General features: G+C 38.9%; 1 long non-coding RNA gene across 1 annotated transcript; it reads right to left on the bottom strand.

Moving 5' to 3' along the window:
* Positions 1-51,323: 51,323 nt before the first annotated feature.
* On the bottom strand, positions 51,324-127,472 carry LOC133048911 (uncharacterized). The gene is made up of 3 exons (XR_009691145.1): positions 127,327-127,472; positions 72,106-72,188; positions 51,324-51,508 (listed from the first exon to the last, which is right to left on the bottom strand). It is a non-coding gene; the product is annotated as an uncharacterized LOC133048911 (long non-coding RNA).
* Positions 127,473-144,179: the final 16,707 nt, after the last annotated feature.

The following is a 144,179-nucleotide window of genomic DNA, read 5'->3' as shown; positions in this document are numbered from 1 at the left end:
CAGCATCGTTCTCATTCCTGCTAGTCTGAGTTTTAAATAATTTTAATAAGCGAACTCTTTTCCAAGTCTCCAAGGCCTATTTTATTGTTAGAGAAACACAACACAATGGCCTGCCGAAGGTCTTGGAACAGAGCTAATCACCCCAGAAGAGCTGAGCAAGGAAATGGCTCGAATTCCAACTCTTCTGCCACTCGTGGATTATGACATCATCCAAGTTAATTGATCGCATTCCTCTCTACCTTTCCATTTGGGACCATGCATTGTTCAGAATTTTTTGTTGTTGTTGTTGTTGTTGTTAATCCAAAACAAAAAGTACTCACCCTCTGGAGTGGTGCCCTGGCGTGTGAGATCACGTTATTGATGGATAACTGCTGTCAACTACTGGAGAGGGACCACAAGCTGCCAGCTGTTGCCTGGCAACGGCCTCAGAGTGGGCAGACGAGACCATGAGAAGGTCCAAAAACCAAAGAGGATTTCAACACTTGGAGAATAATAAATGAGTGGTTCCTTAACAAACAAAAATATGGAAAGAAAGAATGCATGAAGGCCCAAATGGGAAGCAATGAACTCGGAATGAACAGGCTTAAGTATATAAACTCACCATAGTCCTCTTTGGTCAAGAGAGGAAAGGTGGACCTTGCAGTCACTCTCTCCTGCCTCCTTGGCTGCCTAGCTACCTGCTTTTGTCCTCCTTCCCTCTCTGCCCCTCTCTTCCTGCTACCTTCACTTCCTTCCCTTATTCAGCAAAAGTCAGCGCCCTTCAAACAGAACCAAAAGAGGACTGGAAAAATACAATGAATACAAAGACAGTTCCTTCAGAGGAGCTTGTGATCTAGTGGGAGAAACCAATAACTAAACAGTGATAATTAAATCTAAAAAGTGCTCAGTGAACCTAAGTGCCCAGGAGCCCAAGGGGGCAAGTGCATTGCTCTCCTTAGGGAAGCGTTCTCACTAACAGTGGTTCTCAACCAGTGGACATTTGATGGTATCTGGAGACATGTATGGCAAAACGACAAGACAGCAGAGAGAATTCAAATGATGATATAGGTCTGACAACTGTGAAAAAAAGGGAGAGGGAAGGAAGGATGATTGAACAGAATGAGCCTCGGACGTAAGGCAGCTCTGGAAAAGTTGTGGTCAGGCTGGTGAGGAGCCCCTGTGCACACCCTGCTCCTCTGAGTCCTGAATCAGGCGGGAACGGCCCTTCTCTAGTCTCCCACTATGGCCATCCACAGAGGTGTCACAGCAAAAGCTGTCAGCTGACAATGCTCTCAAGAGCTTCCTTTTAGAAGGGACTCAATGGTACACCACGAACAGACTATGACTGTATTGTTAAGCAGAGTTTATTAAAGGTCTCCATTTTCTTTCCGAATAGCTAAGTTGCACATCCGCACGGAATGAGGAGAATGTACAATTGAAATTTTTCTTCCCAAAGCCTTTCTGTTCATAAAGCAACTGACCTGACTTTTGTTACGTGAGTCCGTACAACACTGGAAGAGAGACTTGTCCTCCTGTGTCACAAATTAAGTGAAGAAAAGTTGTGATTATGTGCCACTGCACCTCGGTCGTGTCTGACTCTGTGACTATGGACTGTAGCCCGCCAGGCTCCTCCTCTGTCCATGGGATCCTCCAGACAGGAATACTGGAGTGGGTTGCCATGCCCTCCTCCAATATGCCAATATGTGCCACTATGAGACCACAGTTTCTGCCCCTGGAATGTCAGTTAATAAGAAGGATCAGAACACACACACACACCGATTTTCTGTAATGATTACCTATTATCTCCACAGCATATTGGCTGTAGGTTGCTAAAGCCACCTTGCTCTGTATAGCCCATCACCAAGGGAGCAGCTTCAACCCCAGGGTCCTAGTCTTTCAGATGACTAAAGAATCCACTCTTGGCAAATAATGAAAAGCCATACCGGAAATGCTTAATATTCTGTGTCATTTTATTTGGAAGAATACAATGGGACAGTGAAACTCCTAGACTACTTTCAGTCTCTCTTGGTATCTTGATTTTGGCAGGTCTAAAACAACGTCACCCGGGGAGCCACCTGACGTCTGCGCTTGCCCCTTAAAGGAAAACATGGTTCTCACGTTGTGTTGTTGATTGCACTTAAGCCTGCTGGGTTCCTCAGAAAATGATATGACCATACTCCAAACAGAAACCTCGGCCCCTGCCACCAGTCAGAACATGCTGTCCCTGTGGTTAATGCAAACTGTACTCAGTCACAAAGAAGACCCCTATTGTTGGCAGCTGGTGTTTGGACTCGTTGACTGTTGGACCATAAGAATCCACACCAGTGTTGTGGGTTTAAGAATAAGATATGGAATGTGACACAGTCCTGGGTGGAACTTCATAAATCCCAACTGTCAAGAGTAACTCTGATAAAATAGAAGGGAGAAAGTAAAAGAAAGAAAGAGGGAGATCCTGTGTTTATGTGTGCTGGATTGCTTACTTCTCATCCTCTTTGTGATGTTTTGAGGAAAGTAACTAGCATTAAAGCTCACAGTGAGAGTCTCTAGTTTACACTCGGCTTCAGGAAATTGGAAAAGAACAGAATGCAGTTCTGCCAGCAAGCTCAGCTCCTGGCACTTATGAAATCCTATCACATGAATTCATGAAATTCCCAAAGGGAAGTGACCCCATATCAGGTGCTCTCCTTTGGGGCACATCACACGCAGGGTAGTTTGTAGGAAAAATCCTAAGTCCCCAGCTCTCATGTATCAGAAATAGCTAGGGAGCTGAGGAAGTGGGAGCTTCTTATAGTATTATTTTTCCAGAGGACTCAGCATATTTATTTTATCTGGAAATGATTTCCGGGAAAGAAAAGCTACTGCACTCTGCCTTGTCAATGTCAGAAGACTTATCATACACAAACACTCAATAATGACTTTAAAAAGTGATTATGAGTGGTGCATTGCTTGATGCAGCACACGCTACAGTAATAATCCAAATTGCCTGTGACTTATGAGTATATTTGGCAACAACCACTAGTTCCCACTGTAGTGTGAAATTAACACCACAGACTGTAGCTGTGGCATTTATTGAGCACAAGGGAGCTGATTATAGCCTCATAAATTCAAAGGCAACCTCTGCTATTACTTAATTAGAATCAGTATCTGTGCATAAATTACAGTAGCAATAACTAGTACTGTTAGAGTTAAAGATTTGTCAGCTTCCTTATTATACAACAACCCCCTATTTTTCCACATAAACCTATAATTTAGGGAGGTTGTAAGTTGTCTGTAAAAATGGTTCAGAGGGGAAAATTGGCACAGAGTATCCTGGAGGCCACTAGTGTTTTGTTTCTAAGTAAATTTTTAAAATATTAATCTTGTGCTATTGCTTTTTTTAAAGACTAAAATACTATATCTCTAATCCATCCCTAGTAATAAATTATCTTGGCTACACATGCATGTTTTAATAGTACAAAACTTTATTTTAAAGCTAGTGTTGCCTTGGCACTTTTCCTTCTAGGATGCTTTGTATTTTCTTAAGTATTATAAATCAAACTTTATACACACACTCCTAGTGAACTTTAGATTATTACCCTCCAAATCTATTTTTATTCTTCGCTAATGTGTATAATACTTTTACATAGTTGTAATCAATATGCACATTTTCTTTTGGATCCAGCTTTTAAATTTTGGACTTAATGCTTTTTTTATATGCACATGAGCCCCAACAATCCAGTCCATGTATGGCTCAATATTCTATCAGTTAATCTAGAACATGCTATAAAGATAAAATCAGAGTTGCATAATATCTTTGCATCATGCAAATATGTGTTCCAGCTTAAAAGGTAATTTTTAGCTATAGGAGAGCCAGTTGTGAGTCATCCGGAAAACAGTTGATCAAGAATATGCTACGGGTCCACGAAATAATATGAAACCATTAGTTTTTTGGCCCTATACTATATTTTTAAATATCACTGGGCTAAATTAACAATTTTTCAACTGGGTGTTTTTTCACTCTGTACACGCTACCTGTTTCATTTACAAAGTTAGAGGCGCATCATTTAGAAAATGAGAAACTGCATATAGAGAGGCAGGATAGGTTTCTTTCTGCTTTAATTATAGTTAATAACCTTTTTTTATCTTCCAGGTGTGTATGATCAAGCTTTTAGTAGTACAATATTTTTAATTTTTTAAACATTATTTTACTTATTTACTTGGCTGTGTTGGGTCTTAGTCATGGCACACAGGATCTTCCTTGCATCGTGTGGAATCTTTACTTGTGGCGCATGGACTCTCTAGTTGTGATTCTAGGGCTTCAGTACTTGTGGCACATAGGCTTAGTTGCTCTGCAGCATGTGGGATCTTAGTCCCCCGAGCAGGGATCAAACCCACACCCCCTGCATTGCAGAGGAGATTCTTAATCACTGGAGTACCAGGGAAGTCCCGGTACAATAGTTCTTAAAATCACACTTTGAAACTGTCTTTGTATAAATGCATCAGGCAGATAATTTGAAATATAGAATATACTATTGCTAATAATGGGCTTCCCCAGTGACTCATTGGTAAAGAATCTGCCTACAACACAGGAGATGAAGGAAACAAAGGTTCAATCCCTGGGTTGGGAAGATCCCTTGGAGGAGGGCATAGCAACCCACTTCAGCATTCTTGCCTGGAGAATCTCATGGACAGAGGAGCCTGGCAGGCTGCAGTCCACAGGGTCACGAAGAGTCAGACATGACTTAGCCACTGAACATGCTTTGCTAATGTTAAATTATTATCATTGTTGTTATTGTTATTTTTCTTTCCCAGAAATGCTTTTCCAGCTACATTTCCCTGGTGATTGTTGGGGTGTGGGTGTCCTAGTGTTAGCAAGATAAAGTAAACAAATGCTTTTTTATCCATACCAAGAAATAATCATTATTTATTCTGGGCAAGTGAAAAGGTAAACAGTTGTTTTCAAGCGTGCACTTGACTGTTCCCAAGGACTCATTATATAAAACTTTAAAACTTCAGGGGAAGATTTTAGCAAACTGATTCAACTATCGTATAGCCTGGCGGCTCAGTGGTTCAGCTGATTCAACTATTAATATCACAATTCACTTGCTTTGCTGTATAGGGTATCTATCTGACCCCAAAACTTAAAACCAGGCTGACCCACCCACACACCGTACAGATGATGGCCAACAAGAATAGGTTTCTGGACATTGTATCACTATATATTGATGACTGGGCTCATGAATTTGGCTGCTTAAGTGACAGAATTAGGTTGGCTCTGTTTAATCCCATCCAATACTTATAAACTGTTATGATGATGAGTGGGGAAAAATATTGCTGGATGATGGCAGCTATAATAAGTGTGTGGGTATGGAAATGCAGAGAAATTACTGCAGACAAGCTCAATTTATCCAGAGAGAAGGCAGAATATGGAATTCTGCCTGCCTGGAATAATTTCTGGGCTTCTGATATGACCTTCCTAGCTAAAAAAGAAGACAAAGGGCATTCTTATTTTATATTTTATGCTAGAAGTCATCACTTAAAGCATTGAAGGTCGATATAATTGCAAACAATGCTAAGGGGGGTCTATTTTAAGAAATTTAGACCACCTTAGTTTTGGAAGAAAAGTTAGAAGAAGATTAAATTTAATCCAACTCAATCCAAGTCAATAAGATATTTACAAGTATCTCATTTATGGTAGTTTTTACCCATGGCATTTCCTTTTTTTTACCTCTGCCTTTCTCCAGTAGTGAAGGACAGGGAAGCCTAGAGTGCTGCAGTTCGTGGGGTCCCAGAGAGTTGGACACCACTTGGCAACTGAACAACTCCTTCAATCTGCTGGGATATAAGTGTGAATGCAAATGGCTGAAGCCTGAGGAAGATCAGGTAACTGAAGATAATGGAAGGTGGGAATAGAGAGGGGAGTTTGATAAAGAAGTTGGGGAGAAAAGAAAGTGAGAGTGGGAAAAAATTCGTCCCATAGTAAGACTTTGGAGAAAGACTGGGAAAGGAGACATTCTCTAAGACGATATATTGTGTGATGTGCTTTATAACCTCGAGGGACTACCAGGAAAGATTTGCCTCCCATAAAGGCTAATTTTGAGTTAGATTAATGCTTCTATTGGGTATATCAGCAAGCTAAGATGGACCATGAGGGTTGCCTACAGGTTTATATCTTAGAAAAATGAGCTTGCGATCCTATGCCTTGTGCATGTTTTAGCAGGAAGACAATAAAAAACAATAGAAGGGTGCTCAATCATGGAGGAAAGAGTCAAATAATGCATTTCTGGGTAAGGTTTAAAGACTTAGCAAATTAAAAAATCTAGGATGTCTAGTTAGATTTGAGTTTCAGATACACAACAAATAATTTTTAGCATAAATATATCCCAAGTATTGCATGGGACATACTTATACTAAAATTGGTTGTTTATCTGAAATTCAGATTTAACTGGACACCCTAGATTTCTATTTGCTAAATCTGGTGATCCTAACACAGGGTAGAGTCAAACAAAGATAGGCAAGAGGGGTGTCAAATGGGCAATATCTATTCCATTTCTGAAATCAGAACATAATTCTGGTAGTGTTACTGGTTCTCGCTCTGCTTTGAAGAAATTAGATTTTTTTTTAGTAAGGAATATGAATGCTACTAAGTACTAGATGTCTGGTAAGAAGGATAGCATGTTAATATGACATGATGAAGGCCCAAATGCATACAATTTAGAATTCATAAACCTCTATTTCTTCCAAAGCTGATTCAATATAGTTTATCACCAAAAGCCACAAAGCCCCAAATGACTTTCTAATTTATATAAAGTAGAAATTCTATAATGTGCTTTTTGAATTTGCCTAAGTATACATCTGCATTTGTTGAATTTCCAGATCCACAATATACTAAGAGAGCTGGTTGTCACATCACCCTTCACGTGCTATACTGAGAATATTTTATTTTTCTTAATTTTTAATAAAGTCAATTACAGAATAAAGTCAAATAAATATTGCTGCAGAAAACAGGGAAGTATATTTAGCATGTCTTCTAATGTACATGGAATAATCCTAACCAACCACAGCCATAAATATCCCTCTGTGTGTGTGTGTGTGTGTGTGTGTGTGTGTGCACGTGCGCACGCACGCACATGCGCGCGCACTCAGTCACTTCAGTCATGTCCGACTCTTTGCAACCCCATGGACCATAGCTCACCAGGCTCCTCTGGCCATGAGATTTTCCAGGCAAGAATACTGGAGTGGGTTGTCATTTCCTTTTCCAACAAATATCCCTGTTGGCACCTTATTACCAAAGATGTGACATACAGGAAATAACTATTAAAAGATACTGCCTTTCCTCCCCTGGTTCAAGAATCACACTGAATTCATATTCATCAAAAAGCCACGAAGTACACCAGGCTATATTACAGGGATGTGTCTTCTGGGTGAGAACACTGTTTCTAGAAGCACTTGATCCACAAATATTCTGCACATCTAAAACTTATTTTCAACTCCTACTGACACTAATATTTTAAATAGATGATATGTTACATAAATTAGGAATTATAGCTTTTTCCTCTTAATAAGGAAATACCATCCAAACATTCTGTTGCCAGAGATGGCAGGTCAATTTTTACTGTCAAAGGACCTTTTACTATACTCATCTCCCTTTGCTTTCAAAGGTCCTATGAATATCAGTCTGACAGTGAATCACTGTTACATATACACTTCCTGCAAGAATAACGATGATGGTGATTAGTAATATGAGAACGAAGGTGATGTTGATGATATCATAGCAGACATTTACTCTTTTGGCTTACTCAAGCATTCCTTCGCACCATTCTTTTGTAGTTATATCTCCTTTTCCTTTAGGAATTGCTGTCTCCTTATCCAAATGGTTTTGGTGAAAATGTCAATTACATAGCACAACACACTCATTCATTCATGCATATACATATATATCTCAGAGATGGTTTCAGAACGGTCAAGTGATTCAAGTCAGACCAACCTGAGTTTTAGGAATTTATGCTTTGGGGACGTTGCCTTCAAAGACACTGTAAGATACTTCATAGACACTGAATGAAAAAGATGTCTTCTCTTTCCTCAGGAGTTACTGAACTGAAATTATGAAGACCTAAAGTTATCTCTGGTCATGTCCCTGTTCCCATTTAATAACTCATTTACAGTAGGGGTCATAAAGCCAATGGCTATCAGGGAAGCAGAGGTAACACTCTCAAACTTCCTGGAGCCTCTAAGGCCAGTTCTTTACTTCTACATCCCATTTTAGCTCCATGACACATGACCCAAAAAATTCCATTTTTTTCTTAAGCTAATTTAAGGATTAAATAAAATAGCTACCATTTATCAAGAACTATTTTAATGCCCTAAACCATATATTGATATGAAATATATATGTAGAGTTGGAACTTTCATGCATATGAAAACTCTAGGTGACAAGTGGAAGAACCCTGTTGTAATCTTTATTCGCAAAATACATAATATACTGGATACAAATAATTTAAAGGATAATTTTTTTCCTCCTACTGTCTATTCAAAATGTACTCATGAAAGGAGACTACCTCTTTGTAGACTGTTTCAGCAGATTCTCAAGGAAGATCCTAATTGGCTAGACTTGAGTCATATTCCTATATTAGCACCCCCACTGTAGCCAAGTACTCTGGTCCTCTGTGTCATGAGAGCATTCCTATTCCCAAACCATGTAGAATAAAAATAGGAAAGGTGGTTCCCTAAAGAGATGCTGCACAGACTAAGAAAATAAGCAGATCATAATAATAGCATCATTTCATTTATTCCTCTTTCTCATTCCTAGGAAGTAATATCTACCTTTATTTTGCAGATGAAAATATACCCTTATAAAAGTCAGTCATTTGTTCAAGTAACTTGGTTAGTAAAGATAAGTTGGCTTTCAAACCCAGGTCTATCTCATTCCACCTCTCTCTTCTACCATGATGCTATCTGGGAGGATAACGGCAGGAGGTTCTGGGCTTCACTGCTACCTGATTGCCTTTGGTGGCAGCAGCAGAGAAGTTGGCACATGGCTGCGTGGGGTTACGGAGTGAACGTTTGGGAAGAAACTGCTCATCGGATTTGGAACCAACCAGTTCCTGTCCAGAAAAACGACGAGGTGGTTATAAGAAGAAAAAGAGTTTCAAGTAGTGCTTAATGGAGACAGCAGGATCCAAGGACCCTGCTCCATGGATGGGGGACAGAGGAAAAGGAAGACTAAGTCATCAGACAGTCAAATACCAAATCAGTCAGGAGAACGGTTGAAGCAAAAGGATTTGGATGAATCCAGGCAGCCCTGGGGAAGGTAACTCAGGAGGCGTTACAAGCACAGTACTTCCTAGGATGATCCTAAAAAATTATTTCCTTTATTTTGGTTCCTAAAGAAGCTCCAAACATTCAATTCCTTCCAGAGTCAAGAGTTATCATCCAGGAATGTTTTGTTGTTTTTTTTTTCCCTACAACATTTAATCAGGGGTGAGCCCAGGATCCACAAGTTAAAGTGTTAGCCTCTTTGTTGCTGGATGAATGAGAAGAACTTGTGAGGGCAGTCTGGCTGCCAGAGCAAAGGAAGAGTAGGCGGAAGATGTGTGCAGAGGCTGGTTACCAATTAGTAGAGTAGCATTCTCAAATTTTAACAACCAATATGACTATTGTGGGTGTTCACATGCTGACTAGAAGCTCTGACTTCTCTCCTTTCCACATGAGAGTCAGAAGCCAGCAGCTCCTTTTCACTATAGCCCCCTACATCCTGCCACCAAGCCTCTTGGAAGTCCAATCCATTCCAGGTACACCAGAAAATAAGAGGCAGAAATCCAGACACACAACTGTTCAAATGTGGCCAAAGCAGGTTCTGAACATTTTATAGACATGAAGGCATTTCTCTGATGTTTGTTCTCATTAATCTTGCCTCCTTCTCTTTTGTTTAGGGTCTCTATCTGTCTCCCTATTTCACTAGGGGCTGAATTTGAACAAAAGGCTCACACCAGATGCTCATGCATATTTCTGCATGTGTACTTGAAAGGGAACCCTTTGAAAGGAAGTAGTCTCTACTAGGCCAAGCTGTGGGACAAGAAAATGCAGCCTGATAGATCGGAATGAAGGACAGAGGGACAGACAGGCACAGGAAAAAGAGGCGGAGAGTTGGGAGGGAGTTGGAATGTCAGTTATGCCTGTTAGGCACAAACGCAACAGGTCAGGACCAAATAAACTAGAAAAACCAAAAGTAAATGACACATGGGAAATACACAGGAGACAGAATCCAAGATGCAGTGTCTAGAAACCATATTTCTAGGTCCTCAGTGGAAGCACAGCGGTATAGATATTGCACCAGAGTCAAGACATTTCATGAACTGAGCAGCAGACAAGCTGGTATATCAGCCCTCAAGGCATTTAAATTCTTTATGTGTATACAGGTCTCCCCCAGAGAAAGACAGGTGAAGTTGAACTGGATTAGACTGGATTGGATTGGATTGGACTGGACTGGATTGAAGTGAATTGACCTCCAGTGGCTGAAGAGATAGGCAGTTCTCAATAACTACAACCAGAGAGTCAGAGAAGAAAAATCACATAACTTTCCACAGTCTGAGAACAGGTTGGAAGGAGAAAAAGAAAACATTTGATTTCTTAATCACAATTTTTGGCCCCAAGCATCTTGTGTTTAATGTCTGAAAAGACTATCTGGTCTGCCAACTTTCTGTTTTGCACGACTGCCCAAATGGGTTACAGCTGTTCAGTTTAAAAGTTCCTGATTCTAAACCAACTACTTATCTTGTTCTTATGATCTGAATGCCATATGAACCTTTATGTTCTTTTTTGGAGGAATTTCACATCTTACCTTTCAGAAATCAATTCTTCATTAAGCCAGAGTTTCACATGTCCCTAAATTCAGTCAATTACTAAAGGGATAAGCCATCATAGAATCCTTTGAGGCTTTCACTTCTAGTGCCTGTAGACACGTTCTCCCTAGGATCTCAGAGTATGTCTACACAAGTACCATCCAACAATATGTCCAGGAATAAGTTGAGGTTCACCAGAAACATAGTAAAAAAGACTTTTATGGTTGAGTAAAGGTTCCTTTTTGCATTTCTTCTTTTATTTTTTCTTCCTTCTTTGTCCCTATACACAGAAACCTTCTGTGATTTCCTTATAATAAGTCTTAAGAACCTGAGATGACTATATATTGACTATCTACCATATACACAATGTTTGAACTCAGTTGGACATGAGACATGAAGTTTTATGGGTCACATACAACCAAATATAGGCAGAAAGAAAGGAAGACTAGAGCTGGGACTTTATATAAGTTCAATTCCAGGGCTAGGGACTGAAGGATTTGTATAGGGTTATCTGTATAGGGGTTATCTTCAATGGAATGTAGGAAGAATTCTACTCTAGAAGTTATTTCTTTCTGGTTTTTCTTTGGTTTGTTTTCTAGTTTGTTTTTCTTAACTTTTTATTTTGTATTGGAGTACAGTTGGTCAACAATGCTGTGCCAATTTCAGAAGTACAACAAAACGATTCAGTTATACATATACAGGTTTCCTTGGTGGCTCAGATGGTAAAGAATTTGCCTGCAATGCATGAGATGCAGGTTTGATCCCTGGATCAGGAAGATCCCCTGGAGAAGGGAATGGCAACCCACTCTAGTATTCTTGCCAGGAGAATTCCCTGGAGACAGGAGCCTGAGGGGCTATAGTCCATGGAGTCACAAAGACTCAGACACGACTCAGTGACTTATACTTTCACTTTCATTCTTTTTCAAATTCTTTTCCTAATTAGGCTGTTACAGAATATTGAGCAGAGTCTTGTTCCATACAGTAAGTCCTTGTTGGTTATCCATTTCACACTGTTGTTCTTGAACAAACGATACAACCAGAGAGTTTTTAAGAAGCCTTTGTTTAAATCTCAGGACCCAGATGGCTTTTTATAGTCTAGGCTAGACTAGACTAGTCTAGAAAGTCATCTAGAAAGTTCTTCAGACTGGAAGTCTGTGTGAGTCTAAGTTGGATGAGCCCTTGCGTTTTATTTATTTTAAACTTTTTATTTTGTATGGGAGTATAGCTGATTAACAATGTGATAGTTTCGAGTGGACAGCAAAGGGACTAAGCCGTACTGGAAATTATTTTAATGGCCATCAGTCCATTCCAGAAGCCTGGTGGACCAATAAAATAAAAAAGACACAGAAGTTCATATACATGGAAAAGCCAGTACCAGCAGAACCAATTGGGTAGCGTCATCATCCAGTTGTACATATGGATTCAGCATTCTAGACACGTTTTTGAAAACCAGAGCAAGCAAGGAAGGCCAGTTGCCCTTACAGTCACTCTTTTGGATTCAGAGGAGGGTTCTAAATAGAATTAGCAACAGAAACTGAAAGAGAAGACCATTGAGAGGGAGAAGGCTGGAGCAAAGTCTGAGTGTTAATTCAGATGCCTAATCTAAAGAACAAATAAATAAACAGGATTAGCACACCAAAATTTGTCCTGGATATGGTTTTTAGGAAAAGACACTGGATACTAGCAACATTCAGATCCCATCCGAGAAGGGTCAAGGCTATTTACAATTAGGATCAAGATAGGAATTGGCCCTTCCAGTTTTAGGAATTAGGGCCCCAACGCTAAGTAACTAGAGAAGTCAGAGGTAGTAAAACGAGGCAAGGGCTGCCACATGGCTCATTCCAAATACCATGATGTAGATCAGCATCAGACAAGAAACAGTTCAGTGTTAAGGAAGCAGTGAACAGTGGAATTTAATACTGTGTGTCTTTTAAAATTGTAATTCTCAATATTTAATGCACACAAGAATCATCCTAGAATCTTGTTAAACTGCAGATTCTGACTCAGTAAGTCTGGTGAAAGACTTGAGGCTCTCAATTTCTAAGAAGTTCCCAGGGGATAACTTTGCTGCTGGTCCACAGAAGACAGTGACTAGGAAGCATCCGATTGTACATATGGATTCAGCATTCTAGACACGTTTTTGAAAAACAGAGTAAGCAAGGAAGGCCAATCGCCCTTACAGTCACTCTTTTGGATTCAGAGGAGGGTTCTAAATAGAATTAGAAGTCTAGAATTAGTCTAGAGCAATGGTTCTCAACTTTGGCTGCATATTAGCTTTCAACAGTGCTGGTGCCTGGGTCTCATTCCCAGACACTGACTTAATTGGTCTGGGTTGGGTTGTGTTTTCTGATACTCTCAAAGCTCTCCCAGGTAGTTCCACTTGGGAATTCACTGAGGGTCATTTCAGTTGGTTTGCCAATGGATTTCAGGACAATGTTTTTATTTAAAAAAAAAATTTAATCTCACCAATAAATTCTCTATTGATAGCTTTGGGAGTTTTAAGTGTTCAGAGTTCTAGGCATTCTGGGTATTTTTTCAATCATAACGCATTTCTGGATAATAAATTTTGTTTAATTTTTTGTTTTGTAATTTGATTTGGAAGTGATAACACTGTGTAATTCAGAGATACTTTTGTTTCATTTGTCTTTAACTTTTTTTTAAACTTACTGTAAAAAGAACCTTTTAAAATATTTCCTTAGAGTAATAGGCAAATTGGAAATTTATATGTTCCCTTTTTAAAAAAAAAAAAAAAAAGCATTTCTTGTCTTCAGCAGTCTTCCCACAGCTTTTTTCTATTGTATTCATTTTCTTGAGTTGCTTGGATTGCGCCCTAATGATGTGTTTGTTCTCTCATTATCCTTACAGACTCGAGCCAACTCCAATAGCACATTCTTAGGAAGTTGATGCCTTTGTTTAATTCCACACATTTCTTCTCTTAGAGAGAAAAGGCAAATGAGGACAGTTATCAGTTACAAGATGTGTGGAACACATAGATAATCTAGCACTCTGTTGGGAAGATCATTTGTGTGAAGATGATCCAGTAACTTTTCACTTACATCATCTGTTCTCTCAAATCTTGCTCCTTCCCAGCCTCCCTGCCTTCTCCACTCCCATTCAGCCCTCCCTTCTATCATCCCAGAACAGAAGGCTTACATAAACTAAAAGGTTGGCTTATGAGGCATTTGATTCTCTATTAAGCTGATTTTTTTTTTTCTTATTTACTGCTATTCTGTAGCATTTCAGAAACTACTTCATTCTAGGCACAGTGCCTACAATTGGGGTTGGCTGCCACCAAAGGAATCTTGGTTTTACCCTTTGCATACGAACAGCTTGGTTTTCCTAAGCAGAGATGAATTCAATATAAGTACTTTTCTTTACAAGATTGTTTAAAAATAAATATTTAATACAAAGACATAATGCTGTTTTTCAGAGGATCTTACAGCAAAGAGTTTCAGACTACAGATATTCCTGAATATTTATTGGAAGGACTGATGCTGAAGCTGAAACTCCAATACTTTGGCCACGTGATATGAAGAAATGACTCATCTGAAAAGACCCTGATGCTGGGAAAGATTGAAGGCGGGAGGAGAAGGGGATGGGTGGTTGGAAGACATCACCAACAGAAGATGAGGTGGTTGAAAGACATCACCGACTCAATGGATGTGAGTTTGAGTAAACTCTGGGAATTGGTGATGGACAGGAAGGCCTGGCGTGCTGCAGTCCGTGGGGTCACAAAGAGTTGGACATGACTGAGCGACTGAACTGAACTGAACTATAGCAATGATTTTCAGATTACAGATCATTACTCATTAGTGGGTTGTAAAATAAATTTGGTGGTTCTTGACCAGCACTGTATTTAGTGTTTAGTGTTTAGTATTAGTAGACAAGAAAAATAAAAGACAGAAGAGAAAATATCAGGGAATATCTCATATTGTAAGGGTGGGTATAATTTTTGACAGAACTATCATTTCAGTTATATAGATGTAAATTGTATTTTCCTGTGAGTTTTACTGTAAGTTGTATTTAAAAGGAATAAAAGCCACTGTCCCCAAAACAATCATCTGTCAGTCTACCTTTACTCAAAATCTTCCAAAACTATTACAAGGCAATGGTAAATTTACTATGATTGCAAGATCTTAAGATAAGATATAAGCCTGCTGTTTTGGGACAGAAAGGTGATAGGCGTGTGTGTGTGTGTGTGTGTGTGTGTGTGTGTGTGTGTGTGTGTAGGTAAACCCTTAGTGATTATATCTATAAAAGTAAAAACAAAAATAAAAAATACACTGAACTTTTTCTCATTCTGGAAATGAGCAATACTTATTCATGGTAATGTGAATTTTTTAAAAAATGGTTCTATCCATTTCATTAAAAGATTAATTTTCAATACACTTCCACATTTTATAATTAACACATTTTAAAATCTGTGATATACGTATAGTGTTTTGAGTTAACTGGCTGCTTCTAATGATTATAATGATAAATCAATAAAAATAAATTTAACCTTTAGAGCCTTGAGTTGCAGGAAATACATTGCTATTTCAATTTCCTTTCATATATATTTTTACATAGAATTAATCAATAAAGACAGTCAAAGACTTTGCAGCGAGGGAATTTCCTGGTGGTTCAGTGGTTATGACTCTGTACTCTCACTGCCAAGGGTACTGGTTTGATCCCCAGTCAGGAAACTAAGATCCTGCATGTTGAGCAGAGTGGCCAAAAAAAAAATAATAATAATAATAACAATGATATTATTTTAAAAAAAGGATGTTAAGCCTAAATATATATAACATTAGGATAAAATTCAGAGGGGGAAATGTAATGAAAATATACTACTAAAGATAGCTTGCTCATGTGTTTTTAAATAGATGATAATAGGTACAAATTCATATTATATTTAGATTCCATTGGATAAATTTTTAAAGTGTTGTAATAGTTTCATTTTACATGTGATACTTGTACTTTTTGCAGTTATTTAATCTTTTGACAGGTTACTCTCAATTTCTGAGATGGTCTGCTTTCTGTCTACACATTGTGTATCTCTAAATAAACTTGCTCTCTTGACAAATAAAACTGCATACTTAAAATATAAAAAGAGGTATTTATCAAAAATAAGTTTTCAGATCTTTTTAGAAGTTTCACAAACAGAAATTTAACATCGCTGATCTAGCCCTCTCACTGTCTATCATTGTCAGAAATCTGCAGTCATTCCAATATAAAAATATTTATTTCTTTCACAAAATCCTTTTAGGAATATTCTATGCTATAATTTTCTTAAGAGTAAAGTACATGCTGGATACAGTCACTCACCACCTAGACTAATCTTAGTTGGCGTGCTAAAGCTGGTTGGAGTAGTTAGTAACTAGCAACATTGACCAGAATAAACAACACAAAATGAACTTTATGACTTCATAATTCAGGATACATTTAATAGATGGAGATGATTAACTTTATGGAACATTTGATATTATAATATTTTAATCAATTCTTGATAACTAGGCAGTCTCTTTGGGGAAGTATATGCACCTTCAACCAGTAAATGAAATGAAAAGTATTTCAAAAAAGTTGAAAGTTGAAATTTGTTTCACCATTCAAGATCTTGAACAGAACACATATTGTCTTCTCTCAGATATCCCTTAAAATAATGGCAGAGATACATAAAGATATTTTTCCTAATAACAAAGGAAATAGATGTGGGGCGACACTAAAGGATGAGAGTTTTTAAAACCTTGTGTAGAAACAAAAACCAGTGGAAACAAATAGAGGAAGTTATACTTTCAGCGGGAACTTCAGCCGAAGAGGGGGTCAGGCAAAAATCCCAAAGAGGCCATGGATTCAAAAGTGAAAAAGTGCAGCAAAAGGGGAGATTATATTGAAAATCTATGCAATGAACTGCTACCCTGTTATTTTTCTCCAGGTAGAGCTAAATAAAATGATATTTCTTCAAGAAAGTGCTGGGATGGAAAAAACTTGCCTCTACTTTTACGTTCTTCTGGCTGGTCTAAGAATTAAATTGACAAGACCCAAATTAACAGGAGAAAATAAAAATTAATTTTGTATGTATGCAAACCCTACATACACAAGAGGCTCAGAGAGTCCATACACATAAGAGGCTTACAATCAGAAAGGTAAAATTATGTCTCTGTGCCATCCTGAGCTAAGGAATGGAGTAGGGGCCTGAGGCTTCCAAGGACAGGATGATAAAAAGAGCAGATGTTTGGTAATTAGAAACTTACCTTGCCATATAGATGGGACCACTCAGATTAAAATTTCCCTCTAGTAATAACTCTTTCTGGGAAAAATTTCCAACTTAAATTCTTCTAGATAGTTAAGGGAGGGGCAGTAGTTTCTCTTAACCCCACAGGGTCTCCATTGCTTTTTGCTCGAAATAATTCACATGCCAAAGTGACACATCTTAAAGACTCTTCTGAACCCCTACAAAAAAATTAACTTTTTCTAGTTTTTATTTTTGTGTTCTTGTGATTTCAGAACTCTCTCTTTTCATTGGAATCAAATCTTCTGATAGTTTACCTTAGTTTAACTTTAGTTAGTTTATTTACATTTCATGTTACAGGCTTTCTATGAATACTTGATGATTCTTGATTATCTGTTCTCAGTCAAGAATAGGTGAGATTTTGCTGAGCAAAGGAAATCAACAAAACAAAAAAAAAGCCTATCAAACGGGGGTAAAAATACTTGCAAATGATACAACCAACAAGGGGTTAAAATCCAACGTATGCAAACAGCTCACACAATACAATATCAAAAGAAACAACCCAATCAAAAAATAGGCAGAAGACTTGAATAGACATTTTCCCAAACAGGAAATGTAGACGCCCAACAGTCACATGAAAAGCCGTTCAACAGTACTAATCATTAGGGAAATGCACATCAAATCAACAATGAGATATCACCTCTAATCTGTCAGAATCAGTTCAGTTTAGTTGCTCAGTGGTGTCCGACTCTTTGCAACCCCATGAATCGCAGCACACCAGACCTCCCTGTCCATCACCAACTCCCAGAGTTTACTCAAACCTATGTCCATCGAGTTGGTGATGCCATCCAGCCGTCTCATCCTCTGTCGTCCCCTTCTCCTCCTGCCCCCAATCCCTCCCAGCATCAGGGTTTTTTCCAATGAGTCAACTCTTCCCATGAGGTGGCCAAAGTATTGTAGTTTCAGCTTCAGCATCAGCCCTTCCAATGAACACCCAGGACTGATCTCCTTGCAGTCCAAGGGACTCTCAAGAGTCTTCTCCAACACCACAGTTCAAAAGCATCAATTTTTCGGCGCTCAGCTTTCTTTATAGTCCAACTTTCACATCCATACATGACCACTGGAAAAATCATAGCCCTGACCAGATGGACCTTTGTTGGCAAAGTAATGTCTCTGCTTTTTAATATGCTATCTAGGTTGGTCATCACTTTCCTTCCAAGGAGTAAGTGTCTTTTAATTTCATGGCTGCAATCACCATCTGCAGTGATTTCAGAGCCCCCAAAAATAGTCTGACATTGTTTCCACTGTTTCCCCATCTATTTCCCAAGAAGTGATGGGACCAGATGCCATGATCTTAGTTTTTTGAATGTTGACCGTTAAGCCAACTTTTTCACTCTCCCCTTTCACTTTCATCAAGAGGCTTTCTAGCTCACCTTCACTTTCTGCCATAAGGGTGGTGTCATCTGCATATCTGAGGTTATTGAGATTTCTCCCGGCAATCTTGACTCCAGCTTGTGCTTCCTCCAGCCCAGGGTTTCTCATGATGTACTCTGCATATAAGTTAAATAAGCAAGATGACAATATACAGCCTTGATGTACTCCTTTTCCTATTTGGAACCAGTCGTTGTTCCATGTCCAGTTCTAACTGTTGCTTCCTGACCTGCATACAGGTTTCTCAAGAGGCAGGTCAGGTGGTCTGGTATTCCCATCTCTCAGAATTTTCCAGAGTTTATTGTAATCCACACAGTTGAATGCTTTGGCATAGTCAATAAAGCAGAAATAGATGTTTTTCTGGAACTCTCTTGCTTTTTCGATGATCCAGTGGATGTTGGCAATTTGATCTCTGGTTCCTCTGCCTTTTCTAAAATCAGCTTGAACGTCTGGAAGTTCACATTTCACATATTGCTGAAGCCTGGCTTGGAGCATTTTGAGCATTACTTTACTAGTGTGTGAGATGAGTGCAATTGTGCAGTAGTTTGAGCATTCTTTGGGATTGCCTTTCTTAGGGATTGGAATGAAAACTGACCTTTTCCAGTCCTGGAAACCATTTTGCCTTTTTGCATTTCTTTTCCATGGGGATGGTCTTGATCCCTGTCTCCTGTACAATGTCACAAACCTCCGTCCATAGTTCATCAGGCTCTCTGTCTATCAGGTCTAGTCCCTTAAATCTATTTCTCACTTCCACTGTATAGTCATAAGGGATTTGATTTAGGTCATACCTGAATGCTCTAGTGGTTTTCCCTACTTTCTTCAGTTTAAGTCTGAATTTGGCAATAAGGAGTTCATGATCTGAGCCACAGTAGCTCCCGGTCTTGTTTTTGCTGACTGTGTAGAGCTTCTCCATCTTTGGCTGCAAAGAATATAATCAATCTGATTTCGGTGTTGACCATCTGGTGATGTCCATGTGTAGAGTCTTCTTTTGTGTTGTTGGAAGAGTGTGTTTGCTATGACCAGTGCGTTCTCTTGGCAAAACTCTATTAGCCTTTGCCCTGCTTCATTCCGTACTCCAAGGCTAAATTTGCCTGTTACTCCAGGTGTTTCTTGACTTCCTACTTTTGCATTCCAGCCCCCTATAATGAAAAGGACATCTGTTTTGGGTTTTAGTTCTAAAACGTCTTGTAGGTCTTCATAGAACTGTGCAACTTCAGCTTCTTCAGCGTTACGGGTTGGGGCATAGGCTTGGATTACCGTGATATTGAATGGTTTGCCTTGGAAACAGAGATCATTCTGTCGTTTTTGAGATTGCATCCAAGTACTGCATTTCGGACTCTTTTATTGACTGTGATGGCTACTCCATTTCTTCTAAGGGATTCCTGCCCACAGTAGTAGATATAATGGTCATCTGAGTTAAATTCACCCATTCCAGCCCATTTTAGTTCGCTGATTCCTAGAATGTCGACATTCACTCTTGCCATCTCCTGTTTGACCACTTCCAATTTGCCTTGATTCATGGACCTAACATTGCAGGTTCCTATGCAATACTGCTCTTTACAGCATCGGACCTTGCTTCTATCACCAGTAATATCCACAACTGGGTATTGTTTTTGCTTTTGCTCCATCCCTTCATTCTTTCTGGAGTTATTTCTCCATCTGTCAGAATAGCTATCATCAAAAAGAACACAAATAAGAAACAGGAATCCCTGTATACTGTTGGTTCAGTTCAGTTCAGTTCAGTTCAGTCGCTCAGTTGAGTCCAACTCTTTGAGACCCCATGGACCGCAACATGCCAGGTCTCCCTGTCCATCACCAGCTCCCAGAGTTTACCCAAACTCATGTCCATTGAGTCGGTGATGTCCTCCAACCATCTCATCCTCTGCCGTACCCTTTTCCTCCTGCCCTCAATCTTTCCCAGCATCAGGGTCTTTTCAAATGAGTCAGTTCTTTGCATCAGGTGGCCAAAGTATGGGAGTTTCAGCCTTAACATCAGTCCTTCCGATGAACACTCAGGACTGATCTCCTTTAGGATGGACTGGTTGGATCTCCTTGCAGTCCAAGGGACTCTCAAGAGTTCTTCTCCAACACCACAGTTCAAAAGCATCAATTCTTCAGTGCTCAGCTTTCTTTATAGTCTTGGTGCAGCCATTATGGAAAACAGTATGGAAGTTTCTCAAAAAATTAGAAACAGAGCTTCCTTAGTGGTCCAGTGGTTAGGAGTCCACATCGCAAAGCAGGGGCACAGGTTCAGTCCCTGGTCTGGGTAGATCCACATGCCACGGAGCAGTTGGGCCCATGTACCACAACTCCTGAAGCCTGCGTTCCTACAGCCCCTGCTCCACAACAAGAGAAGCCATCATAGTGATGCTGGCACACCACAACAAAGAGTAGCCCCCGCTCACCACAACTAGAGAAAGCCCACATACTGCAATGAAGACCCATCACAGCCAAAACATTAAAAAATAAAATAAAATAAAAATAAAGATAGAACTGCCACATGACCAGCAATTCCACTCCTGGGTACATAGCTGAAAAAACCAAAAACACTAATTCAGAAAGAAACACGCACCTCAATATTCAGAGCAGCATTATTTACAACTGCTGAGATATGGAAACAGTCTAAGGGTCCATCAACAGATGAATGGATAAAATAAAATGCAGTGTAGAGATACACACACACAATAGAATACTACTCAGCCTTAAGAGGAAAAAAAGAAAGAAATTCTGCCATTGCCAATGACCTGGATAGACTTGAAGGGTATTATGCTTAGTGAAATAAGACAGTGGAAGACAAATACTGTAAAATATCACTTCTATGTATAATCTAAATAATACCACAAAGTAGTGAATATAACAGAAAAGCAGCAGACTCACAGAAACAGATAACAAACTAGTGTTTACCAATGGGGAAGGGAGAATTTTGGAGTAATGAGTTAAGAGGTACAAACTATTATGTATAAAACAAGCTACAAGGACATATTCTTCAATACAGACAATACAGCCAATACTTTATAATAACTATAAATGGAATATAATCTTTTAAAAACTATGAATCCCTACACTGTACACATGTACCATATATTATACATCAGCTATAGCTCAATTAAAAAATAATCAAAATACCATTCAGGAAAATCTAAAAAACAAACAAGAAAAATAGGTGATAGAAAGGCTGAGCAGAAGCTGTTTGTATGTGAGTGGGGTTTGCCAATTAGAAGGTTTTGCTTTAGGTTGAACAAATAAGGAACCAGGTTTTATATCACCCCACTGTGATGTTTCAAAAGATCAAGGATAAACCAAAGACCCTAAAAGCTTTCAGGTTATGTACCAGAAAATAGAATAGCGGAACCAGGTTTTCATCAATTACTGAATGCTAGAAAACTAAGCAGTGTTGTCAAATTTCAGAGTAAGGAGGACTTTGCTCTGGGATTTTAATAGCCATGTTTGAATAAAAATTGAGCAAACTTCCAAAAATACAGGACAAAGAGATGAAGAAACAGAAAAATATTGTTGCTCATTCACTAAGTCGTGTCCCACTCTTTGCGACCCCATGAACTGCAGCACGCCAGGCTTCCCTGTCCTTCACTATGTCCTTCACTAAACCCCAAGAACAGCATGAAAAGAAAAATATAAGAGTAAAGAAAGATGAAAGTGAAGATTTATTTGGGAGGCCTGATATCGATCTGATTTAAAATTTAGGAAGACAGAATAGAGAAAACAGAAGGGAAAATTTCAGAAAAACAGAAGTAAATTTTCTGGACCTAAAGAAGAACATGGATATTTATATGAATAGGTCCCTTGAGTGTGCAACTGAATGAATGGATATGGCTCTACAGACACCCCACTGTGATATTTCAAAAGATCAAGGATAAACCAAAGACCCTAAAAGCTTTCAGGTTATATACCAGAAAATAGAATAGTGGAACAAGTTTTTCATCAATTACTGAATGCTAGAAAACTAAGCAGTGTTGTCAAAACTATGAGAAGACTATCTTCAGCCAAACTATCAATCCTGTGTGAAGGCAGAATAAAGATATTGAGAGAAATGGAAGATTCAGAATGCTTGTCTCCCGGTATAATTTCTAGGAAGTCATTTGAAGATAGACTTGTGATATTGTGATTTAAAGCAGTACACACTTGGCCTCCTTCCCTATTCCAGGCACAGAGCTCCTAAAAACCTTCCTAAGTGATGAAAACAAAAAGGTGTCTTGTTATGAGAATGGACTGATTTTGGGAAACCACTTTAGGATGGGGGCTGGTAGCCAGGAAATCTAACCTTGTAGAGGGTTGGAACTTTCAGTTTGAGCAAACTTGGGGAGATGGTGAAAGACAGGGAAGCCTGGCATGCTGCAGTCCATGGGGTCGTAAAGAGTCAGACACAACTAAGCAACTGAACAACACTTTCAGTCCCACCTCCACCTCCAAAATCTGGGAAGAAAAGAGGAGCTGGGAAGTTGAACCAGTTGTAAAGGCCAGTGATGTAATCAATCATACCCATGAAACGAAGTCTCTGTAAAAACCAAAAGGTTGTTGGGAATATCTGAATTACACAGTGTGGTTAAAAGCTTGGAATAACTTGATAATATAAGATAATTGGTGGCTTATTTTTTTAAAAGAGAGAAAGAAAAAAATCCAATCTAACTTCTGACAGGATTTATTTCTTTGGTATGATTCATGGAGGAAAAAATGTAATCTGGGCACACTATTTGACTCCGCACAGAAAATGTTTACATAATCATAATATGATATTGTTGCACAACTTTCTAAATTTACTACAAATCATTGATTGTTTCATATTGAAGTTGATGAATTTTATGGCATGTAAATTAAACCACAATAGAGCTATTAAAAATTAGAACAAAAAACCACAGCTTATTTTCTAACCTTAGCACAGACTTTTTATTTATAAAATTAATTATGACAATGAGATTAAGAGACTTAAAATGCAGATTGCTGTACCATACTTTGGTAGCACTATAATAGCAAGTATACTTAGAAACTTTTAAATTAAAAATGTAAAAGCCTTGTTAAAAAAAATACAGTATTGATTTTCATCTTTTAGAGTCAATAAGGGTAAATCAAGGGAGAAGATATAAAATGTAAATATTCTTAGTATTGACAATATTAAAAGAAAGATTATATTGGCTTGGCCAAAAAGTTTGAGTTTTTCTGTGAGGTGTTACAGAAACACCTAAATGAACTTTGTGGCCAACCCAATAGCTGATAAAGACTAAGAGGTAAAAAGAGGATGATGATCGTGGAGGGAGGACTAAGTGACCTTATCTTAGAAATTTGGGAACCAAGAGACACTGTCTATAAACTGAGAGCCTTCCCTCAGATTTTTGCCATTGTCCTCAGCTACTGAATTCCCAAAGAAATTGAGTATCAAGTCTCACTCTCTGCAGGTCTGTAACTAAGAGAGAAGCAATATGAAAAGGAGTACCACCTCCAAGGCACCAAAAGGTGGAAAATAAAAGCAACTGAAAGTGCCAATGAGATATTTTCCAAGAAAGGAAAAGATAGAAGAAAGATTTCACATTTGTGTTGCTAAAGTGCTTTTTGCTAAGTGTTGAGGGTTGGGGGAGAGGTTGTCTGTGATTTATGAAATAAGAAATAGCTTTAAAAATCCTATTTGAAGATTCACTGAGGGGTTACGAGAGTAGGAGTGACATAGAGGATGTCAGTAGTGATACAAGATAGCTAAATTCTCATGATTCATGACAGGAACTCAATAGGCAATGTCTAGTTTTGATATATCAAGAAACTGTATCATAAGCACATAATTTTAGACATATGGAGTAACCACCAGAAGTAAAAATTGCAGAACTTTCTTACTGTGTCCCCAGTGCCTAGAACAGCAACTGACTGATTGTATATGCTCAATAAATATAGGCTGAAAGAATGAATTTGTTGAATACTGTGCAGGAATGTGAGGGGAGCTGAGGGAATTTGACATTGCTTTTTACAGTCATTATAAACCTGCAAAGGTTCTGTCTGCTGTTCCCCTCTTTCCTTACAAACAGAATCCAAATTTCTACTCCACAGGGAATTTGACCATCTCTAAAGTGAAGTCACTCAGTCGTGTCCAACTCTGTGCCACCCTGTGGACTTGTAGCCTACGAGGCTCCTCCATCCATGGGATTTTCCAGGCAAGAATACTGGAGTGGGTTGCCATTTCCTTCTCCAGGGGATCTTCCTGACCCAGGGATTGAACCCAGGTCTCCTGCATTGTAGGTAAACGCTTTATCGTCTGAGCCACCAGGGAAGTCTGTAACCAAGATGGTTGACCATCTCTAACCAAGGAGTAAATCCTAGTTAACTCTAATGAGTCATGGTAATCCTATGATTTCTAGCCAGTGACTGGGTTAAAGGATGTCTTATGGTCCAGTTCTGTCCATTGAGATGTGAAAGGAGATTCTTGGAAGATTGCCTTCCTCTTCTTTCTCTCGAAACTCACTTGTTGGAATTTCATGCTTGGACTGAGACAACCACCAAGAAACTAGACTGAGGAAAAAACTAACATGCACAGAATGTAGCACATGGAAAGAACCTGAAACTTTCTTGACATCGTTGAGCTCTCAGTTAAACAACCCTATCTCCACAGGTCTTGTACATGAGATAAATTTTCCTTTTTGTTCCAACTTATTGAGTTAAGGGCTACTGTTATTTGTTCTTGGAGAAAAACAACAGATAAAGGTCCTTGTGTATTTGAGGATATAAATAAACATTTGCTTGTGTTAATATGTTTATGAAAACTAAAAATAAAATAAAGCTGTACATAATTTCATCCTATTACAATAGAGGAGTATTTCTAAAATCTGTGTTTAAATAGTTGTGTCCTCTAAATTTTGGTGGTCAGGTTTCAAGCCCCAGTTATTCTCTCCTTTATTTTCACTTTGATTCTTGTCTCCAAGATAAGTTTTACACAAGTTCTTGCCCTCAAGTCTGATAATCTCAGAAATTTCACCACAATAAACTCTAGTTGAAAGGGGTACCTATTACTGGAAACAAAAAAGGAAAATAGAGAATATTAGCTACATCTGCCTCTTTAGTTTCCTTATCACAATATTTGTTCTTTCACAAAGTGTGAGACAAAGTCAACAGCTGAGAGGAAATGAACGAAAATGAGTGCCAGATATGAAGAGAAAGAAGCCATAAAACAGTCATCTCAAAGATTAAAAGAAAGAAATTACAGATGTAAAAGAATTCTGAATGTGATATTTTCAGAATTTCAGTTAAAGCCCAAGAGCTGACAGGTTGTATGAAGATCTACAAAAATATAGCAAAATGGCCTAGTAATCATCACATTCTATACCCTATAGAGAAGGAAATAGCAACCCACTCCAGTATTCTTGATGGGATAATCCCATAGACAGAGGAGCCTGGTGGGCCACAGTCCATGGGGTCGCTAAGAGTCAGAAACGACTAAGTATACACGCACTAGAACACACAGAGGAAGATTGCTTGAAAGGGAGTTTTGAGGAAAGACAGAGTTTTGAATGATAATTTTACTGCCTTCCCCATAGACTGTAGAAGGTTGGTAGGGCTCCAAGGGAGCCTTTAGAGGGAGTCTCAAGGAAAAAAAAATGTAGAGCAACAGACACTTGATCCCTGCTTTCACCTGATCATAATAAGAGAACAAGAAAAGAGCCCAGATCAAAGTGTTGACCCAGCAGACCTAGGATGTGTACTGTTTATTGTAGGATACCATTAGTCACTGTAGAGGGGAGTCAGATATGAATATTCTTATAGCATCTTTGTCCAAGGAATTTTTTGCCTTTAAGGTTGAAGGAACTCCAAATTTAAAAGGCTGTTGGTGCATATTTTGTCATGGTATTGGTGGAGCTGGGTGGGGTACAGAAACTGAAGTGGTGGGTCATAATAGTTTGATAATGCTAATAAAGCAAAAATTCCCTCTGCTGTGGGTGGAGGTCACTAAAAACTCTATTAGGGAGTCCCTAAAGACACCACATGGAGAAGGAAATGGCAACCCACTCCAGTGTTCTTGCCTGGAGAATCCCAGGGATGGGGTTGCACAGAGTCAGACACAACTGAAGTGACTTAGCAGCAGCAAAGACAGCACAAGAGCCAGCATTTGAATACCTGAACTGACAGGGGTGAATTGACAGACAAGAGAGAATTTTCATTAGCCTTAGCTAAATGAAAAGGTCTTTCTCCATTTTTACTCATCCTTTTCTGATCTTGATCCTCCAGGATCCAACAGAGAAACATAACAAGGGGGTGGGGTTAAAGAAGTGGAAGAGCAAGGTGAAGAAACACTGAAAATATAGACTATGCTCTACTGCTCCACTGAAAATCTTCAAACCATGGGTCAACCCAGAGCTGGGGAATGGGAGAAACTTTTAACTGAATGATAAGCCCAAGGTGTAATTGAGACTGGACTATACTTTTTTTCTTGATCTGAGAATGTGATTTATTTAAGGCTGAAAGTGGTCAGAAAGCATGAAATATGCTTGAGAGGCCATTAGTGGGTGAGGAAGAGAACTCCTACTTATGGATTAGAAAGCAGTGACTGGAGAAAAGGAAATAGCTTTCCTGCTTTGTCCTTATGGAGAAGAGCCCATTTGTTAAGTTTGCCAGATTAGAAAAAAGCACTGTAACAGGATTGTTAGGCAGTATTTATTTTGGATTTCTTATTATAAATAGGAAAAGGAGTCCATCAAGGCTGTATATTGTCACCCTGCTTATTTAACTTATATGCAGAGCACATCATGAGAAACACTGGGCTGGATGAAGCACAAGCTGGAGTCAAGATTGACGGGAGAAATATCAATCACCTCAGATACGCAGATGACACCACCCTTATGGCAGAAAGTGAAGAAGAACTAAAAAGCCTCTTGATGAAAGTGAAAGAGGTGAGTGAAAAAGTTGGCTTACAGCTCAACATTCAGGAAACTAAGATCATGGTATCTGGTCCCATCACTTTGTGGCAAATAAATGGGGAAACAGTGGAAACAGTGGCTGACTTTATTTTTGGGGGCTGCAGCCATGAAATTAAAAGATGCTTACTCCTTTGAAGGAATGCTATGACTAACCTAGACAGCATATTAAAAAGCAGAAAAATTACTTTGCCAACAAAGGTCCATCTAGCCAAGGCTATGGTTTTTCCAGTGGTCATGTATGGATGTGAGAATTGGACTATAAAGCAAGCTGAGTGCCGAAGAATTGATGCTTTTCAACTGTGGTGTTGGAGAAGACTCTTTAGAGTCCCTTGGACTGCAAGGAGATCCAACCAGTCCATCCTAAAGGAGATCAGTCCTGGGTGTTCATTGGAAGAACTGATGTTGAAGCTGAAACTCCAATACTTTGTCTACCTGATGTGAAGAGCTAACTCATTTGAAAAGACCCTGATGCTGGGAAAGATTGAAGGCAGGAGGACAAGGGGATGACAGAGGAATAGATGGCTAGATGGCATCACTGACTCAACAGACATGAGTTTGGGTAAACTCCAGGAGTTGGTGATGGATAGGGAGGCCTGGCTTGCTGCAGCCCATGGGGTTGCAAAGAGTTGGACACAACTGAGCGACTGAACTAAACTGAACTGATTATAGACTTCAAGTGAAGCCAGTCAGCTACATTGTGATAGTTCCCCCCCATATTCTGCTCCTCCAGAACAGGAACAGAAGAAGTGAATGATTTGATTTGACCAATTTTATAATTTTGCTGTACAAATACTTGAAAAGGGAGTGAGAAGTGAACTATTGCTCTTTTCAAGGAAGCAACTACAATGATGGATTATGAATGGAATCCAAGTTGAGTGAGGAGGAAAACAGAGACAGCAGAGGAATGAAGAGTGTAAAGGGTGTAGTTTTATGGTGCAAAAACTCACTGAGGCCAGAACTGGTATAGTTAAGAAGCTACAGGAAGCAACCAGAAGAATAAACTGCAATGGTTCAAGAGTGATTTATTACTTGAAACAGAAATTTCAGAGGTTATACAACTTCTGATGAGGGCAAGGTTTCAGGTAAGACTGACTGGGTGAAAATTTTGTGAGAGATGAGGTAGTTAAGTAACTGAGCAGGTTAAAAATATCTTGTGGACTGGTTAGAACTAGTTTGAGTTAGTTTAAATGAGTTGGACTAATGTTTTTTTCAGTTTAAACCAGTTTGATTCATGCTGAACTAATAAATCTTTCCGTTTCTAATTTTATACCTCAATGATTTCATCCACCATGAACTACATGTGAACTGGTTCTACCTAATTTAAAATTATTTATATTGGTGCACCTGTTAGGGAAAGCAGTATGGAGGTTCCTCAAAAAACTAAAAATAGAGTTGCCAAATGATCAACAATCCCACTTTCTGGGTGTATATCAAGAGAAAACTATAATTTTAAAAAATACATGCATCCACCATATGTTGCAGCACTGTTTTATAACAGCTAAGACATGGAAACAACCTGAATGTCCATCAATAGATGAATGGATAAAGATGTGGTACATATATATAGTAGAACATTACTCAGCCATAAAAAGAATGAAATAATGCTATTTTCAGCAACATGGATGGACCTAGAGATTATAATGCTAAGTAAAGTAAGTCAGAGAAAGACAAATACTGTATGAATCTGCTTTTATATGGAGTCTAAAATACAACACAAATGAACATATCTACTAAACAAAACTGATTCACAGACTAGAAAACAGACTTATGGTTGCCAAGTGGGAAGGGTACCCGGGAGGGGCAGATTGGGAATATGAGATCAACAGATGCAAACTATTATATAGAGAATGGATAAACAACAGAGTCCTACTGTATAGCACAGGGAACAATATTCAATATCCTGTGATAAACCATAATGAAAAGAATATACATGTATAACAGAATCACTTTGATCAATAGCAGAAATGAACACATTGAAAATAAATAATACTTCAACAAAAGAAATAAAAGAATCATACACCATGAAAAGACAAAATAAAATAATTTACATTAAATTATACAGTATTATTTTTTACTTTGATTAGTGGCTTAGAAGTTTAATTTTGATTTATAGTGACATATTTACATTGACTTCATATAGAAAATCCATACTAAAGTTGAGGAATATTCCCACTAGAGATTCCTTCTGAACAGAATACTAAGTTTTATTAAGTGGATGAACAAGGATGGTAAAAATTATAGGAATCCATAAGACTTTCTTCTCTTGCAAAATATAAAAATCATCCTGTGGTTTGAATTTACCTCAGCAAATTTTGGTCATTCTTCTGAGTAGGAGAAAAGTAAAGAGATTTCCTGCTTCACCCTTATGGAAGAAAGTCTGTTCATTAAGCTTGTCATACTTGGTGAAAGAATTGTACCAGGAGTGCCAGAGAGTAACCATTTTGGGTTTCTAGTCATGGATTTCAAATGAAGCCCTAGTCAGCCACGTAATACTCTGCTCCTCCTACTCAGACTATATCTTATAAACCTAACATCCTATTTCTGAGTATTAATTTTGTCCACATAATGCTACTGTTTCTCAGCCATTGCCTATAAATTTGTGCCTACCTTCACATAGACAAGAAATGTTCTCCTTACAACTAGATGCACTTATTAGTAAACAGACTGAAGCAATGTCTACCAATAAAACCATATCTCTACCAACACTCTGAGAACCACTGACCACGTCAGTGTTTGCTGTTGTTATTCAGTCACTCAGTCACGTCTGACTCTTTGAGACCTGCCATGAACCATAGCACACCAGGCTTCCCTGCCGTTCGCCACCTCCTGAAGCTAGCTCAAACTCATGTTCATTGAGTTGTTGATGCCATCCAGCCATTTCATCCTCTGTCATCCCCTTCCCCTCCTGCCTTTGATCTTTCCCAGCATCAGGGTCTTTTCCAATGAGTCAGTTATTCGCATCAGGTGGCCAAATATTGGAGCTTCAGCTTCAGCATCAGTCCTTCCAATGAATTTTCAGGACTGGTTTCCTTTAGGATTGACTGGTTTGATATCCTTGAAAGTTCAAAGGACTCTCAAAAGTCTTCTCCAACACCACAGTTTAAATGTATCAGTTCTTTGGCACTCAGCCTTCTTTAGAATGTGAAAAAGACCAAAAGGGATATAGTTGGAGTCCTCCTTTTCCCCGTTTCAGGAGAGGTGGGCCACAGCTCTCTGACCCTATTTTGATTTGTTCTTCATATCCATTCAAACATGAATACTATGTTTGGAGATCCATCACTCCTCTCTGAGAGTTATAATCAAATGGCATTAAAAACATCCTCTGCTTTATTTTACCATATCCATGAATATAGGCTATCTAACAATCAAATTATAAAGACCAAAAATGAATTGGAAAATACACCAATTTGTCTGACTCTTTGAGACCCTATGGATTGTAGCCCACCAGGCTCCTCTATCCATGGGATTTCCCAGCCAAGAATACTGGAATGGGTTGCCATTTCCTCCTTCAGGGGATCTTCTCAACCCAAGGGTCAAACCTGTAGCTCTTGTGGTTCCTGCATTGGCAGGCAAATTCTTTACCACTGAGTCACCCGGGAAGATTGTTTAAAGATACTTTATATCTAGATGTTTCATTAATCATATGATTGACATTATTACATAAACCAATATTTTTTTAAAGTATAGTTTTAGGATCCTACATCTGAATCTTTTAGGATTATACTCAAAGCACTGAGTCCAGGATAAAATTACCACCCAAGTGACTTAGACTGAAGTGGGAGTGAGGAGCTGGGAATCCACAGTTTAAAGAAATTCCTCAGGGAGTCTTTATATACAGGATAGTTTGAGAGCTAACTTTCATACGAAAATCAGATCCAGGACTTGGAACTCAGGTGTCTGTTTCCCAAATTGAGGCAGGGCTTCCCTAGTGGCTCAGTAGGTAAAGAATCAGTCTGCAATGAGAGAGACCTGGGTTCGATCCCTGGATTGGGAAGATCCTCTGGAGGAGGGCATGGCAACCCATTCCAATATTCTTGCCTGGAGAATTCCCCATGGACAGAGGAGCCTGGTGGGCTATCCATGGGGTCTCAAAACAGTCAGACATGACTGAGTAACTAATGAGCAAGCAAGCAATGTCCCATCTCAGCAGAAGTAGACAAAGAGGTTGTCACCCCGTTCTCTAAAAAATTTGAGGAAGTTTGAAAGAAAACGGGACATTGAAACCGAGTCCCCCTAAAACTGAGTTCCTCTGCTGAGTTTATGATTAACATCTCTATTCAAAATGATTATTTCCCTTCTTGTCCAACACCTGTTCTCCTCAAGATTGAGGGGTATCAAAGAAAAGGAGGCACTGAAACTGAGCAGGACCCTCTGGGGCTCCTAGGCACAAAAGCCTTTCTGTGTCCCCCATTTCTTGATTATAGGAAATAGGCTGCCTTCATGACCTCTGCTGAGTTCCAGGGGCAGGTTCAAACAGTTGCTGACTAGGGAAGGGAGAGGATGCAGAAAGAAGTGAGGGGATGCAGAAACAAGGAAGGAACAATCCAAAAACAATAAATAGTGCAGCCCTGGGGCAGAGTCCCAGGCCCCCTCAAGGGAAACTCATAACAATATCTTTGCGCTATTCACAGGTACTGAAATCCCCCCAGGTGGGAGAAGTTAACTGTATGCTGCCCACAAGCATGTAGACCCCAGACTGACCGGAACCAGGAGCTTGATGATGCTGACTCCCACTTACCTCACCACCAACCAGATAGATGAATGTCCACAAGTTGATCACAGACTCTTTGAACCATTACTAAAAACTCCTCATTACCCCTTCCAGGTCGGTACACACAGTTCTGAGGACATTAGCCTGCTGTGGCCCTCTGCCTGGCAAAGCAATAAAGCTATTATTTTCTATTTCACCAAAAAAAAAAAAAAAAAATCAAGATAAATTATCTTAATTCCCATAAACAAGGAAAACCAGGTATTTAAGTTACAGGATTAAAAAAATATATGTATTTTAAAATGCATTCTGATTTTCCATTTCCCTAGGCAAACTTTGGCTCTTAATAAAAAGAACAAATTTATTTCAGAGAGATGAACAGTTGTATTATAAGTTAGAATTCAAGTATATTTAAGTACAAGTAAATTCAAGGACATTAATTTCCTATGGATACTTTTGCTCAAATGATCCTCTGTCCCCTGTCTCCTCACCATCCCTATGACAGTGCCTTCCTTTCTTCTTCTCATCCTAGGATGAGAAGTCATGAGTATTTCAGCTTTTTTTCAAGTTTTGGCTTTTACTAGCACTTATCTTCCTGTCCAAGGTCACTCACCTCATTTTTAATTTGCACAAACCTATTGTACTTGCATAGATTAGAATTTTGCTGGCTCCTTGAAATCTACTTTCTGTACTTATTAAGTGTTTTTGTCTTTCAAGACTTTTTAGGCTCATTTATTCTCCCTCTGAGCCTGAGCAAAGTGGATAAACTTCTGAAAGAGCATTTGTAGTTACTTTAGAGATTTTAAAGTTTGGTTCCCTGTGCTTTATAAAGAGGAGCTACTTAGCTTTTCAATCTTTTTAGTTAGACAGTTGCTACAAGAAGAGATGGCTGAGTAATTAACTTTAGAAATTGGCTTATCAGAAAATGAAAAGATTCAATAGCTACCTATATCATCTTAAAAAACTCATTTCCCCCCAACAATCTGTGTGTGTATGTGAGCACATGCACACGTGTTTGTAAAGAGAAAGGAGAGATAGAGATGTCAGGGAGAGAAAGAGTATCTACTTTATGTGAAGCACCATGATGACTGCTGTGGGATACACAATAAGAATTAAAAATAATCTGTACCTTCAGAGGCGTTTCCAGTGTAACAATGGAGGTAGATATGTCCACAGACACTAAGAGGAATCTGGGGAAAGGGGCTTGAGATGAACTGCTGACTGTAGGTTTCCATGCACAGGCGCTGATTTCAAATTCCAGCTCGGCTCTTTCGTGACCGTGGGGAAACAGTTAACACCTGCTGAGCCTCAGATTGTATGTCTCTAGGGGTTAGCAGCACCTAGCCCTGGGGTGGCTATAAGAGTAGAGATAAAGTAGGTAATGTGCCCCGTGCATGGTAGATGATTAATCAGTTCAGTTCAGTTCAGTCGCTCAGTCGTGTCTGACTCTTTGCAACCCCATGAATCGCAGCACGCCAGGCCTCCCTGTCCAGCACCAACTCCTGGAGTTTACCCAAACTCATGCCCATCGAGTTGGTGATGCCATCCAGCCATCTCATCCTCTGTCGTCCCCTTCTCCTCCTGCCCTCAATCCCTCCAAGCATCAGGGTCTTTTCCAATGAGTCAACTCTTCGCATGAGGTGGCCAAAGTATTGGAGTTTCAGCTTCAGCATCAGTCCTTCCAATGAACACCCAGGACTGATCTCCTTCAGGATGGACTGGTTGGATCTCCCTGCAGTCCAAGGGACTCTCAAGAGTCTTCTCCAACACCACAGTTCAAAAGCATCAATTTTTCGGCACTCAGCTTTCTTGACAGTCCAACTCTCACATCCATACATGACCACTGGAAAAACCATAGCCTTGACTAGATGGACCTTTGTTGGCAAAGTAATGTCTCTGCTTTTTAATATGCTATCTATGTTGGTCATCACTTTCCTTCCAAGGAGTAAGCGTCTTTTAATTTCATGGCTGCAGTCACCATCCGCAGTGATTTTGGAGCCCAAAAACATAAAGTCTGACACTGTTTCCACTGTCTCCCCCTCTATTTCCCATGAGGTGATGGGACCAGATGCCATGATCTTAGTTTTCTGAATGTTAAGTTTTAATAAATAGGAGTTATTATTAGGGAAATAGCTAGCAGCTGCATGTTTGCAAACTGAACACTTTGCAACTGTACCTAGAATGCAAAATGGACACTCTGTGCAGCCAGAGGCAAACTTAGTTTTATTTCAAGAAATTGGTTCCAAATAAAAACGTAGTTTTTAGGACAGGAGTCAATTTTCAATGCTGTTTAAGTGGTGTGGGCTACGTCAGAAACTTTGAGGTCAGCAAGGCATATGCAAATAAGGAGTCAGATAAAACCCTTATAGTTTAAAATCAGCTGATCTACTCTGATAAGAGGAAACTCAAGGATAATCTTCTTTGTGCAGAAAAAGTTTTGTCCTTTGGATACTTCATCCATACTCAGAAAACACTGCATCTTATTTAAAAAGTAGATCTATATGTGCTGCTGTAAATGAAGGCCCACGACATACAGACGCGTCTGCTAACTACAAATTGGTACTTGTCATCTACCTCTACAGGCCTCTGATGTGAAGAGCTGACTCATTTGAAAAGATCCCGATGTTGGAAAAGATTGAAGGCAGAAGTGGATGACAGAGGACGAGATGGTTGGATGGCAACACCGACTCAATGGACAAGGGTTTGGGTAAACTCCAGGAGTTGGTGATGGACAGGGAGGCCTGGTGTGCTGCGGTTCATGGGGTCACAAAGAGTTGGGCATGACTGAGCAACTGAACTGAACTGATCTACCTCTACAAAGACTGAATCATGAACTGCTGCAGTTGCTGACCTTCAGCACCCCTGAAAGGAGTTCAGGGTCGAGGTCAGGAATAAGGCACACTGTGTTCTGGCGAAAACGAGCAGAACAGGTCTTCAGATAGATATTTTTAGAAGATTTTATGAGCCCAATTCTTGCGTCTCCTTGTATCTAGAAAAGCACTAAAATCCTTCATAGTGACATCTGCTCCTCATGACTAGTAGTAACCTTCTGAAAAAAGTGTATGTTTGTATGATTTAACTCCCTTTTATCAAAATCACATATATGTTAACCTTCCCCCTCTTTGGAGCAGTTTCTTAGAGCTATCTGAAATGCTGTCTCCCAGGCTATGGTCCTCGTTTTGCCAAATGAAACTTAACTTACATTTTTCAGTTGACATGAGAAAAATTATAGTGAACACCTGAAGTGTGTATAAATCCATTCCCTCAGTTTCTGGTAATGTTTTGTCTAGAGACCATCTCTCCCCTTTGTCAATCAAGGTATCCCAGCCAAGAGGAAGGCTTGTGACTCAAGCTAAGCAATCTGACATTTCCCTAGGAGTCTGAATCTCAACAGAGCTGATTCATACTTAAAACAGGGGTTCCTGCTACCACAGTGCACAGAATGACTCTAATTCCTGTCCTTTCCAAATATCTTTACCTAGCTCTTCAACATTTTATTCAATTTTCCTTAAGGAAGAAATATGCTTTAGAACATCAGTGGGCATTCTTTGTGTCCCCCACTTTCAGATATCATATCTTGAATTTTTTTTCCAACAACCTGCTTTTGCTTTTAAGTTAGCAAGAGTAGACTTCTTTACTTTCAAACAAGAACCCTAAAGTACAGTGATAACGTAATAAACATTGCATTTGTTTTTATATGTATATTTTAAACTCATTTACTCTATCAATTTTTGTACTAATTTTTTCTTATAATGTTTATTATTTTTTATAAGTAAATAGCACTAACAAATTAAAAAGAAATTTAGGTAACCAGGTGAATTCTCTGCAAACAAACTTCACTTGAATCCTCCCTACAAGCTAGGAGCAATTTTTACTAGGAGTCTGGACAGCAGCATTAAAAACAAATCGTGACAAGTACCATCCCAGAGGGAAGTCAGGAGAGGTACTGAAAGCAGAGAAAGGGCTGCAAGGGGGAGGTTCAAGGCTACTAGCTGCCCACATTTTGTTATTATTGATACAGTAAAGCCAATAGATCAGGAGACAACTACCATAGGAAAGATGAATGGCATGCTCCTAGATCCGAAGAAGAGAGGGTACGCCCCATCATGCGGGACACAGAAGGAAGACAGAAGGAAGTTGCTCAGGAAACAAAGGGGCAAAGGAAAACTATGATTTGCATTTGACAGGTAACCTATGGGTGAATTGTTTACTCTGTAGGAACTGGCCAACCCTGGGAGGGGCAGTCCCTCCAAGGTCAGGAGGGATGTCAAAGCATCTAAATTCAGAAAGTATAAGATATGATTAATACACCTCACCTTCTAGATATGACTCTTGAACTCCTACTCCTTCCACAATCCATGGAAGATCAAAACTTTGTCTGGAAGTTCTACAAATTTTCAAGAAAGCTAGCATTTCATTCTCAGAGGATTCCTGATCTCTGGGGTTCTGCATTTTTGCATTTATTTCTGTTTTATACCATAGAATCTCCAAGTATGATGCAGTTCTCTCTACAGTTACCCGGACAAGGGGATGGAGCAGTGAATCAAATTGAAAAAACTATGTGTCAAGAGGCATTAGCTATATGTTCAGTTCAGTTCAGTTCAATCACTCAGTCATGTCCGACTCTTTGCAATCTCATGGGCCGCAACACGCCAGGCCTCCCTGTCCATCATCAACGCCCAGAGTGTACCGAAACTCATGTCCATTGAGTCGGTGATGCCATCGAACCATCTATTCCTCTGTCATCCCCTTCTCCTCCTGCCTTCAATCTTTCCCAGCATTAGGGTCTTTTCAAATGAGTCACCTCTTGGCATCAGGTAGCCAAAGTATTGGAGTTTCAGCTTCAACATCAGTCCTTCCAATGAACACTCAGGATTGATCTCCTTTAGGATGGATTGGTTGGATCTCCTTGCAGTCCAAAGAACTCTCAAGAGTCTTCTCCAACACAATAGTTCAAAAGCATCAATTCTTCGGTGTTCAGCTTGCTTTATAGTCCAACTCTCACATCCATACATGACCACGGGAAAAACCATAGCCTTGACTAGACGGACCTTTGTTGGCAAAGTAACGTCTCTCTTTTTTGATATGCTTTCTAGTTTGGTCATAACTTTCTTTCCAAGGAATAAGCGTCTTTTAATTTCATGGCTATAATCACGATCTGCAGTGATTTCAGAGCCCCAAAAAATAAAGTCAGCCACTGTTTCCACTGTTTCCCCATCTATTTCCCATGAAGTGATGGGACCAGATGCCATGATCTTAGTTTTCTGAATGTTAAGCTTTAAGCCAACTTTTTCACTCTCCTCTTTCACTTTCATCAAGAGGCTCATTAGTTCTTCACTTTCTGCCATAAGGGTGGTATCAGTTGCATATCTGAGGTTACTGGTATTTCTCCCAGCAATCTTGATTCCAGCTTGTGCTTCATCCAGCCCAGCGTTTCTCATGATGTACTCTGCATATAAGTTAAATAAGCACAGTGACAATATATATCCTTGTACTCCTTTCCCAATTTGGAACCAGTCTGTTGTTCCATGTCCAGTTCTAACTCATGCTTCCTGACCTGCATACAGCTTTCTCAAGAGGCAGGTCAGGTGATCTGGTATTCCCATCTCTTTAAGAATTTTCCACAGTTTATTGTGATCCACACAGTCAAAGGTTTTGGCATAGTCAATAAAGCAGAAATAGATGTTTTTCTGGAACTCTCTTGCTTTTTTGATGAACTGGTGGATGTTGGCAATTTGATTTCTTGTTCCTCTGTCTTTTCTAAAACCAGCATGAACATCTGGGAGTTCACGGTTCACATATTACTGAAGCCTGGCTTGGAGAATTTTGAGCATTTCCTTGCTAGCATGTGAGATGAGTGCAATTGTACAGTAGTTTGAACATTCTTTGGCATTTCCTTTCTTTGGGATTGGAATGAAAACTGACCTTTTCCAGTCCTGTGGCCACTGCTGAGTTTTCTAAATCTGCTGGTGTATTGAGTGCAGCACTTTCACAGCATCATCTTTTAGGATTTGAAATAGCTTAACTAGAATTCCATCACCTCCACTACCTTTGTTTGTAATGATGCTTTCTAAGGCCCACTTGACTTCACATTCCAGGATGTCTGGCTCTAGGGAAGTGATCACACCATCGTGATTATCTGGTGGTCGTGAAGATCTTTTTTGTACAGTTCTTCTGTGTATTCTTGCCACCTCTTCTTATCTGCTGCTTCTGTTAGGTTCATACCATTTCTGTCCTTTATTGAGCCCATTTTTGCATGAAATGTTCCCTTGGTATCTCTGATTTTCCTGAAGCGATCTCTAGTCTTTCCCATTCTTATTTTCCTCCATTTCTTTGCACTGATCACTGAGGAAGGCTTTCTTATCTCTCCTTGCTCTTTTTTGGAAATCTGCATTGGGAATGGGAATATCTTTCCTTTTCTCCTTTGTTTTCACTTCTCTTCTTTTCACAGCTATTTGTAAGGCCTCCTCAGACAGTCATTTTGCTTTTGTGCATTTCTTTTTCTTGGGGATGGTCTTGCTCTCTGTCTCCTGTACAATGTCAGGAACCTCCGCCCATATTTCATCAGGCACTCTGTCTATCAGATCTAGTCCCGTAAACCTATTTCTCACTTCCACTGTATAACCATAAGGGATTTGATTTAGGTCATACCTGAATGATCTAGTGGTTTTTCCCCACTTTCTTCAATTTAAGTCTGATCAGATTGGCTAGTTTTCTGTGATCGTGGTTTCAGTCTGTCTGTGCTATGATGCCCTCTGTCAGCGCCTACTGTCTTACTGGGGTTTCTCTTACCTTGGATGTGGGGTATCTCTTCAAGGCCTGTCCAGCAAAGGGAAGCTATATGTTGGGAAATTTAAAGATAAATAGGAGATGATTTAAAGAGCAAAATGTCCGGAAGAGACAAATACAAAAACAGGCATAAGACAATGCCTTGTATATTTTTGAGATTAATCCTTTGTCTGTTTCTTCATTTGCTATTATTTTCTCCCAATCTGAGGGCTGTCTTTTCACCTCACTTATAGTTTCCTTTGTAGTGCAAAAGCTTTTAAGTTTCATTAGGTCCCATTTGTTTCCAGAAAAATAAATGACCCAATCAAAAAATGGGCCAAAGAACTAAACAGACATTTCTCCAAAGAAGACATACAGATGGCTAACAAACACATGAAAAGATGCTCAACATCACTCATTATTAGAGAAATGCAAATCAAAACCACAATGAGGTACCATTACACGCCAGCCAGGATGGCTGCTATCCAAAAGTCTACAAGCAATAAATGCTGGAGAGGGTGTGGAGAAAAGGGAACCCTCTTACACTGTTGGTGGGAATGCAAACTAGTACAGCCGCTATGGAAAACAGTGTGGAGATTTCTTAAAAAACTGGAAATAGAACTGCCATATGACCCAGCAATCCCACTTCTGGGCATACACACCAAGGAAACCAGATCTGAAAGAGACACGTGCACCCCAATGTTCATCGCAGCACTGTTTATAATAGCCAGGACATGGAAGCAACCTAGATGCCCATCAGCAGATGAATGGATAAGGAAGCTGTGGTACATATACACCATGGAATATTACTCAGCCACTAAAAAGACTTCATTTGAACCAGTCCTAATGAGATGGATGAAGCTGGAGCCCATTATACAGAGTGAAGTAAGCCAGAAAGATAAAGAACATTACAGCATACTAACACATATATATGGAATTTAGAAAGATGGTAATGATAACCCTATATGCAAAACAGAAAAAGAGACACAGAAATACAGAACAGACTTTTGAACTTTGTGGGAGAATGTGAGGGTGGGATATTTCAAAATAAAAGCATGTATACTATCTATGGTGAAACAGATCACCAGCCCAGGTGGGATGCATGAGACAAGTGCTCCGGCCTGGTACACTGGGAAGACCCAGAGGAATCGGGTGGAGAGGGAGGTGGGAGGGGGGATCGGGATTGGGAATACATGTAAATCCATGGCTGATTCATATCAATGTATGACAAAACCCACTGGAAAAAGAAAAATAATAATAATAATAAATTAAAAAAAAAAAAAAAGACAATGCCTTATTGGAGAACTATAAAAAGTTAAGAGTGATTTGCACACATCAGCCCAAGTCTATCCCAATTATTTGGGGCTTAGGAAGAATACAACTGAAGGCCCATGTAACATATGTCTAAATATTTAAAAGGGATACACCAAACTAACAGACTGCTAAATAGAACATGTTCTACTCTTCTGCGACAAACAGAACTTCAAAAAACCTGAAAGGCCAGGTCTGAATTTGGAATTCTCAGAGTCTGAGAACATGGCAGGGCAGGGAAAGATGGCCCATGGCTCCCAGCCTGTGGCTTTTGGCATTCTTCCCTCCTATCCTTGGCTTCTTTCTCCGGGGAGAAAGTTTGGAAAGAAGCCAAGGATAGGCGGGAAGAATGTGTATAAACTCCAGCCACAGCCTCCACAGTGTCCTCGGTCACTACTTAGTCTAGAGTGTACCCACCAGGGGTGCCATTCTTGTCTTTAGGAGCAAAGACTGAAACAACAGATTTACCCAGGCTCTGAAAGTTGGGTCAAAGCCATTCACACGGGAATCCCAAGGTCCCAGATGACAGAGTCTGGTTCACAGGGGGTGCCTCTTTGGGTAGGCCCACCCGACTGGCTCCAGGGACTCTTCGGCCTATGGAAAGGATGAGGCACAGCATACATGATTTATGTGAGACCTTCTGAGGCTTAGTCTCTTTCTTGCCTGGGTCAAATGCAGAATTGTTTATCAGCCTTTGTCATCACCTTTTCCTCAAGGTGAATTATCTAAAAATGCAGCATTATAACTTCAGATGTACTGATTTGGGTCAAGAGTGGGATAAGTTCACTAGATTTTTCAGTCTCCACCTGATGAATTTTTGATGAAATGTTATTTCTAGACTTGTGAAGCATTACAATCCTATTTTCCAATGGCTATATAGGCTAATAGGCTAACAAGCTAACATCAGAGAAAAGAAAATAGAAAGAAATTCTTTTTGGCTGAAATTCCCAATTTTGAGTCTAAAGTATAATAGGACCATCTTCAAAGACAAAGGACTATGTGTTCCAAGCAATTGTTTCAACCAGACATTTTCTTATCACTGGCTGTTTTCATTTACTACCACCTGCAGGCCAGGCTTGTCCTAGATCAGCCTGCCCCAGGGTCACGGGGATGACATAACGCAGCTCAGGATGAGTCAAAACCAGGTGACTCTTCACTATAGCTTCTGCTTTCTCACCTAGCTTGCCTTCACCTCAATTTCTGATTTTGCTTGGCTTTCTGCTTATTTTTTTCAATCTTTTTGCTTCTTACTCAGTGCCTATAGGTCTTCCAGTTGCTAATCAACCCCACCAACTTCTGACCACTTGCCGTGTTTTGTTCTCAGGTACTTATGTCCTCCTGACTTCTGTTGACCCTGAACCCTGAGATATTGCTGTCTTGATCCTGAAGGTTTGTGTGGTTTGTGATGATCTAAAACAGTATCATCATCCAAACAGTTCCCTGACCTATAGCCACCCTGACATTGACTAGTAGAGTGGAAGCAAAGACAGTTCATGTCTTGAAATAAAACCCTCAGTCTTAATTTTCCTATATCATAGTAGCAGAGATGAGAGGATTTTCTCTCTCACATATATGGCTGCTGCTTTTCCAATAAAATTTCCCCCCACTCAGTTCTAAGAAATCTATCTCAAATCCATAATACTGTGGACATAAATGTTACACAAGACTGTTCATCTCCAAATCATGACCCTGGCTGTATTAAATGCCTTTGACTATGACACTATACTTTCAACTATTTCCACTTTGGACTCAGCAGAACCTCTGGTATATTGACCCCTATATGCTAAGCAATCCTTCAGCCTGTTTAATTTCTTCACTTCCTTCCTTATCCAGTTTATATGCCATAATCATTCATTTAAAAATTATTCTTGTTCATACTGAACAGAAAGGCCATTATCCAAAAGTCTATAAATAATAAATGCTGGAGTGGGTGTGGAGAAGAGAGAACCTTCCTACACTGCTGGTAGGAATGCAAATTGGTATAGCCACTATAGAGAACAGTATGGAGGTTCCTTAAAAAAACTAAAAGCAGAGCTACCATAAGATCCAGTGATTCCACTCCAGGGCATTTATCCAGAGAACAGTCGAATTCAAAAAGAGCATGCATTCCAATGTTCATTGTTCCACTGTTTACAACAGCCAAGACATGGAAGCAACTTAGACATCCATCAACAGATGAAGGAACAAGGAGATATGGTATACATATACAATGGAATATTACTCAGCCATAGTGAAGAATGAAATAAGGTCATTTATAGCAACACAGATGGACCTTGAGATTACCGTACAAAATGAAGTAAACCTCACAGAAAAAGGTGAATATCATATGACATCATTTATATGTGGAATCTAAAAAAAAGTACAAATGAACTTACAAAACAGAAACAGTTTCACAGATATAGAAAGCAAACTTATGGTTACCAAAAGGGAAGAGAATAGGAGGGATAAATTAGGAACTTGGCATTAACATAATACTGCATATAAAATAAACAACAAGGACCCATTACAATACACAGGGAACTATAGCTAATATCTTACAATAACCGAAGTGGAAAAGAATGTGAAAGAACATAATTGAATTACTTGACTGTAACCTGAAACACTTTAAATCAAATATATTCCAATAAAAATTATTTTTAAAAAACACATTGATACCCTGAACTCCTTTATCTTTGTATTTTGTCACTTTTAACTTGGAATTAACCCTGCTGTTGGGTTTCCTCTCTGGTAACACTTAGGCATTTATTAATTTCTGGAGAGAAACCCAACAGGGCAGACTGTCACCACTATAAATCCATAATCACTAACTTCAAGTGAGCCCTCAACACTGCCCATCAATCCTACCAATTTCTCTAAGCTAACTGGCCCTCTCACTTCTACATCTTCCTCAAAACTGTGATGATGCCTGATAGCTTCCCACTCCTGACTATGGCCAACCACCTCTCTTCCTTCCATCACAGAGAAAACTGAAGCTAACATAAAAATTTCCCTCAGTTTTCAGTTACCAATTCCACAAATCCACCTGTTGTTCTTAAGATAATGGCCAATACATGGACATGTCCTGCTCTCATCCAACAACCCCACAACCTTTAGGCTTCAGCCACACTTGCCTTCAAAACTTCCTCTAACATCAGGTATGAGACTTCCCTGGAAGAGGAACCATTCAAGTTATTGAATAAATTAATTTCCAAGCCCACTAGATAATACTTTAAGGGGAAGGGCTAGAAATGCTATATTTAACAAGAGCCTCAGGTCATTCTTACCACCAGGAAAGAAGGGTAAAAACATACCATGATCTCTCCTTCCACAAGACTTTTCAGAGGCTGTTTATTCTCCTTGGAAATCTTTTCCTTTGTCTTCCTTCCCTACATACCAAATTACTCTCACTCATCTCCCAACTTTCTACTTGAGCATGATGTCAGCAGGAAAGCCCTTCTTCACAATCTCACTCTACCACCACTAAGTTCAGAAAGTGCCCTTTGTCCCATGCCCTCATCGGACCATATTCCTTCTCTTCAAGACACTCATCCCAAGTTTAACATCATGCACTTACGTGATTATTCAGTGATTGTCACTCTCTCCACCAGATTTTGCCGTTAAGTGCTACATCTGCTGTTATGCATCGTTTCCACAATGTCTAGGCAGTAACCTAGTTTACATAACAATTCATCAATAATAATTAATACCTGAATGAGTGAATGAATGTGGAATGAATGAATTGGCTCTCAAAATTGACAGAGATGTTGGACATTAAATTATAACCTTGACAGAATTATTTAGCCTCTACCTGGATATTTTTAGTGCTGGGCAATCTGTTACACCGTTGGACAGTGTTAGAAAATTTATTTTTCTATTAAATTCAAACCTGCTCCCTTGTATCTTCTCATGAATGCTTACAGTTCAGCCTTGTTGGAAATGGAATCAGCCTGCTTCCTCTAAATGATATTCCCTTCTAATGTTTGAATATTTTAAGCGTGTGTCCCCTATGTCTTTTCTTCTCCAATGTGAATAAACACATTTGCTTGATTTGAGATAGTTCTCAGACTTAACTACGCCCTCCTCAGATGAGCACACTCTAATGAACACAGAAACAGACAGAAACAATAGAGCCATGAAACTCTCACGTCTTCAGCATAGTAGCTTTAAATCATTACTTTGAGAAGATGAGGCTGTTTTCTTCCTTCTACCAGTTACCGTTTAAATTGCAAAGTCATTGAACCACCAAGCAGCAATATCTCCAAGAAGGATTGTACCTACAAGGCGATGAATCCACAGGGCACATGGGATTTATTACAAGTGCTTTTATTGGAGCAATTTGTTGACAAATGCCCAAGAAGGAGTATAGAGTGATCAGTAATAATAAAACCTTCTGGAGGTCATTTCCCCAAATGCTGTCTGGGAGAGAAACTGAGCCAGATTCCTTAACCAAAGATAGGTTTTCTGTACCTTTCCACTGGCAGTTTTTATATGTCATCTCCGGAGAAATTTCAGATGTTTCAGATCTAAGCCTGTATCAAAGCTGTGATTCATAAAAGTAGCAAAGGGGTTCTATTTATCTCTATTTGCTAATCCTAGCCAGCAGCTGAAAAGAATTGGAGTTTAAATCCTATTACTCTCTCATAGCCCCCACTCCCCAGGCCACAGTGTCAAATTGATAAAATTACTTCTGGAATGAGTGAGGAGGCTGTCATATTGACCCACTGTTTCCAGTGCTCAGGAAACGGAGACAGGTCTTCCAGATTAAGAAAATTACCTGTCCTTCTAATAGCTGTAAGTCTTTCCAAGGGTCACTTTGACAGGATGCCCCAAAAACCTGAGGCAGAAGGACCATGACATTGCTTCACTTTGGATCTAGGAGGTCGAGCCCCACTTAAGACAGCATTAAGAACTACTTAACAGTGTGTTTTAAGACAGCAATGCCACTAACTTGTAGTGAAATGTGGCAGTGAATGGCAGCCTGCAAGCTGGGCGTAATCAAATTGCTCTCAGGATCAGTACAATGCAGGACAATACTGACCCAGTATCTTTAAACTGACAAAATTAGGGTCAGAGCTGAGGCACTGGGATAAAAGGAATAAATATAGAAATAAAAGGAAAGGATTTATCATAAAAGGAATAAAAGGAAGGGATTTATAATAAAAATTGACAAAAATTGGCATTGGAAATACTTTATCTATCTATCCAAATCTATTTTGCTTTCATTTAGAAAATTGTTAACATTTACATAATTAAGAAGTCAAAACTAAATAAAAATTATTTTCAAAAGGATACTACTTTTATCACATTTCTATCCCTGTATGCCTACCCACCTCCCATAATCATTGTCATTTCTTTCTGGCTTATATTTCTTTTGCAATCTCTTATCAAAAAATTATGTATATGTATATATAATTCATATTATATTTCACTTATCAATATGTCCCAGAAATCACTCTTTACCACTTCATTATATTCCACAACTGCAAAACTGCATAGTTACAGCGCTATGTGACTGTGTCATAGTTTATTCAATTAGTCTCTTAAGAATGAACATTTATGTTGTTTCCAATATTGGGTTTAAATGAATAATGCCACAGTGGTGAATCTCCTGCATGTGTTTTCATTTTTGTTTTTCATATTTATAGAGTGTATCTTCTGGGTAAAATTCCAGTAGGGAGGTGCTTTGTAAAAAGGCAAACGCATGAGAAGTCGTGTTAGGTGTTGCCAAATTTTTCTCCACTTTGCACTCAAGAGAGGAAATAGTTTTAGTTGGCAGAGTGTGGGGAGCAGGCAGGACGTTTCTAATATCCCTACAAACCTCTTTGTCCTGTCCAGGATTGCTCTGTGATTAAGTCTCTATTGTCAAGAATGTTTTCCCCTAAATTTCCTGTTTTATATTAGGAAGCCACTGATAAGTGGACCGGGAAAAAATGGTGACCCCACTGCTGTTCTACACTCCCAGGACTCCTCTCGCCGACTGCAGCCTCCTCTCAGGCAGAGCCAGTACAGAGGTGAGGAAAAGCCCCTTAGAGCCACCACCATCATCAACACTGCACTAGGCTCCCCTGCTTGTGCGCCAAGCTCCAACCTGCCTCAGCTTCTCAAGGACTTGCCTTTTTCCAGTTCCCTCTTTTATGTTTCATAACATCGACTTCTGTCCCACGACTGTGCCCACTCCTTCTCCACCAGCTGTTTCCTATCCACATACCAACATTACCTGCAGACCAATGTTGCACAACACCTCCATCTTCAAAAAGGAAAATAAACACTCCAGGGCACCATACTTGTCTCCAGTTACTACTTATTTTTTGCTCCCTGCTTAGCCCAACTTTTCAGAAGTGTTGTCTCCACTCCCTCATCCCCTGTGCCCTAGCTCAACCCACAGCAGAATGGATTTCTCCTCCAATAGGAAGCTCCATCTTCTTTTTTACAAACTGACCAGCTTTGTGGTTTCTGTGGATGTTTTTCTCTCATCTCCATTATCCTATCCTTTAATGATTTTCAACACTGCTGAGTCCCCTCATTCATGAACTGTTCTTCTTTGGGAGCTTCTAACAGCATAATGTCTTTATGCCCTCTTCCCTCTTTGACTGCTTTTGACAGTTTTCCATATGGGATCTGTTTTTATGATGGACAAACAGACAAGTCCTTAAAGTTCAGAACGCAAGCATTTTTGTCTCTCTTCTCTCTAGTGATCTCATCTATTCTTGTGGCCTTTCCTCATGATACCCACATTTATTTTTCTCCAGTCCAGTGCTCCTCTGAGAGCTTTAGACTCACGTCTTACTGATGACTTGACAGCTCCACTTCTTTCTTCAGCAGCATTCCAATACAGAATGTCCAAAATGGAACTCCTGCTTCTCATCCCTAAACCTATGTCCCCAACACTAGGGGGCATCCTTAATTTGGCCATTGGCTAAAACTGTCATATGAAATTCATTAGCAAATTCCGATTGCTCTACCGTAGACTGTTTCCACTGTCAGTTGCATCTTCCCACTTCCTCTGCTGCCACTGGGGCCATCTGCCATGGTCTCTTGCCTGAACTACTGCAACTTGCTACTGCCCGATCCACTCTCCTTCACTGCTACCCCTCAATCCAAGCTCCACCAAACAGAGTGATGTTAAATGTGTTAGGTCAAGTGACTGTACATTATCTTGCCATTACTATAAAAAAGTCTTCAGTAGCTTTTAGTTGAACTTAGAATAAGCAATATAGGCATAGTACATCATGAGAAACGCTGGGCTGGATGAAGCACAAGCTGGAATCAAGATTGCCGGGAGAAATATCAGTAACCTCAGATATGCAGATGACACCACTCTTATGACAGAAAGTGAAGAAGAACTAAACAGCCTCTTGATGAAAGTGAAAGAGGAGAGTGAAAAAGTTGGCTTAAAGCTCAACATTCAGAAAACTAAGATCATGGCATCTGATCCCATCACTTCATGGCAAATAGATGGGGAAACAGTAGAAACAGTGAGAGACTTTATTTTTAGGGGCTCCAAAATCACTGCGGATGGTGATTGCAGCCATGAAATTAAAAGACGCTTACTCCTTGGAAGGAAAGTGATGACCAACCTATATAGCATATCAAAAAGTAGAGACATTATTTTGTCAACAAAGGCCTGTCTAGTCAAGGCTATGGTTTTTCCAGTGGTCATGTATGGATGTGAGAGTTGGACTGTAAAGAAAGCTGAGCACCGAAGAATTGCTGCTTTTGAACTGTGGTGTTGGAGAAGACTCTTGAGAGTCCCTTGGACTGCAAGGAGATCCAACCAGTCCATCCTAAAGGAGATGAGTCTTGGGTGTTCATAGGAAGGACTGATGTTGAAGCTGAAACTCCAATACTTTGGGCCACCTGATGCGAAGAGCTGACTCATTGGAAAAGACCCTGATGCTGGGAAAGATTGAAGGCAGGAGGAGAGGGGGACGATAGAGGATGAGATGATTGGATGGCATCACTGACTCAATGGACATGAGTTTGGGTAAACTCCGGGAGTTGGTGATGGACAGGGAGACCTGGCGTGCTGCGGTCCATGGGGTTGCAAAGAGTCGGACATGACTGAGCAACTGAACTGAACTGAAGAATAAGCAATCTCAAATAAAGTCTTTGTATGTCTGGCCTTTGAAATTTTCTCCAATGGTCATCTAATCTTACCACTACCAGCTACACCGATTTTCTTTTTGTTACTCAGGTGCACTTACGTTCCTCTCTTTCACGCTACGTAGTTTCTTTTTCTCCTTCAAGATTCAGCATAACAGTGGGGGAGGGACTAATTGAGAGAGTAGCATTGAAACATACACATTACATATGTAAATTAGATAGCCAGTGGGGATTTGCCATACGACACAGGGAGCTCAAATCTGGTGCTCTGTGACAACCTGGAGGGGTGGGATGAGGTGGGAGGTGACAGGGAGGTTCAAACGGGAGGAGACCTATGTCTGTCTATAGCTAATTCATGTTGATGTAGAGTAGAAGCCAACACAATACTGTAAGGCAACTACACTCCAATTAAAAAATATAATAATAAAAAAAAGATTCAGCATAAATATTACTTTTAAAAGAAAGGCTTCCTTATAAAGGACATAGGTCCTGCCTTGTCCTTCTCTCACTTTCATATTTGTTTCCATCACAGTACCTATTGCTATCTGCTGAGACTTTTTAGCCATCTGCCTTCACTCTAGGAATATCATCTGATCTCCAGGTATCTACAGCACCTACCAACTGCCCAATAAATGGTAGGTATTCAAGAATGCTTTTTGAACAAATGAATTAATTAATGGATGAATGCCCTACAAGAGCAGGGACCATTTCTGCCACATCCACATCAGTGTCCTCATTGCCTAGCACAAGAGAGAAACTCAATAAATATGTGTTGACTTGATTATTTAACCCCTATGTTATAACCAAGGAAACTGAGGTTTAGAGAGTTTAAGCAGCCTCCCCTTAATCACACAGGGGCTAAAGAGACAAATTCAGGACTTAAATGTCTGACAACACAATCCTTGAAATACTGGCGCTGGAAGGGACTTTGGAGATTATCTTGTCTAACAGCTTGATTTTACAAATGAAGAAAATGAAGCTCAGGATGGTGAAATGACACATCCCACTCATTTGTTCTGACCTGTATTATAGGGCCAGTTCTATAATTAGCTAGGTTGGTAAGCTTACTCAAATTACCTCTGTCCTTCATTTTACTTATCTGTAAAAGGAGCTGGGACGTCTTGGTGGCATTATTTAATAATTCCTTCCAGCTCAGAAATCTGACTCTTCCTTTCTAAGTTTGCTCGTGACTCCTTCCCTCATATTTTGGGATTAGAGAGAAAACTAAATTGCATTTTACATGGTTTCTTCTATACTTCAATAAAACCACTAGAAGAAAAAAAAGTGAGGAAGAATAGTAGTTTCTCAAGTTTTATGTACTTTAGAAAGAGTAAGAGTGCCACTGCAGAAGCCCCCTAAAGGGGAGATAAAAGTTATATCTCCAGCAGCTAGCCATAGTTGAAAAAAATATGTCTATAATAGTCATTTAGGAGAAATATCATTATCAATCCCTGTAATGAGGCGATAAATTGAAAAAGAAAGGGGTAAAATAATGTTCATGGCAATGTAACTAAATATAAAATTCCTTGGTGTGTTTACAAGAAAATGAATAACCCCACATTTCTGTGGGTTTCACTTCAACTGCTGGTGAAAAGTGACTGATATTGCAAGAAGACAAGCCATTTTTATTTACACTCAAAATGTCAAATCCCATTTGCACTCAAAATGCCATCACCTTGCATAACTCTTTCAATTTAACCTGCACACAAAGCAAAAGCTAAAAGCAGAATATGAAGAGACCTGGTATATAAATCCACTCTCTTTTCTCTGCACCCTTAATGAAACACCCTGATTTCCTGCAACCATCCAAGATGGAAGTGTTTTGAATTCTAAAATAGCTTAGCACCAAATGTGTCATAATTATCTAAAACTATATTTAGAATGATGAAGTTTGCCATGAAATCTAAAATATGCTTCAAATGTCAGTCTTATTTTTAATTAATATGTCAATCCACCTTTGTAATAATCAAGTTTTACAGTCTCCCAGTGCTGAATTACTTGGATGCTGTGTGTGTGTGTGTGTGTGTGTGTGTGTTTAATCTCACAATTATGATAATGTAGTTCTCCTATAGATCCTTCCTTCTCCTACAGATTGTCAAAGGAAATCTGATTTCATCCCAGTAGTATATTTTGTCTATAAAACCAAACGGTATGAAACGAAAGTCTTGTCATACTGGTCACAAGTTAACAAAATCATTTTAACACCATCACATTTACCATCCTTATGATCTGAAATTTGTTGTCAGAGGGCAATATGGTACAGTGCTTCACTCCACCTGCTTCTTTTATTTAAATTCCAGGGTAATAGAAATGGGAGCCCCATTTTTAAAGAAGTATACACTTTAAAGTATATAAGTGTATATAAGTATATATAAAGTTTTAAAACACTGCCAAATAAAAAAATGCTTCACTCATTTCATATTCCTTTTTAGGTATCTTCCATGTTTCTGCTGAATTTTTAATATTTGATAGAAAAGATGTTATTCACATGGAACCCCAAATTATAACAAGACTGTTACCTTCTCAAATTGCCGAGTATGAATAGAAAGTATATCTTTTGATACTGCCTTTCTGACCTTCACAGACTCATTTGATGAGAAAGAGAGACGATAATTTGCTGGAAGCTCCACACACATTATGTGTGAACTGAACTGGTGTCTTGAGACTTTTCTGCCATTGCAAATAGCAACATATCAGTTGTAGACTAGGTAAGGTTGCCAAGATAAACAAGAAAAGTGCAAAATTTAGAGTGTTTAGAAACATTTTTAAGCAACTTGACATAGTAATTTTTTTCACTTATAAAAACTTAGGTAAGTACTTTTGTTTATTTTAGTTTACTATTATTAGCAATTTGCTTTTACTGAAACCTTAAAAAGGTATTCCTCAATCATTTGGAAATTCAAAATGTGATACTTCCCCAGTGGTAATTTGAAAACCACTGTCATAGACAAATGTCCGAGTTCACTTGTTATAAAGAACCATGTCAGTAGAAATAGAGATAATAAACAAAACCCCAAAGCCTTTAGTGTGTGTTGAAGCCATTGGTATATGTTGCTAGGTCAGTGATACTCACTTGGTTCTTGCTCAACTGACCTGAAATAAAACAGGTGAACTTTGGACTCGGGTCTCCTGCAGCATCATGGTGTTGCCGAGAACAGGAACTTCAAGCGATCATTTGGTTAACTGTTCTCAAGATTATAAGGCTGAAAGGCTTCGCTCTATTCTCAGGTCACAATGTAGACTTTAGATCTCTTCTTTGATGTGGCTGAGTATCTGCTCACCCTTTATTATCCTTAAGAAGACAAAAATACAATCAATATTAGAAGACTCTAGTATGCTTTTAAATCCTTTTTAAATTAGCAAACACCTGTTGGGGTGATTGCTAATAAATTTATCAGTCAATATCCAATGCACACCTCATATGTGCTAGATAAGACGCTAGGTGCAAACACCTTGCTCTCCTGTTATTTTAGGGAAATGATGCTGTGAAATTTATAGAAGATGGGATCTGACCTTTAAAGGATTGGAAAAGACTTATTCAGAGGACATGTTCTTTAGCTGGAACCTGAGGATGACTAGGAAAGCAGTGAAGAGTGACAGGGAGAGTTGTCCAGGCAGAAGAAAACTAGGTTAATTCTTGCTTCCAAGAAGCCTATTTTATTCTGCGTGTGTTCCCTTCTTAATGAAAAACACTAGCCTCACATAATTACACAATTGAACAACCTTGAACAACACAGGTTTGAACTACATGGGTCCACTTATACATGGATTTTTTTCAATAGTAAATACTATCGTAATACATGATCTAAAGTTGGTTGAATCCACAGGGAGCGCTGACTAGAAGTTAAATGTGGATTTTTGACTGCGTGGAGGTTGGACGCCCCTAACTCCATGTTGTTCAAGGATCAATTTTAGTGATTTTAATACCTAAAATCTTGCTCTTAGCTTCTACATATCCCCTGAACTCTTTTTTTTTTAAATTTCTCCCATCAACATCCATCCAGTTCTAAAATTTTATTTAAAGCAATGCTATACCAGCAGGCATGAGCAAGACTTAGGTATTTCTTTAATCTATACAACTTCCAAAACCTATGCTTTCACAAACTCTCTTTGATCCAGCTTTCAGTCGCTGCTTCTCAAATCCCTGCCACCAATAAGATTCTTAATGTGCAATGAACTTCAGCTTGACAGTTCCCATATCTCATGCTCTTGCTCCATTTGGCCTGGGTGGGATCATTTCTAGATGCAGAGGTGGACCATATGACCCAGGCTAGGCCAGCTAAACAATGCACTTTGCTGATACATTGTGACAGGCTTATGAGAGCCAACAAAAATGATGAACATTTCCAATATAGTAGAAAAAAGAATGAGAGATGGAGAGAAACAATTTTTGATTATGTTGTTTCAATCTCCTATACAGAGTTTCTTTTTTCTCAAAATATATTTGACATATAACATTGTAAAACTCTAAGATATATAACATGTTGATTCAATACATTCATATATTGTAGTATGATTGCCATTGTAGTGATAATTACCACCTCCACCACATCCCATAATTATTGCTTTTCAGTGGTTGGAATAATTATGATCTAGTGTCTTGGAAAGTTTGATGATTATAATATAATATTGTGGTCTATATTTACTATACTGCACATTAGATCTCTAGGGCCTATTTACTGCTAGCTACAATTTATACCCTTAAACAATATCTCTCCTATCCCTCCTCCCGTCCCCTGGTAACCACCATCTTACTCTGTTTTTACAAGTTTGGCTTTTTTAGATTCCACATATAATTGATATTATACAGTGTTTGTCACCCTGTCTGACCTCTCACTTAGCCTAACGTCCTCCAGGTAAGGTCCATCCATGTTGCAAACGGCAGGATGTCCATGCAGACATTCTTGCAGCCAAATGTATTCCTGGAATTATTCACTAGAGATAATGATCTCATCCTTTTTCTTTTTTTTTTCTTAGTGTGTTTTCGGCTTGGGTTTTCTTTCATTTGCAAATGTGAGTCCTAACTTTCACGTATCTATAATCCATGTCACTCTTTCAATTTGTGTATTAGCAGCAGGTGTGTAGAAAGCAGTGACCAAAGTCCTGAAGGATCCAACAGTAGACAAGCTTATCACATTTCAGGAAGAGTTAGGTGTCAATTCACTCCAGCCAAATGCCACTAGGTACACATCCGTGGATGAACAAATTGAGGATTTACTAGCAAAGAAGAGTACCTACCGTAAGGAAATATGGGTATCTTAATAAGAGAGGATTAGAAAGGATTTATAGTATTTTGAGGCTGGAACTAAGGAAGTAGGAGCTTTCTGGATTGAGGGCTGTCTGAAAGAGGCAACAATTTTACGACAGGCTATCTCAATAAATTGTATCTATAAGAAAGGCAGTCTAAAGTGAAATGAAGCTGGTAAAGAAGGGCGGTCCTTCATATTAGCCAAGAAAGATGATGTTTGATACTCTGTGGATCGCACAGTGATTTTATTTATTGAAAAAAATTATGAAGTGGGCTCGAGTTTTCTCATTTTTCCAAGAGTGCTCCTGCCTGACGCTTCCATTCTGTGAAATTGTTTATGTCCAACTGGAGAACAGCTCATCTAGCTATGAGCATCAGGCCAGCTTCTAACACTGAGGACTGCCTGTGAGCATCAGACTGGTTCCCGGATGTTCCTCTCTTTCTTGGAAGATAAGAGATGCAGAGGCACAGTGTAGGGGGTCTATACCCCTTTTAGTTTGACCTTGGCACTTCTGTTCCCAGCAGCCACTGCCTGAACCAGCAGAATAGGAAGCTGTCCACCTCATTTTGTTTGGAGAGGGCTAAGAATGCTTTGGTATAACACCTTACTTTTTTGTAGCTGAATAATGACAGAATTCCCATTAACAAGGATTAAACTTTCTCACTTCTTAAGGAAAGAAATGTCATAAAATCCAAATTCCTCCAGTAAAGGAAACACATTATTTAACTCTGACCTCTCCCAATAAAGAACTGGTGACATACAAGCCAGGGAGTATTTTAATGATGACTCCAAAAGGAACTATGAAGGAATCTCATTCCTTGACTTGGCATAGCATTCATAGAGGAATCCTAAGTTCTTCTTCCCCACAGAGGGAGGTGACCTCACACTCTTTGAGGATTCCCTGTTCTTCTCCCCCAACTATCACACAAGAGATCACCAGGAAGTAAAAGAGAGAAAGGCTAATTTGAGACCCAGCTATCTAGGAACCATGAGGTTGAGCCCTCACCTTAAGGAAATAGGGGTCCATGCTTTGTTACATGCATTGCAGAGCTGGCAAGAAATGCAACAGGTCTGCCAAACCCAGAATCTTTCTCCCACAAAGTTTCAGTTCAGTTCAGGTCAGTCGCTCAGTCGTGTCTGACTCTTTGCGACCCCATGAATCGCAGCACGCCAGGCCTCCCTATCCATCACCAACTCCCGGAGTCTACTCAAACTCATGTCCATCGAGTCAGTGATGCCATCCAGCCATGTCATCGTCCTTGTAATACTCCTGTGTCTATTACAAACATATCTCTTTAACTTCTACTTGGTCTTTTGACTTCTTTCCTTCCTACTATTGAACACATCATCACGTCATAGTAATTTCCCTTCTGAATGGTCCTTTGCCCTCAATAATGACCTCAGGCCAGAACACACGGGAAGGTATTGGAATAATTTGATTTCTCCCAGAAGGTTCTATCCCTCTCCTGCCACCTCTGATTTTCCTTCTGCTCCTGAAATAGTTGTCAACTCATCTTAGCCATATTTCTTCCTATTTACCCTATGAAGAAAAGACTGAGGTTGGAAGACACAAGTGTGATTTATTTTATTTTGTTGCCAGAAAGATCCATTTATACTGTATGACCCATTTCATCCTCTTTAATCTTTCTTTCTAATCCATCTCCTCCAACTGGAATATTCATTCAATAACAAACATCTATTGCTAGGCATTCAGTGAAGGAGACTGATATCAGATAGTTTGTTGGTAAATAAAGGAAAGAGAAAAGCATCCGTGAGCCCTGGACATAACAGGTGATGGGTAGGAGGTTTTCATGAAGGTAGACGAGGGGCAAAGAAAGGAGAATATCGCCTTTCATTACTTTCACAATCATGTCTTTGGGGATGCTCAGTTGCAGCACTTCCAGTTGTGTAACTGTGACCCCATGAATGCAAAACTTTAAGGGAACAGGCTTAACTCATGATCCTTAGGATATGAAGACTCTGGCTCCAGCCACTGCCCAAGTGACCTGGGGGATTTCAACCTTCTCATTTGAGAACACAGGACGGTAAATGTGCTACTGTGGAAATCAAAACTAAACACCAAAAAATGTAGCTTTGAAACAGTGTGGTCCAAGAAATTGCTGAGGTTTGGACTGAGATATATTTGTTGTAGGATAAGAATAGGTATGTTAATCTCATGCAATTTTATCCTTTTGGTTTTTCTGGTTTTGAAATGATCTTATTTTCAATAACCTTAATAAAATTTGAGTTTGAGAGAAGCATAAAAAAATCCATATTTCATCCCAGGTCAATGTTCTGCTCTGTCTATTTTAATTTTTAAGGCAATGTGAAAATACAGATTCAAAAAATAAAACAAAGAATGTCTTTGCTAATCGTGAAAACTGATGTGCAGTGGGGTATGCATTTTGAAGCACATGAGCTTCCAATACAAATGAGATTTTTGTGGCTTGCCCCCAGGTGGTAAAAAGGTCACTGTAAGAAACTGCTTTAGTAGTTACCAAAATCATGATACATTTAGAAAGAAACAATAAAACTTGTATATTACAAACTTTTGGGGACTCAATTCATAGGTGATCATATGTGTGCTTTTTTTCAGTTTTTTATATCCTTTATTTTTACAAAAAATTATAGCAGTGTGGGTATCTGAGAGGCAGAAACCACAGAGAACTACAGTAAGTAATACCCAGCCATGTAAATCAGTTTCAATCTGCCTTTTGCATATATCTGCCACATTTTACTCTGCCCGTGTTTCTGCTATTCATCTACTGTTGGAGAAACCTCCCACTGGTATCGTACATAATGTCCACAGGTATTATAAATATCCTTTCATTTTTCTCCACTGAGGGATAAAGCACGGGGTCAATTCAAAGTCAATCTTAAATTTTTAAGGCAGGCAAGTATATCATTTGCATACAGATCGGCAAGCTGTCCTTTACTTAGGGAAAGATTTACAGACACTTTAAAATCAGGCCTAATCTATAAAACAAACAAGCACAAAGCTAAAACTAAGCCGAGAGAAAGAAACAGAGAGAGAAAGAAGACAAATCAAATTTTAATAGCTTTAAAATGTTTGTCACGGAAGAAAACTCTCTCTGTGAATTGCTTTTGGTTAAGATTCCAAAACCCCAAGTGTGAACGAAATTGGGGACGGTGATCCAGGAGTGCTCAGAAGTGACTCTGAGGTGTTTGGCATCATTTAATTGTCATTTAAGTTACCACCATAAAATGTAGTTTACAGGCATGGATAGGTTTGGAGGTTTTGTTGTTATTATTTAAATAAAATATTTTCAACTATCTTTGGCTTAATCATTGCACACTTGCAGCTTGCTTTGGTCAAACAACTTATCCGCACATATCATCCTCTGAAAGTCATTCATCTTCCTCTGCCCATCCTGAGGAAAAGCTGTGTTATCCCAGGAGAAGCTAACACAGATGACCAAAACACTGACACGTGTCCTGCTCCAGTCATGGGGATCAGTCACGGGGATCAATCACTCTCTGAGAACCCTTAAGAGGGCGGCCTGCTTGGCCAGAAATCAGAATGAAAGAGCAGGGGAGAAAGAGCTACAAAGACAAGCCACACTTGGTCTAAGTGAGTGAGTGGCTGAGTGAACACACAAGTTTCTGTGCTACCAGACCCCGGAGACACCAGACTTGGCTGTTACTCTGCCCAGACTTTCTCCATCTGCATCCTCACCGTCATCTACCACACAGCCATGCGGAGGTTGAGACTTTCACCCTTCTCAGGACATTGCATGGCCTCTCACCCTAGTTCTGAGTTAAACCCATTTTGCAGAATCGGCTTTTCAAACTTTCTGAGGCATTAGCCTACAGGGTAAACTCCTGGAAGCAAATTGTTAGTCTTTCAACAACCATCAAAAAACACTAAAAATAAAAAGTTGTCATTATTAAGGTAATTTTAGAAAATACACAATTATTACAATCACCAAAAAAACTCCCACAACTACAAAATTACCAAAAAGTTACTCAAAAGAAAAAATAAAGGAAAAGAGCCCTGACAGTTTGGTTTCATAGGGTAAAGGAGTCTTCCTGACACACTCCAAACATTATCCGGGCCATTGTTTCCTAAGTGCGCTCTGGAAGCACTATTTTCCTTGAGCTGCTAATAGGTGTTTCACACACATACACAAGCACAAAGTTGGAAGCTCTAGGGGAAAGAGTCGGAATTTCTCTGAGGTGTCAGTGTGTTTATGTGAAATTCGGGTCTCAGAATACGAGCAGTCTATACATCATTTTCCATAACTGTTTGTCCACAGTAATCTCTTCTGAGGCATGTCCCTAGGTTTAAAAACCCTTTTCTTTTTGGTGATATCAATCATGAGATAATTAGATACAAATACATTTTCAAGATCACTCCTTTAATCTTTCAAGACACTTCCTTGAACACCATGCCACATGCCCTTCCATCCCTACCTCTCGTCCATCCTTCTCCTAGTCCCACTCACATCCTTTGAGCTGTTTCTCTCTGGCTTTAAGACTTCACTCAGGCATGCTTTCTTCAATAAGTTGCATAGCTTCCACTGGATATTAGTTTCATAGGCTACTGTAATAAATGACCAACAACTGGGTGGCTTCTAACAACAGAAACTTATTCTCGCGCAGGTCTAGAGATCAGAAGTGTGAAATCCAGGTGTTGGGAGAACCACACTCCCTCTGAAGGCACTAGAGGGAAGTTCAGCCTTGCCTCTGCCAGCTTCTGGTGGCTGTAAACATTCCTTAGCTTTTGACAACAAAACCTGAATTTCCACCTCCATTTTCACATGGTCTTCTCTTCTATGTCTTTATCTTCTCCTTCTCTTATCTCTTATAGAGACACTGCTTTGGATTTAAGACCCTAGTCTCAAATGATCTCATCTGGAGATCCTTAATTACATCTGCAAAAACCCTTTTTCCAAATAAGGTCACATTCACAGCTTCTGGGTGAACATATTTTTGGGAGAACCACCAGTTAACCTACTACACACCACCAGGCTGAGCTTTCACCGCCTGCCCCCAGCACTTCCCCAGGACCTTTGACAAGTCTTCATCACAGCACTCACCCTGCTGTGTTATAATGACCGTGCCCCACCTCTCATCACATCGCACCATCCCTGTGAGGTCCTGAGAGAAGCACCACTCCTTGATTTGTCTTTGAATTTCCATCACCAAGTGGATAATGCTGTTTCTGTAAAAATCTGAAGGAACAAATGAACTACCCTTCTTGCTGCTGCTATATACCCTACTTCCTTTCCCTACATGGTCTTTATATGATTATTCAAAGATCTCAGAATCACAGTTCTCCTCCCATGGAATCCACTTTATTCCTTTTGGGACATTTATAGAGGTTCCAAAACTGTCCAGAGCACAGCTTTTGAGACTCTCTGATGCAATTCAAACTTCTCAGTGTAACTTATAAGGGTCTTCCCTTTCTTGTATCTGCAGCCCCATTTCTCCAGCCCCATATCTCCTCCTTCCAGAACATGCTTCAGCCACACACACTATGCTCCCTTTCTCCTCCAGGCCTCTGAACGTGCTGTGAACTCTTTCAGTGCCCTCATCTGCTGCCTCCTGTCTGCTCCTGCCCCCCTCTCCTGTCTACACTACTGGGGTGTCACCTGGCTTATTCATCTTTTGAGTATCAACCTAGATGTTACCCTCCCCTACAAAGCGTTCCCTGAATCACCCAAGTCAGAAGTAAATGCTCTTCTTGATGCTCTTAAAACTCTTACATGTGATTCTTCAACACCATATTGCAGTTGTCTGCTTGCTTACCTGTTTCTTCCATTAGATTAGGAAGAACCTGAGAGGACTGCTCTGTCTTGGTACACAGAAGGCCTTCAACACAGACTTGAGGAATGAAGTAAGGAAGGGCCTTCCAGAACTAGCCAAGTGCCTGCTAGAACAGGGATCCACCCAGTCCTCCTCAATCTCCTCCTCCTCCCTGTAGGTCTGTGCTCACGTGTGGGGTGACAGATCTGGGCTAGTGAACTCCCCAGCAGCACCCAGAAGAATGCACCCTCTCATCTGCTTCTATATACTTCCAGCCATGGGGAAAGAGGATCTATTTTCTGATGTTGATGCTTGCTGCATTTTAATGAAAATAAAAATACCATTTCCTTTTCTCACATTAATGCTGAGAGACCGCTCTTGTATAAGCAGTCACCAAACTTCCTTTCCTTTTTTTTTTCTTTGCCTCCTATACCTCGTTTAGATTCTACGGCTTATTGCATCAGAATAAATCATCAGGGCCTGCCCAAATTTAAGCAGTTGATAACTTTCCTAGTTTTTCCTGTTGGCTGGGTAGACTTTTGGCAGAGGTGCTCTCATACAGAAGAGGCTGCTTGGGACTTCCCTGGTGGTCCAGTGGCTAAGACTCCATGCTCCCAATGCAAGGGGCCAGGGTTCAACCCCTGGTCGGGGAACTGGATCCACATACCACAACTAAGAGGTTGCATGCCACAACATGGGACCCCATGTGCCACAACTAAGACCCAGTGCAGCCAAATAAGTAAATAAATACAATATTCAAAAAAGAGAAGAAGAGGCTGCTTCAAGATGGGTTCTAAATACCCCCCGGACTGTCATTATGCCATCTAAATGGGGTTCCTTCATTTGTATATTGAGCAAAAAATGTATAGAATGAAAGAATGAATGAAGTCTTTCAAAACTGAGTGACCTCTGTTTATTTGACCCTCCAGTAATTAGCAATCTGGCCTGGGCCCTGTTCTGGAAGAGGTAGAATGAGAGATATCTATTAATCTTTCTTCATGATCCATCTCTTTTAAGACGTAAAACTTAAACACCCTCTACTTTGATTATACGAAGACTATGCAGTATCTGTAGTTAGAATCCTTTTGTTTCATAATCAGATACATTTTTCATTCTCTAGGCCATAAGTTAAACTATCATAGATTTAAAAAAAATAAATGATGTGTTTATTTCCGTGTTAGAAAAAGCGACTTTTTGTTACAGCAGTCTTAGAATCACAGAAAAATTGAGAAGAGGTACAGAGACTACCTAATCGTACCCTATGTATACCTATGCCCCCACACAGACATAGCTTTCCATATTAACAACATCCCCCACCAGAGAGATAAAAGTGATTAATCTATACCATAATCAAAGTTATTTGAAGTCCATAGTTTACATTAGGGTTCACACTTGTAGGCTGTACATTCTATCAATATGTCTAGACAAATGTGTAATAATATATATCCATTATTATAGTATAATAGGAAGTGGTTTCACTGCCCTAAAAATTCTCTGTGCTCCTCCTATTCACCTACCCCTCCTAACACTTCTGCCTACCCTTTGGCAACCACTGATCTTTTTTTACTGTCTTCACAGTCCCTTAACATTTTTTTTATTTTTAATTGGGAGATAATTGCTTTACAATGCTGTGCTGGTTTCTGCCATGCAACAACATGAATCAGCCAGAAGTAAACATATATTGCCTCCCTCTTGAGCCTGCTCCCCCAACCCACAGTTCTGCCTTTCCTAGAATGTCATACAGTTGAAATCATACAGTATGTAGACTTTTCAGCTTAGCTTCTTTCATTTGGTAATACACATTTAAATTTCCTCCATGTTTTCATGGCTTTATAGTTCATTTCTTCTTAATGCTGAATAGTAGTCCATTGTCTGATTTTCTTAGAATTACAGAAAAACTGAGAAGAGGTACAGAGACTACCTATATGCATCCTATGTATACCTATGTCCCCACACAGACATAGCTTTCCATATTATCAACGTCTCCTACCTGAGGAGTAAAACTGACTAATCTATACCATTTATTTACCCATTCAGCTACTGAAGGACATCTTGGTTGTTTCCAAGTTTCAGCAGTTATGAATAAAACTGTTATAGACAGCTGCATGCATGTTTTTGCATGGACATGTTTTCAACTCTTTTGGGTAAGTAACAAGAAGCACGATTGCTGGATCATATGGTAAGAGTATGTTTAGGTTTTTTTAGAATCTAACCAACTGCTTTCCAAAATGTTGGTACCATTTTGCATTCCCACCAGCAATGAATGAGAGGTCCTGTTGCTGCTCATCCTCACCAGCATTTGGTGCTGTCAATGCTCCATATTTTAACTGCTCTAAGAGGTACGCAGTAGTATCTCATTGTTGTTTCAATTTGCATTTTCCTAATGACATATGATGCTATCACAAATTTTTAAAGGAAGATAAGAGTCTTCCGTCCTTCCTACTTGAAAACTTCAGAAGGAAGGTTACCTCTTCAGCTCTCAGCAGCTTGCTCTAAGGATAAATAAAGGAAACCAGTGATAATGTGAGTTTTAGATATGTTTTTTCAGGTTCATATCTTGATTGATAATTTCCCCAAGAGCAAAATATCCTTCGACAAATGTAATAAAGATTTTTTTCAGTTGATTCTTTCACATTAATAGAAAATTTTTATTTTAAAATATAAACTTGAAACAGAAATGTTACAATATGAGAGAGAATGTCTACAAAACGAGGGAATTGCCCTCTTTACTGATGTCTCTGGATAGCTGCCCAGACAGTAAACATTCCATGGGGCCAGAGCTTCAAATCAATTTATAGTCCTGGTGGTCTGGATGGCACAATAGATTTCCTACCTGCTCCTTGATCTGTGAAAGCCAGCTGATTTTAATTTAAAACCAGACTCTACTGAAAATCTTTCTAATAGACTAACTGCTGTGATCCCAAGTGAAATGATTTAGAAATTGTAAATAAAATGTTTTGTGAAGGACTGTGATAATTAAACATCTAATGAAAATGTGATACGACTTACTGTTTTCTGTAGTTTGTCGAAGAAGGATGTGTTTATCTAGGCTTTTGGGTGAATAGTACTTTGGGAACTCTTTTAATTTTGGAGAACTGTATTGAGCACTACTGAAACCTATAATTGTGATAAATATAATAGAAGACTGCATCGGCAAAGATGTGATTTCAAGCCTTTAACATTCAGTAAAATTAGGACAGGCAAGTTTAGATCACTTAATTTTACCTTATATTCTTCATGGAATTCTTACCTATTAGCCACTTTTAATGTGGGACTTGCTTTCTACTAAGACACGTAGTCCAATTCTTCTAGTAGGATTTCTTCTGGGTGAAGATATGATCAATTCAGTTGGGTATTACCAGATATCCCTAGTCTTGTCTGGGGTTTCCCTGGTGGCTCAGTAGCAAAGAATCTACCTGTAATGCAGGAGACCTGGGTTCAATCCCTGGTTCAGGACGATCCCCTGGAGAAGGAAATGGCAACCCACTGCAGTATTCTTGCCTGGAGAATTCCAAGAACAGAGGAGTCTGGCGGGCTATAGTCCATGCAGTCACAAAGAGTCAGACATGACTGAGTGACTTACACTTTCACTTCACTTTCACTAGTCTTGTCCCAGGGCCAGTAATGTCAATTTTCATGCTATTAGAGAATATTCCTATGAACACACAAAAGAAATGCAACAACGGAGAGGTGACCTCACTAGCCAGGGTTCTTTAAAATAAAATGCTGGATATTTTCACAGGCTAGATAAACATTTTTATTCTTATCAGGAACTTACTGACTAAAGAGAAACAGACTAAAAAAGAGATAATCCACAATATTGACCATATTATTCTGAACAGAGGGAGAAAAGAATTTCGGCTTCTGTCATGGGTAAAGTAAGAGTAGTCTTTTTCCAGATAGAATGCCGACCTCTCCAGTTTTTCTCCTGGGGTCTGACAATCTCTAACTCAAAGAAGAAAGTCATTAAGAAACCCTGGTTCACCAGGAATCAGATCAAAATCAGTTTCACTTTACTCCCACTATTCTCTGGACACATAGCCACTGAAGATAAAAAGTTCACCATATTTTGACTGTGCTTAAAGAATTTCAGGCTCATGGATTTTACCATTCATTCTCTCTAGAACTGGCAGGAAACAACAGTAATACGGTTGTCAAATAAATAACACACAAGTTATCTGCAACAAGTTTTAATACATCTCTTATTGCTAGGCTATATGGATACAGCCATAGTAAAGATATCAGAATTTTGCTCTATAATCCATAATCAAGGTATTCTATATGTCAAGCACTTAAAGTTGCTACAAATATAGACATTTTTCCTGCTCTCAATAAGTTGACAGACCAGTGAGGAATAGAAATAAACAAATAAATAATTACAGAATATGACAAATTCTATACATGCCCAGAGGGAAAAAAGGTTAATTCTTCCATCCTAAAGAAGACATTCATTGTTATTGGTGGTTGGGAAGATCCCCTGGAGAAGGGAAAGGCTACCCACTCCAGTATTCTGGCCTGGAGAATTCCATGGACTGTATAGTCCATGGGGTCTCAAAGAGTCGGACATGACTGAGTGACTTTCATTTCAGTCGCCAAGTCATGTCCAACTCTTTGTAACCACATGGACTGTAGCTGCCAGACTCCTCTGTCCATGGGATTTCTCAGGTAAGAATACTGGAGTGGGTTGCCATTTCCTTCTCCAAGGGATCTTCCTGACCCAGGGATCAAACCTGTGTCTTCTGTTTGACTGGCAGTTTCTTCATCACTGAACCCTGGGAAGCCTGGAAGACATTCACCACCAGGCTAAAACTCTCCAAAGTACACATATCCAGAACAATAATGACACTTGGACCCTTGCTTTTCAGTGTATGGTGCCCAGGCCAGCAGCACTGGTATCACCTAGGAGCCTGAAGCCCCTCTTCTTGACTCAGTCTGCATTTTAACACAATACCCAGTAGTATGCTCATTAATTTTCAGAAGTACTCATCTAAAACAGAGCTTCCCAAACTTTAGTTTCAATATCACCTGCAAGGCTTGTTCAAACAGACTGCCCCATGTTCTGATTCATAAGTCTGAGTAGACTCTAGAATTTGCATGCCTAACAAATTCCTAGGTGATGTTGTTGCTGGTTTGGGAACCATTTTGAGGATCACAGGTGTTAGGAACCTGAGTCCAGAAGGCATCTTCATACTTACTTTTTTCTCTGGACTCAGGTTCCTACACCTGTGATTCTCAAAATGTTCAGACTCAGAAACATCTCATTGAGATAATTAGGAAAGAGCCCAATATGTTGCACATTTAGGGGAAAATGTGCACACCAGTGGATGAAACTTCCATCCTGTGTCCCCAGCCTAGATAAGAGATGTGCATTCCACATATTTCCAGTCTCCAGAACAGAGTGGTGGTTGAGAATGCTAAGCTTTCTTTTTTCATGAGGTGAGTACAGAAGATCCTGTTCCTTGACAGACTCTCCATCCTTGATTATGCCACTGGTTGGAAAAGTAGCCACAAAGTCTTCTGGAATGGGCCACATACTCCAGTCCATCTTGCCAGAAAAGCCAGGCAATGAGAAGACATTGAGCACTTTGCCAGCAATTAGTGAAATAACCTAGATTTCCTATGTGGATATCGCTTCCTGTGAGTATACATCTACCATACGCCAGCGAGAGTATGCTAGGAGTTAATCATGAAAAATCATCTCAAATGCCTAATAGTCAAACCATATTGGTCCCTATTCACAGAGTTATTCAGAGTAAACAAATTGCTAATGACTAGATTCCACTACTTAGAGTGGCCCCTCAAAAGTTCTAGAAACTTAAAATCTCTCATAGATGTTCAATTTAGCTTGAATTTTTCAGGTCAACCACATTGTCTATGAAGATTACAGTGGTCCATATACAGAGAGGGGGGCTAAGGGGGCTTTTCCCACACCATCCGTAGATTAAGGCCATGCCTTTTCAAGGTAAAGCACCCTATGTTAATTTCTGTTTCACTAAAAATTTCATTAAAGTGTACAAGTTATGAATCCTTGACTATGCCATTACTTCATGGATGTTTCTTCACTGTTCCTACTTATCTTGATGCTTTTTCTCCATTTCCACTGCCTTTTCTAGTTCACACAATCCCCGAGAAGTAAAAAGCTAGATTGGAAGGCTTCTGCCTGACATTCCAGACAATAATAATTGTTGATTATTATTTAACAATTTCAACCAGTTGTGTATAATGTAATATGATTTATGGGATGTTAAAAGTGATGGTTCTTAAACACAAATTCACCTCAGCAGTTTAAAAATACCTGAAAGTAAGAAAAAGAAAATAATATTCACAATCATGTGAAGCAAATTCCTTATCTGAAATACTGTATGTATTTCCATATACCCTGAAGATGGAGTCCCTCTTCCTTATTTTGTTGAAATTCAAACATGTTTTTTTTTTCTTTCTCAAAATATTCCAGATTTGTCCGTTACAGTGCTAAGCTTCTAAAAGCCTAAATAAAGGAATGAAGGAGCTATGAACACTGCTAATACTTATTTATTCAAAACAATTGGGAAAAGAAACTGACTTTTATTCACATAGCTTATCAATTCTCCATAATCACCATATCTAGAGTAGGTGTTATTGTTTTAAACAATGCCTTAGAGGGGGAGGGGACCAAAATTGCTGCAGCTTACAACTCTAGGAGGCACTACAGACAGAGTACATGATCACTAACTCCGTTCTTCCTATGTTTGTAGGGAAATGAGTGTGAAAGCGAGGGTGTCATTACAAATGTAGAGACCCATACCTACTATTCCTGGAGGAGGGCATGGCAACCCACTCCAGTAGTCTTGTCTGAGGAATCCCATGGACAGATGAGACTGGTGGGCTACATTCCATGGGGTCGCAAGAGTTGGACACAACCGAAGCAACTTAGTACACATGCATACATAATACCACAACAGCAATAGGGCTAGACATGCTCTGTGAATATGAGAATATACACACATGCACATACATATTATTTATACACACAGAATACATGACATTCAAGCAGTATGGATCTTTGTGCAAAGGAAAATTTACAAACCAACTTCTCTCTTCTTTTTCCTAATGGAAGAAAGCAGGAGGAGAAGAAAGCTTTTATATCATGTATCTAAGTACCTAACTTGCCCCTTCCTTTTGCCTGAGCAGAACAAGCTGTATAAGACCGAAAGATGAAACAGGCCCTTAAAGGTTTATAATTAAACCTATACAGTGCCAGAAGCTGCTGCTAGTTGTGGAATGTTATTGTGGTTTCCTTCTCCCAAGAACATTTCTACCACTGCTAGTTGTCAAGATGAGTTTCTCTAATGACACACTTTTGTCTTTCACTTTACTCATCAGTGTGAAGAAGGTAAGAGGGAGACCATTGACAACAGGCAAAACATTGTACACTGAGGTTGGTAATATAGAATCAATGAGCCATTTCAATTTTTCCATGGCCTTTGTGGTACATTTTATGCAAAGAAAAATGAATAGAAATATCTCAAAGACATTTCCCAAACGTCTTATCCTGTATGCATAGAAATCTTACGTAGGGGTGGGAGAGGATGAGGAAGATCCAAATGGGCTACTTTCTAGCAAGTTCCCTTATAGTGGAGTCCATGTAGCAACTTAGCAAATACATGTCTTTACCCAGACCCAAAAGGGTCTGAATTATGGTGAATTCTATTCTATAGGTAGAATATTTGAATGAGCTTCCAAAGTATGCTTTTTTGCACAAATTTATGGGCCTAAGGCTGCAAGGATTTGAGCAAATTCCAATCTTTCTTGGCCCTTCTCTCTTTGGAAATTTTCCTAGGAATTACATATTTTCACTGTAAAAGGAGAAGGAAATGGCAACTGGAGAAGGAAATGGAAACTCACTTCAGTATTCTTGCCTAGAGAATCCCATGGACAGTGGAGCCTGGTGGGCTACAGTCCACAGGGTCTCAAGAGTTGGACATGACTTAGCGACTAAACAACAATTATAAAATATGTAATTTTCACCTATTTGGCTACTTGCCTTCAGTTATGCAAGAACAGTCTTTAAAACTTGCCCCTCATCTCAGTCTGCAGCCTTGATCCTGCTTTGTGTTGTCTCAGTGCGGGAAGAAGGAGAAACTACAAAGACTTGGAATGATTGGGAAATGCCCATCAAGGAGCAGACTGAAGTTCACCAGAGCTGACACTGGATTCATGCCCTACTTCAGGCAACAAGTGATTGTGGAATGTGGAGCGGATAACTCCTAACCCTCTGACCCAAATCCGGTCTGAAATCTCAGATGCTGTGTTATTCCCAGTGGAGCCATGCTGCTGTGGGGATAACAGCAGGGACCTGTGATGACCCTGGTGCATCCCTGAGGGATCCTCTCTTCACTTAGAAGAGAGAGTTAATATGACTTACCCTAACAAGGCAACTGTAAGCTTCAGAGTGTTTCACGGATGTGAATGTGCTATCCACGGTGCTATCAGTGCACTGAAGTAAGCTTCTAGAATGCAGAGATTTGCAAAGGTTTCCTTTTCTCTCTGAGACTTTCCTCAGAGAAAATAAAAGCAGATAACAAATGCATTGTGTTCAGTAGCAATAAAGCAGACCTTCAATAAAATCACTTTTTATTGCTACAAAAGCTATTCTGGGCTAACTCTACTCTTTAAAACTACAACCAACAAACACAAGAATTCATATAGAAAAAAAAATCATCTCTGGACCCTAGCATGTATATTACTTTTGAAATCTATAAGGCCTATGAAAATTTAAGGTAGTGAGTTAAGGCACATGTGTGTTCTCAAAGCACTCAGATTTCCAAGAACTCTCTTTGGACCTCACGCCTTACTCATTAATTACAAAATAATATGGCACTGTATACCACAGTAACTGCTCTGGAGACTGCCTTTTTTTGATGTGTGAAAAAGAAAAATGATCATTGAAACAGGTTTCATCTGTGCATTTCCTCCCATGTAATGCAGTCCCTAAAAAGGCCTTGCAATATTCAGTGGTGTCATTTTGCATCTTATTTATGCTTTTGATATAGAAGGGAATTCAGGAAATGTGATGTGTGTTGAGCAAAATGACAAAACTATCAGGTTCATATAATAATTCCAGTGTCTAAGGAATGTACATCAAGCCATTTTGTCCCTATGAGTTATAGTGCCAGAGCCCCCATATGGTCTTTTCTTTGTAGTGGGCTTGTTCATAACCACGTAAGCCGTTTGTGTTCATAGAGGGGAGGAGATAAATAAGACATTAGAGCTGTGTGGAGAAAATTCTCACTCTCAGCAAAAACTAGCCTATTTATGGGATGATATTAAAGGACGAAGTATTTTCATTCTGACCTTTAATGGTACAAGAAAAAAAAATCAATGCAGATGATCTTTCATGGAGGAAAGTGTAGATTTTCACTTTGGTGGCAATTTGGAGTTGTGTTTGCATTTTTCTTATTAGAACGAGTTAAGGATAATGAGTCTCCAGCTTCATCTGATATCCACATCTTTCACTGTTCTTACCCACTTCCTCAATTCCTTTCACCAGAGGACGTCACTCAACGTGCATTGAGATCTTGGCAATGAAAACACAGTGCAGGTCCTTCAAGGACACTGGACCAAGGTTACCCAGGTCAGAACATAATGCATTACTTTCTAATGACAGCAGAAAGCTAAGAAAGCTGTTTGCTCCCTGATCAAACACAGTAATTTCAGGACCTAGTTTGGTGTTGAGGTAGGAGAAAAAAAAACCATGTGATGTAAATTAGAAGATTAGTTTGTTTACTTGTTTAATGTATTTCTTATTGTTTCTAAAGTGAATTATCATTCAACTTACCAATGAAATACAAATCAATAACTCACCCTTTATTTTGACCTGCTAAATTAACCCAACAATTTCAAAATACTAATTAATTACCATTGCTGGTGAGGTTGTGGGGAGAAAGGCAGGCTCATTCACTGCCAAGGCAGCAACAATTGAAATGCTCTTTTGTGCATTTTTACCCACTCCTAGGAATTTATGCATGAAAGTAATTCAAAGTGAGGCATAAAGTGATTTATTGCTGCATAACCTATGACTGTAGAAGGGTTTAAATGAACTTGTGATTCCAACAACAGGGGAATAGTCAAATCAATTTAGTGGGTTAACTGCATAGAATATTATAAAATCATCAAAAATAATTATGAATACCATGTAACAGTGTGGAAAATACTTATACTATTAATTGAAAAAGCAATATATAAAGTTACTATGATTGCTATAATTACAACTACATAAAATATGTATGTGTTCAAAGGCTAAAAAAGGACATAGAAAAGTGATAAAACTTTTGTGGTGGTCAGGTTCAAAGTAAAATTTTTATCATCATTATTATTTTAGGGCCTCTAAAGTTACTAGAAATTTTTTGAGTTGGGGGAAAAGATGTGAGTCAGCTAAATGAGCCTTCGATGAAATCAAGCAGTAATGTGACCTCAAGAAATATGCTCTCTCTATATATATACATAAAAATTTCCATTTTCGGAAGCAAAACTCTGCATTCAAAACCAGACTCCACCCTTACAGGAAGAGATATTGGGTGAATTATTTACCCTATCAGGTCCTCAGTTTCCCATTTTAAAATGGAAAACAACAATACCTATCTCATAAAATTACTGCAAGGATTAGTAATTTTATACAAGTGTATAGTCTGATAACGTGTCTCTGTGTGTGTGCTTAGTCACTCAGTCGTGTCCAACTCTTTGCGACCCCATGGACTGTAGTCCACCAGGCTCCTCTGTCTATGGGATTCTCCAGGTAAGAATATTAGAGTGGGTAGCCATTCCCTTCTCCAGGGGATCTTCCTGACCCAGGGATCGAACCTGGGTTTCCTGCTTTGGCGGGTGACTTCTTCACAGTGTGATCCACCAGGGAAGCCCAGCCTGATACTTTGTACTTGCTTAATACTGGTTAATTATTACAGTAATTTCAATAGAGTTGGAAGCCTTTGCAAACCTGGGACTAAGATTACTGTAGGAAGCTGCTGAATTTAATTTTAAATTACAAATGCTCCTTCATTTAGAGTGGTGGGATGCAGTAGGAAGTGGAGGGCAATTAAATGGAGGTGTCATTTACAAAATGTCAGCAGTTTCTTACGTGTTTATAAACCACAGATCATGTTGATGGACCAAAATACCGAAGAAAACTTTCTGTAGGCTAATTTAACCAAAAGCATGATCTATGACAAGATAAACAAAAACGGAAATCTCTTTATACTCCATCTGGGAGTTGCTGAATAAAAATTACAGATGCAAATTATGCCCACAGTCAGAAAATGTACGAACCCATTCTGGTTTGTCTAATTGCACTGCCTCTCTTTCCTCAAATCACTGTAATATGCCACCTTTTTTGATGACACTGATTCACCTCACTCTATAATGCATAACTCTGTTGACAGAAACAGATTCACATCAAACATTTATCATCAAAGCAACTGGACAGTGTTGCAGAATTACGTATGGGAGATTTTTCTTTCTCAGCAATTTACAACCTGGTATTTTTCAGTAGCGTTTTATTTCTTCCTGAATTTATAGGACACAATGCTTAGGTCTGGGTGGATCAAGTCATTTATCCCTTTGTCTCCAAAGAGTGGGTTTCAGACAGTTAGGATTTTCTTTTCTCTTGAAAAAGCAAGATATTACACTATCTTAGACCAGAGACCTTCTTCACTTATTCATGTAACAGAAATCTTTAGTGAAAAGGGGTGTGTGTGTGTGTTTGTGTGTGTGTATTGAGGGGAGGGGAGGATAATACTGATATATAAGCAATTACACACATTCATATATAATTTACCTCTCAGACTGGCAAAAATGTAAAAAGTTTGATGACATGCTCTGTTGGCAAGGCTGTGGGGAATGGGCACATATATTTCTGGTCTGAACATAAATTTTGTATAACCTATATGGAAAGCTTTCAGCAATAACCACAAAAATTATAAATGCATGTACCCTTTCAGTCAGCAATGCCATTAATGAAAATTTATTCTACAAGGAAACTTGCAACCTTGCAAAGTTATTCACTGAAGCATTGTTGATAATACAAAAGATGGGAAAAAAACAAATGTCCATCAATACTATGCAAGTTGGTTAAAAAAAAAACTAACTTGCACAAACAATAAGGAGAGATTTCTAATAACTGCTATCAGGTGGAAAAGTAGCATGCAAAACAGTAAATAGAATATGTTCTTTCTAGAAAAGGAGAGAGGATAAGAAAATTTGAATTTGCTACTTTTACATTTAAAACTCTGGAAAATACTAAAGGACCCAACAAAAAATTTTTACTTGGGGTGGCAGAGGCAGGGTTAAGTAGATAAAGGGGAGGAATGGGAGGAAGAACAATATAATTAGATTATAAATCTTAATAGTACTGTTTAGAAAACAAATATACACCTAGAATTTTTTCTCAAGTAATGTAATACCTTCCAAAAAAGTATCTTAAGCCACTATTCATTTGCAGTACTAGATTATTTTTATGAGTTCAAGGACTCATTGCTTTGCTGGTTTCTTTAGACATTCCTTATTATATGTCTTCCCTGGTGGCTCAGTGGTAAAGAATCCACCTGCCAATGCAGGAGACGTGGGTTCGATCCCTGGATTGAAAAGATCCCCTGGAGAAGGAAATGACACCCCACTCCAGTATTCTTGCCTGGGAAATCCCATGAACAGAGGCGCCTGGTGGGCTACACATCCATGGGGTCACAAAGAATCAGACACAACTTAGAGACTGAACAACGGCATGTTTCGCCCTGTGCGTGCTGCGTCACATGAACTAGAAAATGATGGATATGCCCTTTCTAGCACCAAAGCAGTCTTCGATTCTGATGCGAACTTCACTTGGTCCCTGACCCCATCTCACCAGAGGCCTTTCTTGGAGGAGGTCCCGTGAGCAGCACGTGTAGTCTGCTGGACTCTCTCCTCCTCCTCGATGTCAAAGAGCACCTGGAGAGAAGAGACATCAACAGAGGGGATTTCTGGATTTAGGAGGAAAACAAAAAGGGACCCTTTTCAAAATTCCTGAGGCAAGGCTGCTAGGTGAAGTCTTGGAACACCTTAGAGTCGCTTGTAGACAAGCAGGACACCACAGTTGTCCGTCCAATCCTCCAAGAGCAGGAGGGCAAATGAGAGCAAGCGCATGGGCCGTGGCAGCCCCACCACACCCAGGGGCACCCGGGGTGGCAGACATGGAGCCAGGTCTCCAGGGTGCCCTTGTCTGCACAATGAGCCTGTTATAGTCCTCGCTGCTCGTGGTTCCTCCATATTAGAGTCCCTTCTCACTGACTCATGGGATCATCTCACAGCCTTCGGTCCTAACACCAGCTAAGCGATCCCCACCCCTTCCTTGCCTGGAATCTGCCCCATCCATGGTCATGCTACAGCTCAATCCACACCCTGCCAGTTAGGTTATCACCCATGTCTGCCCCAGATACAGCCCAAGCCCAGCCTCAGTCCTCTTTCTTTCTTACTCATCCTACTTTTCTTCTCCCTTGCTGGTGAAGACCTGTGGAGTACCCTTCCATCCAACACTAAGTGAGGTATGTCTATCACTCCCACTAACATTGAACATCTTAACTGGTTCTTGTTGCAAAAGAAATTGTCCGTGGAGTTCACTCCTTTTTGTCCAAAAGTCTCAGAAATCTTTGACTCCTCCCACTCCCAGGCTTCCTCAGTACTGCTTTACCTTCTAGACATTTTGCCAGTTTCCATCATTCTGGACATTTTACAATGAGAAGGGTTGGGAAGCAACTAGAACACCATCTTTAAAAGAGGCATGTTTAACCTTGTTGGAACCTGGCTCATAGGATGCTAGTATCCCTGGACATAGTGTGCCTAAGGACATCTAAGCCAAAGGCTAGACACATACTCTCAAAGCCTTCTGAATTTAAGAAAGAGCCAGAGCAAGAGGATCTTGTGGAAATTGAGTTGTAACCCAGGAAGCTTCTGTGCGAGGGGCGCAGCAAAGATTCTTCCAAGGAAAGACATGTGGAAGCGTCTCAGGCATGGCCTGGAGAAGAGTTTAAACAATCACAAGGGGTTCTAAACTCTAGTGATGGTTCTGGGGGCTGCCCTGAGAAGCAGGCAACTGACTGGGTGAGCCACTCAAGGAAAGACTCAGAGAATGAATTCTCAAGGGTCAAAGGTATAACTGAGACCAGAGGCAACTGGATGCTCCCCAAGAGTCCATGTGGCAAGAGGTTAGGCAGACCCACCTGAGAAGGGTCCCCATGCTGAATCATCTCATGGCTTGCTGCCCACTCTACACTGGCCTCTAGGGAGACTTGGCAGGAGCCTCAAGACACCATCTTTGGAAATGCGTGTTTCACTGTCAACCAGAAAGTTCTCCCCCAACCACTCGTGGGAAGAAAATTTTGCTCAAAGAAATGTTTTCATCCAGTTTCATCACCTCCATTAATTTTTACAAGGGCACATCCTCACATGAGGATAGTCTCTGGTTTTTGTAATCTGTGTTTACCTTTTCAGTTACATTTGTTTCTTCGAACAGAAAAGTGGCATCTTCTGTTGCGTGTTCATTTGGGTTGAGGTTTGCATTATCCCTGGAGCTTGGGTTTTGAGAAGAAAGCGTCATCTTCAACTTTACTTCAGTACCTGTTTTGATTTCTAAAGTATGGCCAGGTGTATGGAGGGCAGTTGGGAGGAGCTTTGCACACCATCACCATCAGGATCTTTTCATTCCTACCCATTCACAGGACTTTTGAGAATTTTCATCTAAAAATTCCACTAGCCATGGAAACCTGAGTGCTATTTTCTGTGGCCACAAAAACAGGTTTGGGTTTCTTTAGGAATGCCAAAGGGCACCTGGGGGGCTTATAGCAGCTGTCTCCCACCTCTCTACTGAGCATCAGACTTTGTTCCTTCCTTCTGTTAGAGAGGTTTGGGAGGGAGCTAATCATCATGGAGTTTAGAGGATGTGGCCGTTCTTCAGCTTCGGATGGAGTTTAGGGTTACAATGAAAGGATGTGGTTATTTCCCTCTATAGGTCGATTTCTCATCTACCTTGTTTTAGATAATTTACATTTATCATAGAACAACTGACCAAGCTATTCACTGCTGGCCCGATTCCCAACACAGGGGACTCCAGGAATGAAGAGCTAACTTTTTCTTTTCAATTTCTAGAAAGTACTGGCCTCTGGCCTCTAGGATTGTTCATGGTTTTAATTTCTTCTAATCCTAAACAAGCTGTTACACACTGGTTATACATCCCTATCCAGGCTGTCTTGTAGGAGTGGAATTAGCTGGGGGGGACCTGAGGAGAAGGCAATGGAATCTGGTGGGGATTGCTGTATTGGAAGACAGGGTGATGCCTGAAGGTAGCAGGCCTCCAGTGACTTGAGGAAGGAATGTGGAAAGGAGTTCCACAGCGGGAAGGGGCCCAAGGAGGCCACACGACTTCTGATAGGGTGAACAGATGTTTCTGCTGGGTTAGATAATGATGGCATTTTTATCCCTAAAGGAAATGCACTCACAACCATGCTGTGTTTCTCATGCGGTCTGTAAATGTTTTGAGAGGTTTCTGAGGGCTTCTTGGTGCATCGAGAGTCCTGTTTTTGAAGGAGCCTGAGACCAGTCTCCCTGTATCAGTCCTTCCCAGGGGTGTTACCACACTGGGTCAAAGGGTGGTCATTACTGAAATGCAAAACCAAACCTACCAAACCTGACTTTCAAAAAGTTGATGTTAAAAGAGTAAGACTTGCAAATGGGACCTAATTAAATTTACATGATTTTACATAGCAAAGGGAACCATAAACAAAATAGACAACGTATGCAATGGGAAGAAATATTTGCAAGCAATGCCATCAACGAGAGATTAACCTCCAAAATATACAAACAGCTCATATAGCTTGACAGCAAAACAACAACAATCCAATTGAAGAAATGGGCAGAAGACCTAAACAGACATTTCTCCAAAGAATATATATGAATGACCAATAGACAGATGAAAATATGCTCAATGTCACTAATTATTAGAGAATCCAGATCAAAACTGCAATGAGGTACGACCTCACACTGGTCAGAATGGCCATTATCTAAAAGCCTAAAAATAATAAATGCTGGAGAGGGTGTAGAAAAAAGGGAACCATCCTACACTGTTCATGGGAATGAAAGTACATACAGTTCACTATGGAGAACAATATGAAAGATCCTCAGAAAACTAAAAATATCATATGATTCAGCAATTTCAATCCTGGACATATATCTGAACAAAACTTAATTCAAAATGATATGTGTACCCCTATGTTCATAGCAGCACTTTTCATGATAGCCAAAACATGGAAGCAACCTAAATGTCCATAGTCAGATGAATGGATAAATAAGATGTGGTACAGATATACAGTGGTGTACTACTCAGCCATTAAAAAGAATAAAATAACACCATTGGGTGGCAACATGGATGCAACTAGAGATTATCATACTAAGTGAAGTAAGTCAGAAAGAGAAAGACAAATACCATATCACTTATACCATATGGAACCTAAAATACAACACAGATCAGCCTATCTACAAAACAGAAACAGACTCATAGATATAGAGAACAGACTTTTGGTTGCCAAAGCAGAGGGGAGGGGGGAAAGATGGATTGGGAATTTGAGGTGAGTAGATGCAAACTATTACATATATTAATAGAATTGGTAAAGAACAAGGTTCTACAGTATAGCACAAGAACTAAATTCAATATCCTGGGGTGAACCGTAATGATAAGGAATATGTATGCGTATAACTGAGTCACTTCACTGTGCAGCAGAACTTAATGTTGTAAATCTACTATATTTCAATAAAAAATAAAATTTTAAAAAGAGTAAGACTTGAATACAAAAGTGGAAGAAACATAATTATGATTTTTAGCAAATTTTTAAATCATAAATATTCACTCACAGACACAAACACACACATTATCATCTCATATCATTTATTCCTATTTACCATGATTCACTCAAAAGTGCCACTTGTGGTTAAAGAATAGAAATAACCGACTTCCATGGAACCATATGGGGTCTCTTTTCAAGCATAGTTGGAATCAGTTTTTTGTTTTTTTTTTTTTATTATTATTTTTTTTTTCCAGTGGGTTTTGTCATACATTGATATGAATCAGCCATGGATTTACATGTATTCCCAATCCCGATCCCCCCTCCCACCTCCCTCTCCACCCGATTCCTCTGGGTCTTCCCAGTGCACCAGGCCGGAGCACTTGTCTCATGCATCCCACCTGGGCTGGTGATCTGTTTCACCATAGATAGTTACATGCTTTTATTTTGAAATATCCCACCCTCACATTCTCCCACAGAGTTCAAAAGTCTGTTCTGTATTTCTGTGTCTCTTTTTCTGTTTTGCATATAGGGTTATCGTTATCACCTTTCTAAATTCCATATATATGTGTTAGTATGCTGTAATGTTCTTTATCTTTCTGGCTTACTTCACTCTGTATAATGGGCTCCAGCTTTATCTATCTCATTAGGACTGGTTCAAATGAATTCTTTTTAATGGCTGAGTAAAATTCCATGGTGTATATGTACCACAGCTTCCTTATCCATTCATCTGCTGATGGGCATCTAGGTTGCTTCCATGTCCTGGCTATAATAAACAGTGCTGCGATGAACATTGGGGTGCATGTGTCTCTTTCAGATCTGGTTTCCTCAGTGTGTATGCCCAGAAGTGGGATTGCTGGGTCATATGGCAGTTCTATTTCCAGTTTTTTAAGAAATCTCCACACTGTTTTCCATAGCGGCTGTACTAGTTTGCATTCTAGGGTGGGATATTTCAAAAGAACAGCATGTATACTATCTATGGTGAAACAGATCACCAGCCCAGGTGGGATGCATGAGAGAAGTGCTCCGGCCTGGTGCACTGGGAGGACCCAGAGGAATCGGGTGGAATCAGTTTTTAATTGAGTAATTTTTCAAAGTTTTAAACTGAAAATTATAAAAAATACACAAATACTATAGACTTCTTACTTTGAACTTAAAATATAGAAATGTATATTCATTGGCAATCATTTGATATAGGGTCATGGTCTTTCCTTTGAGTATTGTTTGTGATTGGAATTGCAGCTCTTTCTTCTAGAAATCATATCCATGAGGCATAAACTACTATTTCCAGTCCACTGCTTACTGTTTTTTGTATCAGTTTCTCCAAAGTGATGCAAGACACTTCAGTGAAAATACTTATGGACACAAAATCTGACTGTGTGTCAATTTTGTCACAATTTGCATTCCAGATCCTTCTAGTTTCATAACCCCCTCTCTAAACTTTAATAGCTCTTGTCCACACATAATTCATTAGAATATCTTTATTTTGTGAGTGGCCCTTATGGAGTCTCTCCAAAGTATTCAGTTTTGTTTTGAAAGGAATAATACGTTTTCTTTTTTATAACTTGCATTTCATTGATTTATTTAATATTTAATTAAAGTCCTAATTATATAAATACAACTGGCATAAATATTTAATCACATTATATCATTTGCTAAGTACAACTGCCATAGGAAGTTTAAAAAGAAAGTAAATTGACTTTGAGAAGCATTCAACTGAACTGGTGGGAGCAGAAGTATGCAGACTCCCAAGCATTGGCCAAATAGTCAAGAACCCTCAGCACTGAATAGACACCAGTCAGTATGTTTTATGTGGATAAATGAAAATGTAATTTTATTTTGACATTGTGGTTCAGGGAAAAATGGCTTCAAAATACTTCTCTTTTAAGTAGGAATGTCCCCAAGAGATTCCATTTCCTTAGTTTCTTTATGCCAAATTCAAGGAAGCTCAAGATGTCCCTTGTTTATTTACTCTCAGACATAATTTTTCTGTAAGGCTTCCCCCCATCCCCCATGTATGGAACCAGTCATTCTCTCTGCTTCTTCCCTTATACAGTCTGCTACAGCACTGACCTCATTGTATTGAATTGTTTCCCTTTCTCCCTTACTCCCTGCTTATGAGCTGTTCCAAGTATATCCCAGGACACAACTAGTCTCACATCATGTAGCTGTGCTCTGAGATTCTTCTTCTTAGTTATGTAGTCTTACTTTACTGAATAACTTGATTTTATTATCCATCATTCTTTGAATTTAATCTTTAATCTTTCACTAAATGATATTTTAAAAGCCTGTTAATGTATGTACAGTGCTTAGAATAGTGCCTGGCACATGGTAAATTCATTATGTGTTCCATTACCTTTTCACCTATATTAACTTTCATCTTACATGTTTTTCTGGATATATTTCCACCTCCAGTCAACTTTATCATATTTTTAAGGATTGATCTGTAAGCACAAATTCAATTGTTAACTTGCTTAGTACCCTAAGCACTTAACATTGTAACATTATTATAGAAGCTATTGTAATACTTCTGATTATAACATCACTTTAATGATCACTTATATTTTGGTGACAGAAGTAGAAAGGTAGTATTATCAATCGGATAAACTGGGGAAAAAAAACAGCATAGCAGCTTACATAATCAATCAAGTACATAATCAAACAAAATAGACAGGTAAGATAAGAATTCCAAGTGATCTTTTCATTATGAGGCTTTGATTTCCACAGAATCAGATCTTTCCTTTATATTAAGTGGCACAAAGAAAAGGGCACATAAACTCTTTCATTTCAGTGCCCATCTTATGAGAAGAGCCAACAAATTGTAATCTGAGCTGTGACCCTAGAAGTATACACCTAGTCACATTCCACAGCATTATAGCTCAGTACACTTTACCTCTTAAACATTCTACACAAGCTAAACCCTGAATCACCCTCCAACCTGTGTTTGCACCTTACCCAGGCCAGTTCTTGACTCTCCTGGAATCACTTTCTGATTTCATATATTCTTTCATCTTGACCACATTTTAGGTTCCTCAACCTGGAAATACTTCCCCTAGAACCCCAAACTGATCCCCAGCTGATCAGAATTGTCCAACCACTACAACATTTTAAAGACAAAATTTTACATCTATTTTGTCCTATGAGACGCTGTTTCAAAGCTATACAACCATATATGGCAGCTCTGGATGCAATATCTATATTGTAATAGCCACATAATTCTTGTCCTTTCTTTGGGAACCCAGAATCCTGATGTTTGGTTTTTTTCTCTTTACTTTCAGAGCCACTGTTACCCTGCAAGAACTGCAGAATGGTTTTAAGTCTTACTATCTGACTCTAGTTCAGCAAGAAGTCGTGATGGAAAGGAACAAAGGGATGGCTGTGACTCAGGTTAAGCGCTTAAACTGGGAAGGAAGACATGGGAGTTAAAAGGGAGAACTTGTTCCAAGAAGTAGGAACTTGCCCCAACACACTAAGCATGGTTCACAATTTTATCACCACAGGCTCTACTCTGGCTTTTCAATTTGTCGCAGTATGTAGACAATCGGACAGAATATTTAAAGCATAATTTGTCTACAATATTTGGTGGTCATACATGTAGAACATTAGCCTAATTCTGTAGAGAAAAATAAGTACTAGAGGAGAAGAGTTAATTCCCGATTTGCATGTTGGTGACAACTTTCTCTTTGCTTTTGTCTATTTTGATCCAAAATTATGTGAATTACTCTATGTTACCTAGAGTAAGTACAACTTTCCATAGTTTTAACGAGCTGAAGATTACAAAAAATGATTATATGAGATTCTTCTCTGGGTTCTGTAGTTATTGTATGCACAAAAATGTTTCAAGACTCTTGATTTGATAATAGCAAAAGAAATTCATGCCCTGATACACAACGTGTTGGACCCACAACCAACTAGTAAAACACTCAAGTAAAAGGCATAATTAGCATGCAGGTGGGGTAAAGCTTATTTTTTCTCAGTATTTTGATGAGAAGGGAAACAGAAGTTGCCTTTCTTTAATGCCCAGTGACAATAATTCTATCACAGCTGCTTTGAGCCTCATGATATATTATCCTTCATGGCTAGCCATACTCTTTCTAAATTTTTCCATTCCTCCTCCCCCCACCAAAACTCTGAACCTTAGTACCATGCTTATCCCATGAGTTATCTGAACCGTCCTTTCATGAGTGTATGGGAGAAGACATTGTTGAAGCTGTCAGTTAGACATAGAAAGTTAGAGTAATTTTACCAAGTCTCGTGGAAATATGGTGATGAACTGTTTCTATTTCCCAGGGAATGAAAAGGTTCATATGATATAAGGCTTTCAGAGTTACACCCAAAAAAATCCTGGGTGGGGGGGACAAATTAGTGAATCTACATCAAATATACAAACAGGACATTAAATCAAGATGGCAGATAGATCCCTCCTCTTCACCTGAATCCCAGGAAATAACAAAAAAGATATTTTAAAATGACAGAACTGAGAAAACTAAAAATAGAAAGAAGAAGTAACTCCTGAAACATAGCAAAACTCAGATACAAAGTTAAGCAAAAATACTTTAGAAAGTTTTACAATAGCTTAGAAGGAAAATATACATGAGGGTAAAAGAGGTTTGGGAGTGCTCCAAACCTGAAAAAAAAATGAAGACCAGAAAGCAGAGAAAATTTCAAAGCAATCATTAGGGTAAGTGATTGGGGATGTACACTAAAAAATCTAAGCCATTTCCTGCTTCACATTTAACCAATTTATATTAAACATTAAACAGCAGTTACATATAGCAACAGGCTAAAGCAGAAAATATGGGGAGTGAGGCTAGAGAGAGACGACAGTGCTCCAAGAAGCAACTGAAGAAAATCCACATCTTGAAGACAAATATTAAACTCAATCTTAAAGTATTTGTAATTCACACACACACACAAAGCTATTTATCTACCTATTTATCCATGTATATATATGCATATGTATCCTAAATCAAGGATGTAACTTAATAGGAAAACAATAGAAGCATTTCTGTAAGGACAGGGAAAAGGCAAGAATGTACACTAACTCTGTAACTATTTAATGTGGTATCACATGTCAGCGCAATCAGACGAGAGAAAACAATTAGAGCCATCATGAAAAATAAATGATCTGTATTTGAAGATGGCATGATAATATACCTGGAAAGCTCTAAAAACTCAAGAATGAAACCAATTCAAACAGGAAAAGCAAGATATAAAATTAACATACAAAATTAATAGCTTGGCCATACATGAGAAATATCTAGATAGAATAATATCTAGATAGAACTAATGAAAGAGAAATTCAATTTATAGTATCAACAAAATGAACTTAAAATAAACAACAACAAACCTAGAAATAAACTTAACAAACAGTGTTCAAAAGCTATGTAAAGAAAACTATAAAAACCATCATTCCTCCCAGATTGTTCTCCTTTGGGCCTCTCAGCATCATCAAGATATCCATTCTCTCTGATTTAAAATACCAAGAAGATTTCTTCCAGCATTGAACAACTTGATAATTAAGCTCATACTGAATAATAAACATGCAATAATACAACTACAAAGTGCCAAAAAAGAAGAGCTAAAGAGAGAACTACACTACCAGATATTAAAAATTATAAAGCTACCATAATTAATGAGACAAAGAAAGAGGATCAGGCTAATGGAATAGAAAAGTAAGTCTAGAAATAGACTCAGCATCATATGGAAATCCAGTGTATAGTAAAGATATAGTTCAGGCCACTAGTTAAAATATAGACTTTTAAAAAATAATGTTGGGACAAAGCGACAGTCATTTGAAAAAGACAAAACTTTAAATTAGATCTATTCCCTCACATCATATGCAAGAATAGAATCCAAATCAATTGAAGATCTAAATGTAAAATAAGCAAACAAAACCAAAAAAACATTATAATAGAACAAAATAAGTGGATTCCTCTATAACTTTGGTGTGAGGAAGGGCTTTCTAACCATGACTCAAAGGGCAGATATAATAAAAGATTGGCAAACTTAACTACATAAATTTCTTAATGCATGGCCAAAAAAATCTACAAAAAAAAAAAAAATCTACAAATAAGTCAAAAGAAAAATGACAAATGTATAGAAAGTGTTTGAAATATATATCACAAAAAGACACATCAAATATATAAAAATTATGAGGAAAAATACAAAAATGATACAACTATGACAATACAATGGTTTTTTAACATATGAAAAGATATTCACACTTACTCATAATAAGAGAAATTCAAACTATACTTAAATATTATTCCTCACCCATCAGATCGGCAAAATTTTTAAATATTGACAATGTATTCTATTGAAGAGGCTATAGATAATAACTACTTTTATGCACTGACAGTAGAAATGAAAAACTACACAATTTCTATGGAGATAATTTACCAAAAGTATGAAGCTTCATATGCATTTACCTTTTGACCCAGAAATCCTACTACTTGGAATTTACTCTGAAGATACACCTTAAACAGTATGGAAATAAATATATGCACATGATTATTCATTGTAACATTATTCATAATTGCACAATATTCAAAAGTACCTAAATATCAAAATAGGAGATATGTTGAATGATGATGATATATATACACAGGTGTATGGATGATATATATCCACACACTTGATATACTATGCAGCTGTTTTAAAAAATGAAGACAATATTCACATACTGTTATGGGGTTTTTTCCAGGCCAGACTACTAAGTGAAAAAAGCAAGGTGGAAAGTATTTTAAAGAAGGGGAAATAGAAAAATATACATTTGCTTAGTTTGTGCAGAAAGCAACACAAGATGATTAAAAAGATATAAACAAAATTGGTTATCTTCAGTGGTAATTATAATGAATTGAACTGTTTCCCCAAAATCCTTATGCTGAAGATTTAATCTATAGTAGCTCAGAATGTGACTATTTGGAGAGGTAATCTGCAAAGTTAAAATGAAGTCACTCAGATGGGCCTTCATCTAGTATGTCTGGTATGCTTACAAGAAGGAGAAATTTAGACACAGAGACACACATGGACAGTAGACAGTAGGAAGAGACATGAAAAGAAGACGTCCATCTATAAGCCAAGGAGAGATGCCTGTAGCAGATCATTCTCTCACAGTCCTCAAAAGGAACCAACGCTGCCTACACCTTGACTTTGAATTTCTAGCCTCCACAACTGTGAGACAATAAGTTTATTGTTTCGGCCGCCCAGTCTGTGGGACTGTATCATGGCAGCCCTAGTACAGCAATGATGGTGGTGGTGTAGGTAGGACCAGCGTTATGTTCCAGGTTATTTATTACTTCTTAACAAACAGCCTCCAAATTAGAAGTAAAGTAGCAACTTTTTGCTTTGAAAGTCAAGAATTCCTACAAGGAATTGACAGCAACTAGTTTATCTTTCTTCCACAATATCTGTGTCCTCACCTGGGGTGGCGTGAATGGCCGGAGGGCTGGGAGAACCTCACTGAGGCAATATGTCTGGACTGTTCTTCCAGTGGCATTTGCCGGAGCTGGTGTATCTAAGGTGGCTTCTTCACTCACAGATCTGGCAGCTAGAAGTGGATGACTGGACAGCTGGGGACTGGAAGTATTGTTTTCTCTTTCTTTGGCAAGCCTGAGCTTCATCACAATAGGGTGGTCTCAAGCTATACATTACATGGGACAGGGTTCCCTCAGAATAAGCATTCCACCATCTTATACTGGTCAAAGCAATCACGGAATCAACCTAGATTCAAGGGGGTAGAGAAGTGTATTCCACTTCTTGATGAGTGAATAGCAATGTGGCATTGCAGAAGGCCAAGTGGGATGGAAGACAGTGTTGTCACCATCTTTGGATAATATAAACCACTGGGTGGAAGAGGTAGGGGAAGGAGTGATATCTCTCTGAGCATACTTACAAAAAACAAAACATAGTTTAACTTTGGAAAGCATTTAGTGTTCCAGAACAGAACTGGAGAACAACAGCCCACAGACCAAATCCATCCTGTTGTCTATTTCTATAAATAAAATTTTATTGGAACTTAACAATACCCATTTGCTTATGGCCTATGGGTGCTTTTATGCTAAGCCAGCAGATTTGAGTAGTTGCAACAAAGACTGTATGGCCCAAAAGCACTAAAATATTTACCGTCTGGTCTTTTACAGAAAAAGTTTGCCAATCTCTGTTCTAGAAAGTAAAAGTAAATTAATTGATTTAATTAAATCCACAGAGATATGGAGAAAAACATTAAAACTGAATGCAAACAGCAACAAATGAACACAGCTGTATTTGAAATGAGCAATGAAACTATACTGCAGGAGAGGAAAAAAACTAAAGTACCTATTGAACTTAATAATATAACTGCATACTCTCAGCCTAGAGAGAAAATAACATTACAATCAGATCTTGAACTCCTTTTGTAGGTGTGTGTTTTATAGTGCCATTGGTACAGAAATTTTGAAACTAATTTTTGTGCATTGTCAAACCTACCAAATGATTGAGAAAGTACTGCTGATGTTAGAACTGCCAGATTATCTCCATAGAAGAAGAAAGATACAAAATGAAATGTAGGAAGGTAAAGAAGAATCCATTGGGCTGGATCAAATCTGTAAGAAGCCATATGAATCTACATCTAATATATATCTCCTAAATCTCTGCTGAAAAGGCCTAGAATCAATGATAGCATCAATAAGCCTATGTAATATCCACAAGTTAGTTTCTAAATGCCATCTCTATTAAAGGGAACAGGGCTTTTTGAGGAAATAGCAAATTCCAGGGAAGTAACAAAATGAACCAAAAACATCTTCTTGTGCCAAAAAGCAAGAAAGTACTCAATAAAATAAATAATTGGATATGTCAAAAGGACACAGGACAATACTCTTCAAAACTGTCAAGTTCATCAAAAACAAGGTAAATCTGAGAAATTGTCATTGATTATAAGAGGCTCAGGAGACATGATGTGGTATTTTGAAAGCGATCCTGGAATAGAAAAAGGACATTAGGAAAAAAAGCTAGTGAAATATGGATAAAGTGTTCAGTTCAGTTCAGTTGCTCAGTCGTGTCCGACTTTGTGACCCCACGAATCACAGCACACCAGGCCTCCCTGTCCATCATTAACTCCCGGAGTCCACCCATACCCATGTCCATTGAGTCGGTGATGCCATCCAGCCATCTCATCCTCTGTCGTCCCCTTCTCCTCCTGCCCTCAATCTTTCCCAGCATCAGGGTCTTTTCCAATGAGTCAGCTCTTCACATCAGGTGGCCAAAGTATTGGAGTTTTAGCTTCAACATCAGTCCTTCCAATGAACACCCAGGACTGACCTCCTTTAGGATGAACAGGTTGGATCTCCTTGCATTCCAAGGGACTCTCAAGAGTCTTCTCCAACACCACAGTTCAAAAGCATCAATTCTTTGGCACTCAGCTTTCTTTATATTCCAACTCTCACATCCATACGTGACTACTGGAAAAACCATAGCCTTGACCAGACGGATCTTTGTTGACAAAGTAATGTCTCTGCTTTTTAATATGCCATCTAGGTTGGTCATAACTTTCCTTCCAAGGAGCAAGCATCTTTTAATTTCATGGCTGCAATCACCATCTGCAGTGATTTTGGAGACCCCAAAAATAAAGTCAGCCACTGTTTCCACTGTTTCCCCATCTATTTGCCATGAAGTGAAGGGACCGGATGCCATGATCTTAGTTTTCTGAATGTTGAGCTTTAAGCCAACTTTCACTTTCATCAAGAGGCTCTTTAGTTTTTCACTTTCTGCCATAAGGGCGGTGTGAAGTTCAGTTAATAATAACGTATCATTGTTGGTCCTGTAGATGTTACAAATTAACCACAGTAATAGATGTTTTAACAGGGGAAAATGAGTGAGAGGGATGCAGGAATTCTTTGTGTTATCCTTGCATCTTTCCTATAAAATTATTCTAAAACTAAAAGTTTTTTAATTAAATTAAAATATTGCATCAATGTCAAATTTTCTGAATATCCTTGTCTTTAGGAAAATCACAAGAAAGTTTAACTATTGAAGATTAAACTAGGGATGGCTAAAGTAATGATAGGGATGCAATTTGCTTTAAACTGACTTTAAAAATTATTAAAGTAAAAGAGGAGAGAAAATTATAAAGCAAATTTGATAAGCTAGATGAATCTGGATGAAGGGTATTTGGAAGTCCTTCGTACTATTTTTGAAACTTTCTTAGGCTTGAAATTACCTTATTTTAAAGTAGAAAGTTAAAAAAAACTTTAAAGATATGTATAAATATACCTAGCACAAAGTAGGAATTCAACAAATGTCAGTTTCTTTGCTTCCTCTCTAATTAATTTGAATAATTGAAGTTCATTGTAAAATCTGAGTGTGCTGGAGAAAATATAACTTTCAAAATTTCTGAGTTTAAAAGGTAAGGAAAGCAAATACTTGATATGCCAGTTTTTCCTCCCAAAGAAAGGAATATAAATATTTGAGAATTTGAAGCATAAACCATGCCTCTACTGGCTACTTTTCTTTGGTAGCTACCAGCTTAAAAATCTTTGAGAAGAAATATAACAAGGAAACTTGTGGTTTCTTAAGTAAATGGACTGAATAAGTGGATTATTCAAAAAATGTAGAGATTGATAGACTAATGGCTCAATGATATTGAATGCTATTTTAGAACAACCTATGACTTTGATCCAAAAGAATGCTTAACATGCATTTCTAATACATACATAATCTATATTAGAACTCAGCTTCCCCTTCACATGCTGAGAAATACTAGGAAGAATTGCTAAATAACTCTTCTTTCCCTACAGAAATTTTACACTGCTATTCTCTTTAAGTACACCAGTTTATCTGGACTCAGGTAAGTTGATACATCACTTCCACTTGAAAGGTGGTATCACAGTCTGTGTGCATTGGAAAAGAATTTCCAGACACAAGGCAGAATGAGAAGAAAATAGAGTTTATTAGAGTGGCAGACACTGTTAGGACAGCAGGCCGATTCAGGGATAGCTGATTCCTTTCATGGGCTAGTAGTCAATTTTTACAGCCTCAAGTCAAAGAAAATTCCTGTCGGGAGAGTGGGATTAGCTCATTGGTTAGGATGTTACAGGGTGGGTAATAGAGTGGGTATTTTTACCTAATATGGGGTCAGGAAGATGGCAGGTTTGGGTCAGGAGGCTCATGGTAATGGTTGCTATGGGGCTTGGTCAGTTCCTGAGATGACCTTGGGCTCCAAATCTGTGGCCTTGGTACAAGGCTCCACACCTGTGACCTTGGTATAGGGCTCCACAGGTGGAACAGAATCTGTGAAGCAAAATCAGCCAGAGAAAAAATCTCAGGTGAGACAGAAGTTTCTGACTGGGTTGATGCAGATCATATATTCTGGATGTGTGAGTCTTTAATAATCCCTCTACACTAAATTACTCTTACAGAACATCCTCAAGTAAAAATACATTTAATTAATTGCTGTTTTTCTTTTTCAGTCCTATGCAAATTAATGGGACTTCTCTATCTCTTAACAAGGTGTTAGGACTATAAAATTCATGAAATTAAGAAAAAACACAAAAATTTGCTTTTTTCACCATTAACATTAATCAGATGATTAAATGCTAGACTCTCAGTCTTCAACATCACATCCATGTCACTACTGTTAGGTTTGGGGGGCCTTCTTAGAAGCTGTAGCCCTAGAGTTCTATTTCAATGTCCTTTTATTTTGCAATGTTGTGTCCGTAGTAAACACCACCTAAAAACCACACTTAGCATGGTCAAATGTCATTTTTATACATCTTTGTTTTACTCACACCTAGCATGTTCAAGTAGGATCCATATTTCTATTGATGGAGCCTTCCTCCAAACTACTCCCTTCTCTCACTTAGGCTGATATAACATCTCCAAACTGATCTTGCTTCCATATTTCCCTGACTAGGTATGGTCCATGTCTCAGATGGTAGCCATGGTGATCATTTTGAAACATAAATCACTGTCTGCAATAAGCCCTCTAGTGGTTTCTTATTTCTTTTTTACCATTAAAAAAAATTTAAGTGTAGTTCATTTACAATGCTGTGTTAGTTTCAGGTATATAGCAAAGTGATTCAGTTTTATATGCGTACAATTTTTTTCTGATTCTTTTCCATTATGAATTATCACAGGATATTGGATATTGAATATAGTTCCCTGTGCTACACAGTAGACCCTTGCTGTTTATCTATTTTATATATAGTCTTATGTATATGTTGTGGCTTCTTACTTCAATAAAATTGAAACTTCAAGCCTCCCTATGAAGACCTAGAAACCCTGGCACTTCCTTGACTCTCCAGCTTCTTCTAAAACCATCTCCTCCCTTCAAGACACTCTAGTTACACTGTCCTTCTTGCTGTCCTTCAGAGACGCCAAGCTTACTCTAACACAGGGTCTCTGAACACAACTGAATAACTTTCACTTTCACTCTGTATTTAATAATACATTCCTGATGAAAGTCAAGGATGTAGAAGAGGTGATTCTTATTGAACACATGAATTGTATGTCTACAAATTGTATATACTGAAATACATAAAATGAGAAATGCAATTTTTAAATAGTAGGAACATTTTTAAGTAGTAGAAACATCTCTTGCTGAGAAACCCATTCTCCTCCCCTTCCCCTACTCCCAATTTATTTTTATTTAAAGCCTCATTTCCAAGTTCTCAGTAACAAAACAATAAGATTTCATAATTCTGATAACTCAGAGATTTACAGTGGACTAAGCACTCTTAAAAACTGAGTTGCCACAGTCATGAATTATTCTCTCAGAGCTTCTTTCACTCTTATTTTTTTTTAAATACTTGTTATCTCATCCTTCAACAGAATGACTTAGCCCTCCTTAACAGAATGACTTAGCCCTCCTAGAGTAAAATATTCAGGGCCTTCTAAAATTTCATCTTTCCCCTTCTTATTTCCACTTTAGTTTCACTTATTTTTAAATTTTTAACTACATTTTTCCATACGCAAATAACAAACTACAGACATTCAAAACACACAGGCACAGCTGCACTGGCTTCAACATACTCTGCCTTGAGCAAAATTTGGAATAAGAAACTTCTACATTTGTGAGCTATAAACTGGTATTGTATTTTCTCTCTTTTGAAATTTTTTCTTGCAAAATTTATATCTACATTTGAACATGCCCAATACAAAAAATTAAAACATCATTTGCAAGAGTAAATATCGAATAGATGGAAAACAAGCCATGATGAGGTAGGATTTAGCAGATTAGCATGGTTGCAGCAATGGACGAAAAGTACAGCAGAAGAGATTGGGTTACATAGTAGAATAAGTGATCATATTTTTATGGCAAGTAACAGATAGCCATAGACTATTGAGCTAGTGGTGAAATTGAGCTTAGCATGTAAGAAGAGATTACATTTTATTGCGTACAATAGAAACTTCAAAGTAATGGTGGCTTAGAGACACATGGGTTTATTTATCTCTCATGTAAAAGAAATGCAAAGAAAGATACTCCAGGACTATCATCAGGGACCAAGTTTCATCTCTGTTGCTGATCCACTGTACTCAGCACTGGTGTCTATGCTAATGGTTACCTCCTGTCTCAAGACAACTGCTGACCTAAAGTTATCATGACTACATTCCAGGCACCTGGTTGCAAGAAAAGGATAAGAAACTCTGAAGACATTTTCCAGAAATATTCAGCTTATATTACATTATCCAGGTGAAGAAACATCACTGTTCTTCTCATCATTTTCTCCAGCTGCTACATTGCCCAGGAAGAAAAAAATGGGTATTGGGTAAGCAATTAGCTATCTCTGCTCAGTTAAAAATGGTAAATTTAGTTGAATAAATGACAAAATGCATTTATTATGATAGACTCATGGAATTGATTTTTACAGGTAGAAATACAAATGTTACTGATTTTACCAGATGAAGTTAAAGTAAGGTATTATACATTCCTTGAATTACATATAAATAGGTTTTTGACTTGCAGACAATTAGAAAATTATACACTAAGAAGACTTTCAAAGCTAATTATTATAAATAAGCCAAGTAAATTGTTTCAACATTTCTTTAGATCTCTAACTCAGAGTTTCTTTACTAAGGATATTATTAAAATAGTTTAAAATTATTAAAGGAAACAACATTTTGTTTCTTTACTGTTTTACAAAAGAAGAAAAAGGTTTTGTTTGTCTTTAGTCTATAAATTCTTGGTTGCATAACGGTCATGCTGTGGAAAACAATGATGATATTTGTCCATGGTTTAAGGCCATTCTCCTATATGAGATGAAATTCAAATAATGTCCCTAATTAAAACAAACAAAAGACAAACTCACACACACAGACTAGAACTTACACATTCACATGACAGTCATCTTTCAAAATAAACCTAAAAAGTTGGGACATTTTCTTCTAGTGATGTAGTCAGCTATTACTTTAAAGGTTTTTGCTCCTCTCTTCTAGAATTGAGTTTTTAGGGCAGGAGAGAAGGCAGAGCAGGGATTAGCTCATTGACTAGTATGAGCTTCACAAAAATTTTTACCTCAAGACTTATTTAATTTGATCAATATTTCTTCAGCTGCTGCTGTTTCCTAGTCACCTCAGTCATGTCCAACTCTGTGCCATCCTATGGAATGCAGCCCACCAGGCTCCTCGGTCCATAGGATTCCCCAGGCAAGAGTCCTAGAGCGGGCTGCCACGCCCTCCTGCAGGGGATCTTCCTGACCCAGAGATCGAACCCGGGCCTCCAGCACTGCAGGCAGACACTTTACCAGGGAAGCCCCTATTTCTTCAGACCTAGCCCCAAATGACTTTTCATTGTTTCCAATAAAGACTTGCCACACTGACATGGCCAAGTTAAAGCAAATCAGTTCACCTTATCAGTCCTTCTTTCTTCAAATGAAAAATAATGAGGAAGAATCACATAGACAAATGATTTCTAGGTCCCCTTTCAGACTGACATTCTGTGATCCTATAAATCCCTTCTGCCAATCCTATGCTTTAGGTCCTACACCTAGAAAATATAGAGTTTATTATTTAAATTTTTAATTTCTTTGATTTTAATTAAATATATAGATTACCAAAATTACACAAAGCATATGGATAATACACACACATAAACACATACATACAATGTGTGTATGAAACTAGTGATTTATATTTTTTTTAATGGGAAATAGAAAAGATCTATTAGTCAAAATGCAAATTAACTCAGTTTATTTATGTTCCTTCCCTGCTGGCTTCTCTAAAATCAAGATCTCCAAGGGGAAGGGAAGTGGGGATGAAAATTAATGTGAACTGAAAATCTACTGAGAGTCAGGCAATTGCTAGCAACCCTTGATTGTAAACCACCTTAGTTGGAAAAGGCTCCTGAAGTCAAAAAGCCTACTAATTACCCTTCAAACAAAACAAATGATTGTCTTTAAAGCAACTTTTAAACACAGCTTCCCTATTAGCAACTTATTGCTCACTCTGTTCCACTTAACTTTCCCTCTTAACGATGTTTACTCTTAGTTTTGAGAGCTTGATAGACATACCTATTCCCATAGCTTTAAGAGTATCCAGTACCAAGAAAGACAGCTCCCACTCTGCTTTGTGAGCCCCACCCAACATGCCTTATCTGAAGAGAAATAAGTGTATATAAATCTATATGTGCTTTATAACTTCTAAGTTATTGTATTTCAAATACTTCTTGTCCTTTCCCACTGAATTACAAACTTCATGAGCACGGATATGTCAGCTAACCACGTCTGTAGTACAGTAGGCTCCCCTGTTACTTGAGCCCAAATCTCTATATTCTGAACACAAAAATCTTTAATCCTTGAGGTAAGTATTAAATTTATCTGAGACGTTTCAATTTTAAACCAAATCAGTGTTTCATTTCTCACTTGCTGGATTTTTCAAATTGTTTACCAATGAAAAGAACGCTGTGAGCATTGAAGCATTCAATCCATTTTGGTCGGATGTATGATATCTTCCTTACTAACAAAAGTGCCTGTAAATCCCAGGCCAGCCCCATGCTGCTTTTACCTTAATATAAATTACCCCTGTGGACTACTCCTTTAAACGTTCAGTCAATAGATAAATTTCCTAGGTTCCCTCCAATTGTTCAGAGGGAATTTTCTCCAATCTAGCAAAACCAGTTAGCTATAAACTAGATTTCTATGTTAAAACAAAACATACAAATAAGCTTATTTACAGTGAAAACTGTGAAACTCCTCGGGAATTAGGGCAGCTGAGCTGATGGCCCAGGGAAAAGAAGTTGTTGTTACAAAGTTGCATACATCCAGTTTTTTTATATCTCTGAATTCCTGCTGGTGATAATGGAGGAGGAACAAAGAGGTGAAAAAAAAGATGGAAAATACTGGGTTAACCAGCAGATCAGAAGGAAAAAGGAAAGCTGTCAATGAGTCTAACAGATATGACTGAGAAAATATTTACTTGAGCCTTGAGGAAATATGCAAAAAAAAAAAAAAAAGCGCACAGTATCATTATAGGATCATATAATCTGAATGGAAGCAAACACTAGCTCTCTGCAATATTAAGAGATATATTTGCTCTGTCCGTGTCAGAATGTGTTAGGATCACAGCACCTATGATAAAAAATGTTAGTCACTCAGGTGTGTCAGACTTTTTTGTGACCCCATGGACTGTGGTCACCAGGCTCCTTGGTCCATAGAATTTTCCAGACAAGAATACTAGAGTGGGTAGCCATTCCCTTCTCCAGGGGATTCCCAGATAGTGCTAGTGGTAAAGTATCCCCCTGCCAACACAGGAAACATTAAAGATGTGGATTTGATCCCTGGGTTGGGAAGATCCTCTGGAGGAGGGCGTAGCAACCCACTCCAGTATTTTTGCCTGGAGAATTTCATGGACAGAGGAGCCTGAAGGACTCTGGTCCATAGGGTCGCAGAGAATCGGACATGACTGAAGCGACTTAGCTGCATCTATGGTAAAACTGAGACTGCTTAGAAATGTGCTTGGCTTGTCACTGACAATTATGATGCCCATTTCTGCTTTAGGAGATATGACTTCTCCTTATGTACTTGCACTTCTCGGAAATCTATTTTCAATGACAAAGTTAATGAAAGCAAAGTGTAAGGAATTAACATTTATTAAAAGCCAAATAAGAAGCATTTCATTAACAATTTTTGTGTAAATCCCATTAGTCTACTTTAGCTCTTTATGTAAAATGAAATTTTCCCTCCCCCAGTAAAGGGAAGGGTTAAAAAGAAAAGGTACCATGTTAGCACCCTCTAACCACGACTGACATGCTATCCCTCACCTCCAGTTAACTTTCCTTCCGAATGCATAGCATTATTCTGAAATGTTCAACAGGCGGGAATAGACATTCCTATTTTTGGTTCGGAAAATTTGTGAATCTATCCCAAAGAATTTCAGATTAACAGAAGCAACAACTAAAAGGTGAAGTGGGATAGTGTCTGAGAGAAAGAAACAGAGACAGACATTGTTTGGATAGAATTGGTCTTCCCTCATCCACAAATTCACATGTTGAAGCCCCAACCCTGTATGTGACTGTATTTGAGATAGGGCTTTTTAAGACAGTAATTAAGGTTAAATGAGGTCATAAGGTTGGGGCCCTAATCCAATATGAGCTGTGTCCTTTCAAGAAGAGAGACATCAGTGATGTGCTGGCAAGGAGAAAAGTCTACAAGAACACAGTTAGAAAGCAGCTCTTTACAAGCCGAGAGACACTGCAGGAGAACCACCCTTCTAGCACCTTGATCTTAGACTTCCCAGCCTCTGCTGCTGCTGCTGCTGCTGCTGCTAAGTCACTGCAGTCGTGTCCTGCTCTGTGCGACCCCATAGACGGCAGCCCACCAGGCTCCCCTGTCCCTGGGATTCTCCAGGCAAGAACACTGGAGTGGTTTGCCATTTCCTTCTCCAATGCGTGAAAGTGAAGTCGCTCAGTCGTGTCCGACTCTTAGCGACCCCATGGACCGCAGCCTACCAGGCTCCTCCGTCCATGGGATTTTCCAGGCAGGACTCTGAAAAAAATACATTTCTGTTCTTTAAGTCAGCCTGTGGTATTTTTTTTATGGCAGCCCTAGTAGACTAATATAGATGATGGGAAAGAAAAATGATGAACAAGAGGGAAAAAAATAGAACTCATTTTTTAAGTGACTGAATGTGTTACAATAAACAAGAATGGTTATAAATTGATGATCAATTTGACACCACAGTGAATAACTTGGCATCTCATAGAAGACAGATCCGAAAGCCCAGGGATTCAAAGGTTTCCTTGCTCCTGTGCCTATAACAGAAAGAGCAGATAACTTCCGACTCCTAAACACATCACCCTGAGTTGCAAAGACAAAATGTTCCAATGGAAACAATTCACGTTTCACTCTCTCTTTCCTCTGTTGAAACTCCTGCTGCAGTTTGGGAAGTCTTGGCAGTTGGTGCTCTTAGAAATGGTCTGAAGCTTGTCAATTCATTTCTTTTAAATCACTGAACACCTATTGGGAGGTAATAAAACTTGACAAATTAATGGACTCTAATAAAGCCCACTCTGGAAATAAAACTGATTTGATTATCAGTCAAGTGTGTACAGTTAAGATGAGATATGTTCAAGTTATCCTATAGGACTTTAGAAGTATGTCAGAATTTATCTCAGAGGGAAAAAATATTACCAATTTGGTTTAAAATACTTATTACAATTGTTAACATTTTTCTTTATAACTTTATATACATTTTATATGCTATGAGGCCATGCCATATTTATCCTTACCCCATCCTCCCAAAGGTACATCACTTAGTACCAGTAGCCCCTCAGTTAAAGTTGTGAAATGAGTGGGTTGGTCTATCACTCAATCAATCACATTTAATGAGAATATGTTTGTAACAGTATGTATACCTAAGCCTTCTATTTCTTCCAGCCAAAGATGAATTGTTTGGCTGCTTGGGATCATCAGTTTAGCAAGCAAACCTATAAAGGTGATATTCATATGTGGCTAAGGCTTACAACTTAAAATACATTTATTCAGTTCAGTTTAGTTCAGTCACTCAGTCGTGTCCGACTCTTTGCGACCCCATGAATCACAGCACGCCAGGCCTCCCTGTCCATCACCAACTCCCGGAGTTTACTCAAACTCATGCTCATCGAGTCAGTGATGCCATCCAGCCATCTCATCCTCTGTCATCCCCTTCTCCTCCTGCCCCCAATCCCTCCCAGCATCAGGGTCTTTTCCAAGGAGTCAACTCTTCGTATGAGGTGGCCAAATTATTAGAGTTTCAGCTTCAGCATCAGTCCTTCCAATGAACACCCTGGACTGATTTCCTTTAGGATGGACTGGTTGGATCTCCTTGCAGTCCAAGGGACTCTCAAGAGTCTTCTCCAACACCACAGTTCAAAAGCATCAATTTTTCGGCGCTCAGCTTTCTTCACAGTCCAACTCTCACATCCATACATTTACCAGGACTTAATTACTCACATGAAGGTGGTGAAAAGAGCCTCAGTTTCACTAAAGTTCCGACTGGAAACTTATATGGCAGCCAGTTTAGAAAAGGATCGTCAATAGAGTTGCTTTAACTCTAGAGACACATAACACTGTCTGATAAGATTTGACATTGATTTCTTAGTTATTAAGTTATTAAGGCTAAAGTTCTCTTGACAAGGAGAGAGTCTGAGGCAAATAGCATATTTTCCCACATGAGTAAAGTTATAAACTCATAGGAAAGTACAGGGCTTGTGATATTCAGACGTTTACAATTTTCACTCTATATTCACCTGCATCTCAGTCCCAAGGTGATTATTTAGCTGGAGCTTTTTACTTCTTCATTACTTTTAAACAAACAACTCTCCTTTTACCATTAGATATAAAATAGAAGTACCATTAACTGTGTGCCTTGGACACCTTACCTAATGGATATAAACATGTAGCTTTTTAAGTGCAGTCACGGAACAATGTAAAGTAAAACCACAAGTCATAAATGGAAGGATCATCTGGTCTAGGTGGTGTAACAACACGTGATTATTGCCCTTCAACTCGTTAGGCTAGTTTCAAAAAAAGCAACATTGGCAGGCTGATTTTCTGCCAGTTCCTAGTAGGACATAGTGTTTTACAGAGTATCTGTGCAACAAGCCTACAGATCATCTGCCCAATCAATTATTTTAGAAGGTTCCCAGCATTGACTTATTTTGAGCCTGACATTAACACCTTCAAAACAAATGGCCAAGTTTGGAAGTAGCTCAGTGATAACCAGCTGTGAAGAATAATAATAATAACAATCCTCAAGTCATTTTAAATCAGAATTCTCAGGCATTTTTCTAAAAGCTTGACTTTGTTTATTTCCAAATAGTAGGTTTTCTCACCTCGGCATGTTCTATTTCTGATCAGAATCTGATATTCGGCATCATTTAGAAGTCTGATTTGGTACAACCATACTACTGTGACTGGATATAGATAAGTCAACTCCCAATTTGCAATGCGACCTTACAAATGAGCTAATTTCCAAATGTTAACATCCTCAGCCAAAATGATTAAAAGTACTTACTGACAGCTTGCTAAAGTGAAGTAACCAGCTTTGTATTATGTGAAAATCATTCAGATTTCAGCTCTGCTACCTACTGGCTGTGTGGCCTTCAGCAAGCTACTTAACCTCTCTGAATTTTGGATTTTGCATAGAGTTATTGTGAAGTTTAGGATTTAAGAGATGATATATAGGTTCACTAACTCAGTGCCTGGCATACTGTAGATTCAACATGTGTTCTTCACCAAATTCTCTATAAAACACGGGAAATTCACTGGCCTAGGAGTACTAGATAACTACAAGGAAGACTCACTGAGAGTTCTCAGTAGACTGCTTTTATCCAAAAAGTTCATAGAGATAGACTGGTTATTTATGACCACATCTTAGTTTTACCCAATGAAAAAATAGGCAGAAGGAACATAAAACACGTTTATCCCTGGTTTACAGCCCTGAGGTACTTCCAATGGTTATCTTTGCTGTGAATCAAACGGCTGCTCACATCTCTGAGACAGAAGGAAGCTACAGTGCTGAGTTGAGAGAATGCAACAGGCCCTGCTTTCAAAGAGCCTGAAAAAGGGGAATAAGACACCCAATACACAGAGTGCCTAACAGCAACACGAGGCAGGCTTTCGCAGTCACGTAAACCTCACTGGCCGAGGAAGCATATGTGCACTCCAAGCTCACTATTTTGTGAACCTGCTCAGTTGAGACTACTTAACTTTCTTGGGTTTGGTTCCTGCAAAATGAAATCCTCCCAGCTGTGAATCTTCAGAACTGCAGGTTAAGTCCTTACACTTGGCAGACTCATCAGGCGGCAAGCTTGAATGGCAGAAAGAGCTAGCACTCAAAGTGTAAGACGTAGCCTAAGAGGGAACTGAATTGAGGCCATCTCTTATTTTTATCCTTGTTCCAGTCTCAGTTGTAAGTACACTTAAAGCATAGATGTAAGATTGTGTGGGATTATGTTTTCTGCCCCCATCATATCCTATTACTAACTTTAGAAACCCATATAAAGGCTATTTTCTCCATCAAACTTCTCAGATCTTTCCAAATGACATCACCTTTGTCTTCTCTGAACTTCTCTTTACATCACACATACATTTCCTTATTTATAAGAGGTATGGTGTAGTGAGAAAGAGCCGGGACCAAGAAGTCCAATAGGTCCTGAGTTCAAATTCTGCCTCTACCATTACTAGCTATATGGCACAAGCTTGCTAAACCTTAATTACATCATTAAGGTGCTATCACACATACAGAGTTATTATGAGCATTAAATAAAATCATGCATGTAAAATACTTAGCAGACCCATAGAGAATGTTCAAAATACTGTAGTGGCTGTACTATCAATGTTATTCTCATCCTTATTATTCTAGTCTCTCCTACTGTGACGTAAGCATGTAAGAGAACATGGACAAGGTTTTATACAGCGTTGCTTTCCTTGGAGACTCTGGCTTAAAATAACTACTCAAAAATTGTTGAATGAATTGAATGTTTATAGCCATTTATTCTGGTCAAGATGCTTTTGATTGTACCTGACAGAGACCATTATCAAACTAACTTAGGGAAATCAGAAATTCTTAAGAATAATATTGACTATATCTCACAGAACTGAAGGGCATCTCAACAATCAACACGTGAGCAAAACAGAAATGCACCTGGGTTTCTGGAACAATTGTAACAGAGAATTTGAACGTGACAATGACTTGCTCTGACCCCACATTTTTCCCCTCTCTATCTGAGTGTTCAGTGTAATTCCAAGAGCCCAATAATTGGTTTCATTCACATGGAAAAGAAGTGGCTGCCAAGGAAGCCTGAGTTTTATAAATTGTGGGTCACATCCCCAGAGAGGAACTGACTTTCTCTCTCCCTTTCACAAAAATACTGGGGGAGAATTCCTTTTGGCTAAGTTTTGGCCATGACCACTGTCTGGCCTTACGGTCAGGGTGCATCATAGTCATGGAAGAAGGAGGCAGCCCCTGAGTAACCATATGGATATAATGGGGGAGGGGGGGAAGCAATTCCCAGGAGGAGAATGCTATTCCTAGAGAAGAGACGGGTACAAGCTAGAAGAGACGACCTGGATCACTCATCTACCATCACAGGGTGCCACGATATTCTCAAAACAAAGTTAACTCTGATATAAAATAATCATTTTAATGTCTTTACCCATGAAGTATTTGGAGGCGCAAAGTTAAGGTCCAAGATTAATGCATCTCTAAAAAGACAGGAGTAGGTAACAATAATACTTTAAAAAGAAATTACAGTATGTGCTGAAATGTTTAAAATATGATATTATCATAACCATAAATAAGGCAACTTAAGTGGATTGATCATTTAACTAGAATAATACGTCAATGTATAAGTTCATCCACATAATGCTGTCACCAAAAATATAAAATATCACACTGTTCATACTGATAAACATTGAAAAGGAGCTAGATTTTCTTTTCCTTCTTATTTTTCAGAGTACCCATACATGGTATTCCAAATGACAGACCCATAAGCTAGGTCTGAACAAGAGATCATCAATAAGGAAAGGAAAGTATACACAAGGAAAGGAGAGGGAAAGGGGATTTTATTTCTTCATAATAACAAAAGTAGTACCTCATTTTTTATTCCACCCATAATAAATATATCAAATAAACCACCCTACAGGTTAGGCAGTCTCCTTTCAATAAATGACTTGGACCTCACCACATAATCAGGCACTTTTTAATACGACATTTTAAGACAGAACTAAGAGAAATCAACCTTCATCAAGAAGGTAATAGAAACAGAGGAGCTCTGATGTCATTGTAAGTGAATGACATTCTATTTAATAGCTGTTTAGCACCTAAAGTTTAGGCTTGCTCCATTTGTAGGCCAACAGTAATCCTGGCTTGCCTAGTATATCAGGGCCTTGGCAGGAAAAAGATGGCACCCTCGAAGCTGGGATATGTGCAAAAAATTTAATAAATGGACTATTTCCTATGTATAAGCAGGTAATAGGGAAATTACAAGGGAGAATCAATAACCCAGGACTGGTGATGACAGTGTATTGTCACTTCCCTAGGCAGGCAAGAAGGTGTGGGGGAAAACGTCGTTTTTGGAATTAAAGTCTGAAAAGGTGTGGCACAGGCCCCTAATGGAGCTGAGACTTCCCATTGGCCACCCTGCAGAGAGATAACTAGAGAAACACTCTTCCCAATCTCCTTCCTGCAAGGCTCGCCTCCTAGGGCTCCCATTGGACCATCAGACTGGAAGTCAGACAGTAAGAGGGCCAGTTGATACAGCCCTTGCAGGCCAGCCTCCCAGGGCCTGGAGCAGGGCAAAGAAGGGTGGACAGTGGAAGCAATCCATCAAGGAACAGTCCCCATATACACATAGCCTTCTGACGAAGTCATATCAACATTTTAATTCTCATTCATTCCAATCTCCCCAGCCATGTGGTAGAAGATTTTCAAGACACTCAAAACCTCATGTAGCTATATGTTACAAGTGTTAGGAGAGAGCTGAGAACACTCCTTCAGTTTAGTGATTTGGGAAGAGCTGTTTGGCTCCCAGCTTCCCTGGAGATCTGGGCCAGCCCCTGAGCATCATTGCTGCAGTGTCTGCAGTCAGAGTGTTGGGCAGCTGGCTGTGTCTGACAGCTCCTCAGGACAATGGCTTTTGTGGTATCAGGACCAGATCCTACCAAGCCCGCATGTTCTAGCGCTATGTCATGGTGCAAGTTTAACTACACGCTTCCAGGGATCAAGTCCTAACCCCTGCTCCTGGGATATGAGGTGTTAACAGAATTATGGCCTCTCTGCTCAGGGTTTCTGAAAATTCCCACAAGGGAACCAACCAGATTACAAATCAGGGAGTACCAATGATCTCTTATGAGTCTCAGCATCTCATTGCTCAGACTCCAGAGAGCCTTTTTGGAACATGAAAATAAGGCTGCAAGTGTGTCCAACATAAATTTTCCCGTCTTGTGGGGATTTATAGTTTTGCTATAAGTCATTATAGCAAAACTTACACATACACCATCAAACTATGGAACAACTTGCCTGAACCACCAGTATTTCCTTCATTTTTTAAGAATCTAGAATCAACTTTGCTTCCCTTCCTTCCAGGAGCCTTCTCAGATGAATTCACACTAAACATAAAAGATTAGAATATTCATTTCCAAATTAACATTGTGGACAACTCAACGATAAAATCAGTTTGCCGCTGTGGTCAGAATTCAGATAAAGCATTCTACTTAAAAAGAGAGAGAAAGACAAAGAAACACACATCTGAGTACAATTCACAAAGCACGCGCTCTGGATTCTTGGCCCTTCACAGTGATCATGTGAGGCAGCAGCCAGGTGTTACTATTGTTCCCATTTTAAGGGAGATTAACTGACACTTGTCAGCATCACAGAGTTTTTGAGTGACAGAGCCTGACTTGGAGCCCAGATGTTTGACTATGAATGTCATGATCTGTCAGCTGTCTTTGCTGCTTTTTATGGGTTAAGAACGAGTTGTACTAATGCAATATCTCCTTGGGGCAGCAGTAACACCAAAGCCAACTCATAAATAAATGAATTACTTCAGCAAATTTATATCTTCCTCTTTTAGATTGGTTTACTACTGATTATCACCAAAACAAAATAAAAACCCTTTATACCCTCCAACTATTTAGCCTCTATTATGTTGAACATTTTGATATTTGAGGACTGGCAGCCATGGTTATTAATATCATGTGGATAATGCATTTGGATGGTATAGTGGTGTATAATTATTCTTCACCATTATCATGGACTGACTTAATAAGAGAGAGTTTAGTTTGACTGCAGTTGTGCAATTTTCCTCAGCGATGTGAGCATTGAACTGATGAGCATAGTCAAAACTTTCAACTCTTGAAAACCCTAAGAGTGCTAGGGAAATTTCAGGGTTTGCTCGGACTTTAAGAGTCTAATTCCAATGCACATTACTGGATGAGACAATATGTATGGTATCACCTGCTCAGTGCCTGAAACAAAACAGGTCCCTGGTTAGAAATGAATCTGAATAGTTTAGAAGGATTTTCTTGACTGGTCAACAAACTATTTTCCATCATATCTGGAGAAGAGGAGAAAGTAGCACTTTATTCTTTATCTCATCACTTTAAAAGGCTATCTTCTTCATTAAGATATAGTGGGTTGGGAAGGGAATATATGTTTCAATAGTAATATTATAATAAAATGAATAACAATAGCAAAGAAATGTGTGTGCAAAGCATAAGTTCAGTGGCAGTAGATTCATCTTTCAAGATTGCCTCTTATGCTTTATAAATTTACCAGACACTAAGCAGTCTGAATTTATAAGTGTGTGATTTAGCCTACATATAATTCAGAATGAAGAAAATATTATTTTACAATCTTTCCTCAATGATGAGGGTTCAACAGGGGAACTGGCTCATTTTATTACACAGTTCTATTTCTATAATGATACTAATCATGCCTCTAGATCAATGCTGAAGTTCCTTTCTCGGTCTTCTTCTGTGGTTCAAGGTGCATGCTATAACTCAGAATATATATGTTATACACACACATGCACACACACGTGCACATGTAATGCTATAAGCCTTAAGAATCATTGATTCTGTTTCACTTTGACTGTGAGAGATTTAAAGACGCCTGACAGTCCTATTTTTCATACCCCTCTCCTTCCTCCTGTTGAACAGGCCTGTACATTTTTTTTCCAGCAGTCTTTTGGCACTGTGTTCTATGAAGGTAAAATATCCTTACATGTCCTTCAAAAATATTCCTATCCCAATAATTTTCTATTGAAATTGGTTGGCTCATTAAGGTGGCTTCTTACATCTTTCTCTCTAGGGTTTTTTTTTTTTTTCCCAATTCAAGCTCTGCACCCCTTTCACAGTTTGTTTTCCATTTTAATTTTGGAAGTGGCCCACTCAGCTTCCAGCCTTATCTGCTCACGGAATAGGCCCATCTTTTCTACTTGGAAGGAAAGAGTATGAAGAAAAAAATTCAATGTGAAATGGTATCCCAAAGAATCAACAGAAGCAATTAATTGAGGTAACCAATTACACTAGTATTTTGATCCTTGAGAAATAGTGGGTTTAACTGATAGGCACCCACAGGAACCAAGCAGGCGGGACGACAGGCCTTTCCATCCTGCTTCGGCCAGAACCTGTCTGCTTTTAGCTGTTAACTACCTTCAGCTTTTAGCTGAAACTAAAAAAAAAAAAAAAAAAGAGTATCACGCCTTTAGAAAATACACACAACAAATGGCTGGTATACCGTAGGTGTCACATCACTATCACCTGCAGATGGTCTCTTCATCCAAGTCCTCCTCCTCCTCCTCAGTCATGACCTCCAGTATTCCACACCCCTGTAAATGGCATCACCGGCCTAAGGCCAGAATCCTGGGAGTCATCCTTGGCCTCTCCCACCCTCCATCACCATCAGTCACCATGCCCTATGCATGCTGCTTTTTCTACATCTTTTCAATATATCCAGTTTTCTCCATTACTATCACCAAACTCTGAGTGAGCACCGCATCTCATGATGACAAGGGCAGTGACTGCATCCACGGCTGTCCCCTCATTTTCTACTTTGCAACCAGTAATGGTTTAAAGGAGAACTTTCGACACACTGCTCCCATACTTAAAATCCTTAAGCAGCTTTTTTACCCTTTTTCCATTGTCACTTGCAGTCGGGGGCGGGGGGAAGAGGAGGATTTGTACTTTTTTCAGAAATTAGAGGTTAACTGAGTGACTATAAATTGGTATGCTCTGGCTATTGGGCCTAAAGAAATCCTGTTAAGAGAGAGGAGGGATGGGATGGGGAGGGAGGCGGGAGGGAGGTTCAGGATGGAGAACACATGTACACCCGTGGCTGATTCATGTCAATGTGTGGCAAAAGCACCACAATATTGTAAAGTAATTAGCATCCAATTAAAATGAATAAATTTATATAAAAAGTAAAGTTGAAACATAAAGAAAAAAAAAAAGAAAGAGGAGAGTACAGCAGCATGAAAATGAATCAAAAAGCTAAATTCAAGACTGAGAAGAAGAAGAAGAAAGATCACTGACAATTCAGTCTAGACCCCAAAGTCCAGACTAATATAGAAGAAGAGACGGCTCTAGACAGCACATCACAAAGAAAGAAAATGGAATAGGTGGATTATTTAAAACATGTAACCACTCTTAAAAGTTTGAGGAAAAAATAGTTGTAATAGGTTTTTAAAGAAAATAGCAAAATGAAGCAGCTCTTGATACTGGAAAGAATAACATTATGCAAAAAGGTAAATGCAACTGTACAACATTATTATGTTTCAGACATAAACAATATGAAATATTCATGAAATAAAAACTCTCAATAATGATTTACCCAAGAATCATGACTGTCCATGGTAGAATGATGGGAGGGCAGACTGTGAGTGAATAAGTCCTTATCTACCACACTTGATAGATATGGCCCCAAAAGAAAAAAGTTAAAATTTATATTTTATTTATTTTTAAAAATTTATTTATTTATTAATTGAAGGATAATTGCCTTACAGAATTTTGTTGCTTTCTGTCAAACCTCAACATGAATCAGCCATAGGTATACATATGTCCCCTCCCTCTTGAACCTTCCTCCCATCTCCCTCCCCATACCACCCCTCTAGGTTGGTACAGAGCCCCTGTTTGAGTTCCCCAAGACATACAGCAATAAAATTTATATTTTAAATATGGTATTTTAAAATATAAAGGCAAATATGGAGCAGAAGACTGAAAATTTTAAATGTTTGTCTCTAAGGGACTGTGGTTGGGGGATGGTAAGAAAGAAGATTTCAGAATTTCATCAAATATTATAGCACAATTTGGAGTTTTTAACTGTGGTCACATATTACTTTTAAGAAAACACATAAATGTTTACAATGATAGAAATAGTAGAACACAGTGCTAAAAAACATTAACCAAAAAAACCAATACTGATATCAGGCAAAAGAGAACTTCAGGCAAAAATATGATTAGAAAAATCAAAGTTTTATTCAATGATAGAAGGAATAACTTCCATCCAAATTTATTAGAATTCTGTACTTACATCCCTCTAACAACATTCATTCAGAATGTGGACAGTGACATGTGACAGAATCACATGAAGAAATAAAAATCCACAAGCAATTTGGAAGAAGAAAGGGGCAGAGAAATGTGTGCATTTAGCCTGCAACCCAGCAGTTTTAGTCCAGAGTACTTGTAAGAAATGTTTTGTAAATGATTATCCATAGGAACTATGCTAAATAATAGCCAAAAATTGAGAAAATGCCACTGTTCATCCATCAATAGGTAAGTGGATAAAGTGTGGTATATTCATAATTACAAATAAAAAGGAGGTAACTACTATTTCATATCAATAAGCCAAAAACATCATTCTGAGTAAAAGAAGTCTAACAAAAAAGATCATATGCCTTATAATTCATTTATTTGAGATTAGAGAATGAACACTCCTAAAGGAAATCAATCCTGAATATTCATTGGAAGGACTGATGCTGAAGCTGAAGCTCCAATACTTTGGCCACCTGATGCAAAGAGCCAGCTCATCGCAAAAGACCCTGATGCTGAGAAATATTGAGGGCAAGAGGAGAAGTGAGTGACAGAGAATGAGATGGTTAGATAGCATTAGTGATTCAGTGGACATGAATTTGAGCGAACTCTGGGAGACAGTGAAAGACGGGGAAGCTTGGTGTCCTGCAGTTCATGGGGTGGAAAGAGTCAGACACAACTTAGTGGCTGAACAACAACAGAATGAAAAAAATTAATATATAGTAACGGAAAGCATATCACTAGTTCCCTGGCAACACAGCGGAGGTTTGGAGAGGGAGCACAGACAGCAACGGGACACACGGGAACTTGAGGGTAATGGCGATGTTCTACAGCCAGGCAGGAATGGTTACAGAGGTACAGACATTTGTCAAGATTCATTCATATACCTAGACACCCTTTTGTACCTAAATTACAGTTCAATAAATTTGGTTTTTAAATATTTAAAGTAAGAGCTGTGTCTTTCTATAGCTGTCGGGACTGTTATAACAAAATATCTTGCCCTGGATGCCTTAAACAACAAATATTTATTTCCCACAGTTCGGGTGGCAGAGAAGTCCAAGATCAAGGAGCTGGTAAACTCACTCTCTGGTGAAGGCCATCTTCCCAGTTTGCAGACAGCTGCCAGCCATCTTGCTCTCTATCTATCTATCTATCTATCTATCTATCTATATATATATATATCCTTCCTTGCGGGGAGGGAGAGAGCAAAAGCTCTCTAGTGTCTTCTTAATAAAGGCACTGACCCCATCATGGAGGCTCCATCCTTCATGAATTCATCTAAACCTATTTATCTCCCACAGGCTCCATCTCCAAAGACCATTGCATTGCAGATTAGTGCTTCAACATGAATTTGAGGGGCCACAAACATTCAGTCCACAGCAACATGAAGCCTTTCAAAGGGCCTCCAGCCTAGGGCCTGGGAACCTGGACTACATTTGTTGGTGGTGAGGATGATACTTTTAAAAATTCAGTGGAAAAAAGTGTAATAAGTACCAGTGAAAGGAAGAGAACACTTTCTTCCTGTGAGAGGTGGCAACTTGAGAGTGGTGATGGTGCAAAATCCATCTCCATGGTCCTGCTGAGATGGGAGAAGCAGTATGAGCCAGTCAAGGCCACCAAGCAGTACGTTTTGGCACCAGCAACAACAGCAAAATTTAATTAGCTTCTGAAAATGTTCCTGGAGGTTCCACTGAATTAGTTATATTTTATTACCCTAGTTAATATGATATAAACCTTTAATATTCTTTCCCCCATCCTAAAGCTGATGTCTTCTGGGGAAAGTGAATGTACATCTATTTTATGGAGTTGTAACAGGACCAGGAAAAACACATGAATGACTTAACTACTCTTAACTTCAGTCCTTTTTTTTTTTTTTTCTGGCAATATCACATGGCATGCCATGCCCCCTGCAGTGGAAGCAAGACTTCTTAACCACTGGACTGCCAGGGAACTCCCAACATTAGTTCTTTAAAAATGAAAACATTAGTCTAGGTGATTTCTCTTTTAATTTTATATTCTTTGGCAGTCCCTTCCCTTAAAGACCATGGAAGGAAATGACATAAAATACTTATAATAATAAAAATAAAACATCAGTACTTACATATGCAGAAAACTCAACATAAACCATTTTAACTATTAAAATAATATATTAGTAATGAGATTTCAATAAAGTGGGTGGAAACAAGATAATTATATTTACTAATCTCATCTATCTAAGAAATCAGTATAATTCTTGTATACCAGCAATAGCTGGATCATACCACAAGTTAGCAAGAATTTTAAAATTACTTTTAAAATAAGAGAAAAAAAATATCAGTCAACCAGGAACAATCATAAAAAGAAATTTGCAAAATCACATAGACCTGCAAACTTTCTGGAGAACTATAAAAGATTTGAGAAAATGAAAGGAGAGTCATAAAATATCCCAAGATGTAGAGTCTGAATTGCACTGATCTCACATCTCCTTTTAGCTTTCACTCTCTGCTGTTCTTCCCTTAATAGTCAACATTTTTAGAGTTGTTAACACTGTCCATCTCCATTTTCTTCCTTCCCATTTACTTTCCAGCTTACTACAATATGTCTTATGCCCTCTTTCTAGGCCATCAAAACCATTCTCTTCAAGGTCAAATTCTTGTTGCTAAAGCCATTGACAACTTTACAGTCATTATCTTTCCTGGAGGTATTTAACAAGATCATCAATCCCCTTTTCTAAGAAACCATCTTCCCTCTGCTTCCAAGATACCCCAGTCTTCTGTTTCTTTGCCCTGCCTCTGGTGGCTTATTCTGTCTCATTTTGTGGCTCCCCATCCTCTGCTTGCACTTTCAATCTTCATGTTCTTTAGATCCTTGGCTCTTTTCACCCTGTGGATCCTGCCTGGGAGATCAGGTTCAATCTCACAGCTTAACCCACTCTTTAAATACTAAAGACACCCAAATCTACACTCAGATCTTCTCACCCTAACCCAGACTTCAAAAGCCTATTGACCATGTAGTTTTGGGTGTACCACATACATCTCAGGCTTGACATACACAAAAAAATCACACCTGCCCATCTCATAACTCACCTTTCCTGCATTCCCTCTCAGTGAATGCAACCAATGTGTACCCAGTGGCCCTGCGGCGTCAGTTCCCTTATTTTATGTGTCCAATTACCAATTTCTGTTAATTTTACCTCTTAAATATCTTCCAACTGTCAAACCTTTCTATTTCTGGTACTAATATCCTAGATCAGACCTGCATCATTTTTCTTCTGATTTATTAGATTTCCCTGCCTCAATCTTTTGCATCTACTTAAACTGACCCTGCACACTACAGCCAGATAGATCCTACTTGAATGTGAATCTGGTGAAATCACTCTTACTCAAACCCCTTCAGTGACTCCCCATGATCATCAGGTTAAAGACCATGCTCCTTAATGTGGTTTGGCCCCTGCAAATCAGTCCCTTGTCCAGAACCAAACTTCCTTACTCTGTTCCAGGCACACAGAAGTATTTTCAATTTCTCAAATGTATTAGGCTCTCTACTGACCTTTGGGCATTCTACCTGCTGCTGTTTATCATCAACTTCTCTCTCACATATTTGACTGTCTATCATAACCCTCAGGAGTAAACTTAAACATTCGTACTCTAGGAACTCTCACTGATTTCAAGTGAGGTAGATCCTTACCATACGTTCTCTCAGCACCCTGTGCCTCTCTTATTGCTCGTGCTTGGTTGGTTGATATGGAAAATGTCAATTACTCTCCAGTTTCCTGCACTGGAAACCATGAATGTGAGGGCAGGAACCATCTCCATCTAGTGCATCACTGTACCCCCAGGTCAAGTACAGTTTCTGACATGTAGTAGATACTCAATAATTATGGGATAAAATTTATTATTTAATTGTAGACCTATAATAATGAAGGTAATAATATCAATATAAGAGTGAAAAGATCAATGAGACAGAACAAAAGCCCGAAACAGATCTCTTGGAGACAGAAAATTTAATAGAATTTAATGAAAGTATCAATGTTAACAAGTGGAGGAAAGAGAATTTCTGAGTTACTCCTGGTTATCTTTTGGGGTAAGGATTGGAGAAAGGTTTTTTAAAGTTAAGATATATCAAAAATGTCAGAAAAGGACATTTGATTCTATAATTTTTTACATGCTTTTTATTCAAAACTATTAATATCATGAGCCAAATTAAAAGATAAATTGAAAACTGAGGGGAAAATATATACTCATTAAATAGGAGAAGTAAGGACTTAAAATTCTTTCTTATATAGTTTCCTCAAATTTAGGAAAACATGATGATCCCAGATAAATCACCAGAATGTAAAGAGACCTAAAAGAATTACAAACTAATAATGAACAAAAAAAATGGAACTTCACTTGTAATCAAAGAAATGCACACTTTAAAAATGAGACAACTTTTTCTAACCTTAACATCAGTAAAAATTTTTTCAATTTTTTTAGGATAATTGCTTTATAATGTCGTGGTGGTCTCTACCATACATCAACTTGAATCAATCATAATTATATACACATCCCCTCCCTCCTGAGCTTTCCTCCTCTCCATTGCACCCCCCTAGGTTGTCAGAGTGCCAGGGTGGGGTCCCTGTGTTATCTGGCAACTTCCTTCTCTTTATCTATTTTACACATGGTAGGGTATATATGTCAACACTACCTTCTCTGTCCTAGCCTCTCCTTCTTCCCTTATGTCCACAAGTTAATATAAAAATTCTAGGCAAATAAGAGAATAGTGGGACATTACTGGGGAGGGAGAAATTAATACAGCTTGAACAGTTTGCAGTATGTATCAAGGTTCATGAAACCTTTCAAGACTCTAAAATTCTTTGACCTTCAATGAATCAAACCTAAAGAAATAATCCAAAAGGGAAAACTTTTGTCTACAAAAATATTAACTACATCATTATTCACAACAATGTAAAGTGGGGAAAAATAAGAATTAAACTGTAAGAAGCTGTTTAAGTAAATTCTAGCATATCCACAAACTGGAGTGTTTTGTGGCCCCAGACAGAGAGATAGGTAGGTAAACTGGTAGGTAGACAGACAGATGCAAAACTGCAGAGGAAGTATGAGGTTTCCATTGTAAAATTAAGTATGTACAAATACACAAAGAGGCTATAAGGAAATAAATATGTTAGATTTGCTTCCCTCTAGGTTAAGAGATTGATAGACTGTTGTTTTTGCCTCTGTATGCTTCTGTATTTCCACATTATCTACAGAAATGCCAGGCTGGATAAATCATTAGCTGGCATCAAGACTGCCAGGAGAAATATCAACAACCTCAGATATGCAGATGACACCACTCTAATGGCAGAAAGCGAAAAGGAACTTAAGAGCCTCTTGATTGAGGGTGAAAAAGGAGAGTGAAAAAGCTTAAAGCTCAACATTCAAAAAACTAACATCATGGCATCTGGTCCCATCACTTCATGGCAAATAGATGGGGAAAATGTGGAAACAGTCACAGATTTTCTTTTCTTGGGCTCCAAAATCACTGTGGATGATGACTGCAGCCAGGAAATTAAAAGACACTTGCTCCTTGGAAGAAAAGCAAGTCATCATCATCTCAATGGACACGAGTTTAAGCAAACTCTGGGAGATAGTGAAGGACAGGGAAGCCTGGTGTGCTGCAGTTCATGGGGGTCACAAAAAATCTGACATGACTTGGCAACTGAACAACAAACAACCTGACTGCATAAAGCCTCTAGACTGATGAAGCCGGGTGTTGATCTCTACACTGAAAAAGACCTCTGGGCTACAAATGTGAAAGAGTCCTGGGGCCCTGAAATTTGGCTAAGATGTCTTGTACCAATTATTGGCACAGGGAGGGCTCAGGAATGCTAGAGAGGCATCGGGGATGTGCCCCAAACCTTGGTGTGGGGCCTGGAAACCACAGAGAGTGGGAAATAGGGCACTGGGGAGCAATGAAGGAGCACCCAGGGCCCCGGAATCAGGAAACCTAGAATCACAGATGGGGATATAGATTATGGGCCAGTAGACTTAGGGAACATGAGCTTCCAGCATCCCACAGAGCTTCTAGATTTGAGAGGTCAAGTGAACTAGAGATAAGGCCCGTGGGCCATCCCGTGTACTACAATCCTGTTTCAAAGTGAAAACATGGTATTCCAGAAAATTGCTTAAAAGGGATCATGCCCAGATCTGAAAGTAAGAAAACTGACGAGAAAGGGAAGCTGGAGAAGATGGGGCTTTGAGGAATCTATGAGAAGAGAAGACAGATAGGACCCAAAGGACCTCCATGTGCTCAAGAAACTTGCGGCAATCAATGTCCTTCACCCAGAGCCCTGTACATGATACTGGCACTAAAAAAGAGCTTTAAAGCATAAGACAGTTGATCCTGTTAGAATTAAGTTTACTATGAGTGACAAAAACCCCCAAATAACAATGATTTAAATTATTTATTTTAAATTTATTTTTGTTGTTGTTAAGTCACCCAGTCGTGTCTGGCTCTTTGCGACCCCACGGATTGCAGCTTGCCAGGCTTCCCTGTCCTTCACCATCTCCCAGAACTTGCTCAAACTCAAATTTTTCATTGGAGAATAATTGCTTTACAATATTGTGTTGGCTTCTGCCACACGACAATATGAATCAGCCATAAGTAAACAAACATCCCCTCCCTCTTGAACTCCCCCACCTCCCATCCCATCCCACCCCTCTAGGTTGTCACAGAGCATAGATGTTTGTTTTTTTCTACAATATAAGTCAGTGCTTCACCAAGCATTAACTCCACGCATGAAGACACTGGGACAGCTAGGTCTCCCAGCATCAGCAACCTTGCCTCCATACTGGTCAGTGGTGGAGAGGAAAGGGGCAAAGAATGCTGCTGCTGCCATCTGACATTTCTACTTACCTGCCATTGGCCAGAACTTAGTCATAGGGTCACATCTTGATGCAAGAGAAGGTGGGAAATGTCATGTTTATCTTAGGAAGCCACATGTCCAGTTCAACATTCTATTGATACCGCAGGTGGTTTCTAGAAAGGGGAAATAAGTAATGTTTCTTCCAAAGAAATATTTTAATAAATGAAATAAAAGGGATACAATATCCACAAGAGGGAACATTGGGCAAAGTCAAAAAGGGGTGAAGAGCATTGTGTGTCCACAAAAACGGTGAATACCCTTTATTAGCTGGGGACTGCTGAATCAACCATATGTAAGTGTTAGGTTCAACATACAAGGTACATTTGTCTCAGTGAAACCATGACTTATGCTACTTTCTAGTTTCCTTATCCTCTGAATTTGGCATAATTTCCCCCAGTTTACACATTCACAACATGTTGGTAGTTTGTTTTTCAAAGCGCTTACTGCTCCAAGTTTGTTCTCATCTCCAAAGAATTATAAAAATGACTCAAATCTGTACAAAGATGCAAACTTCAGACTGCTGGATATATACTTACTCTGGATTTAAGACTCAGAGGGATTGGGTAGACAGGGAGGTGGGAGGGGGGATCGGGATGGGGAATACATGTAAATCCACAGCTGATTCATGTCAATGTATGACAAAACCCACTACAATATTGTAAAGTAATTAGCCTCCAACTAATAAAAATAAATGAAAAAAATAAAGAAACAAAAAATTAAAAAATAAAAAAATAAAAAGTCTAGGTTGGTCAGTGTTAGCCACCCACAGCCAGAGATCCAAGTGAACCCACCATGCCTAAGTTGGTAATTTTGTCCTCTACAATACTGCATCTGAGAATATAAGTAAGATGAGTGTGCAGCATTCAAAGGTGAGACAACTGAAGAGGTATTAGAGCATGTCTGATGATCATATCTCACAGAGCCAGAAACACAGCATTTTGTGTGAAATACGGTTGCTTCACTGCTTCATTTGCAGTAAACTTGATTTGAAATGGTAGAGATCTTTCCCTTTAACGCTGTCCCTAAGCCCTGATTCCAGAAAATAAACATGATGACACTTATATGGCCCTTGGGTGGGTCTCAGAAATTTTGGACAAATGCCTTTATGTTTTGCTGCAATAGAATGTCTTGAGGAAAATGTGATCAGCAGTGAAGTGGCAGAAAATGTAGCCCACTTGGGTATCCAGGGTCAAGTGCTCTTTTCCATAAAGTAGAGCAACAAGGTGAATTTGCATTAGAAGAGACTTGGTGATAGCAACACATTTTTGTCTGAGGAAACTACTAAACAGGCTGCAAAATTGCCATCTTTTGCAGTATTCAGCCTAGAAAACTCCTGGAGCTATTGCTACCTTTGGGGAAAGGCTTTGACAGAAGAAGACATGGTCAAACAGCTGGAATGAGTTACCTGCTACATAGAAAAGGGCCCTGACCTTGTTCACACTGCAGACATCTTTATGTCCCTAGTTTAAGAAGCATCATCTACAGGGAATATAATTACGATTCCTCATTGTTGCACTTTGGCATTTTCTTGTAGCACATAAACTTCCTGCATTATAATCTTTGCTCTGGAAACAGCTGGTTCAGCTCAAACAGCTTGAACACAAATGAAATCCCTGCTCACCCCTTATATAAGTTTTGTATTTGAGCATGAAATCATGGGATCAAATTCTTAATAGCCCTGGAACTTTTCTCGAGAAACAGTGTTTCCTATAAAACCCCTAGTCTTTCTTTCATAATTATGAGGCAGATAAAAAAAAGAATCTTCATTTGAATATTTCAGGAGATATGACTTATACAACCTTCACTCATTCACATAGCAGTTGCCAACATTTTTGCTATATCAAATTTCCCTCACTTGCCCCATACACGATTAATAAGTAATAAGCCTAGAGCAAACATTATTCTCAATGGTGAAAAACTGAAAGCATTCCCAATAAGATCAGGAATAAGACAAGGGTGTCCACTTTCACCAATATTATTCAACATAGTTCTGGAAGTCCTAGCTACAGCAATCAGAGAAGAAAAATAAATAAAAGGAATCCAGATCAAAAAAGAAGAAGTAAAGCTCTCACTGTTTGCAGGTGACATGACACTGTACATAGAAAACCCTAAAGATAGTCTCAGAAAATTACTAGAGCTAATCAGTGAATTCAGCAAAGTTGCAGGATACAAAATCAATACACAGAAATCATTTGCATTTCTATATACTAACAATGAAAAATCAGAAAGAGAAATTAAAGAATCAATCCCATTCACCACTGCAACAAAAAGAATTAAATATCTAGCAATAAACTTACCTAAGGAGACGAAAGAACTGTACACAGAAAATTATAAGACACTAATGAAAGAAATCAAAGATGACATAAACAGATGGAGAGATATTCCATGTTCCTGGGTCAGAAGAATCAATATTGTGAAAATGACTATACTACCAAATGCAATCTATAGATTTAATACATCTTTGTCAAATTACCAAGGACATTTTTCACAGAACTAGAACAAAAAATTTCACAATTCATATGGAAACACAAAAGACCCTGAATAGCCAAAGTAGTCTTGAGAAAGAAGGATAGAGCTGGAGGAATCAACCTTCTTGACTTCAGGTTATACTACAAAGCTACAGTCATCAAGACAGTATGGTACTAGCATAAAAACAGAAATATAGAACAATGGAACAGGATAGAAAGCCCAGAAATAAACCCATGCATCTATGGGTACCTTATTTTTGACAAAGGAGGCAAGAATATACAATGGGGAAAAGACAGCCTCTTCAACAAATGGTGCTGGGAAAATTGGACAGCTACATGTAAAATAATGAAATTAGAACAATTGCTAATACCATAGACAAAGATAAACTCAAAATGGGTTAAAGACCTAAATGTAAGATCAGAAACTATAAAACTCCTAGAGGAAAACATAGGCAGAACACTCAATGACATAAATCAAAGCAGGATCCTCTATGACCCACCTCCTAGAGTAACAGAAATAAAAAGAAAAGTGAACAAGTGGGACCTGATTAAACTGAAAAGCTTTTGCACAACAAAGCAAACTCTAAGCAAGGTGAAAAGATAACCCTCAGAATGGGAGAAAATAATAACCAATGAAACAACTGACAAAGGATTAACTTCCAAAATATACAAGCAGCTCATACAACTCAATACCAGAAAAACAAACAACCCAATCAAAAAGTGGGAAAAAGACCTAAACAGACATTTCCTCAAAGAAGACATACAGATGGCTAACAAACACATGAAAAGATGCTCAACATCAGTCATTATTAGAGAAATGCAAATCAAAACTACAATGAGATATCACCTCACATCAGTGGGAATGGCCCTCATCAAAAAGTCTACAAACAATAAATGCTGGAAAGGGTGTGGAGAAAAGGGAACGCTCTTTCACTGTTGATGGGAATGTAAACTGACACAGCCACTATGGAAGACACTATGGAGATTCCTTAAAAACCTCAGAATAAAACCACCTTATGACCCAGCAATCCCTCTCCTGGGCATATACCCTGAGGGAACCAAAATTGAAAGAGACACATGTATCCCATTGTTCATTGCAGCACTATTTACAATAGCTAGAGCATGGAACCAACCCAGAGATATCCATCGACAGGTGAATGGATAAAGAAGTTGTGGTATATATATACAATGGAATATTACTCAGCCGTAAAAATGAACACATTAGTGTCAGTTCTAATGAGGTGGATGAACCTAGAACCTATTATAGAGTGAAGTGAGTCAGAAAGAGAAAGATAAATACTGTATTCTAACACATATATACAGGATCTAGAAAAATGATACTGAAGAATTTATTTACATGGCAACAATGAAGAAACAGACATAGAGAAAAGACTTATGGACATGGGGAGAGGGGAGGAGAGGATGAAATGTATGGAAAGAGTAACATGGAAACTTACATTACCATATGTAAAATAGATAGCCAATGGGAATTTGCTCTAAGGACCAGGAAACTCAAACAGGGGCTCTGTATTTACCTAGAGGGTTGGGATGGGAAGAGAGATGGGAGGGAGTTTCAAAAGGGAGGGGATATATGTATACCTATGGTTGATTCATGTTGAGGTTTGACAGAAAACAGCAAAATTCTATAAAGCAACTATCCTTCAATAAAAAGTAAATAAATTTAAAAAAAAACCCAACTCTAGATAAAAAAAAAAAAAAGCAGTGAACAGAACAGTGCAATAATGGGCTACTATTTGCACTTTAAAATAAATAAATAAAAACATATATCATGACTTACATACAGCTGTATCCCTCTAAGTTTTTTATATCAGATTATGATATTAAAGAACAGATACTAGCTGAAGTCAGTCTGAGGTAGCAGGTTGGTGATTTAAGAAACATGATTTTTTTTTCTTCATAAAGATGAGGCTACTGACATGATTTCGAGCTGAAAGAGCCAGATTTGAGTTAGGATTTACCTTTCAACTATATGAACATTGTTTAATTTCTAAATTTTTCTGATCTCTAGATAAAATATCTAGATATCTAGGTTTCCTGACCTAGATAAAATGGTAATAAAAATAATAATGATATTTGAAATTATGATTATTCTCTCAGGATGGTTGTTAGAATTAACAGAGCATTTTAGAGACTTTAAGGTGATGTTTAATAAATTAATTAATCATACATGATTTAAGTTGATTGGATTCTTTCCCCAATGATGAGAAGGGTCTGTCCCAAACCACCTGTTAATTTGCCTCAAAATCTTACAGTAAAACCTCCTGCACTTGATGGAAGACTGGCTAAGATCCACAGCATCACTTAGAGTGAATGAGCAGATAGTCTCAGAACTTTAACTCCAGATCTTGGCTACATCCACTAATGACTAGAGCCAATTAGCCTTGACCACTGTTAAACTGGTACTTCTGACCCCCTGAAAATATACCCATTTGAAGCCAAATGTGCTCAAATTCATTTAAAAAATGCATCTGAATAGATTGAAAAATGCTTTAAATCTGGCTAAATATATTTTTGGTGAAAACCTAGCAACAGACAAAAACACTGTCTCTAAGATAAGGGAAGCAGGTGAGTCCAAAACTTGTGTCAGGCTGACTGCCTATGACTTGAATAGAACAGTTTTTCCAAGTTACTGCAATTTGTGGACTTGTTTGCCTGGGCCTCATCAAATTAGACTAGTGGCATCTTTTTGTTAAATCTGCGTTAGCTTTCCAGAGTGGAAGCCATTAAGGAAAACCATCTCCCCTTTTGTTAGCTTGATTCATGTTCCAGACTCTTCTAAACTATCAAGGGATAAAAATTTCCATTAACAATATTTTTTCATTGCAGATAACTCTGGCAAGAGACAAAGGTTTGACCCCTGGGTTGGAAAGTTCCCCTGGAGAAGGAAATAGCACCTCACTCCACTATTCCTGCTTGGGAAATCCCATGGACAGAGGAGTCTGGCAGGCTACACTCCATGGGGTCATGAAGAGTCAGACACAGTTTAGTGACTAAACCATAACAACAAAAATTGGTGAGTAAGTAAGGCTCAATAAAGGACAGAAATGGGAGGGACCTAACAGAAGCAAAAGATATTAAGAAGAGGTGGCAAGAATACACAGAAGAACTGTACAAAAAAGATCTTCATGACCCAGATAATCACGATGGTGTGATCACTCACGTAGAGCCAGACATCCTGGAATGTGAAGTTAAGTGGGCCTTAGGAAGCATCACTATGAACAAAGCTAGTGGAGGTGATGAAATTCCAGTTGAGCTATTTCAAATCCTAAAAGATGATGCTGTGAAAGTGCTGCACTCCATATGCCAGCAAATTTGGAAAACTCAGCAGTGGCCACAGGACTGGAAAAGGTCAGTTTTCATTCCAATCCCAAAGAGAGGCAATGCCAAAGAATGCTCAAACTACCACACAATTGCACTCATCTCACACGCTAGTAAGGTAACGCTCAAAATTCTCTAAGCCAGGCTTCAGCAATACGTGAACCATAAACTTCCAGATGTTCAAGCTAGTTTTAGAAAAGGCATAGGAACCAGAAATCAAATTGCGAACATCTGCTGGATCATCAAAAAAAACCAAGAAAGTTCCAGAAAAACATCCATTTCTGCTTTATTGACTATGCCAAAGCCTTTGACTGTGTGGATCACAATAATGTGGAAAATTCTTCAAGAGATGGGAATACCAGATCACCTGACCTGCCTCTTGAGAAACGTGTATGCAGGTCAGGAAGCAACAGTTAGAACTGGATATGGAACAACAGACTGGTTCCAAATAGGAAAAGGAGTATGTCAAGGCTGTATATTGTCACCCTGCTTATTTAACTTATATGTAGAGTACATCGTGAGAAACACTGGGCTGGAAGAAGTGCCAGCTGGAATCAAGATTACCGGGAGAAATATCAATAACCTCAAATATGCAGATGACACCACCCTTATGGCAGAAAGTGAAGAAGAACTAAAGAGTCTCTTGATGAAAGTGAAAGAGGAGAGTGAAAAAGTTGGCTTCAAGCTCAACATTCAGAAAACGAAGATTATGGCATCTGATCCCATCACTTCATGGGAAATAGATGGGGAAACAGTGGAAACAGTGGCTGACTTTATTTTTGGGGGCTCCAAAATCACTGCAGATGTTGATTGCAGCTGTGAAATTAAAAGACGCTTACTCCTTGGAAATAAAGTTATGGCCAACCTAGACAGCATATTAAAAAGCAGAGACATTACTTTGTCAACAAAGGTCTGTCCAGTCAAGGCTACGGTTTTTCCAGTAGTCATGTATGGATGTGAGAGTTGGACTATAAAGAAAGCTGAGCACTGAAGAATTGATGCTTTTGAACTATGGTATTGGAGAAGACTCTTGAGAGTCCCTTGGACTGCAAGGAGATCCAACCAGTCCATCCTAAAGGAGATCAGTTCTGAGTGTTCATTGGAAGGACTGATGTTGAAGCTGAAACTCCAATGCTTTGGCCACCTGATGTGAAGAGCTGACTCATTTGAAAAGACCCTGATGTTGGGAAAGATTGAGGGCAGGAGGAGAAGGGGACGACAGAGGGTGAGATGGTTGGATGGTATCACCGACTCAATGGACATGAGTTTGGGTGGACTCTGGGAGTTGGTGATGGACAGGGAGACCTGACATGCTGCAGTTTAAGGGGTTCCAAAGAGTCAGACACGACTGAGTGACTGAACTGAACTGATTCTTTCCTCTACTTCTAAGGGAACAAAGGAAAAAGACAATACAAAGAACAAAAGGAACAAATGTGGGAGCAAAAGCCATATGATTAGATCTTATTTAATTCTTTAACTTTTATTTTTGGAGCAAAATTTTCAGCAACATATCTTGTTTTCACTTGAGGGCAACAGGAAAGTGACAATATGGTGTAAACAGCTGATCAACTATGCATAAACTAGCTTCAATATTTTTGCCATATCTGAGACCTCCAGATAAATATTTAATCATAAAAAAGCAACGTGAAGAATACCATGAATAACAGACTATCAATTAGGTTTTAAAAAACTAACTATAAACATATATACATATACTATATGAACAAAATATCCCTGAAAGTACCAATAAGAAATTGTTTGCTGTAATTGTCTTTGTATAAAATTTGGCTGGTTAAAAGATAAGGGTATACCTCTTTGTACTCTTTGAGTATTATACCATTTGTATATACTATCTGGTCAATACAATATTTTTATTGTGATATAATTAACATATATCATTACAATGATTTGATATACATATAGTTTGTGAAATGATCACTACAGTAAGTTTTGTTAACATCCATCACCATGTATAATTACAGATTTTTTGTTTGTGTGATCAGAACTTTTAAGGCCTACTATCTCAGCCACTTTCCAATATGCGATATGGTACTATTAACTATACTCACCAAGCTATACATTACATCCTCAAGACTTATCTATAACTGGAAGTTTGTACCTTTTGACCACCTTAACCCATTTTGCTCTCCCCAACTGCTATGGCAACCACTAACCTGCTCTCTGTTTCTATGTGTTTGGTACTATCTTTGCATTGGTTTTATTTTGTTTTAGATTCCAAGTGAGGTCATGCAGTATATGTCTTTCTCTGTCTGACTTATTTCACTCAGTATAATGTCCATCCAAGTTCTCACAAATGGAACTAATTGCTTCTTTTTTTATGGCTGAATAATATTGTATTATGTATATGTGTAATGTGTGTGTGTGCGCATGTGTGTATGCCTTATTGCCTTATCTATTCATCTAAGAGATGACACTTATGGTGCTTCCATATCTTGGCCATTAAAACAATAATGCAATGAACATGAGGGTGCAGATATGTTTTCCAATTAGCCTTCATTTCCTTCAGAAGAATACCCAGAAGTGGAATTGCTGGGTCTTCACTTTTTCAGAAGCCTCCAGACTGTTTCCCAGAGTGGTTGCACCAATTAATAAACACACCAACAGTGAGCACATGTTCCCTTTTCTCCATATCCTTTTCAATATTTATTATTTGTGTTCCTTTTGATGACGGCCATTCTGACTGGTGTGAGGTGGTATTTTGCTGTAGTTCTGGTTTGCATTCCCCTGATGATTAGTGATGTTGAAGATCTTTCATGTATCTGTTGTTCACCTGCATATCTTCTTCAGAAAAAGGTCTATTTAGTTTCTCTGCCCATTTTTATTCAGTTGTTCATTTTCTGCTGTTGAGTTATATGAGTTCTTTACATATATTGGATATTAATCCCTTATTAGATGTATGATTTGCAAATATATTTTTCCATTCAGTAGGTACCTTTTTCATTTTGTTGATGATTTCCTTTTCTATGCAGAAGTGTTTTAAGTTGATATAGTCCCACCTGTTTACTTTTGTTTTTGCTGTCTTAGGTTTTGGTGTCAAATCCAAAAAAAAATCATTGCCAAGGCCAACATCAAGGAGCTTACTGCCTATGTTTTCTTCTAGGAATTTCATGGCACTGGGTCTCATGTTCAAGTCTTTAATGCACTCTGAGTTAATTTTCATGTATGGTATAAGATAATGGTTGAGTTTCATTCTTTGACATGTGACTATTCAGTTTCCCAACACTATTTACAGAAGAGAATGTCCTTTCTCCATTGTACATTTTTGGTTCTTTCATCATAAATTAAATAAACCTATGACCACATGTATGTATGCTTATTTCCGGGTTCTATGTTCTGTTTCATTATTTTAAATAAAATATTAATAAAACAAAAATTTTGTATTACTACAATAGAAGGTATCTGTGAAATGGAACTAATACACTCACTGTATCCTGCTCCATATTTGTTGAAAGAAAAGATGTGCCAATATTAAAAGAGACTTTCTCCTTGATATATTTGGAAGTTTGAGAAAAGAAATTGATCAATAAGAAGAGAAACCAAAAACTGGGAGAAAATATTTACAAAAAAGATATCTGATAAAGGACTATTTTTTAAAATATACCAAGAACTTGTAAAACTCAACTTAGAAATGAACTAAATCACAAAAGACCACAGAAGGTACACATATGACAAATATACATATTAACAAATTCTCCATATCATAGGTCACCAGGAATATGTAAATAAAAGCAACAATGAAATACCACTGCACACCTATTATAATGGCAGACTTTGGAACACTGACAAAACCATGTTAGCAAGGATGTGGAGCAACAGAATTCTCATTCACTGCTGGTGGGTACAAATGCAAAATGGTACAGCTACTTTGGAAGGAACTTTTGTGATTTCTTTAAAAACTATACATTCTCTTACCATATGATCTGGCAATCACACTCACTGTTATTTTCAAAAATGAGCTGAAAATATGCTCACACACACAAAAAATTGCACAAAGATATTTATCACAGCTTTTTCCATAACTGCTAAAACTTGGAAGCAACCAAGACATCCTTCAATAGGTGGAGGAATAAACAAACCACAGGACATCCAGAAAAAGTAATATTATTTATCATTAAAAATATATGAGCTACCAAATCATGAAAAGGCATAGAGGAAAGTTAAGTGTATGTTACTAAATAAAAGAAGCCAATTTGAAAAGGCTGCATACTATATTATTCTAACTAAATGACACTCTTGAAAGGTAAAACTATGGAGAAAGTAAGAAGATCAGTGGCTGCCAGGGGTTAGAGGGAGGAGAGAAGATAAAAGATGAATAAGCAGAGCACAGAAGGTTTCAAGGGTAGTGAAACTTTTCTGTAGCTGTATATAGTTATAAATCAGTTCAGTTCAGTTGCTCAGTCGTGTCTGACTCTTTGCAACCCCATGGACTGCAGCACACCAGCCTTCCCTGTCCATCACCAACACCCGGAGCTTATTCAAACTCATGTCCATTGAGTCAGTGATGCCATCCAAACATCTCATCCTCTGTCGTGTCCTTCTCCTCCTGCCTTCGATCTTTCCTTGCATTAGGGTCTTTTCAAATGAGTCAGTTCTTCACATCAGGTAGCCAAAGTACTGGAGTTACAGCTTCAGCATTAGTCTTTCCAATGAATATTCAGGACTGATTTCCTTTAGGATGGACTGGTTGGATATCCTTGCAGTCCAAGGGACCCTCAAGAGTCTTCTCCAACACCACAGTTTAAAAGCATCAGTTTTTCACTGCTCATCCATTTTTATGGTCCAGCTCTCACATCCATACAGTTAAGTTCAGTTCATTGCTCAGTTGTGTCCAACTCTTTGCGACCCCAAGGACTACAGCATGCCAGGCCTCCCTGTCCACCACCAACTCCCAGAGTGTACCCAAACTCATGTCCATTGAGTCAGTGATGCGATCCAACCATCTCATCCTCTGTCGCCCCCTTCTCCTCCTGCCTTCAATCTTTCCCAGCATCAGGGTCCTTTCCAATGAGTCAGCTCTTTGCATTAGGTGGCCAAAGTATTGGAGTTTCAGCTTCAACATCAGTCCTTCCAGTGAACACCCAGGACTGATCTCCTTTAGGATAGACTGGTTGGATCTCCTTGCAGTCCAAGGGACTCTCAAGAGTCTTCTCCAATACCATAGTTCAAAAGCATCAATTCTTCAGCGCTCAGCTTTCTTTATAGTCCAACTCTCACATCTATACATGACCACTGGAAAAACCATAGCCTTGACTAGATGGACTGTTGTTGACAAAGTAATGTCTCTGCTTTTTAATATGTTGTCTAGGTTGGCCATAACTTTAATTCCAAGGAGTAAGTGTCTTTTAATTTCATGGCTGCAGTCACCATTTGCAGTGATTTTGGACCCCAATAAAAGAAAGTCTGTCATGGTTTCCATTGTTTCCCCATCTATTTGCCATGAAGTGATAGGACAGATGCCATGACCTTAGTTTTTTGAATGCTGAGTTTTAAGCCAACTTTTTCTTTCTCATCTTTCAATTTCATCAAGAGGCTCTTTAGTTCTTCTTCACTTTCTAGCATAAGGGTGGTGCCATCTGCATATCTGAGGTTATTGATATTTCTCCCTGCAATCTTGATTCCAGATTGGGCTTCATCCATCCTGGTATTTTGCATGATGTACTCTGCATCATGCAAGTTAAATAAGCAGGGTAACAATATACAGCCTTGATGTACTGCTTTACCAATTTGGAACCAGTCTGTTGTTTCATATCCGGTTCTAACTTTTGCTTCTTGACCTGTGTACAGATTTCTCAGGAGGCAGGTCAGGTGGTCTGCTATTCCCATCTCTTTAAGAATTTCCCACAGTTTTGGTGATCCACACTTTCAAAGGCTTTGGCATAGTCAATAAAGCAGATGTTTTCCTGGAACTCTCTTGTGTTTTCAGTGACTCAGTGAATGCTGGTAATTTGATTTCTGGTTCCTCTGCCTTTTCTAAAACCAGCTTGAACATCTGGAAGTTCTTAGTTCACATACTGTTGAAGCCTGGCTTGGAGAATTTTGACCATTACTTTACTAGCATGTAAGATGAGTACAATTGTGTGGTAGTTTGAGCATTCTTTGTGATTAGAATGAAAACTGACCTTTTCCAGTCTTGTGGCCACTGCTTGGTTTTCCAAATTTGCTGGCATATTGAGTGCAGCACTTTCACAGCATCATCTTTTGGGATTTGAAATAGCTCAACTTTAATTCCATCACCTCCACTAGCTTTGTTTGTAGTGATACTTCCCAAGGCCCACTTGACTTTGCATTTCAAGATATCTTGCTCTAGGTGAGTGATCACACCATCATGGTTATCTGGGTCATTAAGATCTTTTTTGAATAATTCTTTGTGAACCCACATAGAGAACCCAATGAGTGAACATGTTCTGTGTCCTGGCAGAAGCAGAACAAAAAAAAGTGGAAACACTAAGAAGCAAGAGTGGGACTGTTCTAGTGGCTTGTGTGACAAGACACAGGATTATCCTTAAATTTGAAATAGGAAGAAAGGAGGCAATGAAGGCTTTCGCTAAAGAAACACTAAACCAATCAGACATGGGCCCCGAGGCAGGATGGTGGGCTATTGCTCCTCAAGCTCTAGTGGAGAAACCCTGACTCAAGAAGACTTATTCTTTTATTATGAACATAATCCCATTTTCAGAATCATTGCCTTGTATCTATATGACACCATGACATATCAGCCAATCATCGTGGACAATGAAAACAACCAGTGTGGCAATTTTTTTCTTGGGTTGTGTTCCATACAAAGGTATTCATCAGGAAGAAAATGGGTATCCATGGTCAAATAAGAACTAGAAACTATAAGTTAAATAAAAACAAATACTTATTTTATGGAAAAATATCTCAGAGTATTTAACTAATGCACTACCTATTTCCTAGAAGGAAGTAAGTAAGCAGTGCTTCCCTAACACCTGACCACAGGTCCCCTCTATTCCACCAAACCTCCCTTTCCCTTATGTTTTTAGTGTTACATCTACTAACAACTATATCTGCAAAACTTAGAACTGAGTATATTGAGCATCGCAGGCAGGGACTGCCTTAGGCTACTATACTGCTCTGCACCCCCGCAGTATGTTCAATAAGTGGTGGAGGAACAGATGAATAATTTACACAAACTAGAATTAGCTCCTCTTCTATAACTGTTCTCTTAGTATAATCATTGAGGCCCCTTTCAAAAGACTGTACAAACACAGATCTATTGTCTCATAAACAAATTTAGGTTAACAGTTATGCAAACACACACGGACACACGCATATCATATAAACTCTCATTTTCTTCCAAAAAAGAATGCACACACACAGAGTATCTCCCAACCCCCCACCATGATTTTTTATGCCAGAGCTAAGAAATGTATCATAAGAGTAAGTTAATTCAGAGTACTCTACTGGGATCTTTAGATCTCATTATTTCTCAGCATAATTAAATCTTTATTAGATTAAATTGCACTTTTTCTGGACTTCTCAATAAATTCAGTCCCCAGCCAACTTTTAATGTGGTATTAGATAAGACCCAAAAAGAAATTTAAAGAATATCCCTTTCCACTGCATTCAAAATTCTCAGTTTTATAGAAGAGTCCTCTCAGATATATGCTACCCACATTATCATGACATGCCTTTCAAGGTGCTTTTTTTCCAAATAAAAGGAAGGAATCAATAGAATTAGCACAAGAAGGCTTTTGACTGGCAAGAAAGTGAAAGGTAAAAATGGAAAGACTTTAAATAAGGAGGATGTGGTTTTTGACAACCCAGACATATTGGTCCAAATTATGAAGCCAAGAAAAACGGAGAAAAATTCAGCACTGAAATTACAAGACTCTCTTTATGATGCTCAGAAAATAAATACAATGGCTTAAACGCTGTAGTAGCCTTGTTCGTTCATAAACTACCACATACCCATACCCTCACCCCAGCCCTTCTCTCCTCCAAAATGTTCCACAAAGACAACCACACCTCCCTATATTAATCCTATTATGCCATAGTCTGAGGGTTTGAGCTCTTGAAGAAACAACAACTTAAAATTTACCCAGAACAGTGAGTACAGAAGGCTGGAGTCTGGTGAACACTCAGAGCACAGTCTGCCTCCAACCTGCCAGGGCATCATCAGGAAAATGGCATTATAGCTTTGTTGGCAAGAAAGAGTACTTTTCACTGCACACAGGTGTGGAAATGAAAGCTGTAATTGTCTCGCCAAATATGTTTTTCTTCAACAGCAATGTTAAACCAGCCAAAAACATCGCTGACAACTTTAAAATATGGGAATCAAAAATCAGCAGCCGTGTTCATTCACTGTGCAGCACAACTGTCACTCCATCTTCCATTTGTCATTAAGCCTATCCAAGGTGATGGCGGTGCAACCACTGATAAAGCCAAAATAGTCAAACTCGTGTGTGTGCATTTGTATGTGTTTAAGACAGTGAAAATAACTAGTTTACCTCTCTTTTTTCCTATGAATTGACTGATGGGTTTCCGTAGTAGTCGGTGATTACCCCTGTTATTGGATTACCACATGGTATTGAAATATGTGTTTTCTGCATACCACAAACCTCTTGAGGGAAAGGATCATGTCTTAGTCTCTCTTTGTATCCCCTAAGTACACAGCATAATGCTGAACATGTAACAGAAACTTGGAAAGTATTTGCTGAGCCACCCTGAATTGACCTGAATTGATTTTTGCAATAGGTAAAAGCAGACCAACACTGACATATGCACCCAGAGGCTCCTTTCAGAAAAAAAGTTGCTCCCTGTTTGACAGGGTGCAAGGGGTAGGAAATCATAGCTTAGCCTGTTGCATGAGACAACTTGTGACTTCCTAATTCTTGGGATCCACCTAGTAGAGGTCAAGCCTTCAGAGGCTTCTTACAGAAGTTACTCTCAGATCCCACCCCACTACGCAAACCCACTTCACCCTCAGCGAAACCTGCCAATACGTGGCTTTTCTCTAGAAGTGCATTTTACAAAAGAGGTCGGGGTCACCAGCGGAACAGCTCACTGGGCTCTGGCTCACTTTCATATCTGTTCCAAGAGTTTACTGAATAAACTTGCACTTCAGTGAGTGAAAATGAGAGCAGTTAGGCTTGCAAGACATTTAGTCCTCTTTAGAAGAGAGAAGCTCCTTTTTAAAGGTTGGAATTTAAAAGTTAGATTTTTATATAGTTTGGTTCAATTCAGTAATGTTCCAGACAAGAGGATGTTTATCCAATCCCAAAGTCTGTCTATTTTTTTAAAACATAAATGCACCTCTTTACCATTTATGGCAACATTTCTAAAACTCAAGAAATGAACAGATTCCCTGTAAAGAAAAAAAACATTTCCCCTTAAGCCCTTGCTTGGTGTTAGCTTAATTTTATTTGAATGTTACTTAAATGTGTACAACCTTAAACTTACAGATATAAAAACCCTTATGCTCATAGTTATTGGACAGCTGGAAAAATGTTTAAAATTAAATCCAGGCAAAACTTTGAGCCAGTAAACTTTTAATTAGCAATATTAATTTGATGTGAAGTATGATAGTGTACTGTAGAGACTACTTGCAGTCTGAACCCAGATCCTATGTCTATGAAAGGGGTCCTTTTCAAGCTTGGCAGGCTTAAAAAGAATAGATGCCATTTGATAACTCACTTCCTTCAACTGGATTACTGCAAAAGCTTCATTTATAAAATGTGTATTTGCATCATTTGTATATTAAATCAGCCTCTATTATTTTCTTATTAGCTTGAGATAATTAAAGTAATACTAGTTGACACTAAAGATACCAGGAACATAAGCATGAACACAGGCACTAAATTCATCCAAATGATCTATGTACCTGTCAAGATTTCCTTTAGATCTAAATTTTTTTAAGTATCTAACTCATATCTAACTCAAATGGGGTCAGAGTTGAAAGATTCTTTGGCAAGCACTCTCCATTGGCTCTGACATGTTACATGCTCATCCCTGAGGCCAATGGAGTACGATGCACTGATCACAATCAGAAAGTGAAAGTGAAGTCGTATCCCACTCTTTGCAACCCCATGGGCTGTAGCTTACCAGGCTCCTCCAACCATGGAATTTTGCAGGCAAGAGTAGTGGAATGGGTTGCCATTTCCTTCTCCAGGGGATCGTCCCGCCCCAGGGATCAAACCCAGGTCTTCCACATTGCAGGCAGACACTTTACTATCTGAGCCACCAGGGAAACCAATCAGAACTAATGCCAGAGCAGAGGATGGGATTACTCTCCCTCAAACTGTGTACCTGAAAAAGAGAGAGAAGTGGTTTTTAAAGGAAGTCAGTAGTATTGTTATCAAGAAAGAATGGGAATAGATGTGATGAAAAACAATCAATAAAGATCCACTATGCAGCAATCTGGACTCAGTGGTAAAGAATCTGTCTGCCAGTGCAGGAGATGCAGGTCCCATCACTGAGTCAGGAAGATCCCCTGGAGCAGGAAATGGAAATCCACTCCAGTTTTCTTGCCAGAATAATCCTTATGGACAAAGAAGCCTGGGGGCTACAGCCTTTGGGGTCACAAAGAGTCAGACACAACTGAGCACGCATGCACTCATGCAGAAATCTAGAACATATTTATATTAACATTTCAGGTTACTACTAAAATATGAACTCCAAATTTAAAAATCATTAGAAAGAACTCTCAGACCCTGTAAAAGTGGTCCTTAGACAGCCCAGCATTTCTCAGACTCCTGTTTGAGAAGCACTAACTTAGAGGACCATAGGCTAAAACAGGGGTGAAAAAATTCAAAACTTGACCTTAAAAGTTCACCAAAGCAGGTCCAGATACATAGATGCAATCTGACCAGCCAAATACCTAAGTACATCTAGGAGTCTGTACAAAGTGAAAGTGAAGTTGCTCATGTCCGACTCTTTGCAACCCCATGGACTGTAGCCTACCATGCTCCTCCATCCATGGGATTTTCCAGGCAAGAATACTGGAGTGGGTTGCCATTTCCTTCTCCAGGAGATCTTCCCCACCCAGGGATCGAACCCAGGTCTCCCACATTGTAGAAAGACGCTTTACTGTCTGAGCCACCATGGAAGTCTGAAGTCTGTATAAGGAAGCCATAATTGTCTTTTAGATAAGTTGATTTTGCAATTTATATAAATAAAAATAGACTTTTATTGCAATCTTACCACATCAGATTAAATGGTGTTACATCTAAGATGTACTTTATATTGGGATGGTCAGACTTGAACTATAGGTTATATGCCATGGATGAAATCCACTTTGGGAGGTATATTAAAGAGACCACAATCTATCCAGAGAAACAGGGTAACAGAGATCATGGTACTGCCAATCAGAAAAGAGATGCCAGGGACCAAGAAAAAAAAAAAAAAAAAAACCAGAAGTTTCAAGTATGAGCCTTAAATCAGAAGTTAAAGAGCAGATACTCTGTGCAACAGGTGGCAATTTGCCCCAAGCACTTATCTAATGGGCAACACCCTGAAGCATAGTCCCTGATGAAAGCAAATTATTTATTCAACAATGGCCCATGGTTCTTTTGAAAAACACAGAGTGGCCAGCTGGCTTGTGACATGAAATATTACGGTCGCAGTGAGAGCACTCACAGCTGTCCCCAGCTAGGTCAGTTAACCTGGGCAGATGTGCACACAGGAACAAGGGTGAGATAAAAGTCCTATTCTCTTTGTCTTTGTTTCCTTGTACTGATACTGACTCATAGTCCCTTGGAAACTGATCTCATTGGGAACCTAAGGGTATCAGCAGCTTTTAATTGTTAATATATGAGCACAGTTATTACCACATGAAATAATCTAGGACTTTGATTTTTGTACAAAAGGGGCATCTAGGTCATGTTTCTATTCTTTGGCTTCCCGGCAGCAATGTCCCTGGACAACTCCAGATATAAATATAAACGTGCTATTTAAAAGACTCTATACACTCTCTCCTTGAAATTTTCAACCACATTCATTGTCATATGGGAGTCTAGATACCATTCAAGGTTCTCCTCCTGATTATGCCTATAGCAATCAGGGTAAGCTAGGACAAGTCACTTAATGCTTTGTGGCTTAATTCCTCTATATGTAAAACAGAATACTGACACTGTATCGCACTCAAAGGCTGAAGGGAGAATAAATGAGATTTTGGATAAGAAAATAATGTAAAAAATCAATAGCAACAAATAGACATGGAGTTCTATACAATTATGCAAGTATTTTTTTGACTGTTCACCCTCTTCCTAGGGTTATTATTGATTCTTCAGTGTTGAGAAGCATATAAATTAAAGTTCACAAGATTGTGCCTGGAAATGTGGCCAGAACTGGAGCTTCATGGTAATCTATAGATGTTGACATACATTTCCCACAAACGATATCATAGAAACATATTTGTATACATAGTAAATTTGGGGAAAATTGAATTCATGCCCTACTGTTACAATTACTGCTGCAATATTATTATTTTATTACTAACTTTAATTAAATTCCTCTTACTGGAACTTAAAAACCATGAAAACCAGACAGATTGAATATAGCAGACCATTAAGTCACCCTCCCCTTACTCAGAGGATTTCATTTTAAGGCACAAAGGGACAATATTATAATGTAAGTACTACTCTTAGTAGCAATGAGTAATACCAACCCATCATGCAAGCACCAGAAATTGACAACCACATTTTGTTGTGATCTGTGGCTGCAGGCTATTTTTCTCTCCCCACCCAAGACTAAAAATCCAATAATGTCTTTTATAATGGGGGTGATGCGGCTTAAGAAATATCTGTTTATGATTCATAAACATAAAGAGGGAGCCTAGTCTGCTACACAGCAAGCTGCTTTGCCTCAGAGGAAAACATATTCTATGTTGCATTAACTTAGCCTTGAGGCAAAATATCACAGCCACATCATCAAATAGAGAAGGCAGCTCAAACATCAGCTAGCCCTGATATTCCTTCTGTACCAGAGACCACCAGATGAGCTTCCAAATGGCCATGTGAAAGTGTCCTAGGTGCATCCCACAGATGAGCCAAATAAAGGACCATGATGCAGGGGTGGCTTACAGCTTGGTCAGATACTTGTAATTTATATGATAAACAGCAGGATTCTAGAACCCTGGAGTCTAACTGTAAAATTAAGCAGCAAACAAATACATTAGCTACAGTCCTTGGGGGTCAGGTTCTCCTCCCAATTAAGTCCAGCCCCTAAGGAAATTATGACAAGCAATTCTCATATTTAGGGATCTTCCACCACACCCTCATCCCCTGGCCTGCTTTTCTAGGCTTACCCAGAATCACATATTTTTAAAGGTTTGCTCTCAGACAGCTGCCCCAAACAGAAAGCAATCAGATGAATGTATTAGTTATTCATTCACTTTTTCATTCATAAGAACATTTCCTGAGCTATGTTCTAAGGACGGTACTAGACTCTCAGGATTCAAAGGTTAGTATGTCAGTAACATGCCATCAAAAATACATAATGTCATATTTAATAGGTTATATCTTGGCAGGGAACAGGACTAGATTTGAAGTGCCATGTGAGTAAAGCATATGAGGAAGCAATAGGCTTCCCTGCTGGCTCAGACAGTAAAGAATCCACCTGCAATGCAGGAAACCCAGGTTTTATTCCTGGATCAGGAAGATCCTCTGGAGAAGGCAATGGCAACCCACTCCAGTATTCTTGCCTGGGAAATCCCACGGAGAGAGAATCCTGGTGGGGTTGCATGGGGTTCATGGGGTTGCAAAGAGAGATGACTCAGCAACTAACCCATGAGTAAAGCAATGTAGTAGGTGGCACAGAAAAATAGAGTATTTTTAGAAGGTAGCAAGGAATGCTAATGACAAAGTTTGACAAGGCGTACCCTCTTCTTGTTGTTTTGTTTCCATTATTTTCCAGGTCATCTCTAAGAACGTAACAGATTTCCACTCAGATTCTGCCTCCATAGCCCCCTTTTAATAATTCAGCATCATTTGGCACCTACTCAGGTAGTACCATGCTTTAAGAGTGCTACACGAAGTCTGCCCTTGAGCAGTTCCCTGTATAGCTGGGGAAACAGTCACCAAACATGAAACATGAAATTATGCTATCATCAGTGAAGAGCAATCAATATTGGAAATTTGTGCAACATGCCACGAGCATGAGAGTGAATGTGGGCAATACATTCTCTCCTTAGGACTTATGAAAGGTTTCCCAGAGAAGTTAACATCTGAACAAAGTTTTAAATGGTAAGTAGGAACTCCAGTACTTTGGCCACCTCATGCGAAGAGTTGACTCATTGGAAAAGACCCTAATGCTGGGAGGGATTGGGGGCAGAAGGAGGAGGGGACGACAGAGGATGAGATGGCTGGATGGCATCACCGACTCAATGGGCATGAGTTTGAGTCAACTCCGGGAGTCGGTGATGGACAGGGAGGCCTGGCGTGCTGTAATTCATGGGGTCGCAAAGAGTCGGACACGACTGAGCGACTGAACTCAACTGAGGAGTAAACTATTGGAAAAGGAAATGCCAACCCACTCCAGTATTCTTGCCTAGAGAATCCTGTGGACAGAGGAGGCTGGTGGGCTGCTGTCTGTAGGGTCACACAGAGTCAGACACGACTGAAGTGACTTAGCATGCATGTATACGTCGGAGAAGGAAATGGCAACCCACTCCAGTATTCTTGCCTGGAGAATCCCAGGGACAGAGAAGCCTGATGGACTGCCGTCTATAGGGTCACACAGAGTTGGACACAACTGAAGCCGACTTAGCAGCAGCAGCAGCAGGGGTCAACCATACCCCAAAACAAAATAAAAAATTAAATCTAAAAAAAAGGATGAGCAGGAGTCATACATGTGAATGGGTAGGTCCATATTATATATGGAGGAACAGGTACTCTCTTTGAAAATCAAAAGATTTGGCAACACCAGGCCCAAATTCCTGCATACGGCCATAACTACTGGAACTGAGTGGGGTCTCCCATTGGATAGAGCCTGTATTGAACTCAACCTACTTTATCTATCTACTTGCTTAACTCTTTAAGCCACTGAGTTTGATCTCTCTGGTCTATTGATTCCAGCTTGGGTCCACCTGACCATAGAACAATTAATAGAGTTAGTCAACTCTGCACAACTATCACTAAAATTGGTTTTCTTTTTTTAACAGAACTGCTAATTGGATATTTTGTAACAACTGCCTTAAATAGTTAAATTTTGACCATATATACCCATTATCCAAAGTGAAGAATTAAATATTGATGATCAAAGCAGTTATGGACTACTCTATCAATTTAAGAACAAACTAGTCATACCTTAAGAGACCAAAATGCCTGTGAGAGACCAAAAGCCCACGTGTTCCATCTACCCTTACATATGTCAAGTGCTACCTTCTCCCATGATATTTCATAGAGTTCTAGTTTAAATGTGTGTACAGTGGTACTGGATCAAATTAGGACTCTCAGACCTCCTCACTCTGGCGTGATGCAGTCTGCAATGATATGCTGACTCTCAGCAGCCCAAATTAAAATATCAGGCTTCTACCAGCCATGGTTCCAACTCTGCAACAGAATGATAATCCCATGGCAGTGTGATTAGACTGCAAGAGGAGTCTGGGTTCTGGTTGGATACCATTGCCCAAAGTTAGATCTGATGCATGTGCGTCTGAAAATATCTGAGCAGCTGTCTACAGGAGAAATGGGATGTGCGTGTGTATCAGATATATAACTTTGAATTTATACTGTCTCCTTATTAAAAAGCATCAGATGGATGTGCTGAAAGCACTCCCACAGAATAACATTCCTGTGAAGATTTTATAAAAGTTATAATATCTGAAGAGAGCAGCAGAGCTTGCTAAATTTGGGTCGGCTTGGCTCTTGTTTCCTGGTTAGGTCTGGCTACACAGTCTAATTTACATGGTTGACTTCAATACATTCTCAGAGTTGAATTAGCATGCACTAAATCTACTATCACACTTTCATTCCAAAATCAACACAATGGATCGCTTCATTCCTTGTTGCTTTACTTACTTTAAAAAAAGAAAAAGCAGTTCTTTCATGGAGGGAAAAGATTAGAAGTTGGTTTTTGGTATTTTCTTTTTACAAGGATGAATGAAGAGAGCAAAGCAAAAAGAATGGCAGTGAGTTGAATCCAAGAAATGGCTAAGAATAGATGTATAGGCTTTTTTTCATGGCCCTAAGAATGAACATGTAAAGATATAAGAAAAATAAATAAGACCCTAAAAGACTAATTATAAATAATACATTTCTTAATGAACAGTTTTTAAATTTTCAGAAAGGTGAGAATATGTCTGAAAATGGTAGCAATTTCAGCAATCCCGCCTGATTCATTTTTCCCTGAGTTGTTTGTTCACTGTAATATTAGTCTCAACTATGTGGTTGGTGCTGCCAATTTGGATGACTTTATACAGAGCCTCAAACTCCATGGCTGCCAAAATCAACTGAAGACCAAAGTTGTGTCTACATAACCAGGTAGAGTTAGAAAAAAAAAAATCAATTGAGGCATTTTTCCAAGGCCTGTCTAGTTTAGGAGAAGCAGGAACCTAACAGGCAGGCCTCACTGTTCCAGCAACTATCCTAACAATGCAGTGAACAGAATCAACTCAAGAGACATCACTGTAAGAGACCAAGAAAAAAGCTGATTTGTATCAATTCAAGCCAGAAAAAGAGCCACACCCTGAAATCATTACAGTCATTTGTAATAAAATTTAATAATGATAATAATGATTATTAGCTATTCCAATATATGACTACTACTAATTTTAAAATTTCATTAAGAAAATAAATCTCAGTTATGGCATTTCTGATTACTTTTCCTTTCTAATAAGAATTATTTAAACTCATATTTTCATGTTTATCAGCACAGTTTTGTGTTTAATATTCTGCTCCTGGTTGATTGTGCTTTATATATATGTGTATATATATTTTTTTATATATATTTTATAATTGCACTTATTTATTTGTGGTTGTACTGGGTCCTTATTGCTGTTTAGGCTTTTCTCTAGCTGCAACAAGCAGGAGCTACTCTCTAGTTGTTCCATTGATGGCTTCTTTTGTTGCTGAGCACAGACTCTAGGGTTCGCAGCCTTCAGTAGCGGCACACAGGCTCAATCACTCCGTAGCACATGGGATCCTCCCAGGTCAGGGATCAAACCCATGTCTCCTGCACTGGCAGATGGACTCTTCAGCACTGAGCCACCAGGGAAGCCCTATTGTGCTTATTTTTAAGATTAATTCACATCTTCATAGTAGTTTTTGCTGAGCAACATTTTAAGAACTGTGTTTATCTACAGAGTATAATGCACTACCCAACAATTCAAATTATTCATTCATCTTTATTTGAACTTGAGAATCATGACATCCATATGTCAAGAAGTTCCCCTGATACTATAGCTGCTTTATCAAGAAACACAACTAATTAAGGGAAAAAAGACAGTGATTTCATCTGGAAACTTTTGGAACTCAATAGCTCCCCCCTACCTCTGACTCACTAAATATAAATTAAAAATATATATGCTTAGGGCTTTAAAGAAAAAGCTCTCGTTCTTTTTTCCCTTTTTCCTTGCTATAATACAATGTTCATTTTACACACAGGACCTTAGATTTATTTACAAAAGTACCATGTGTAATGAATTCTCAATACTAGGATCTGAGAAGACCATCTGGAATAGAGAGTGTGCTTGAGTCAGTAGATCCCAACAGCTGGTACTGATACGCAAACCTTCTGTCACTCTCCTTTGGATTTTCACTGCTAAGTTATTGTATTTCTAAATACATGATGCTTCTTTAAATAAGCTTCCAACTTCTGGCTTTCCAAAAGATCTTTGGAATTTTTTGTCATATGGCATCCCAAACCAAAAAGGAAAAATTACAAACCCAAAAAAAGGAGTCCTAATTAAGTGTAGGAGCTACAAAGTTAAATGATTTTTAATAAACATTAAGTTTCTATATTCTGGAAAGAAGGCAGCCCAGCCCACTGAAAAACTATGGGCTTTGAAGTGAGAAAGATAATGTGTCAATGCCAGTATCTATCTTTGAATTTCTTTTCTGTAAAATTGGGGGATCATGCCTTCCTGGAGGAGTTGTCATGAGCACCAAATGATACAGGAGATGTAACCTGTTAGGGCAGCTCTGCGGGTTTGAGGTAGAGGGCCACAGAGAAGCGTACGGAGTAAGCCTTCTTTGAAAGTACAGTACAAGATAATTCAAGAAGGTCGCTATTTCCCTCCAGTTGGCTAACAGCTCCCATGGCAGCTCTTCTGGGAACCAAGGCATAGGGGATGGGAGAGACCATGGCATGGTGTGTTCAAAGGAGAGTTGCACTTCAGAGTTTAGAGAGAGTTATCTCATTAAGGCTTGGCTGGATCTGTGGGAAGAGCTGAACGCCAGTGCATCCAGACTGGCATAATGGTTCTCTATGCCTCCTCTCAATACAGAGTTACTCCAGGAGCAGGGGCAGGGATCCTCACATTCTTCGCTGATGGAAGAGGGCCACCCTTATGTACAATAACAGTCTGGGACTCCTGTGGATTCAAAAGGCTTCCAATTTCCTTTCAGAGAGGTGTACTCCCACACACCTGCTGAGAGGTCACTCTCACAAAGCAGCTCTGACTGCCTAGAATTTGGACTGGATGAACCCTCTTGCCAAGCGTCCCCTTTCTGCTGGACTGGTCACCCATGGAGCCCAGTGATGTATACGGCAGAGCCACAGTCAGTGCTCTCCATTCTATGGAAGCAACTCAGAAGATTCTGGAGACTCATTACCATGAGAGAAGTTAGCCCAGGGGTCCAGTCCAAGCAAATGGAATGTTTTCGTCATCATTAAAGTCAAGGGGAAAAGGAAGCCTAACTGAGCTGAGAAGTATTCCTGAGAAACAGAAGCAAATGAGAACCCAAGACTTTCTCATGGGAATAACCAAACCAATAAGTTCTTACTGGATGCCAGCTTTATGACAGCTCTCTACAGGAAAGAAAGGGCATAAAAGTGTAAGACACAGCCCCTGCCTCTGAATAGATTGTAATAAAGATTATAATCTCATAGGACAAAACTTTCTAAACTATGAAAAATGAAATAACAATACATGATTTATGAAGTAGGGCGAATGATGTCAGGGAGAGTGTGGAGAATGAGAGGCAATAGATAGAAATAGACAGATGATAGAAGGAGAATGTGGAGAACGCAGTGGCACCCCACTCCAGTACTCTTGCCTGGAGAATCCCATGGATGGAGGAGGCTGGTAGGCTGCAGACCATGGGGTCGCGAAGAGTCAGATGCGACTGAGCAACTTCACTTCCACTTTTCACTTTCATGTGTTGGTCAAGGAAATGGCAACCCACTCCAGTGTTCTGCCTGGAGAATCCCAGGGACGGGGGAGCCTGGTGGGCTGCCGTCTATGGGGTCGCACAGAGTCGGACACGACTGAAGCGACTTAGCAGCAGCAGCAGCAGCAGGAGAATGAAAGGGAGAGAGATGAATGCAATGCATAGATGGGTAGATAGCTAGGTGATAGAGGGAGTGATGAAAGAGAGAGGGGAGGGCAGGATGATAGATGGATAGATGGATGGATGGATGGACATGTGAACAGAGAGAGATAAATTAACATATACTAACCATTATGTGCTTGGCACTCTGATGGATATGTTACATATATTTATTTAATATTAATCCTCACAATGACTCAATTAGGTATTTACACCCATTTAGTTTGTCACTAAATCTAATCTTGGAGACATTTAAGTAGCTGATTGAGATACATGTCTATTAAGCGGTAGAGCTGGAATTTGAATCCAGATGTAACTCTAAATACTTTTCTCAGAGCCTAATGGTATCATGTTTCTCTTTCCACAGTGCTGACGGGTGGCTCAGTGCCAAGTATTCAGCTCTATTTATCCTTTATGATTGGCATATTTCTTCTAAGTGGTTAATTTTATTGCAAGTGTCTTTTATGTTTTTGCCATTCTTTTTTGGAAAGAAGTAGGATCTACATAAAGAAATTGGATTAAATTGACTCCAAAGCTCATGTTCTGTCTGTTTTATCATGCCCTGCATTTAAATAACAGGTTTCGGCAACAACCCAAATCTAAAGGCAGAACAAGGTTTGTTGCCAAAAACACTGTTCAGACCAAAAAAGCCATAAACGGTCACAAAAGGAAAGATCCTTTCACTCTGGCTCTGAGGGATTCATGAACATTGACAAGTGGATTCCAGTGGGGCCACTAAAAGCTGAGAGAAGCAGAACAGAGGCAGGAGTGGGCTTCCTACATTATACAAGTAGAAAAGAAAATGAAATAGGATCAGACAGGAGAGAGAAATCAAACACCAACAAATAAAAAACAACTCAAGCTTGCTGCACTATCTTCAAAGTCACTGCTTAAGTTTCATGTCTTTTTTGCTTTAAATAAGAGAATTAGGGGTTTCTATGTTGTGCTTGTTGAATTCAAATCATACCTGCTCTTCCTTTTCTTCCTTTGACAACCTGCTCTCCCAGCAGCAACTGATCCTAATGGTAAAACAACAGGTGATCTTGCCATGCCCTGGGTAAAGGAATGAGAGTTGCGTTCAGACATTATTACCCTGAGAGCTTTACCTGTAGAGATACATTTCAAAAAGTCCTTTCCCTTCCATGATCTAGCCTAAGAGTGCTTGAGTTTCATTTGGAAACTGAGATTAAACTCTCCTTAAAGCTTGGCTGAGGATTCTCTAAGGCCAGGAAATAAGCAAAACACTGTCAATTGCCTCTCTTTGACCACCTCATTCTGTTTCCAAATGGGCTCTGGAAAGGGCCAGTTGGCACTAACACAGATGTTCCCCCATGTCCCTAAGATCCCCAGAGGAGAACAACCTTCAGAGGCATGGTCTTTATGGCAAAACTTCTTGCTTAACCATCAGAGGCAATCTTTTTTTTTTTTTTCTTTCCAGAGGCAATCTTAAACATGAAAAATCAAGGAAGCTCATAGCCCAGGCTTTGTAAGCCTATGTGATCATTCACATGCCAGAGTTTTTCTCATTTATAAGTTTCATTATCTTAAGCAGCACAAGCCAACTTCTCTCAAAGGGATTCTTTTTCTCATCTCTGCTGTCATCAACAAGCATTTATTGAGCATGCATCTGCATGTGGTGCTGGGTACAATAAAGCACAGGGCTATTCTCTGAAGTATGGTTCTGCAGCAACAGCTCATTCTGTTTCTGCTTCGATCAGTTAACAATGATCAATCAGTGAACTTCTGCCACCAACAGAGCACAGACTAGAGAGTCGGGAACCTACACAAAGAAACTTTTCCAGGGGCCAGGAGAGTTGGGCTCTGCTCTACCTGGTGCTCTAAAATAGATAAGGCACATGAAGACGTTGTTCACCTATAGTTTCAAAGGGCCCATTCTCCACGATGGGAAAGGAGATGCAAAGAAGCAGGCACAAGTTCTTTCCAGACTCTCTGTCTTTACTTTCTTTTTTTCACTGACTTTTAAAAATTATTTGATATATGCTAAAGGATGTATGTAGCAAATATGTAAATTAAAAAAACAGTCATCCCTCAGTATTCAAAGGGGATGGGTCTCAGGACATGATACAGTCACCTCCCTCCTCAGGTCAAAATCCACAGAAGCTCAAGTTCCTTATACAAAACGGTTGTTTGAGTAGGCTCTCTGTACCTGAGGTTTCCCCATGAAAAAGTGATCCAAAATTGGTTGAATCGGCAGCTGTGGATCTTGCAGACATGGAGGGCCGACTGTATAATTATAAAAAGAACATTATGAACCTACGATGAATTTAGTAGTACCAGGGATTTACTCTTAGCTATGAATTCATCTATGTGCTTTGCTTCTCCCCTACCCTACACTTTTCCTTCCAAAGGGAACTCTGCACCAAATCTGATGTTAATCACTGATTTGCTATTTAGTTTTAGCACATATGGATTTTTTTATTGAAATATAGTTGACTTGCAATGTAGTGTTAGTTTCTGGAGAATACCAAGGTGATTTGAGTATATACACATATACACACAACATTCAGAAAACTCAACATTCAGAAAACTAAGAAAGATCATGGCATCCAATCCCATCACTTCATGGCAAATAGATGGGGAAACAATGGAAACAGTGACAGATTTTATTCTCTTGGGCTCCAAAATCACTGCAGATGGTGACTGCAGTCATGAAATTAAAAGACACTTACTCCTTGGAAGAAAAGCTATGACCAACCTAGACAGCACATTAAATAGCAGAGACATCACTTTGCCAACAAAGTCTAAACTATGGTTTTTCCAGTAGTCACGTAAGGATGTGAGAGTTGGACTATAAAGAAAGCTGAGCACAGAAGAATTGATGCTTTTGAACTGTGGTGTTGGAGAACACTCTTGAGGGTCCCTTGGACTGCAAGGAGATCCAACCAGTCCATCCTAAAGGAAATCAGTCCTGAATATTCATTGGAAGGACTGATGCTGAAGCTGAAACTCCAATACTTTGAACAGCTGATGCAAGGAAAAGACCCTGATGCTGGGAAAGATTGAAGGCAGGAGGAGAAGGGGACGACAGAGGATGAGATGGTTGGATGGCATCACCAACTCGCTGGATGTAACTTTGAGTAAGTTCCAGGTGTTGGTGATGGACAGGGAAACTTGGCCTGCCGCAGTCCATGGTGTCACAGAGTCGGACATGACTAAGTGACTGAACTGAACTGATACAAAACATGTATTATTTTTCCTATTCTTTTCCATTATGGTTTATCACAGACTATTGAATACACTTCCTAGGGCTATACAGTAGGACCTTGTTATCCATTTAATATATAGTAGTTTGTATCTGGGAGAAGGAAATGGCAACCCACTCCAGTGTTCTTGCCTGGAGAATCCCAGGGACGTCGGAGCCTGGTGGGCTGCCGTCTATGGGGTCGCACAGAGTCGGACACGACTGAAGTGACTTAGCAGCAGCAGCAGCAGTTTGTATCTGCTAACCCCAAACTTAAATTTATCCCTCTTCCACTCCCTTTCCCCCTTAGTAACCGTGTGTTTTCTAACACATATATGCCCAGCAATACCACTTCTGGGCATACACACTGAGGAAACCAGATCTGAAAGAGACACGTGCACCCCAATGTTCATTGCAGCACTGTTTATAATAGCCAGGACATGGAAGCAACCTAGATGCCCATCAGCAGATGAATGGATAAGGAAGCTGTGATACATATACACCATGGAATATTACTCAGCCGTTAAAAAGAATTCATTTGAATCAGTCCTAATGAGATGGATGAAACTGGAGCCCATTATACAGAGTGAAGTAAGCCAGAAAGATAAAGAACATTACAGCATACTAACACATATATATGGAATTTAGAAAGATGGTAACAATAACCCTATATGCAGAACAGAAAAAGAGACACAGAAATACAGAACAGACTTTTGAACTCTGTGGGAGAAGGTGAGGGTGGGATGTTTCAAAAGATCAGCATGTATACTATCTATGGTGAAACAGATCACCAGCCCAGGTGGGATGCATGAGACAAGTGCTCCGACCTGGTGCACTGGGAAGACCCAGAGGAATCGGGTGGAGAGGGAGGTGGGAGGGGGGATCGGGATGGGGAATACGTGTAAATCCATGGCTGATTCATATCAATGTATGACAAAACCCACTGAAATGTTTTGAAGTAATTAACCTCCAACTAATAAAAAAAATAAAATAAAATATAAACAAAAAAAAAACGTACCATAATAAACATAAATATGTAAATAACATAAATTTACATAAATTTTTATAAGTATATAATTTATATATTATATTATTTATATGAATTATATGTTTATATTTATCTATATAAAATATATACATTTATATATTTATAAATATATATTTATAAATACACACCAGTATATTAGTTACTCTTGATTGGTTTTAAACTTTATAAAAAGGTGTCTCAATTTACATTCCCTGCTTACGAATGAAATTAAACATCTTTTCTCATATACATTTGTCATTTATATTGACTCTTCAATAGCACATCTTTTCTACCTTCTGTTGTGTTGATAATCTCTCTTATAATTGATTTGCTGGAATTCTTTATATAATACAAAAATTAATCCTATCTCAGTTATATGTCAGGCAAATGCCATCTCCTTGTATTTTCATTCACATTTTTGTGTCTCTGATAACCACAAGTTCCTAATTGAATGTAGTTGAATTTTTAAAGATTTCGGTTACTGCTTTCTGTGGCTTTTTTTATTTAAATAAATGTTTTCTTACCCCAAGATATATATCATCTTATATATTCTGTGAGAAGTTCTGGTGTTCATATATATGCTTTAATCAAACCAGAATTAGTTTTATTTATGGTGTGAAACAGAACTCAAGTTTAACTATTTTTTTCATATGGATAATCAGCTCACTCAGCATCATCGACCGAATACCACCTCTTTTGCCAGTTACCTGCAATGCCACCTGTCATATAATGTTCTTTATGCAGACTGGTTGCTGAGTTGTCTAATCACCTTATTTTTCATTCCGTGAATTACAGCTTTATGTAATATGCTTCATGTGTTAATTCACATGAATTATAACCATGTATTACAATAGCTTTTTGCCTGGTTGTCTGGTAACGTAAGGCCGTCCACTGGTTCCTTCTTAAGCAGGGTCTTGGTTCTCCTTGGGAGTTTGTTCTTTGGTTTAAATTTTAGAATTAGCTTATCAAATTCCTTCAAAAACCACTATTGGGATTTTGATGAAAATTGTTCTTAATCTATAATACAATTAAAGGAAAAGTAACAACTTCGTAATATTAAGGCATTCTATAGTGGCTCAGATGGTAAAGAATCTGCCTGCAATGCAGGAGACCTGAGTCAGGAAGATCCCCTGGAGAAGGGAATGGCTACCTACTCCAGTATTCTTGCCTGGAGAATCACATGGATAGAGGAGCCTGGTGGGCTACAGTCCATGGGGTTGCAAAGAGTTGGACACAACTGAGTGACTAACAATTCACTTCATGCCTAAAAATGGTGTATTTCTCAACTTAGGTCTTTTTAGTGACTTTCAATAAAGTTTTATTCATATGCAAACAATCACTTTCTTCACACAGATCTTGCACATCATTTGTTAGATGTAATCTTGGATTCCATGCATCTGTTGCCATCTCTCTTTGTATTATATTTCTTTGCTACTGGCTTTAGAAATCTGATCCTTATTATTTTACTTTATTTTCACATCTTACTACACTAGTAAGAATTTTAAAGTCAACATCACTAACATCTCACTAAGAATTATACTTGATGTTATATTTTAGGTAGATACCACTTATCATGCCAAGGCATGTCTGTGCACTCTGAATTTGCTAAGAATATTTTCTATCACCTATAGGCAACTATTAAGATGATCACATTATTTGCCTTTTATCTAATAGCAAAACTGCATTTATATATGTTCTAATACTAAACCTCTCGCATTCCCAATGGAAACTCAACCTGACACATTGTATCAGGTATTGTTACTTTATACACTGCTATATTCCATTTGCTAATATTTTGTTTAAAATATTTACTTCTTTGTGTTTTTGTGAAATTGACCTGTCTTGTGATGTCAATATCAGGTTTTGATAATAAACTTGAACTGGCCTCAAAAGATTAATTAGATTGGTTCCCTTTTTCTGTTCTAGGGAAGAATTTATATACTTGGAATAATTTACTACATTGATAGAACTCACCTATATAATCACCAGGACCTCAGGTTCTAATGCTGGTAAGACCAATTATTTCAGCTTTTGTTTCTCTTTCAAACTTAGTAGATTATATTTTTAAAGAGTTTCTGTATTTCTTCTGTTTTCAAATGCACTGACATAAGTTTAGTCATAAGTAAGTAAGTGAAGTCGCTCAGTTGTGTCCTACTCTCTGTGACCCCATGGACTGTAGCCCACCAGGCTTCTCTGTCCATGGGATTCTCCAGGCAAGAACACTGGAGTGGGTTGCCATTTCCTTCTCCAGTGGTTCTTCCCAACCCAGGGATCGAACCCGGGTCTCCCACATTGCAGGCAGACACTTTAACCTCTGAACCACCAGGGAAGCCCAAGTTTAGTCATAGTATTCTATAATTATCATCTTGTTTCTAGCTATTTCTCTACTTAACATCATCTTTTTCATTCCTCTTATTACATCTCCCTCTTTTTCCTTGTGGGCTTTCCAGGTGGCTCAGTGGCAAAGAACCCACCTGTTACTGCAGGAGATGGAGGAAACTTGGATTCAACCCCTGGGTGTGGAAGGTGCCCTGGAGAGGGAAATGGCAATCCACTCTAGTATTCTTGCTTGCATAATTCCATAGACAGAGGAGCCTGGGGGACTACAGTCTATGGGGTTGCAAAGTGTTGGACATGACTGAACATCTACAAATAAGTATCCATTTTGATAATCTTTTCAAAGAAAAGACTTTTAGGTTTGTTTATCTTTACAACTATATTTTTGTTTCTCTTTCACAAATTTCAGGTCTTACTTTCCTTATCTCTTTCCTTCAATTTTTTGGGCTTAATATTATTTTTTTAAAAACTAGTTGAAAGCTTAACATTAAATTTTAGCAATTTAATTATAGGCAATCAACTCTATAAGATGGCATTTCAATATTCCACAAGTTTAATTTGCAGAATTTATTCAAGTATAGTTTTGAATAATATTTTAAATATAATTTCTTTTCTGAATAACATGCTGTTTAGAAGCATGATTATAAAATTCCAGATATATTATAATTTCTTTTTATCTTTTTGGTTTTGATTTATAACACTTTTCATTATGGTCTGAGATAACGATCTGACAGATGCCATTTTTAGAATTTTTTCATTGCTATATGGACTTCTCCAGTTGTGTTGCACAGACCTCTCACTGCAATGGTTTCTCTTGTTGCAGAGCACCAGCTTTAGGTGCACGGGCTTCAGGAGTTGCAGCACATGGGCTCAGAAGTTGTAACACATGTTTTCTGGCACA

This window comes from Dama dama, chromosome 29 (assembly GCF_033118175.1).
Source record: "Dama dama isolate Ldn47 chromosome 29, ASM3311817v1, whole genome shotgun sequence".
Taxonomy (NCBI): Eukaryota; Metazoa; Chordata; class Mammalia; order Artiodactyla; family Cervidae; genus Dama; species Dama dama.
This window is presented reverse-complemented; position numbering and strand designations above follow the sequence as displayed.